At 41.6% G+C, this 139,396-nt stretch overlaps 14 protein-coding genes, 2 long non-coding RNA genes and 7 other non-coding genes across 28 annotated transcripts; 5 read left to right on the forward strand and 18 right to left on the reverse strand.

The window, feature by feature from the left end:
- Positions 1-9,781: 9,781 nt before the first annotated feature.
- Positions 9,782-11,199, reverse strand: LOC107276033 (uncharacterized). Its single transcript, XM_066306831.1, has one exon. It carries the CDS (start codon positions 11,103-11,105, stop codon positions 10,593-10,595), a length of 513 nt encoding a protein of 170 aa, XP_066162928.1. The 5' UTR covers positions 11,106-11,199; the 3' UTR covers positions 9,782-10,592.
- Positions 11,200-20,217: 9,018 nt separating this feature from the next.
- Positions 20,218-37,091, reverse strand: LOC4324436 (protein argonaute 15). Its single transcript, XM_066307488.1, has 22 exons — positions 36,964-37,091; positions 34,983-35,172; positions 34,651-34,859; positions 34,099-34,328; positions 31,755-31,852; positions 25,773-25,870; positions 25,528-25,693; positions 25,315-25,431; positions 25,120-25,227; positions 24,958-25,020; positions 24,748-24,861; positions 24,515-24,674; positions 24,315-24,427; positions 24,079-24,216; positions 22,895-23,022; positions 22,707-22,773; positions 22,442-22,525; positions 22,188-22,323; positions 21,998-22,071; positions 21,022-21,116; positions 20,853-20,881; positions 20,218-20,738 (listed from the first exon to the last, which is right to left on the reverse strand). The coding sequence occupies exons 2-22, from the start codon at positions 35,148-35,150 to the stop codon at positions 20,572-20,574; spliced, it is 2,562 nt and encodes an 853-aa protein (XP_066163585.1). The 5' UTR covers positions 35,151-35,172; positions 36,964-37,091; the 3' UTR covers positions 20,218-20,571.
- LOC136354971 (uncharacterized) lies at positions 32,161-32,852 on the forward strand. The gene is made up of 2 exons (XR_010738917.1): positions 32,161-32,387; positions 32,471-32,852. It is a non-coding gene; the product is annotated as an uncharacterized lncRNA (long non-coding RNA).
- Positions 37,092-38,251: 1,160 nt separating the features above from the next.
- Positions 38,252-45,787, reverse strand: LOC4324438 (protein argonaute 4A-like). 2 transcript variants are annotated; one of them, XM_015765588.3, is made up of 24 exons: positions 45,691-45,787; positions 44,750-44,782; positions 43,865-44,098; positions 43,567-43,772; positions 43,251-43,472; positions 42,996-43,132; positions 42,794-42,891; positions 42,588-42,685; positions 42,285-42,447; positions 42,085-42,201; positions 41,895-42,002; positions 41,733-41,795; positions 41,530-41,643; positions 41,248-41,413; positions 41,057-41,169; positions 40,826-40,963; positions 40,338-40,468; positions 40,152-40,217; positions 39,909-39,972; positions 39,674-39,785; positions 39,511-39,584; positions 38,836-38,930; positions 38,716-38,747; positions 38,252-38,623 (listed from the first exon to the last, which is right to left on the reverse strand). In XM_015765588.3, exons 3-24 carry the CDS (start codon positions 44,084-44,086, stop codon positions 38,448-38,450), a joined length of 2,715 nt encoding a protein of 904 aa, XP_015621074.1. In that variant the 5' UTR covers positions 44,087-44,098; positions 44,750-44,782; positions 45,691-45,787; the 3' UTR covers positions 38,252-38,447. The 2 variants fall into 2 exon arrangements, with proteins under 2 accessions (XP_015621074.1, NP_001415038.1); NM_001428109.1 differs by having other exon boundaries at positions 44,750-44,787.
- A 5,337-nt stretch (positions 45,788-51,124) lies between these two features.
- LOC4324440 (uncharacterized) lies at positions 51,125-63,342 on the reverse strand. Of its 2 annotated transcripts, none has more exons than XM_066311839.1 (11): positions 60,219-63,342; positions 57,777-58,441; positions 57,219-57,355; positions 57,064-57,126; positions 56,373-56,462; positions 55,514-55,679; positions 54,539-54,725; positions 53,101-53,936; positions 51,847-52,431; positions 51,682-51,747; positions 51,125-51,527 (listed from the first exon to the last, which is right to left on the reverse strand). In XM_066311839.1, exons 2-11 carry the CDS (start codon positions 58,350-58,352, stop codon positions 51,411-51,413), a joined length of 2,823 nt encoding a protein of 940 aa, XP_066167936.1. In that variant the 5' UTR covers positions 58,353-58,441; positions 60,219-63,342; the 3' UTR covers positions 51,125-51,410. The 2 variants fall into 2 exon arrangements, with proteins under 2 accessions (XP_066167936.1, XP_015621211.1); XM_015765725.3 differs by lacking the exon at positions 60,219-63,342 and adding an exon at positions 58,636-58,802.
- Positions 58,250-62,573, forward strand: LOC9267774 (uncharacterized). Its single transcript, XR_010742155.1, has 4 exons — positions 58,250-58,396; positions 58,488-58,678; positions 59,090-59,353; positions 59,852-62,573. It is a non-coding gene; the product is annotated as an uncharacterized lncRNA (long non-coding RNA).
- LOC112937686 (small nucleolar RNA Z103) lies at positions 62,481-62,574 on the reverse strand. The gene has a single exon (XR_003240349.1). It is a non-coding gene; the product is annotated as a small nucleolar RNA Z103 (small nucleolar RNA).
- Positions 62,644-62,695, reverse strand: LOC112937688 (small nucleolar RNA Z103). Its single transcript, XR_003240351.1, has one exon. It is a non-coding gene; the product is annotated as a small nucleolar RNA Z103 (small nucleolar RNA).
- LOC112937709 (small nucleolar RNA Z102/R77) lies at positions 62,847-62,934 on the reverse strand. Its single transcript, XR_003240369.1, has one exon. It is a non-coding gene; the product is annotated as a small nucleolar RNA Z102/R77 (small nucleolar RNA).
- Positions 63,051-63,150, reverse strand: LOC112937708 (small nucleolar RNA Z101). Its single transcript, XR_003240368.1, has one exon. It is a non-coding gene; the product is annotated as a small nucleolar RNA Z101 (small nucleolar RNA).
- A 1,555-nt stretch (positions 63,343-64,897) lies between the features above and the next one.
- On the reverse strand, positions 64,898-68,197 carry LOC4324441 (60S ribosomal protein L30-like). Its single transcript, NM_001406114.1, has 5 exons — positions 68,087-68,197; positions 67,837-67,942; positions 65,864-65,965; positions 65,427-65,495; positions 64,898-65,337 (listed from the first exon to the last, which is right to left on the reverse strand). Exons 1-5 carry the CDS (start codon positions 68,105-68,107, stop codon positions 65,300-65,302), a joined length of 336 nt encoding a protein of 111 aa, NP_001393043.1. The 5' UTR covers positions 68,108-68,197; the 3' UTR covers positions 64,898-65,299.
- Positions 66,510-66,603, reverse strand: LOC112937685 (small nucleolar RNA Z103). The gene has a single exon (XR_003240348.1). It is a non-coding gene; the product is annotated as a small nucleolar RNA Z103 (small nucleolar RNA).
- LOC112937687 (small nucleolar RNA Z103) lies at positions 66,746-66,840 on the reverse strand. The gene has a single exon (XR_003240350.1). It is a non-coding gene; the product is annotated as a small nucleolar RNA Z103 (small nucleolar RNA).
- LOC112937684 (small nucleolar RNA Z103) lies at positions 67,299-67,393 on the reverse strand. The gene has a single exon (XR_003240347.1). It is a non-coding gene; the product is annotated as a small nucleolar RNA Z103 (small nucleolar RNA).
- Positions 68,198-72,296: 4,099 nt separating the features above from the next.
- Positions 72,297-77,043, forward strand: LOC4324442 (isocitrate dehydrogenase [NAD] catalytic subunit 5, mitochondrial). The gene is made up of 8 exons (XM_015755683.3): positions 72,297-72,434; positions 72,739-72,926; positions 74,973-75,293; positions 75,372-75,533; positions 75,632-75,706; positions 75,900-76,009; positions 76,088-76,160; positions 76,546-77,043. The coding sequence occupies exons 2-8, from the start codon at positions 72,771-72,773 to the stop codon at positions 76,735-76,737; spliced, it is 1,089 nt and encodes a 362-aa protein (XP_015611169.1). The 5' UTR covers positions 72,297-72,434; positions 72,739-72,770; the 3' UTR covers positions 76,738-77,043.
- Positions 77,044-77,678: 635 nt separating this feature from the next.
- On the reverse strand, positions 77,679-82,753 carry LOC4324258 (mitochondrial import receptor subunit TOM40-1). Its single transcript, XM_015755692.2, has 11 exons — positions 82,471-82,753; positions 82,286-82,367; positions 82,084-82,183; positions 81,896-81,991; positions 81,734-81,784; positions 80,750-80,815; positions 79,835-79,936; positions 78,993-79,061; positions 78,829-78,912; positions 78,512-78,607; positions 77,679-78,108 (listed from the first exon to the last, which is right to left on the reverse strand). Exons 1-11 carry the CDS (start codon positions 82,664-82,666, stop codon positions 78,052-78,054), a joined length of 999 nt encoding a protein of 332 aa, XP_015611178.1. The 5' UTR covers positions 82,667-82,753; the 3' UTR covers positions 77,679-78,051.
- Positions 82,754-86,749: 3,996 nt separating this feature from the next.
- LOC4324259 (late embryogenesis abundant protein ECP63) lies at positions 86,750-87,805 on the forward strand. Its single transcript, XM_015755700.3, has 2 exons — positions 86,750-87,254; positions 87,358-87,805. The coding sequence occupies exons 1-2, from the start codon at positions 86,836-86,838 to the stop codon at positions 87,662-87,664; spliced, it is 726 nt and encodes a 241-aa protein (XP_015611186.1). The 5' UTR covers positions 86,750-86,835; the 3' UTR covers positions 87,665-87,805.
- Positions 87,806-89,517: 1,712 nt separating this feature from the next.
- Positions 89,518-91,309, reverse strand: LOC4324260 (presenilin-like protein At1g08700). Its single transcript, XM_015755710.3, has one exon. It carries the CDS (start codon positions 91,213-91,215, stop codon positions 89,779-89,781), a length of 1,437 nt encoding a protein of 478 aa, XP_015611196.1. The 5' UTR covers positions 91,216-91,309; the 3' UTR covers positions 89,518-89,778.
- Positions 91,310-91,765: 456 nt separating this feature from the next.
- Positions 91,766-96,440, reverse strand: LOC4324261 (histidine biosynthesis bifunctional protein hisIE, chloroplastic). 2 transcript variants are annotated; one of them, XR_003241808.2, is made up of 6 exons: positions 96,150-96,440; positions 94,772-95,017; positions 94,588-94,683; positions 94,364-94,515; positions 92,482-92,614; positions 91,766-92,198 (listed from the first exon to the last, which is right to left on the reverse strand). XR_003241808.2 is itself a non-coding variant. In XM_015755720.3 (5 exons), exons 1-5 carry the CDS (start codon positions 96,372-96,374, stop codon positions 91,997-91,999), a joined length of 921 nt encoding a protein of 306 aa, XP_015611206.1. In that variant the 5' UTR covers positions 96,375-96,440; the 3' UTR covers positions 91,766-91,996. The 2 variants fall into 2 exon arrangements, 1 of the variants encoding a protein (XP_015611206.1); XM_015755720.3 differs by lacking the exon at positions 92,482-92,614.
- Positions 96,441-97,269: 829 nt separating this feature from the next.
- Positions 97,270-99,017, forward strand: LOC4324262 (E3 ubiquitin-protein ligase SIRP1-like). Its single transcript, XM_015764268.3, has 2 exons — positions 97,270-97,308; positions 97,729-99,017. Exon 2 carries the CDS (start codon positions 97,798-97,800, stop codon positions 98,785-98,787), a length of 990 nt encoding a protein of 329 aa, XP_015619754.1. The 5' UTR covers positions 97,270-97,308; positions 97,729-97,797; the 3' UTR covers positions 98,788-99,017.
- A 2,371-nt stretch (positions 99,018-101,388) lies between these two features.
- Positions 101,389-106,649, reverse strand: LOC4324263 (pyruvate kinase, cytosolic isozyme). The gene is made up of 3 exons (XM_015764255.3): positions 106,269-106,649; positions 102,534-102,995; positions 101,389-102,460 (listed from the first exon to the last, which is right to left on the reverse strand). Exons 1-3 carry the CDS (start codon positions 106,521-106,523, stop codon positions 101,645-101,647), a joined length of 1,533 nt encoding a protein of 510 aa, XP_015619741.1. The 5' UTR covers positions 106,524-106,649; the 3' UTR covers positions 101,389-101,644.
- Positions 106,650-109,715: 3,066 nt separating this feature from the next.
- On the reverse strand, positions 109,716-116,677 carry LOC4324264 (glucosidase 2 subunit beta-like). Of its 3 annotated transcripts, NM_001406104.1 has the most exons (16): positions 116,433-116,677; positions 116,198-116,311; positions 115,927-116,022; positions 115,506-115,745; positions 115,197-115,375; positions 114,432-114,506; positions 114,010-114,105; positions 112,278-112,629; positions 112,080-112,184; positions 111,900-112,001; positions 111,229-111,286; positions 111,030-111,098; positions 110,581-110,668; positions 110,413-110,474; positions 110,275-110,326; positions 109,716-110,187 (listed from the first exon to the last, which is right to left on the reverse strand). In NM_001406104.1, the coding sequence occupies exons 1-16, from the start codon at positions 116,530-116,532 to the stop codon at positions 110,131-110,133; spliced, it is 1,845 nt and encodes a 614-aa protein (NP_001393033.1). In that variant the 5' UTR covers positions 116,533-116,677; the 3' UTR covers positions 109,716-110,130. The 3 variants fall into 3 exon arrangements, with proteins under 3 accessions (NP_001393033.1, NP_001393034.1, XP_025880473.1); NM_001406105.1 differs by lacking the exon at positions 114,010-114,105; XM_026024688.2 differs by lacking the exon at positions 110,275-110,326 and having other exon boundaries at positions 109,771-110,220; positions 110,327-110,474; positions 116,433-116,667.
- Positions 116,678-118,606: 1,929 nt separating this feature from the next.
- On the reverse strand, positions 118,607-119,400 carry LOC9271754 (uncharacterized). Its single transcript, NM_001406106.1, has 2 exons — positions 119,209-119,400; positions 118,607-119,115 (listed from the first exon to the last, which is right to left on the reverse strand). The coding sequence occupies exons 1-2, from the start codon at positions 119,294-119,296 to the stop codon at positions 118,835-118,837; spliced, it is 369 nt and encodes a 122-aa protein (NP_001393035.1). The 5' UTR covers positions 119,297-119,400; the 3' UTR covers positions 118,607-118,834.
- Positions 119,401-139,396: the final 19,996 nt, after the last annotated feature.

Consider the following 139,396-nt stretch of genomic DNA (forward strand, 5'->3'; position numbering starts at 1 on the left):
TTAATTAAGTATTAACTAATTTTTTTTAAAAAAAATGGATCAATATGAATTTTTTAAGTAACTTTTATATATAAACTTTTTTAAAAAACACAACGTTTAACAGCTTAGGAAGCATGCGCGCGAAAAACGAGGTGGCGGGAGTAGTTGCCCGCGGGAACGAGCGCACCCATAGACCTAGGTGGCATGTTTGGATTCATTGACTAATTCAAGGCTAAAAGGTGAAAAGAGAGTAGAAAAAGAGGAGAGAGGGGGAGAGAGAGCTGCTTTTTTATGGTCCCCATACAAAATTAGTCACATTAGAACCTCTTGGAGGGGCTAATGTTTTGAGAGAGGTTAATTCACTTTAGCCTCAAATTAGCCCACAAGTTTGGATCCTTGGGGACTAATTTATGGCTAAAAGGTCAGGCTAATAATTAGCCCATGGAACCAAACAGGGCCCTGGTTCAAACCTGAAAAAAAAGGATTAAGTAAGATAATGATTAATTAAAATATAATCATTACTATAAATTTGAAAGGAGTTTATTTGATTTTTAGAGCAACTTTATATTAATAGCTTCCGTATGTTATGCACCATTTAGCTGATCGAGGTAGAATATCTGAATATGCATCTTAATCATAAAAGAGCAGGAGTTTAATGCATCATCACCTACTACTAATCCTATCTTAGAGCAAGGATAATAACAAAGCTCACTTTCTACTATTAGCCAATCTTAAAGCCAACACATATAATAGATTAGCTATAAGGTTGACTACAATTTTCTTCTCCTCTCTCTATTTGTCACTTATACATTAATTGTATTTGTCTAGAAGCTTGTGCTAAGCTGGCTCTTGCACGAGAGCCAACACTCTTAACTTTTTGTCACATCTCTCCTCCACATAAGCTTATAGTAGGCACATAAGCTTATAGTAGGCTTATAGCTCACTATTATACTTGCTCTTACTAGTATAAAGTTATAACCCACTAATTCTAAAGCTCAACATGCAAACATGCCACCTCAAATGATAACAATCCGGCCCAGGTGGGGTCGGCCGAGGCCCAATAACTTAAGGTTGCCCGGACCCAACAGTTCTTAGGCACACCCACTCGGGGAAAGGCCCAATATCCCTAAAAGACTAGTCCAATAGGGGAAGGGTGGCTCTCCCTTTTAAGGTGGCTTCCTCCTCCCAAGCTAAGCAAGGTGGGATTATCAGAGGCTCACACGGTCGCAGCCCGACTTTTGCGTCTCTGCCAGCAGGTAATAGTGGAGGATGTCCTCATCATTCCCAACCTCTTAACAAGGGCCCAAGCTCTGATACCAAATGATAACAATCCAGCCTAGGTGGGGTCGGCCGAGGCCCAATAACTTAAGGTTGTCCGGACCCCAACAGTTCTTAGGCACACCCACTTGAGGAAAGGCCCAATCTCCCTAAAAGACAACAGGAGAAGGGTGGCTCTCCCTTTTAAGATGGCTTCCTCCTCCCAAGCTAAGCAAGGTGGGATTACCAGAGGCTCACATGGTCGCCGCCCGACTTTTACGTCTCTGCCAGCGGGTAATAGTGGAGGATGTCCTCATCATCATCATCCACTAGCAATAATTACATGCAAAACTTATGCAAGCATGCAACATCATCTATAATTCATTGAATTCTACAAATCAACATCCAATCATCTTCCTTCACATTATTTTTCACAATAAATAACATGTATATATATCCATCATTTTTATAATCCTTAACATATATTCATCCATATAATCAAAGTACGGGATATCATATTTCACCTATAATCTCATACAGAGTCTATTAAATGTATTTCTATCTAAATATAGTTTGACATTATTTGTTGTTAATAACTAATATAATTTTTACTTTTAGCCCGATTACTAAAACATATTAAAAGTTACATAGAAATTTCCGCAGCAAAGAGCGGGGAAACACTTAGTTTAACTAATCGTATGCCTGCACGCATACCACGACGTACATGTGCATGAATATTGAATTGATGTTCACCTAAGTATAATATGGCTATACTACAAATCGGGGAAAAATTAATGTAGTGGCTAGTTTGTGATTCTCCTCCTCCATGTATTAGCATAGTATATGTGCAGTAGATGTGTGTTTGTTTTCGTTTGCAGATGTGATCGATTTGGATCTAACGGTACACGGATTGATCGAGCAGAGACACAACGACACTGTGTGTTTATGTACTAGACGACGACGACGACGACGACGACATCGATCGATCGATCCGGACGTTACGGCCTACCGCAGCCATTGTTGAATTGAACAGTCTAAACCTAAACTACAGTAGTAAAGCTACACCCAAATTAATTGCTAGGACGAGCGTGCGTATGCACGTGCATTTTACTGCTAGCTACTTCATCCGTCCCAAAATATAAGCATTTTTTAAGTTGGCACGGGTATTAAGAAAGTATATGAGAATGATTTAAGAAGGCGTGTGATTGGTTGAAAAGAGAAAGTAGTTGAAAAAGAATGGTTGTGATTGGTTGAGAGGAGAAGGTAGGTAGAAAAATAGCTTCATTTTGGGACAAAGTACTGTGCTAAAAATAGCTATATTTTGGGACGGAGGTAGTACTTCCTCTATCCCATAATAAATTTATTTTTGTTCCGCTCATTTATCGAAAATAAGTTCATTTTATATAATCATTGAATCAGAGTTCGTAAAAGTAGAAAATAATTGTATTGGAGTACGGAGCATATGCTAAGGGGCATTCTCGATCCAATGACTAGGATGGTGTCCATAGCATTAAATAAACTGCCACCTAGGATGAAAAATGATGTGGCAAGCGAATAAATGAGGAAATAGAAGGAAACCATGTCTTGTATGAGACAAGGTTTCTACACAACATCCAAGATGAGATAAGTAGCATTAAATTTAAGTATGGAATAGTAGTGTTTGCATTAGAAGAGTATTGTCTAGTACTAGTTTTTTAATGATGTGGAGTTTATGAAAACTACGTCTATTATCTTGGGTTGGGAATGCCCTAAGTAAGAACGTACTATCAAGCATGAATCTAAATTAGGTGAAATCTAGTGTAAAATGGACCGTACGTACGTCGCACCAATACGCTAAGTAAAATGGACACGGAATCATATAAATCAGAAAATGGGGGCTAGCCGTAGCCGACGACATGGTTAGCTAAGATATTCAAAGGATCGAGAGATTATAATCGTTCGTAGTACAAAATCAATCCAGTAAAGCCAACTGTTAAATTAAGCGGAAGAGAATCAATATGACTTAGGTTGTGTACGTTTCTCCAACAAGAGTTGGATGAAATTTTGGATACTCATGGCATATTTTTTAAACGGCTAAATGATGCATTTCGTACGAAAACTTTCTATATAAAAGTTGCTCTAAAATATTTGATCAATTAATTTATTTTTTAAGTTTGTAATAATTAAAACTCAATTAATCACACATTATTACCACATCGTTTTTGCGTGAAATACTTAATTTTTATCTTCATCTTCATCTTCAGAAGATTCAAACACTATCTTAGTACAATTTATACGCACATATCCTGTTAAAAACACATATACTGTATATAGACAAATTAGCCGAAAGTAACCACTGGTGAAGAAGGGGTTTTTACTCCCGGTTCGTAACCCCCCTATAGTCCCGGTTTTTTAACCGGGACTACGAATCTGGGACTAAACATAGCGATCTTTAGTCCCGGATGAAAAAACCGGGAGTAAAAAGACTAAAGATAGAGCCTTTTTAGTCCCGGTTGGTGTTACCAACCGGGACTAAAGATAGAGCTAGACTAGCTAGATCCAGTTGCTCTATTATTATTTTCTTTTCTTCATTGTGTTTTTAATATATTGTTATCACTCCATCCCCATCCCAAAATCCCAAATAAATTATCCTCAAATCCTCAAATCCCTAAATCGGCCATATCCGAATGCATTACAAATTCTTTTAAAAAAATTACATCACAACTTCTACAAAATTCATCACAATACATCACATATTCACATGTCATATCTCACACAAATCAAATACACATATCCGAATCACAAATTCCAAAAAAAAAAGAAAAAAGAAAAAAACGCCTACTGCCCGGCCGCTGGCGCGCCGCCCGTCACGAGGCCGCCCGGCCTGCCGTGGCCCCGCCACATCGCCCGCCGCCGCGAGGCTGCCCAGGCCTCCGCCCGCCGGCGCGCTGCCGCGAGGCCTCCGCCCCGCCGCGCCGCTGCAAGGCCGCCGGCCGCCCGGCCCATGGGATGATGGGGGAGGGAAAGAAGGAGAGGAGTTATAGGAGAGGAGGAGGAGGAGGAGGAGGAAGAGGAAGAGATGGGAGGAGGAAGAGATAAGGCTAGGGAGGAAGAGATAAGGCTGCCTGTCTCGTACTCTTCACCGCACATGCCGATCTTTAGTCCCGGTTGGTATTACCAACCGGGAACCGGGACTAGAAATAAATTTTTAGTCCCGGTTTGTGTTACCAACCGGAACTAAAGATAATAGGGATCTTTTTTTTCGGTTGGTATTACCAACCAAGACTAAAAATAGATCTTTAGTCCCGGTTGGTAGCTTTAAACTTTTGAACCGGGACTAAAGATATCTTTAGTTCCGGTTTTTATTGCAACCGGGACTATTGTGAATTTTGGCTGACCGACCAAAGATGGTTTCTCCACCAATGAACGTAACGTCTGAGAAAGAGGAGAAAAAACAAACAACCCAGCCCCATCAAACACATACTAGCACACAAAGAGAACTGTTAAATTAAGCTGCATAATTAGCGCTTGATTTTTCTAGTACTGTTTTTCTTCGTACTTCTTTCGTTTCAAAATATAATAACATAAAATCATATGAGAAATTTTTTATTACTATGATTTTGGATAAACAACCTGTCCAGAACTCCAGATTCGTAGGTAGGAAATGTTTCATTTGGTTCTAATTTCTTATATATTTTAGGATGAAGAAAGTAGTACTGCGTACTACGTCCGTTCAAAAAAACCTAATCCTAAGTATAAGTCTAAGACATTATTATGTTGAGCTTCAAATTCAGAATTAGTTTTTTTCTGAGGGACTACGTCCAAATTAAGCGAGCACTCAACATCACATCACATCAACCTTGGATTACCCTGTCCTCCAATTCGCGCACGTGATCGATGCAGATTACTGTCACTGGCCGAGTGGCTTCAATAATTAAATCCGCTTAGGTTATATAATTGTATTATATGACTGTATGAGTCATGAACACGACAAATTAAAGGCTTGCCATCACAGATGCACGTACAGTAACAGTGCCTTTTCCTTTAGTAGGACACATGCACATTTACTTAATTAATCCCACGTCGGACGGTCGGAACGGGAAGATCGTCAAGAAGGTGCACAAGTTTAACTTGTCTAGCAGGCAGGAATGAAAACGGTCGTAAACGATCGGAATTGATAGCATCTCTTCGAAAATGATCCTCAATTAACTAGTAATTAATTATATTTATCATTTAAATTTCTCGGTGTCGACATTAATACGATGCAGAAAAAATTAGAAAAAATAAAATTTAAAAATAGCTAAAAATGGTACGGTCAAAAAGATACCTCTTATACGGAAATGACGCTTAGTTGATCGGGAATTTTCGTACGCGACCATTTTTTTTTTTACCGACCTTCAGTCATCCTAGTTTCATTGTTCACTATCTTTAGCTATCCACTTGAGGATAACTAAAGATAATCCTAGCTCCATTTCATATTATAAATTATTTTGATTTTCTATTTAATTTTTTAAAAAATTGATTAAGGTTATAAAGAATATAGCAACAATTTTAATACAAGACAAACATATAACCAAAATATATTCAATGTTACATATAACAAAACTAATTTAGTGTCGTCGATGTTGCTAAATTTTTATATATTTATCGAATCTAAAGTAGTTTTAAAAGAAAAAATCAAAACGATCTGTAATATAAAACGGGGGAAGTATGCCTCTGCTCTAGTTAACACAGTAGGCTTGGTGAAATATAGATGGTAGGTACTTCCTCCGTCCCAGTAAACGTGACGTTTTAAGGTTTGGAACCAAAATTAGCTGAGGTGTAAAATGACCAAATTGTCCCCATGATTTGATTGAGCTATCATTTCTAGCATTTGTTAATGCACCCAGATTATCATTTCTGGAAGTTTCCTGATTGCTGATGAAACCACAACACAGTGCCACGTGTTACAAGAAGTTTACAAATTGGCGCCTTGGCCACACTATTGATACAGGGAAAAGGCATCATTAACATATTCAAAAATTTGAATCAACCATTAAGTAATCTTTGCCGCCCAGGACTGCCTCTTCATTTGCTAGTTCTGGCGCCCAAGAGTGCCTCTTCATATGCTACAAATCCTGAAAGGGCCATCCATTTCATTCCATTTCATCAACCTACATATCCAACTGAACACCACTCACATCCAATTCAAATGATCAGAGATCTAAATTTACTACCGGAAGAGGAAGGAGATGGAGGGGCTTTACCTGATCTCAATGGAGAAGCTGATATGGAAGAAGATGGAAGAGCTGCTGTTATCCTTGGAGATAACCTTCTTGGAGTTGATGGCCAGGAACATGAAGGTTTTCTTGATCTCAACTTGCATCCTTTTGATCTCAACATGGAGGCTATAGAAGAAGAACAAATGCAACAAGGTAAGATTTCAATACTTATCAATCATCTGCGCTGGACCAAGCACTTACTAACTTGATGGAATCAAGGGCTTTTATTTGAAATGGTTTTATGGATGATTTACACTAGCACACACCAGTTTCCTATTAGTTAAATAAATCAATCAATTCCATTTAGTAACTGTGTTCCATTCCAGTTTGATGATCCAGAATCATACCATAATTCAGATATAAGCTGGTGTTGTAAGGTTCGAATGTTACAGATAATGTTCCCCGGAAAAGAATGGTACAGTTAGTGTACAATTTGAGCATTTTGGTTTCTAGTATTATTTTTCCTGATCCTTACTTATATAAGTGATATGTAAGTGCATAACTTTAATTCTAAGCAATGACTAGAACCTTATAAGTGATCCTTATCAGTATACTAGAAAATTATAAAATGATATGTATATGCTGAGTACAGGCAATGACAGCCAAAGGTATATCACACCAATGCATATTCCCTGGCCTGTATGTATTGCTCACAATATGCATGAAACAAGGCCAAACAGCTAGGATGCGACAATGCGTACGTGGATTATAAATTTACATCTTCAAAGACTACTGGAAATTTGCTCCAACTGTATAGATTCAGTTTCTTATGCAGTGCATTAGAGCTAATACTGCTTTTCACAGATCCATCATGGATGATCTTACTTTCCCATTGAATGGAAGTGCTCCATAAATCTTTTGTTGAATCAACTTTAATTTTTTTACAGTACATTAGTTTTTTTTTTGAAATACATTACATTAGTTTTTATTTAGCAACTAACAATCTTTCTTTATACATATGCAGATTAGTTATCTCCAAAATGTTCTCTCACTCCACACTACATATTTAAACAACAAAATTTCAAGCATGTATACATGAACAAAGGTCGCATTAGTTAGTCGCTGACCTCTTGCAATTTGCATTATTAGACCACTAACCATTCATGCATAAGCCTGCATGTAAAATGCAACTTGAAAACATTTACAAGTGTGCATGACAACATGAGCAGTGACATATTTACAAGTGTACTAACCAAGAAGTATTTGGGCAGACAACGTGATGCACTGTGCGGCGCATGTCGTGCATGGGAATGCACATGTAAATGAGGAACAAGAAGAAACTGAACTAGGTAAAATTAATGTTTGAATAAATGTATGCATTCTTATTAACCCAGATTAACTTACCATGTCAAACATTTTTTGTAGATGATCATGACGCATTGCAATTTGAGTTGGAAGCCTTGGAGGATGATCTTCGAGAGTACGGAGTGTACGCCGAAGTTGTCAATGTTGTCTTTGATGTAGAGGAGTTGCCCGACTCAGATGACGATCAAGAAGAACATGCAAATGATAATGTGGCAAGTAAGTCAAAAGATTTGACAAACATACAAAGGCGATGCATTTATCAATTGTTGCTTTAGAAAAGTAAAGATGGAAAATTAGAAAAACACACCACACGTTTAGTTGCTCAAGAGTTCCATGTTAGCATCCGTACAGTCCAACGTATTTGGAAGAGAGCAAAGATTTGCCATGAACAGGGAATAACAGTGAATGTTGATTCAAGGAAGCATGGAAACTCTCGACGCAAGAAGGTCGAAATAGACTTATCAGTTATTGCAGCTATTCCATTGCATCAAAGGAGCACTATCCGGTCACTAGCACAAGCCCTTGGTGTTTCCAAAAGCACATTACATAGGTGGTTCAAAGAAGGACTGATACGGCGTCACTCAAACTCGCTAAAGCCTTATTTGAAGGAAGCAAATAAAAAGGAAAGGCTGCAGTGGTGTGTTTCTATGTTGGATCCGCATACATTGCCAAACAACCCAAAGTTTATTGAAATGGAAAATATTATCCACATAGATGAGAAATGGTTCAATGCATCAAAGAAGGAGAAGACTTTCTACCTGTATCCGGGTGAAAAGGAGCCATATTTCACAGTGCACAACAAGAACGCCATTGATAAAGTAATGTTCTTATCAGCAGTTGCGAAACCAAGGTATGGTGATGAGGGTAATTGCACTTTTGATGGAAAGATAGGCATTTGGCCTTTTACTAGGAAGGTAAAATATTCTTCTTATTACAAGTGTTGTTGATGTACATTTATTTCTGATATTCATGGGTAAACATAACTTATTTCATATACTAACAGGAACCAGCCCAAAGGAGAAGTCGTAATAGAGAAAGGGGAACACTAGTAACCAAGCTAATAAAGGTTGATAGAGACACCATAAGATCATTCATGATCTCTAAAGTGCTACCAGCTATTAGAGCATGTTGGCCTCGAGAAGATGCAAGAAAAACCATATGGATTCAGCAGGATAATGCTAGAACTCATCTCACTATCGATGATGCACAGTTTGGTGTGGCAGTAGCCCAAACCGGACTTGATATTCGCCTCGTGAATCAACCTCCAAATTCCCCGGATATGAATTGTCTAGATCTTGGATTCTTTGCTTCACTTTAGTCCTTAACACATAATAGGATATCTAGAAACATGGATGAGCTAATCGAGAATGTTCACAAGGAATACCGTGACTACAATCCTAATACTCTTAATAGGGTATTCCTTACACTACAAGGCTGCTACATTGAGGTCATGAGAGCTAACGGAGGGAATAAGTACAAGATCCCTCACATGAACAAGGAGAGGCTAGAGGCACTTGGTGTTTTGCCTAAAGCCCTTAGTTGTGATCGTGGGCTATATGAGAGAGTCGTGGAGTCTTTGGCTAACTAGTGGTGGCTATTTTGTGTTATATATGTAAATTGCTAATGCTATCTATGTAATTGTGGTTTGGAGAACTAACTGGTGTTATTTTGGGCTGTGTATGTAAACGTCATCTATCACTACGCCATCCGTAGGTTTTGGCAACAACCACTATGTATTTTCGACAGTCCTCATATAATATGTGTTATATATGTATTTTCACTGTTCGTTTCATCCTTAACAGATACATCAATGGCTGACTATCATATAATATTCCTAAACTATAATGTCGGTTCAATTGTGCACCAAATGCTTAGCATACTCAACTCGAAATTTTGCAATACTGTATTTACAATCAAAATCTCGCAGCATAGACTACAAGAAGTTTTTTTTAGGTTTGAGGTGCAAGTGACATATTGAGCTAAGTAAACAAATTCACCAAAGATGACACAAATAAACTTTAAAAGGTCCTTATAATTAATTAGTTAATTACACATATTGATCAAGCATATACTGCTTACAGACTACGCAAAAGGGAATGTGAACCAAACAGGCTTGGTAGTCATGCTAGTTCTTCATTTTTTTACATATATGCAGAGATCAAAGTGGTTTAGCCAAAGCAGGATTCCATTTCTCTAGCCTTGATCTCATCATTAGTAATGCAATATTACTAATATGTCTTACTCCTAGAACTAATACTCCTAGATGGCATATCTTCCATGGCATTATTTGTGAGGTATGGTGAAGTATAGGGGAAGTAAAATCCGTAACATACTTTCGCGAATTTCAGCAAATTCGTCGACGCCCTCATCTCCAGCAGCTACACCATCGGGAGGCAGCTCAGAATCGTGGTCGCTGCCACATGCCTCGTCCTTTGAGTCAGGGATGACGCAGCCGTCGGGAGGCAGCTCGGAGTCGTGGTCGCCGCCACACGCCTCCTCCTCGGAATCAGGGACGACGTAGCCGTCGGGAGGCAGCTCGGAGTCGGGGTCGCCGCCACACGCCTCCTCCTCGGAATCAGGGACGACGCAGCTGTCGGGAGGCAGCTGGGAGTCGGGGTCACCACCACACGCCTCCTCCTCGGAATCAGGGACGACACAGCCGTCGGGAGGCAGCTCGGAGTCAGGGTCGTCGCCACACGCCTCCTCCTCGGAATCAGGGACGACGCAGCTGTCGGGAGGTAGCTCGGAGTCGAGGCCACCGCCACATGCCTCCTCCTCGGAGTCAGGGATGACGCAGCTGTCGGGAGGCAGCTAGGAGTCGGGGTCACCGCCACACGTCTCGTCCTCAAAGTCAGGGACAAAGCCGCCGCCGGGAGGCAGCTCGAAGTTGGGGACGGCACCGTACTCCTCACCCTCGGAGTCAGGGACAAAGGTGCCCTCAGGAGGCAGCTCCGACTCAGGATCGCCGCCACAAACCTCATCCTCGGAGTCAAGGACAAACCCGCTGCCAAGGGGCAGATCGGAGTTCGGTACGCCGCCACTTGCCTCGTCATCGGAGTCAACGACGAAGCCACCGCCGGGATGGCGCTCCGCATCGGACATGTAGCCACATGCATGCTGCTCCTCGGTGAGGTAGTGGACGCCGCCGGCGCCGAGCACCCTACCACCACGCCGCCTGCATCCTCCTCGGCTTCCTCCACTTGCCTGCTGTGAATCGGCATCTATTTCCACAGCCCTCCGCTTGCGTACAGCCCTTCTACCCCGCCGAGCAGTTACCTCCACGACCGTGACGGCCAGAGAATCGGCGCAGCCCCGCCGCGCCATTGCTGACACGGACCGCCGAGGGGAGAGGAGAGGTGAGGAGGCTAGGGAGGTGGGAGGCGACGGATGAGGTGGATCGGGGTGGGGGAGATTGGGGATCGTTGGGGGGCAGGGGGGCGATGGAGGAGCCGAGGAGAGGAGAAATTGGGGATCGCCAGATTGGGGATCGGCGCAGGGAGGGGGTTGCGGGCGACAGAGGAATCGAGTGGTGCGTCATGCGAGAGGATAAGGTGCGGAAAAAAAATCGAGCGGTACTTAGATCGGAGAAAAAAATCGAGCAGAAAAAAAAATTCGCCACATGCATTTTTTTTCTAGGTCCCACCTCTGTAGATTAGTCCCACCTCTGTAGATTGGTTGAAGTAGTGCAGGAGCAGCAAAACGACATGTTTACTGGGACATGGATAGATAGGTAGAACGACACGTTTACTGGGACAGAGGAAGTAGATAATTTTAGGCTAGTATTTTATATTTGGAACAAGAGAGTATAGTAATTTATTGTTGGTCGGTCTCGCGGTTAATAGTTCGAGAGACCTAATCATGAGGGTATGGGGTACACTCTGTATCTACTCGTGTATGTTCATAATGATATCTCACACGCTAAACCTAAAACCTCCGAAAATACTATGCGTACGATTTACATGTACGATCATTGTATGATTGCTAACATACGTTAAATGTTATGTGTTGTTTTGTTAGAAACGGCCAGAAAATGCCATGGGATTTGACTGGTAGACGTTACATCGTACAAGTATCGTACACAAATAATCATACGTATAGCAGTTATCTAAAACCTCCTCCCAAATAAATCCTGACACGACCAACTAATCCTCGTAAGCACAACGTTGCAAGGGATCCGATCGATCGAATGACATTTAATTTCCATGGCTCATTGCAAGAGATCCCTGATGTCTCCGTCCTCAGGCTGGTCATTTATCGGCGGTTTTAATTGGCTTCAATTCCCAAAAACTCCGATCAGTATCTAGTTCCACAACAATTATCACGTAATTATGCTTAGGATAAGGTGTTTTAATTCATACTTTGAGATAACATTAATTGTATTTCAGTTTGTTAATTGCACCTCTTGGATCGACCTAGGAATCTAAGCTGTCGAACTCTAGAGATCAGTAGAACTAATTTGACAGATTCGAAGAAATAAAGTCATAGTCGATGACATACTACTACTGTATAAGAACGATGACAAAGTGAGAACAATAATAACGTACTCCGTAACAAAATAAACTAAACTGTAGATTTTAAAATTTATTATAAAATAAACTACGGAATACTAACTCCTAGTACTTCTTACATACAACCAACCCGTAAACCAAAAAATTTTATTCCGTGGATACTTTTTACCTACCCATCAACCATTTCAAATTACTAATTAATTAAATTATTACTCATTTTAAATTCGCCATCAGATGGTAGGGTTTAAGTATTTTAGACATAGGGATATAAATTGTTAACCGTATGAGTACTAATTAATTAGCAGGCTGCTGCAACGATTGCACGGGTGTGATCGATTCGAGGGCTTCAGATCATTTCACCGCGGCTTCCTGCTTGGAGCGTGCATGCATGTGTACATGAGCTACATGGTGACTGTCATATGATGGACGGCATATTTCGAGAAACTTTTGACAAATGCAGCTTCTTTTCAGTACCAGAAACCCTTCTAAATAATTCTTTCAAAAAGAAACTCTTCTAAAGAGTACAGTTTTCTCGTTCAGTTTCTTTCAGCATCTGATTTATTGTACAATTCGGAAAATAAATCAGTAGTTAGAAACTGAAAACCCAGTTTTTTTTTCTAATTAGAGCTGAAATCCGGTTGGCGACAGGGCATATGAGTGTTGTCGCTTTCATGTTGTTAATTACACGCAGCTCTGCTAATCGCGATTGATTAGATAGCCGAAAGCGATATGTACTCCTCTTCCACGTTCTCTAGTTCGGCGCTGTTTATGGAACAGAATGTGAACGAATCCCTTGGCTGTATTAGGCGGATTAAACTACTAGTACTAATCAATCTGATTACTCTAATCTAATCTCGCCTGATCGTTCGTGTTACTGTTCCCCTACAAGTTAATTACTAGCTACTAATCTAGAGTTATAACTAGTAAAACACTCCTAGGAGTGGAGGTGGAGCAGTGGCGCGTGGAGATTCGTGCGGTGGCCGACAGGGCGACGGACAGCGGGGCCCACGGGCCGAGGGCGCCCGTGCGGCGTGCCAGGCCAGGCTAGGCTTTGGGCGCACGTGTGGGGGGTTGGACTTTTGGCGACCCCCTCCGTGGGCCGCCTCGCACGCCACGTGGCCCAGCCGCCTCTGCTCCTGCTCCTGCTCCGCACCCGTGCGCGCGCGCAACCCGACGCACCCACGCGCGCGCGCGCGCACACACACACTTGTGGTTTGGTTTGGTTTGGCCGGCGTGGGTCCCACTCTGTCTTTTTCCTTTTTAAAAGAGAAAATGTTGAAATGGACTCGCTCCTAAACTGGAGATGAACTCGAATTTGCATCCATTTGAATATAATCCAGATTGTAGATTCTAGTATTTGAATGCACATATATAGCTTCTTCTTCTTCTTCTTCTTCTTCTTCTTCTTCTTCTTCTTCTTCTTCTTCTTCTTGATTGAGGCGAAAACATGTATTATCAAAATTTGGTAACTTAAGTAGCAATAAAATTCGCTCCTAATTTAGATTGGAGCCAAACATGGGAGTGCCCATGCTCTAGTTCGTTACATTTTAGAAATTTATTCACTGTACTAGTATTAAAAATTGGCTTCATATTAATAGCAAATCAAATAGTAGGCGCTAGCTAACTTTGTTCTACCAAATTATTTATCGTATCAAAATTTGTCTACATATTTGCACCAAAAAAAATTGGTAGGGCAACAGATTTTAGGTTGCATTCGTTTCGAAAAAAATAAATCCGTCGTTTTTCGCGTGCTCGCTTTACGAACTACTTCCTCCATCCAATAAAAAATAAATCATGACTGGATATGACATATTCTACTGCAATGAACCTGGACAAATATCTATCCATATTAGTTTTACTATGATGTGTTACATTTTGTACTAGGTTGGTTTTTCATGGGACGAAGAGAGTACTAAAGAGTCGGGGTATGTTTTTTTCTTAAAGAAGAATTCATATAGGAGAGTTGTTTTCTCCTACTCTCTAACATAACCTTAATAGTTTCTTCTTCCTTTCTACTCCCTCCGTCCCATAATATAAGATATTTTGAGTTTTTGCTTGCACTGTTTGAACACTCGTCTTATTTAAAAAATTTATGCAAATATAAAAACACAAAGTTGTGCTTAAAGTACTTTGGATAATAAAATAAGTCAAAAAAATAAATAATAATTTCAAAAAATTTTGAATAAGACGAGTGGTCAAACAGTGCAAATAAAAACTTAAAATCTCTTATATTATGGGACGGAGGGAGTAGTTCTACTCCTAGTACGTACGTACTACAATTTGCTGGTTGGTCACCATAGTCAAGATCCAGGATCACCTCAACTAAATACGTATCGAGTATATATTTGTTTGAATCGCCCACTAATTAAGCACGTATGCATGTAACTAACTAACTAACCAACCAGAAAACTTGATATTCTAGCATCGATCATCAGTAGCTTTCACTCGAGTCACAAAAGGGAGAGAAAGTTCAGTACCATCGCTCCTCCATTCCACGAGCGAAAGCGACGGTGGATTCACAGAATCCTCTCCCCAGATTACACAACTCGATCGAGTGCATGCATGTACACATGAACTACTACTACACGAGACTGCGAGTGAGTGAGTGATACACGAACCAAACATTTCAACATCAAAGGTCTTCACGCCACATAAAACAAAATCAAAGCCAGAGGAGACCTTGGAATATGAACCGTGAAAAATGGGACGGGGAGAGTAGATAACAGTTTAAGTTAGGAGTAACTTGGAATGTTGCGACGGGGCGCGTGGCCACTGTCATTCGAATCTGTCCTTGATAGAGTAGTATGAGTAGTATATTAGTTGGACAGGGACGGATTATAATTAGGCAGGTGCATGCGATATGGTACGAGACAAAATCTGCAGTTAATCTGTCTGCGATGTTGATGCCCTTGTTGTTGTTGTTGTTGATAGGAGTAGTATAGTCAGTAGTGTGTAATGAATGATCGTCCGGTCAAAAAGGTTGCTGTGTTAGTCGGCGCATATGCAGGCGCGGACAGTGAGTTGAGTTGAGCTGGTTTAGCTAAAAAGGCTATCTCCGCTAATTCAGATTAATTAGCTAGAGCTGCACCACTAGATCTGTTTAGTTATTTAGCGGACGTGTCTATTGTTTTGTAGTTGCTCACTCACGTATTAGCTTTTGGCAGAGTTTATGTTGGACGCGCGATCATGTCGCCGGAACAGAACAAGATCCGGCACCGGCCAGCCGCCGTGAGCACACTAGAGCTAAGTTTTATTTTTATACTCTATCCGTCCCTAAATATTTAATGTCGTTGATTTTTTAAAGCATATTTAACTGTTCGTTTTATTTAAAAAACTTTTATGAATATTATTAAAAACTAGAGTAGTAGTAGTATATTTAACCATGAATTAGATGATAGAAAAATAATTAATAATTACTTAATTTTTTAATAAGACAAACGGTCAAATATGTTTACGGGACGGAGGGAGTTTTTTTAGGGGGTCTTTTTCGCGAGCAGATGTGAGGTAGCGTGGCCACCGCCGGTGCCAATACGGCAAGAAGAGAGAGAGAGGATGACACGTGGTTCTTTTTCATTGTTTTTCTTTTTCATTTTGGTCTGTCATTTCACTAAGCATGTCATCTCAAATTTTAATTATGTGATAACCTATTGCAGTGTGTAAGCATTGAGATTTCACATGAATATTTTCTCCGTGTCCTAATATGTACATATATCCTCCGAAAAAAGGGATTGCTTAATTATCACATCATATTTTTCGCTTGATTTTGTATGCGATTGTGCTCTCTCCTATAGTAAGTATGCTTTTATCTCTTGTATATCCTCCTTTAAGAAATAAATTACTTCTAATCCTAATCCTCTTATACATTATGCATTAGAAAAATTACAATGTGAGTATTGAAACTTATAATGTAATTATAACACTGTAAGTTTTGAAATTTACAATGCAATTATACTATAAATGTATGTAACTTACAGTGTAAAAACGATTTGACTATTTTTGTGAAAACATTATGGTACCACAATAAGCTATAAAAAAACAAATCATGTCTTTGAACATGAAAAAATACTAGTCCAAATGCATGAATTGTTTTTTTAACGGAGAGAGGACAGCCTACCTATTCATGGGTGGAACAGCATTATGGGACCAAGGTGATACTTATGGCTCTCTACTTATCTATTGGAGGTTGCAAAGAATTTGCTACCCAGTGCTTAGAGTAACACTTATGTTGCTAGTTTGAGGTTATCTTTACAGAATTATAGACAGTATCATATGAACATATCATTATTTTACAAATTGGATGGATGCGGAGGAGTAGACACAGTAGAATGTACGCCACTTAAAACAAAGCCAAATAGCAGAACTATCAAACATGGGAAAAAACAGGGGAACAGGCCAGGAGAGATCAGGGACGATTCAGATCACAAAATAGTTAGTACCTAGTCAATTACCTAGCCTAACTAACGGAAGAATGTGCACACACCACATGATCTAGCTGAACAACAACAAGAACAAAAGAACTGCAGAGAGAATCTCTGCATGATGGATCCATGGTCCTGCAGCTCATGATCTGTTCTCACATAGGTAGATGCATGCACTCATTAATCTATTACTCCTAATTCCCATAGTCGGGTTAGTTTAATAATCAATGTAGTATCACTAGCTAATTTTTGTTGGTTAATTTATGGGCTCCAAAGGCTTTGCCTCTCGTGCACACAGTCATCAGGTCAGATGTATGGAAAACCCTAACCCAATCCATTTTGTTAATTAAGCTAGCTCCCAGTACTGTATTATAGTATGTACCTGCCTCCACTAAGCTCCAATAGTTGCATTTCCAAGGACCTCCCAAACTTCCATAACTAACAGTTTTGTTTAGTGACTAGGCAGTGTTGATGTCCAATTAAGGATTATTCATGTAGAGGAGGCAGTACAACCAAAGCTCTGAGCATTGGAGAAGTGATTGTACTACTGCTGCCAAATAGGCAAATGTTATGGTACATGTACCAAACAAAGTTTACTAGTAGCAGAACAATGCAAAGTGTGCCGTGGGGCTTTGGATTCTTTGCCTCCGTCCTCTGTTAATTTTACAATGGCATTCTGTTTTGAATCAGGCTCTTTGTTGTAGATTGTCTGCATGCTCCTTTTTAACGGTCACATTGATAGTATATCCTCCCTGCGTTTTTTTTTAAATATAGGATGCTGTTATTTTTTTTTAACGTGATGTTTGACTATTTATGTTACTCAAAAAATTTATATAAATATCACTTATTTTGTTATGACTTTTTACTATCAAACAAACTCTTACTTTAACTTATATTTACACTAAACCTTTAAATAAGATGGATGATCAAATGTTATAAAAAAACATAACAGTGTCACCATATTAAAAAACACAGAGGTAGTATCTCGATAATCTTGAACTAACATTGTCCTATGGTCTGTATATGTGTGGAAAGGCAAAATATGATATTCTTCTGACCGTCCCCCTAATTTTTTGTTCAACATACATCGGACGCTAGCTTTTGTGTGCTTATTACATAATTTAAACTTTATTTATTTATGGCAAATAATGGTTATGTTTGATAGGTAGACTATGAAATCTTGAAACTAATTTGCTACTCTCACTTAACTCGTTTAATTTGTGGCTCCATATATATAGCTAGGATTATCTTTTTAAGTCACTCGATAATGACCATCATCCCTCACTGTACACCTTGCGTCTGTGGCGCTTCTCACATGTGTATAGTGATCGTTGTCGACTCGTTTAATTATTTACTTTCATGCCTTCTTTTATCATATTAATCTATTTAGCTTTATAAACTGCTAAACGATATATTTTTTAAAAAAATTAAAAATCATATTAATTTATTTTTAGTTTTTAGCTAATATTTAATTAATCCCACACTAATGACCTAATCTATCTTGTTTTCCATGCGGAGAGAATAATTAAGTTCCTGAATGCACCCTTAATGTTGAGTTCTTTGTTGAGGTTACTAACTCAACTTGCATGTTTTTTCGGCATGCACGCTTTGCTTTTATTTTTGAAATCCATATAAAAGTTCCTTAAAAAATTATACTCCGTATTAATCTATTTTTTTTAAAAAAATAGTTAATAATTAATTAATCATGTACTAATAAGTCACTCCGTTTTACATGGGCGAGACATTGGTTACCAACACCAAGCAACGAACTGAGCCTAAAAGTCGTCTTTGTAATCCATTCCCTTTCCATTTATAACGAGGCTAGGCACATGAACACACAGGATACCTTCAGTCAAATCCTTCACCATATGCAACTGACCGAGTACGTACCAATGTACCACCCGCCGCGTTTTTACTTAGAGAAAGTATAATAGTGAGTTATAAATCTACTATAAGCTTATGTGGAGAAGAGAGGTATACAGAAGAGAAGGATGTTGGCTCTCATGTAAGAGCTAGCTTAACACAAGCTCCAAGACAAATACATTAAATGTATAAGTGAGAGATAGAGATAGGAGAAGAAAATTATAGCTAATCTTATAGCTAATTTATTATATGTGTTAACTTTAGGATAGGCTAATAGTAAGAAGTGGGCTATATTATTAATGTAGGAGTAGTAGTACGTCAAAAATCCAAAGATCAATGAGGCAGCAATCGAGGGGGAGGGAGAGAGAGAGAGCAATGCACAGATGTTGAGACCCCTCGTGTGAGAAATTAACCGGCGGCTTAATTAGCTACGACTCGTATAGCTGTTGGACTGCACGGTCTTTGAGCGTGTGTGGACAAGCGCGCGCTCGGCGGGCGAGACAACATGGCCGGCCGGTGTACAGTACTAACACTAATAGCCCCGTTTGAGTTCACTGTGTTAAGATGAATATTTTGTACGGTTACATGAAACGAGAAAGATATTAGCGTATGATTAATCGAGTTTAAGTAATTTTAGTTTTTTTTTAAAGAATATATTTTTTTATAATTTAAAACAGCTTCTCTACGTAGTAGGTTTCTGTATGGAACATACTCCCTCCATTCTAAATTGATCTATATATTTTATAGGTACACCAAGACCAAGAAAAGCTAATAACTATCCCATACTATATTTACTCTAGCAACAAACTCGATGTATGCACCATTCCCACAATTTCCTAGCCAATAGCAAATCAAGATATTGCATGTGAGTTATAAATACTTGTGTGCATGGATGCATACATCAATGTCCATTTACTCCAATGCACAGATAACGAATAGACTGAATGAACACAAATATGTAGATCATTTAGGAATAACCTCAAAAAAAACTATATGTATATCAATTTGGAATGGAGGGAGTACCATTTAGTAGTTTGAAAAACTTGCTAATAAAAATATAGATAAAATGTGTATCTTAGAGATGATGATGTCGTAGAGGTGAGCCAACTCATACACCATCTCAAGGCAGCCACCCTATTGCGACATGAACCTGATCGCTGTGCGCACTAGCCAGCCAGCCAACGAGAGCTCAGCGACACCTGAACAGTACAATTGGAGAGTCGAAAGCTAGAGAGGAGGGCCGAGAAGGAGCCGATAGCATAAGCGTGGGCGAGGTGACATGTTGCTATGTCTGGCTCGTTGAGCTACTGGAGGAAAAATATGGGCGAGAAACTCAAGAAAGCGCATTTGGATTTACCACTTCTTCCATCGTTTGCTTAATGGGCTGATAAGCCGTGAAAAAAATAAACAAATCAACAAAAAGTTATTTATGGGTAAAGCTTTTACTTGTGCCATTAGTGATTTAAAAGTCAAAAATGAAATAAATAAATAAATTATGATGAAAAACCTCGTAAGGCACACATGACCATGCGTTAGTGCACATGGTACAACTGGGCCAGCTATCTGAACCTGGGCCGGACCAAGCCCAACACGACAATTAGCATGTTTGCTCACGCAGCAAAGCATTTTAAACAGTGCAAGAATCAGTAGGAATCAGTTCGTTTAGCATGCTGTTATCCATTCAAAGCTGCAAAACAACAGCCCAAATAAATGCACAGATCAAACTATTCAAGCCCATTGCAGACTAACAGTGCAGTCTAATAAGATCCAAATGAAAAACAGATAGAAGAAGGCACTTATGTCCATTTTGACATTCCCTAGATAGATCATAGACTGATAATCTAGCGTCTGCTGCGAACAAAGACGCACAAAGCCTAACAATGTCGCATTACAGCTTGTGATTATTGAGTAGCAACAACCAGTTTCAGTTTTCAGAGATCAATCCCAACGAACAGCAAAGCTGCGCCACAGCAACAGCTACTTCTTGCATTGCTCACAGACTCAGCAGAAGAACATGGACTGCCTGACGTCCGGGTGCAGGCGCGGGAGCTCCGGCACCGGCCGCGGCGGCGCGCCGCCGTCACCGCTGCCCTCCGACGCCGCGTCGTCGAGTCTCACGAACTGCGACACCTGCGCCGCCGCCAGGTGCGCGTAGCAGATCGGAGCGACTGAAAAGAACAAAAGGAATGACATGTCAGGTGAAACTACTGAACTTTTGATTTTTCAGAGTGACAGAAAAATCGACTGGTCTAATTTGTCTGTGTTTAGATCAAATTTACCACCTGAGATGGCCGTCGTGCTCCTCTGGTACCTGAGGCAGAGTTCACAAGCATCACAAAGTTGATTAGAATTTCAGAACAGACGAACGAAATGCAGTCGAATGATCACCAGAGATTACTGAATTTTTTTTCTTCTTTTTCTGTGCGGTTTCAGAGTTTCAGTGTGGCTTACACGTATGAGAGGTTGTGCACAAGCTCCTGCAAGTCATCAGGGGTGAAATTGTTCTCATCATGCAGCACATGGTAATGCGTCGGCCTTGTAGTCCCCTGTCAAATATAAAGACAATCTGATTAGAGCACAAATTGCAATTGTGTAGCAAGTGTGTTCAAATTTTTATCCCAAATATAGCAAACTAAGACATGTATAACTTTTATCACTAAACTACTCATACTCTCTACCTCCCTCCCTCTCTCTCCTTACCCTCTTTTTAGTACCTATGTCATCTCTAAAAATTACTAAATTTTGGGACAGAGAGTAGTACATGTACATTTGTTTGAGATGTAGTTGGGAAAAAAATAGAGTGAATTTTGCAAACTATATACTTTGATCAAATTATCGTAAAACTACAAATTTAAGCCGGTATATCACAAAACTAATTTAGCAAAAAATACCACGGAACTACAAATTTAAGATGAAGTATCACAAAACTATAGATTTTGTATCAAAATTATATGAAAAAAAAACACTACATGTTTAGCACAATTTAATCATAAAACTACCACATTGATAGCTTCAGCATAACATCAGTGCTAAGGATTTAAACTCTAAAATAGTTTTTTACAATATATAGTTATGTGATAACTTTAAGATTAAATCTATAGTTTTTACAACATATAGTTATGTGATAACTTTAGAAATAAATCTGTAGTTTTTACGATGCTCAGTCTTAAGTCTATAGTTTGTGATAAATTAGGTCTAAATCTGTAGATTTGTGGTATAACGCCTTAAATCTTTAGTTTTGTGATAGTTTGATCAAATATGCAAGTTTTGTGAAATTTACTCAAAAGAATATCACATTTGTCCGAATGACATGTGGATCTGAGAGTTACACGTGTCCAGTGGCGCGTATGTGGTAATTTTCTCGATTATGTAATCTTTCCAATGGTACTAAGCCAACTGGAATTCATATTTAAGATAGGGCACTTACAATCATCCCAGCATGAGCACACATGTAGAAATCACAGTTCCTGGGATGACAGATTCCTTTGTCAACAACAGTACCTACAAAACAACGGCACATCTTCAAGAGTGAGGAGAAAAATGTTGATGGTACCTGACCAGAATAGGATTAAGAGAGGATCCTGAAAAAAAAGTGAGATGAAGGATGTAATTGTTACCAGGAGGAACATTGACAACTTTGTTCGATCGATCTGTCTGAAAAAATTTGGTGTGATGGTTCTTCTGCGCAACTATCACCGTGAACTTTGGAGACCATTCACTGTCATTTTTCTCATTGGCAAGAAACTCGCATGCCTAAATCGATTCGAAATACATGAGTATCAACTAAAATATGCAGAAGATAGATGTTCATTGTATCAAAAGCACAGGGGCTGAGCAGTAAATGCAGACTGTGCAGATCGGGCATGTTTACCTTGATTATCTGGGCTAGCTCAATGTTCAGCACCTGATTAAACTGGCCTTCACTAACCCCATCTCTAAAATTAAGATGGCAAAACTAGTTAGAAAACAATAGTACCGAGATAACAAAGTAGTAAAACTTACTGTCAGACAATTCCACCAAGACTGAATTAGAGTGGTTTTGTGAAATTTACTCTTGTTTAACGTAAGAGACAGGTCCAGAAAAATTTCAGTATAAATTAGAAGTTGCAAACATATATTTCAGAAGAACAACCAACCTGAAAATGATTTTTTTTTTCTGGCTTGTGTCCGCGAGAACTGTTGTAGAAGTCCATTAGTGACTCCCTGTGGTAAACAATTCCGATTCTTAGCAAGCAAAACTATTACGGAACAATAGTGGCAGTCTGCAAGATATACCTCAAACTATTCGAAATGAACCGAATTGAATGTCATAGAAGCATCTCACCTAATGATAACATGATCCTCATTCCCCACTAGCTTAAACAAGGAATCGATCATTTCTAGCCTGGGAGACTGGGTGCATACGGAGGCTTTATATTTTGATATGAGAGGCCACTCCAGGGAACTAACAACCTAGATAAGAACAGAAAACACTGTAGCACATCAGCTAATTGTCAGCTGCAAGAACCATCCAGATGTCACTGAGCTTCATATGCTGATACTTTCAGAAGTAGAGAAACATAAGTAAGAGAGGTTTTACGGTGTTTGCATTCCAAAAAGGGTAAAGATCCAACGCTCCTCAATCACAGGTACCATGTTAAAAGTATTTAAGTATTGATATAGGTACTTAGGTACTAAGGGTAAAAACATAATTTTGCTAGTAGAGAGAAAAGGGTAGAATTGTCTCCCAAATTATAAAAGGTACCGCATAGGTATAACGGTACGTATTAACACCGTAAAACCTCTTTGCACTGTTTAATTTCCTGTTTTGCGTGGTTTATTGTAGATTTACGTTGTATTGGAGTTAAGTCGTTTACTGCGTCACTAAGGTTTAATTTTTTGATTTGCGTGGTTTCTTGTAGATTTACGTTGGATTTGAGTCTAGATTTACATTGTGTTCTTACAACACATTATTGACCCAATTATGTGATTTTTTTTCTACATTTACATTTTATTCCAACAAATACGTAAAAACTCCTACCTTAATTATGTTGAAAATTACATTTTATTTCCAGCAAGAGATTTATATCGTCGACCAGACAATCTAGTCTCCTATTCAACCCTCAACCATACCTACACTTTTCCCTCTGTCTCTTTCCGGTGAAACGTTCAAACCCTAGAACAAGAACAAAGCAGGGAAAGAAGACGATGCGATCTGGAAAAGAAGACAATGCGATCTGGTATAGATCGATTGGATATCCGTGATTTTCTTTTTTTTTTGATGGCATACCGATCGATGGATATTAGATTTACTCTTTTTTCTGATGGCATACCGATCGATGGATGTTAGTATTCAATTAAAGTATAATGGCCATATTTTACAAGTTAATTACACCACTGCCATCATGTTACAATAAATTTGTTCTGTACCTTACCCCTCTCTTGATCAACGGTGCACGTTGTTCCACCTCCAGGTACGTAAAACATCTCCATAAGTAAGCAAGATCATAGCATACGGGGGAAACTTACCGCAGCGACAGACGGTACATCATCCCGTCCCGGTGAGCCATGGGAAACATCCATGCCTAAGATAATGGTTGGAGTCTTCGACAAGAGAGGAATGGCTTGGTTTCTTTCAATTTGCAGCAGCGAATTCAACCCTCCAAGCTGATTGAAAACACAGAAAAACAACATAAAATTCACAACAGGTGGCAACAAGAAACTGTGTAATTTTGTTTTCTGATCACGTCTGCAGTGCAGATTACCTTTGCATTTATCTTTAGAAGCACATTAGTCAGGTACTGATCGTTGATCTTGGTAGGAGCCAAGCATTGTGTTACAATACCGTATTTGACGAGACACATACGCTTCCATGGTCCTGAAAATAAACAAGAAAATAAATGATCCTTGATGATAGAGGCATGGTAAGCTCATTTACAGGGTTAAAAAGTTAAGTGGAGCAAACCATAGATGTCACAGTTCTTCCTCTCAGGGAGAACACACAACACAAAAGAGGGCTTGTCGCCAGACAACAACTGCTGAAACATGTCATTCACCCTTGTTTCCGCACGCTCGCGTCCCATGTGAGATCTCTCTTGAAACACATGATCTTCAGGATCTACTGGCTGCAAGCCAAACTAGTTGAGCGATACCGGAATCTGCAGAAAAGGCACAAGATTGGGTGGAGGATGAACTTACAAGTCCCTTCAAGTTCCCACAATGGATGAGACGCTGAGCAAGATGATGGGCATTGCACTGCGCAGAAAAATTGACAACTACCCATCTCTGCACTCTCTTGGGCTGAATGAGCCTCTAGAGGAAGAGAATTGGCAACATTATCGACAATGAACATGATGATGAATAGTAGGTACGGTATACAAATGGAGTGCAACTAAGCGACGTACTCACATTTTTATTGAAGTTCCACCTCCCATTGCGCGCAAAAATATCTTCGCCATCTCCAGATTTCAGCTTAACAATGTAAGATTTGATTAGATCAACAATGCTTCCTACATCATCAGTTCATCAAGAAAAGTTTCTGAAAGGCAGCAGTGGATAGTTATGACCAACCTTTGGTGCCGGAAGGACTCTAGCAGCAACCTGGGTAAATTCTTGAGCTATAGAAATGCCACACTCCCTCAGCATTGGCACAGAGTTATAATCACTGTCCCTCAACACCTGCCACAGATGGTGAATTTTTGACAATCATGGATACGGGATACCATCAGCTGAGCTGAATTTAGGGTATTAAGCATTGCAACTTACACCAGACAAGACAAACATCCTCTCTTGAGGATTCTGCCTTGATCTCTCAACCAACGTGGACCGCTGTAACGTCGACAAAGCCTTTTTGTACCTTTGCAATGGCACCAAATGGCAAAGCTGGTAGAACATTTTCCACACAGTTAATGACATGAACAATAAAAACAGCTATAGAGATTTGTACCAAAAAAATGTTTCAGAGAAAGTAAGACATACCTCCAATGGGATATATGTTGGCCGCTTTGGCTTCCCAACATTTAGACAGGGAAAGTGAGCAGATCCCTTCAAATCTATTTTCCAATTCTTCCTGTAGTATTCAAAGACTGTCACTTCTTCCACTGTATCCGAGCCACCGTTGCCATTTTTTCTCTTTATTTGGAACCTGGATCAGGAAAGAAAAACTAGAATAAGGTCGAGGCGCGTTTGCAGCTCAGAAATGGAATTCAGGAATATGGCCTCACGTCTGCGAATAGCAAGTGTCTTCAGACAAACCGATGATCCTAAATTCAGAGCCGGTGTGAGTCGTTTTTATCCTCAGGTTCTTCAGTGCACACTTGGCCTTAAAAAGAAAAAAAAAACAAGCAAAGAACATGGAAACTATGTGATCTAATGAACGTTCACTGGTTATCCCTCTTTCAGGACTAGTACATTTTGTTAGAATTTCAATGGTTACTCTCATTGAGAAGAGGATGGCACTCGAGATGGGGCGATTTTCTGGTTTTCTTCATTCACTAAACACAAAAGCCATACCTGTCCAAGGGAGGTTGGATACATATATATATAGCCATAGCTGGCTGCTAGCCTATTGCTGCACCCTCCTAGTCTAAAATTCAAAATTTGAATGGGATGCTGTCCTAGAGGGCATCCAAACTGAATAAAGCATAAAGGAGGCATAAAGGAGATGCTAACTGCTGCTGTCCTACTAACCGCAACTGTCCTAGCAACTGAAAAATATTCTAAAGGGTAGATGCTGTCCTGAAAAAGGTGAAACTACCCAAAAAGCAATAAGAAGAATCACGACCAAGGACCACAAAGACTTATCCAACATTCTCCCCCTAAGTCTTGTGCGTCGTCTTGTGGGAAAGTTGGGCCATCCCGATCCTGGAGCAGAGCTCGAGGAACTTGATCCTCCCAAGAGGCTTGGTGAGCAAGTCCGCAAGCTGGTCCTTGGTGTTGATGTAGCTCGCATTGATGCTCCATTCCTCCAAGTAGCTTCGGATGAAGTGGTACCTCACCCGGATGTGCTTGGTCCGTTCGTGAAAAACGGGGTTCTTTGCCAGGGCTAGAGCGGACTTGCTATCCACCCTGAGCTCCACCTTTCCAGTGTCTCTGCCGAGGAGATCACTAAGCAGTCGAGCAAGCCAGAGCGCCTGGGTCGAAGCGGCGGAGGCCGCCATGTACTCGGCCTCGCAGCTGGACAGGGCCACCACCTGCTGCTTGACTGACTGCCAGCTAACGAGGCACTTGCCGAGGAAGAAGAGAATCCCGCTCGTGCTCTTGCTGGTGTCGATGTCACCGGCGTGGTCGCTGTCGCTGTACCCGACGAAGTGTGCCTTGCCAGGACACTTCGGGTAGTAGAGACCGTGGTCGAGAGTCCCCGCAACGTAGCGGATGATCCTCTTCACAGCCTGCTGGTGCTCCGTCGTTGGTCGCTGCATGAACCGACTGACGTAGCCGACGGAGAAGGCCAAGTCCGGCCGTGTGTGGGTGAGGTAGCGAAGGCTCCCCACAAGACGTCGGTACTGTGTAGCATCCACCTCCTCCGCCGTGCTGTCGCGGCTCAGCTTCAGTCTCTCCTCCATCGGAGTGAGAGCTGGGTTGCAATCGGTGAGCCCAGCCAGCTCAACGACGCGCTTGGCGTAGGCGGTCTGTCGAAGCGTGATCCCGGAGTTGTCCTGGTGCACTTCAATCCCCAGGTAGAAGGAGAGAGGCCCCAGATCACTCATTTGGAAGGTGGCCTTCATCTCCTCCTTGAACGCCGCGACCTCCGCATCCTTGGTGCCGGTGATCACCAAGTCGTCGACGTAGACACCCACCAGCAAGGCATTTCCTCCATTGCCCCGCCGGTAGATGGCCGCCTCGTGCGGGCTTTGCTCGAAGCCCATCCCCTTGAGCGTAGAATCCAACTTGGCATTCCACGCCCTCGATGCCTGCCGCAAGCCGTAGAGGGCCTTGTGCAGGCGTAGCACCTTGCCCTCCTTGCCGGGGATCACAAATCCCGGCGGCTGGTGCACGTAGACCTCCTCCTTCAAGTCGCCGTTTAGAAACGCCGACTTGACGTCCATGTGATGGACGCCCCAGCCTTCCTGAGCAGCCAGCGCAAGAAGGAGTCGCACGGACTCCATCCGTGCCACGGGAGCGAAGGCATCGTCGTAGTCGATCCCCTCCTGCTGCACGAAACCGCGTGCCACCAAGCGAGCCTTGTGCTTGACGATGGCTCCGGCTTCATCCCTCTTCAGCTTGAACACCCACTTAAGGGTGATCGCGCGGTGACCACGAGGGAGGTCAGCAAGCTCCCAGGTGCGGTTCTCCTGAACCGCGTCCATCTCCGACTGCATCGCGGCACGCCATGCCGCGTGTTTCTCGGCCTCTGCAAAAGACCGAGGCTCACCGTCATCGCACGCAAGGTGCAACTGCGCCTCTAGGTCGCGAGGCACCAGTCCCGGCACCGGCTGGTCGCCGAGAAGATCCTCCATCGTACGGTACCATAGCTGCTCGCCGTCGTGGTACACGTCGATGCGCTCCCCGTCGTGGGAGAGCGGAGTAGCGAACTCCACCGGGCTGCGCTCAACACGAGCTGGCGTCGGAGTAGACGTGCTTGGAGGAGTGGCTGTTGGTGCTGGAGCATGTGGAGTCGACGAAGAGCTCGTCGTAGTCGAAGTCGTGGCCCGAGGGTGTGTTGGTGTTGGAGTCGGTGGAGATTTGGGGGCTGGGGTAGACACGCTAGGTGAAGAAGAGCTGCCTACTCCCCCAGCTCCCTCGAAGTGGACGTACTCGACGGTGAAGTCGTCGTACGTCGGAGTCGAACCATCGTCCACCGCCTTGTCCCATACCCACCCTCGCCCTTCATCAAACACAACGTCGCGCGCAGTGCGCACACGCTGTGTCTCCGGGTCGAGGATGCGGTAGGCCTTCGAGCCCTCCGCGTAGCCGATGAACACCCCTGGGGTGCTCCTGTCGTCGAGCTTGCCGATGTGGCCAAGCTCCTTGGCGAACGCGAGGCAGCCGAAGACCCGCAGGTGGGAGACCGCCGGCTTGCGCCCATGCCAAGCCTCGTACGGTGTCCTGCCATCGAGGGCCTTGGTAGGCGAGCGGTTGAGGATGTAGGCGGCCGTCACCACCGCCTCCCCCCAGAAGATGGCCGGCATCCCCCTCTGCTTGAGGAGGGCCCGAGCCATCCCCACAACCGTCTGGTTGCGCCGCTCGACGACGTCGTTCTGTTGCGGGCTGTAAGGCGTGGTGTAGTGTCGCTGAATGCCCTCATCAGCGCAGTACGACGCGAATTCAGCCGCTGTGAATTCACCGCCGTTGTCGGTGCGCAGCACGTGCAGCTTGCGGCCGCACTCTGCCTCTGCAGCAGCCTGCGCATGCCTGATGGCGTCCGCAGCCTCTCCCTTGCTGCCGAGGACCATCACCCACATGTAGCAGGAGAGGTCGTCGACGAGCAGTAGGAAGTAACGTCGTCCTCCTGGTGTGGCCGGTGTCACTGGGCCACACAAGTCCCCGTGCACGAGCTCGAGCCGCTCCTTGGCTCGGAAGCTCGTCTGCTGGGGAAAGGGGAGCCGCCGCTGCTTCGTCACCACGCAGACGTCACAGAGCTGCTCCACGTGGTCAAGGCACGGCATGCCTCGCACCATCTCCTTGGCACTGAGCTGCTTCAGGGCCTCGAAGTGGAGGTGCCTGAAGCGCTCGTGCCACTGCCACGCCTCGTCATCCCGACGAGCGGCGAGGCAAACTGGTTGTGCGACCTGCGCGCTGAGGATGTAGAGTCGATTAGTGCCTCTGGTTACCTTGGCAAGAAGGCGACGACGGCGATCCCAAATCCTCATGAGTCCGTCCTCGACCAACACGCGTGAGCCGTTCTCATCCAGCTGTCCCAAGCTGATGATAGAATTCCTCAACGCGGGGATGTAGTAGACTCCGGTGAGCAGCCTGTGCTCACCGGACTTGGCGGTGAAGGTGACGGAGCCAACACCCTTGATCTCCACGCCAGAGGCGTCCCCGAACTTGACGGAGCCTCGGACGCTGGAGTCGAACTCGGTGAAGAACTCCCGTCGGCTGGTCATGTGATGGGTGGCGCCGGTGTCGAGGTACCACCCATCAGCCTTGTCGTTGCTGGAGCCGTTGCAGAGGGAGACGAGTACCTTCGGCTCATCAAGGTGGAGGAAAGCCGCTGCGGCCGGTGCCGCTGGAGGTAGCTCGATGCTTGCGTGAGCCAGGAGCAGAGCCGGCTCTTCCTCCACCCGTGCGACGTGGGCCTGGCCACGTCGTGGCTGTCGACAGTCTTTGGCCCAATGGCCAAGCTTGCCACAGTTGCGGCAGGCGTCGTCTCGTGCCGGCTTGTGGTTGCCGGTGGCAACGCCCTGGGCGCCTCTGCGGGCGCCACCCTCGGCACGTCTTCGCGCCCACCGTAGCTGGACACCTCCCTGTGCCTTGCGCGGCTTACGGCCGCCTATCGGGGAAGATGACTCCCCCTTCCTCCCGTCACCTTGAGAGGCCTCCCACTGTTCCCGAGTGAGATGGAGCTTCCCGCCGATGGTGATGGGCCCCGAGAGAGGCTGTGGCTCATCACCATCGACGACCTTGAGGCGACTTAACGCCTCCTCGATCGACATCGTGGAGAGGTCCAGCAGAGATTCGATCGAGCGAGCGATCTGCCTGTACTTCTCAGGGACGCAACGGAAGAGCTTCTCGACAGCTCTCTCCTCGTCGTAGGTGTCGTCGCCGTACTGCACCATTTTCTGCAAGAGAGTGTTGAGACGGAGAGCAAAGTCATCAACATCCTCACCTGGCTTGAAGGCCAGGTTCTCCCACTCCTTGCGGAGTGCCTGCAGTGTGGACTTGCGGGCGCGGTCGCTGCCGATGCGTGCCGCAGCGATGGCGTCCCAGGCCTCCTTGGCAGTCCGCTTCTGGGAAAGCGAGAACTGCATCTCGGGCGGGACTGCAGCGATGAGGGCATCCAGTGCTCGCCGATCCTCGTCGTAGTCGACGTCACCGTACCGGACTGCCTCCCACATATGCCGCACCTAGAGCCTCACCCTCATCACCGCGGCCCACTCGATGTAGTTGGTTTTGGTGAGGGTAGGCCACCCACCGCCGGGACCAAAGTCCCTGACCACTGTCTGGACGCCGTGGTGACCATGGTGCCGGTCAGGGGAGAGAGAGCCGTGCTGCCTGCGAGGGCCACGTGCGGGCTCCGGGCTGCCGCCGGCACGCCCGAGCCCGTCTGGGTTCCCGTCGGCGGGCGCGCGGTCCCTTGGGCCGCCGCCGCCGCCGTGGAGGTGGGCTGCTGCCCACCGCTCTGCTCGCTCCCGTGCCCTTGCTCTTGCCAGCTCCTCAAGCTCCCTGTCGGCGGTGATGTCGCCGGCGATGGAGCCGTTGATGCTGCTGCGCAAGGTCTCAACCTCTACCTCCGCCGCACGTGCCGCATCTTTCGCCGCCTCCGCCTCCGCCCTGGCTGCTGCCAACTCCGCTGCCGCCAGTCTGGCCGCCCTCGCTGCTGCTGCAGCGGTCTGAGCCGTTGCTCACCTGCGCTCTTCTGCTGCGGCGAGCTCTGCGTCCTGCTGACGCCGAGTGCTCGAGGCGACCGAACGCCGAGACCGAGCGTCGGACATGGCGCACCTCCGGGGGGCTGCTGCGTGGAGAGGGGGAAGGGAAAGGGGAAGGAGGAGCAACCGGTGCTGCTGCTGCTGCTGGCTGAGAGCTCAACCGAGCTTGAGAAGGGGTGGAACAAGAGATGTTTAGCCTACAGGAAAGTGTGGCTCTAATACCAGATGTTAGAATTTCAATGGTTACTCTCATTGAGAAGAGGATGGCACTCAAGATGGGGCGATTTTCTGGTTTTCTTCATTCACTAAACACAAAAGCCATACCTGCCCGAGGGAGGTTGGATACATATATATATAGCCATAGCTGGCTGCTAGCCTATTGCTGCACCCTCCTAGTCTAAAATTCGAAATTTGAATGGGATGCTGTCCTAGAGGGCATCCAAACTGAATAAAGCATAAAGGAGGCATAAAGGAGATGCTAACTGCTGCTGTCCTACTAACCGCAGTTGTCCTAGCAACTGAAAAATATGCTGAAGGGTAGATGCTGTCCTGGAAAAGGTAAAACTACCCAAAAAGCAAAAAAGAAGAATCACGACCAAGGACCACAAAGACTTATCCAACACATTTGATAATTATGAAAAAAAAACATGATCAATAACAACGCTTTTGATTTACCTTTCCCCAGTCAATTTCATGAGGGTTCTTGATATTCTGGTTGAAGAGAAGAAACTCTATGACAGGTCCAGGTCTGACGATCATCGTCGTGGATACATCTGCACAAAATCAGATAATGTTCTGCATTTAATATCACTTTGTCACATGTTGTTTACTTTGCTAAGGATCTGATGATAGGTGATCTCATGCAAAAATTAAACATGTAGATGATGAACATACCAACATTCAGTGACAGGCCACTGTCAGTGGGTCGAAAGCTGGAGTGAAATCCCCGACAAGAGATTTTCTCCCGTCCTCCTTTCGGTACCCCAGTTTTCATCCAGCCGTCCATTGCTGAGGGGTACGATGGGCATGAGGCTGTATCGCGTGCGCTATCCATAGACCATCTCAGGTTTTGGGCGACCTCATCCTGAAGCGCCATAGCCATCCCACGGCCAAGCAGGCATCAAGGGTTACCGACCCGCTCGACCGGAAGCGCCGCCGCGGCAGGTGCACGGGCTACCGCCGGTGGACGTTGCCGCCGCCGCAGTAGGGGCACGTCGCCAACGCCGCCCCCCGCGCCCGTCGCGGCCGCCGCTGCAGGTGCTCGTCGCCCCTGCCGCCGACTCCTGTGATTTCATCGCTCTCGTAGAGGTAGACTGTTGTGATTTGACTGTGCCGATTTTTGTTTGACCGGATTTGAGTACTGAGAATGAATTGTGAAATTTTCTTTATAGGCAAACTCTTTATGGGTGAGAGGAGTATCGTACGATTACTGCTATGAGATTCAAGACTGAGGATGACGGCTTCAAGTTATAGGCTATTACATTTTGCAATCATGTCTCTAAGTTGTTTTGTCATTCCTACAATTTCAGGAAAGTAGAAGAAGATGTGTGAGATGGATAAGAAGTAGAAGCAGCCCTTTGCTATGCACTTTACATAGTTTTGTCATGCTCTTGGTCGTAATGAATACATTGGACTGTAATAAATCTTGATGTGCTTTCCTGTAGTATGATGGATGTACTACTATTTTGAGTTGTGCTCGCATGGTTGAATTTTGATGTGTTTTACTGTATGTGAACATGGTGTATGCGAATCTGAAAATTATGTGTTAAATTATGTGTTTTGGTGCTGGTGCGTTCTGGAAATGAAGATATGTTTGATGTATTGCAATTTGGTGCGCTAAATTGTTTACTGTATGTGAGTATGAAGTTGTGCTAGCAAATTTGGTAATTGAGCCAATATTGCTTGATATGCTTGAGACTGACAGCCGGATGGTTCTAATTTATTTGAGATTTGAGAAAAAAAATTGCATTCATAACAATACAGTTCGTACATAAATTATTCAACACTGGTACATATACTCCAAGATATTGTACATAAGAATTGCAATAACAACTAGGGAACCCATGAACCAACTTTTAACATGGTCTGCCTCTTTTTTTAGCTTTGTAATTTTTTTCTTATATGTTGCTTCACAAGCCAAAATCTTGGCAGCCATTTCAAATTCAAGTTTCATTTTGTCTTCCTCAACTTTTGCTCTATCTGGACCATTCGTACTGCCGCCTGGTTGGATTTGTTGTGCTAGCATGGTCCAGCGCAAGCCAAAGCTTCTCGAATGCCAAGCAGGGGCCGCCGTCGCCGCCGCCGCGCAGGGGCCGCCGTCGCCGCCGTGCCTTCATCGTGGCCGCCGCCGCCGCCGCCGCGCAGGGGCTGCCGTCACCGCCGTGCCTTCAACGAGGCCTTCAGCGTGGCCGCCGCCGCCCCCGCCGCGCACGGGCCACCGCCGCGCCGTCCAGATCGGGAGAAAGGGTAGGGTTTTGCTAGTCAAGAAGTATATGCCGCACTTCTCCAAACTATCCACCGATCCAAACTTCATTTCAAACGCGAAAATACGATTATACCCTTCCACCCTTGCTCAATCGCACAGGCCACACCATGACCAAGCCGGTACCCCGAGGTACCAACTAATCTTGACCGTTCGATCTATCATCATCAACGATTGGGATTTCAGTACCTCGCGGTACTAGTACCTTGCGGTAAAAAAGAAGGACCGGAGCAATTCTCATTTAAAAAATCCATTGAATCCGGTTCAAAAATTCCCACATAAGTAAAAAAAAATAAATGTCGAATTCATTCTGGTATTGAATATTTGCATACTTCGTAACTTTGAGCACTACATTCAGTTTTTTTTTCCCGATGGTGTGGATGTAGGACTAGACCGGATGTAGGACTAGACCACCCAAGTTTAAGACCTCGTTGAGGAGAGTTTTTTATTTTATTTTATTTACAAAAGCATTGCTGAATCACTGAAACATGGTGAATTCTAACAAGCAAGGCCTTGCAACGAGAGGATCAAGAACTTACTGCTTAGCAGAGTGCTGCCTGAGCGTGATGTCAAGAACCCTAAGAGCCTCCATCGAGTTCTCTGTCTCCTGCCCTCTTAGCACCTCGGCAATGGCGCTCATGGGGTCCTTCGCCGCGAAGGAGATCTCCACCATGAACTTCTTCACCGCCATCGGCCGCTTCATCCTCTTCCTGTCACTCCCCCCAGGGCTTCCATCGTCTCCTCCGGAGCTCCGCCTCGTCGTCGTCCTGCACACAGCAAAAAAACCAAAGAAATGGTGCTCACCACCTTGACAATTTTTTTTTAGATACAGGAAAATGGTTACATCTCCGGCCTCTGCCAACAGACGTCACCACCTGGACATAGCAACAGTTACATATCCATAGTTTACTTGGCTTATCAGCCGTGAACAAAATTTAATTTATGAAACTTAATTTCAAAGTTGATTTTGAGGGTTCTTTTGTCGTAGTTTAGTTTTGGTTGATTTGTTCATTTTTAAACGGCTTATCAAGTATCAACCCATAATTATTATTATTATTTATTTTTCAAGCGCTTTGTGATCGATACTACCTTCCAGATGAGGAGGCGTCCTCCATGACGACGACGAACTGGTGCTTCGTCTGCAGCAGAGCTCCGGCGGTGAAGAGGCCCTTCTCGCCGTTGTAGGCGAACTCCCTGCCGGCGAGCTCCGACGCATAGGTCTCCTGCAGCTTGTCGACGACTCGCCGGCACACGCCTTTCGCCTCCACGGGGCCGCCGTCCTCGTACTTCACCTCCACCTGCAGCCATGGACACACAACAACACACATGAAATGCAAGGATTCAGACATGGAATTTCAGATGCAGAAATGACCAAGATAGCAATGAAGAAGAAAAAAATTGCGGGGATTGTGTTGGTGTACGTGGTAATGGTAGAAGTGGCCGTCCATTCGCCGGACAGAGACTCTGAAGTGGTTCGTCAAAAGCTGTATCGACTGCCCTCTCGTGCCAAACCCTTTCCTCGACATTGGAAGCTTCTTGGGTGGCTTGGCCATGGCCGAAGGTTCGCCCTCGTCACCATGAGACTCCATCCAAGCTCAGCTCAACTTGTAACTGCAGACCAAAAAAAAAAAGAAGAGAAAAAGGAAAGATTGCACGATGATTTGATGGATGGGATTGGGAAAATAACCAAACAAACTGAAGTTTCCTAAAGTTAAGACCAGGTCAATGAATAGATTATGGTGATCAGGACTAGCATACATAAAGATTAAAATCGATAGATATAGCCGCGATCCTGGAACCAAAACGGTGAACTATGTATACAGAAATGAAGAATCAAAACAGTACATTTTGGAAAAAGCAATTCGAGACTATATATATTTCGACAGCCTATATATAAGCAATGAGGGTCCACGAGGATGATAGATTAGGAAACTTGTATATAGACAGGCGACTCCAGAAAGCTATCCTTTTCACATTTGGAAAATAGCCTTATTTGCACAAAAGTGTAGTATTGGTAAGTTGTAAATAAAAAAGTTATATTTTCTCGATGACATCAAATAAAAGTCAAGTTTGACACACATCAATAACGAAAAGTAAATCATTCTTTATTATTAAAAAAAGAGGAATATAAGTGAGTTGGCCCGCATATAAAGGGCTACCTACTTAAATGGCTTATAAGGATTTAACGGTTAACCCACTTACACGGTTACACCTTGTCCTACCGTACGTACGGCTATACTCCTAACATCACTCCTCCTTGCACCCGCATATGAGTATAGGCCCTAAAAGCCTCCTCCTAAAACTTTTTTAAAAAAAGTCATGAGCATCACGATGTCGTTGGCGCACAAACCTTCATACACAACCTAAACTGTGAAAGTAATCCTCTTTAGAAAAAAAAAGTTGATGGATGGTTACCAAATAAAAAAAACTGCAATATTCAAATGTGAAATAAAACAGTGATTCTACAATCCTTGGTAAAATGAGAATCATCATGAGTTGTTAAAAAACTATATCCATCCCAAAATATAGTAATTTCTAGCTACGTATTTGGACATGTGTCTAGATACATATCATTTGGATAATGGTCTGTCCAAATACATAGCTAAAAAATTACTATATTTTGAGATAAAGATAGTTTGCTACAAAATGTGGAATTCCCATACATCTTTGAGGACTTGGAAAAAAAACTCTGAAGTCTAAAGAGAAGAAGCAAACAGTGGCGTTTTATCCTAAGTGGAGCTGTGGAGGTGATGATGCAAAACCCCAACCAAAGTTAATATTGCAGCACACGGAAGATGTGGTTTTTGTCTCTGTGTTTCATATAGATGCACATCTCTTCTTTATTTAACCGATATCAAAGTTGCTAAATGGTGCATGGTGCCCCCATTTTCTTGTTTTTACCAACCGATCGAAAGAAAGATCAAAATAGCAAAATTCAGGAATTAAAAAGAACCCAACCGTCCTTACAGAGCAAAAAACCGCAGATCAAACCCTGGCCAAAAAAGAACTCTGCAACAACATCAAAGATCAGCAAAGGTAACTGCACCGAAACGAACTAAAGCAGAGAGATCGACGAACTCTGACGATGAAACTGTGAAGAGACAGAAATGAGATGGACGAGATTGAAGAGGGGAATCAGAGAGCACAAAATCGGTAGGCTAGTGAGATGCCAATGCAACTCAACCAAGACAAGGTAGCAGCAGGAGAGAGAGGAAGAAGCAGCTTTTCAACTCAAAACATATAACATATATAGAAGAAAAATGAGGAGAACGAGAATAAGATTGGCAATTCATATGGTATATCTTTTGAGATATATTAGGATACAAAGAACCAATATTCACTGTACATCTCTCTTTTGTACACGCTTCAAAGAAGAAAGAAGAAGAGAAGGAGGCATCTCACCTTGGTGTGGCCGGACTCCAGAGAGAGGACTGTTCTGGCAGTGCAAAACCCCCTTCGTCTTCAGCAGGAAGAAGCGAAGAAGGAAGCTTAAAAGGACACGGCAGAGCAGAGCAAAAACCCACTTTGTTTGCTTTTTAAATGATTTGACCTCAAATGTTTAGCGAATCACCAAGAGCCTACTACTGTTACTGTATTAATAATTAATCAGTTTAAAGACTATCCAAATAATCCAACATTCAATGCACCAAAACATTTTTTTTTTACTATCTTTCTTTCCTTTTTCTCCATCCTCTTGTAGCAAATGAGTTAACATATACGGAAGATAATAAGCTATAGTTGTATTCTATTTAATCCTACCAACAAATGAATTAACGTATACAATAGTTTTTTCTCCATCCTCCTATAGCAAATGAGTTAACATATACGATCGATAATAAGCTATAGCTGTATCCTATTTAATCCTACCAGCAAATGAGTTTACGTATACAATAGATAAGATATGGTTATATTCTATTTAATCCTACCTTAGAGCATGTCTTGCTCTTTTAGCTTCTAATATAAAACCAACCAAATTGTACTTGCTCTTTAGCATCTTACATGAAAACCAACCTAGTAATCGTACTCTGCTCTTTTAGCTTTTATAGATGGACTTTGCGAGACATTTGATTGGGCCCACCGGCGCAGAAGCCATGGAATGAATCCATGGTACTCGTTGTCTATCTCAGTTTCAAGCTAAAAAGTGTGCACCATGTGATCTCCTTTGCAAAGCTCTCTCCACTTGTTGATGCTTGCTGCTGGTTTCCATTCACGGTAGATGCACAGACGTAGCAAAAAAAAAAGCTCACCAATGCACGCTACTGTTCATACTTCATTCTCTACGTTAGAACCTCTAATGCAGATTATCCTGATTCATGAGACAGCTGTCAGAGTAGGGAGCAAAATTTATGACTTGCAACGTTTTAAAACCAATTTGTTAAAGAGGCTAGCAATTCAGCAAAACCATGTCACCTACTCCCTCCGTCCCAATTCCTAGGTTTCCGTGCCAACGTTTGACTATCCATCTTATATAAAAAAATTTTTATAATTAATATTTTCATTGTTGTTAGATAATAAAACATGATTAATACTTTATGCGTAATTATTTTTTTAAATAAGACGAACTGTCAAAAATTTGGGACGGAGGGAGGGAGTACACGGCTACATGGGTTCCAAGAAAACATGAGCTGATTCCAACGGATGCAAGCAAAATTCAGCAAAAAATCGAAAAGAAAAAAGGCAACCCAACCCATAAGGGCAGCAAAGCAGAGCATGGAACAAGCTGCGATTAAGATGGACAGGTTCAGTAGTTATCCTAACAGGTTCAGAAGTGCGGCATCCAGCCTAATAACATCCACCCCCCAGCTGGTACTTAAACAAACACGACATAAACAAGACTACCAAAACATCCACAAGTTCAGGCCATAACATAGCAGCCAAGCGGCTGCTCAGCAGAAGAACATGGAGCTCCTGACTTTGTTATGCAGGCGAGGCAGCTCGGGCACCGGAGCGCTGCCCGCCGAGGTATGGCCACCATGGCTCGACGACGTCTCCGACATCTCGTCGAACTTGATGAACTGGCTGACCTGAGCAGCAGCGAGATGCGCGTAGCAAATGGGTGCAACTGCAAGGAAACAAGATAAAGATGAATAAATAAACACTGGCATGCAAGTTCGAAGCAAACATCAATCACTAAACCAGGTATTGCCCACTTACCGACTGATATGGCTGTAGTGCTCCTCTGGTAGCTGAAAGGGTACAAACAAGCATTTGGATGTCAGAACAAGTCTGTTTCCAAGAAGTGAAAAAAGGAATCATGGCATATATCAAACTTACACATAGGAAAGGGAGTGGACCAACTCCTGAAGATCGTCAGCAGAGAAGCCTATCTCATCATGAAGGATATGATAATGTGTAGGCCTTGTAGTTCCCTAATACAGCACAGGCACAACCACCATCAATTCAAGTAGGACCAAAAAAAAGGGACTGGCAAAAGGAGTGAAACTTCATACAGAGAACACACACAAAAAAAAACTATAGAAATTTCTGATATTAGGCTATAAAGAAATTCACATAATAATACTACAGCTGGCCAAGATGGTTTTATAGCATAATTAAAACAAGTTGCATAAAGCACCCAAGATAAATGAATTAATTCATCCAACATAAATCAGAAGTTGCACATTAGTTAGGTTACCAGCTGTAGCAATGCATTCCTGATCAACCGTCAATAGTTACTGATTCAATTCATCAATGACACGTACAAACATTTATGTACAAAGAGTACAAAGCTTGGCCTGATGGGATCATGGTAAGTATCAATCTAGATCACTTTTGAAGGATAAAAAACTCAGGGCAAGGATTGAACAAAGCAACAGCCTACAAGTGCCATGTATCAATAACTTAATTTTAATATGAAAGACTTGCCTAAACAATCGACCTTGAAAGTGGAATATTATACGTGACCCAATTAAAGCCAACCCCGATAAAATACACCAAGACGATACTTACAATCATTCCAGCGTGCGCACACATGTAGAAGTCATTGTTCCTTGGATGACAGACTGCGTTGTCCACAACAGTACCTAAAAGTTACATCATTCAAATCATTAGATATTAGATTAAGGATGTACAATTGCAAGTTTTGACACAACATATCGAACAATGGGATTACCAGGAGGAACGTTATTTTGAGATCCAGGCACAAAAAATTTGGTATGATGATTCTTCTGTGCAACAATCAGTGTAAACTTTGGAGACCAGTTTTCGTCAAGAAACTTGCATGCCTGCAACAATTTAAGGATACAAAAGTGATTGTGCAGCTGATGATAGTAATGATACTTGCAGTCTTGCATACAAAATAAAAAAGAACTAAAAACAATAGAACAGAAAGTTATAATGAACAATACCTCAATTATTTGATCCAGCTCAATGTTCAGCACCTGGGTAAACTGGCTCTCACTGACCCCATCCCTATATTTAAAGCACCAAATAAGTGAAAAAAATTAAACGGTTACACAAAGAACCAGTTAAGTCAAAGCACAAAGTAATCATTGTCCATAATTTAAGTTTTGCTTTTACAATCCTGCATTCAGGTATTTCACTGAAGCTTATTAATGGCATTTACGAGAAGCTTTCAAAGAGTAACTGACCTGAAGATAATGACTTGATCAGGCTTACGTTTACCAGTACTGGTATAGAAGTCAACTAATAACTCCCTGAAATAATTTCCAGCACAAATGGCAGAAGATATCATTAGCACTGGGAGAATTTAATGAACAATGGAACATGCCACAAAGTTATAAGGATTGCATCACGGTCCAAATAAAATTGCTTACCGAATGAGGCCATCATCTTCCTGAGCTCCTTGTGGCTTAAATAGTCCATCAATCATTTCTAACTTAGGTGACTGAGAACGGACTGAAGCCCTGTATTTTGATACAAGAGGCCATTCACGAGAACTAACGACCTAAAAAAAGGTTAACGATTAAGAATTAAGGACCGGTAAGAGCAAGAATAATAGTGGACTATAAGCCCACTATAAGCTTATGTGGAGAAAGACACAGAAAAATTATGTGTTGGCTCTAATGAAAGAGCTAGTTCTCCACATGCTCCAAGATAGATGTATTAAATATACAAGTGAGAGAGAGGAGAAAAAAGGCAACCTTATAGCTAATCTATTATAAATATTAGCCAAGATGGGTTTATACTTATTAACTTGTAGTTAGCTCTCTAAGCTCTAAACTATCAAACTTGCTCTAATGATTAAGTATAGTAAAGCTTTTCGTTTCTGGTACAGTGCAGAAAATTAGAAAAGTTTACTTACCGCAGCAATTGAAGGTATATCAGACTGTCCAGGTGATCCATGGGAAACATCCATTCCCAATATTATTGTCGGGACCTTGGATACAAGAGGAATGGAAGGGGATGTTTCAATTTGAAGCAGGGAGTTCAAGCCACCAAGCTGATTAATAAACAAGCAAAAATGTTAGTGCTGACCAGACCAGATATAAAATGGTACAATGCGAGAGAAGGAAGGATGTGAAAATCCACAAACCTTTGCATTTATCTTTAACAGTACATTTGTAATATACTGATCATTGACCCTAGTAGGGGCCACACATTGTGTAATAATCCCAAATTCAGCAAGACATTTCCGCTTCCAGGGCCCTATTAGAGAAGAACATGTGAATGCCATAGAAGGGTTGCATATTTGAATAGGCATAGCACAATCTTAGTGTAACTGACCATAAATATCTGAATTCTTCCTCTCAGCAAGAACACAGAGCAGAAACTTTGGTTGTCCAGGAAGCTTTTTTTGCATCTTGTCAATCATGCCATCTACCCTTCTTGCAGCAGGAGCTCGTCGCATTGAAGGGTCCTCCTCAATGACATCAAATGGATCTTCTACTTTCTGCAAAGCCAGTCTTTTAAGTGAGGGAATCGCATTTGATGAAACATGCAACACTAAAGTGAGGGAATTGCATTTGATGAAATATGCAACATTTTGAGTAAAACAGAAAAACCTACAATTCCTTTCATGCCACCACACTTGATGATGTCTCGGACAAGATCCCTAATATTACACCGTGCAGAGAAGTTAACAACTGCCCATTTCTCGATACTGCTAGCCTTAATGAGCCTCTGTAAAAAAAAGATATAACAGAAGTTACAATATGTATCACAACATGGAAGTCTAAAGAGTAAAGTGGGAGTAGAACTGAGACACTAACCTTATTATTAAAGTTCCACCGCCCATTACGTGCAAAAAGATCTTCACCATTTCCAGCTTTTAGCTGCCAAAGAAAAACATACAATTGATCTAAACCATATACAAATAAGAGAACACAGCAAAGGGTTAATTAAAAAACGCAGCATAGACAGTTCTGACTGACCTTGGGGGCCTGCAGCACCCTGCCAGCAACTTGTGTAAAACCTCGAGCAATTGAAATACCACAAGAATTCAACATAGGCTCTGAATCATAGTTGCTGCGTTTCAGCACCTGCAAATTCACCATTGATGATTTGATTATTCTGTCAGGAAAGGGGTACATCAGCTCTTAAGCTGACAGAGGAGCAACTCACATCAGACAAAACTGACATCCTTTCTTCAGGTTTCTGCCTGGACTTCTCAACAAGCGAAGACCTCTGTAGTGTACTCAAAGCCTTGGTATACCTTTGCAAAGGCACAAGAGAGCAGAGCTAGCAAGCATAGGAACATTCACCACAATCAGCAAAGGATGTTAATTGGAAAATATTTATGTTGGATTAAGGAAAACAATTACCTCAATTGGAAAATAAGTTGGCCGTTTTGGTTTCCCCACATTGATACAGGGAAAATCACCAGAGTATCTCAACTCTATGCCCCGATTCTTCACAAAGTACTCGTAAACAGATACTTCCACACCTTCAGGTTCACCATCACCATTTCTTTGCTTCAAAGTGAACCTAGATAATTATGTGTAGCTAAGTAAATAAAGCTATTTCTCAAAGTACATAAAAAACCAAAGTTGCAATTGCAAAAACGTCAAATATCCAGGCACACAACAATATAAAATATAAGAAAAACAACACATGAACAAGCTCACATTTGTTCATAGCAGTTTCTCTCACTCAAACCAACAATCTTGTATTCAGTATTTGCTGGACTTGTTTTTATCCTTAAATTCTTCAGAGCACGCTTGGCCTACAAATTTGTGTTAACAATACAATTCAGTCATCTCAAAGGGTTCACATTGTTCTTGTCATTCATTCTTAAATTATTGTTTTACTCAGTGAAATGACGACATAATACCTTTGCCCAGTCAATTTTGTTTGGGTGATCAACCTTCTGGTTGGCAAGTAGAAAATCTACCACAGGACCAGGTTTCACAATCATCGTTGTGGACACATCTGCACAAGTTAAAGCAGCAACATGCAAACATGTATTATCAGCTACAGCGTGCATGTGACCACATACAAAATATGAAATTGGGGCCATAATAGCAATCGTTTACCGATATTGAGTGAAAGTCCACTCTGTGTAGCTCGGAAGCTTGAATGGAATCCCCTACAGCCCATCACACCACCACCCAAGTCAACAAAATTTGAAGGATTGTTATGGAAAAAGGATTGGCGAACCAAAAGGCAACCCCTGCATAAAAAAAGGAAAAGTTAAGAACAAATGCAAATCAGCCATGATGTTAAACATTCTAAACAATATAGCTAGAATATTTGCAAAGTAGGGGCTTCCAAAAGATATGGAAACATACTGTTTTGCGGAATGCTGTCTTAATATGATATCAATAACACGAATTGCTTCTTGGGTGTTTTCAGATTCCTGGCCTCTCAAGGCCTGAGCAATGGCGCTCATAGGAATTTTTGCTGCAAAGTTCAGCTCAACTTTAAAAGTTTTTGTCTGATATGGCCTTCTAACCCTTTTCCTGTCATTTCCTGGACTGTCATTGCCAGGGCTGCCACCATTTGCAGATGACCTAATAGCATTGGAAGTTATGTGAGCAAAAAATGTTGAAGTAAAAAATGTTGGCATCATTGAAAGTAGCAGAAAGAATTGAGATAGATAATTACTTTCCAGTGTTGAAGTCTTCCAGAACTACCGTGAACTCATTGTTCACTTGAGGAAGAGCACCAATGGTGAACAGGCTCTTCTCACCATCGTATGCAAAATCTTTATTTGCCAGCTCAGACGCATAGGTCTGCTGGAGTTTGTCCAGCACCTTTCTACCTATGCCCTTTCCATCCACTGGTCTATCATCCTCATACTTCAGATTAACCTGTGTAACTCAAGCAGTAGTGGCAATCAGACATGAACAAAAGGAACTCAAAGAAGAAAAATAAAGAACTGTTACAAGGGCTAGAGACGAACATAGTAGTGATGGAAAAATTCGTCTGCTGCCTTCAGTGAAACCTTGAAGTGGTTCGTCAGCAGCTGTATCGGCTGCCCTTTTTTGCCACAACCAGAGCGAGCCATCAAGGCCCTCTTAGGTTTTGATAACTTTTTTGTATCATCAGTTTTAATTGGCTCAGCATTTGGTGGCAAAGGTGGGGGAGGTGGCAACTCCTCGATTTCACCACTGTTGGACTCCATGTGCACACTTCTCTGAAATAGAGCATAAAAGCCAACTAAATAAACACTTCTCTCAGACTAGAATATAACAAGTTAAATCAATCTTCAAAACTAGAATCATACAGAAAACCCCTAGGTCTCACTAATATATTTTGCATGCAAATGAAATCGTAAAATACAAGAAAATTATTATGACACCACAAGGTTTAAAACATTCAACTAAAAGCATAATATAGTAATATGCTAACACAAACGTTATGTCAGTCAGTCTGCCATGTTGCATATGCACACAAAAGAACACACAACAAACGTTTCAAGTCACCGTTCAAGTCCAAACTCTTATCACACCTACATGAGTTTGCCAGTACACTTTAAATACACTGTCATACTGAGAATGACCTGAGGTTACTACTACTTCGAGGGTCAACCGGTGCCAAAACAACTAAGCTTCTTGTTTGCCATCTACATTAAAATGGTACTCCAGTTTTTAACAATGTATTCAAAGACACTAATCGTTTGTCAGACGATTGCAACATTAACAAGAAAGCCTGAGAAACTAGTAGTACATGCAAAAAAAATATGTATAACTACTGAGAGTGAGACCACAACTATAGAAAATTCCTAGTCAACTCACAAAGATTAAAACATTAATTAATAGCCAAATTAAGAGCGTAGTACACTTACCGACTAACTCCCCAAAGCTGTCAAAGCGCTGCCCTATCCTGCACACAAAATACATAACTCATTCAACAATTAACAAGGTAAATCAAAACAGAAAAGGAAAGGAAACTAAAACCCATGCTAACAGATACCAGACAATGAAAATGCTCTGGGTCAAGAGTTTTTCCTCCAGAAAAAGAAAAGAAAAGCAAAATTAGAAAACTATTTTCTTAATTTTTCTTCCAAAAAGATAGGAGAAGAGTCTATCCAGCCTACAGACTTTCAAAACTACAACAAACACAACCTACCCATTTTTAAGTACAAGAAACTTAGCCATTTTCTTAATCAGCAAATCTTCTTTTCCCAGTCAAGATCAGTATCATAAACCTTCCCAAAAACCCCTAAACCCTAACAAAACTACACAGGCAGATATCCACCAAAACAAGCATCAAAAGGAGGTGCTCCCAAACAAAAAAAATAAAGGTTTAAAACAACAAGGACCAGAAATATCAAACGAAGAAAGAACGCAAAAATGAAAAAGAATCGCACAAACACTGTTTCGGATAAATCTTCAAAAAAAACATCTAAAACAAACCACCATAAACGGCAAAAGACGAAAAAGCCCCGAGAACAACGCAACGAAGAACGAACGAAATCAGGGGAAAAAAAGAAAGAAAACCCCAAATCAAACTCCTTAATAGAATGCATCAAAATGCAGCGATCTTTAAACCAAGAACAGAGGAAAACCGCAAAAGAACACAAAAGAACAGAAACTTCCACGGTAAAACCCCACGGAATCCGCCCTCCTCTCCTCCCCGAAAAACCCCACCACCACCAAGAACCGCACCAAACAACACAAGCCCAACCGCTCCCGCATACACAACAATCCAATCTGCAAAAACCCCCCCGCCAAGAACCCTAGATTTCCCTCCACCCAAAATGAAAAGCGGGACTCCTCGCCTTACCAAAGAAAACGATGCAAGAACGGAGGCGACCTCTCCGAGAGGGTGGTGCGCTCCTCCTCCTTGTCCCCCCTCCCTCCTCTCGAAACTCGAACGCCTCGCCTCTCCACACACACTCTCTCTCTCTCTCTTGTAGGAGGAGAAGACGCAGCGGCAGGGGACGAAGGGTAAAACCGGCACTTCGCAGGACCTCGTCGAGGCCACCCGCGCCACCGTGGCACGGGGGTGGATCGGGAACGTACACGTGTCCCCCGCGAGCACACGGGGATGCGCGGCGACACGTGGACGGGCCAGATGGCCCCCGCGCGCACGACGGCCCAGTTGGAATGACGCTTTTACCCCCGGGGCTCTCCCCCCTCTACCCCCGTGTTCTCCTCCACTACCCAACCGAAACCATCCGCTTTACTGCTGGGACATCGCTGACGTATGGACCACGAGGGTTTCTGGCCCCACGTGTCATCGACCTGTGTGGCTGTGGATGCCGAACAGTCAGCCTTCTTTCCAGCTTGCCGATGGTATCCCGGCGGCGACACGTACTCGCTCACCGTGGGCCCCGGGGGAAGGTCTGGGCCCACCTGTAAGTGACAGCAGTTCGTTTCGCCTAGGGTAGTTCCGCGCTCACGGTAGACGTGACAACGACACTTTCGCCGTATGGAGCGGTGGAGCCCACCCACCCATCCTCCGCTGCGTACGGCGTTAAGTCCGACGGAGGGGGAGGGGGCGAGGAATCCGAAGCTTCGAACGATCCGACGGCTGAGTCGCCTCCACGCGGGCAATCCCAGCCGTCGGATATTCACGCCGTCCCCCGAGCCGTTAAACTCCCCGGGCATCCACGCCCTCTCGGCTCTCTTCTCTTCGCTTCCTCCACCAGAAAAGGCTGCCCCGCACGCGCGCGAGCGAGGGAACCCGCGCCCATGGGCCATGGCCCATGGACCGAGCCTACCAAACACCATCCCACCGACACGTGGGTCCCAAGCGGCCCTCCCATCCGAGCCGTCTCCGCGGTTCACGGTGGACGCGGCGCATTCAACGCGGGGTGTGGAGGGAGTACGAGCGGTGGCTGCATCTCTGCGTGTTGTCTGGCCTGGTTTTCGCAAAGGATTTTTTGATGAGGGGGGAGAGAGGGCGAGGCGAAAGCTGGGCCGGTGCGTTTCCTTCTTCAATGGTGGCCAACCCTACACCTGCCAACCATGCTACTGTCCTACAATTGCCACATTTGGGGGGTTGGGTGTCAGGCTCATGGTTTTCCACACCGCCGGGCCGGAGTTACCACGCCCCGGCGGTAAGCACGGTTACCGCGTGATAACCATGAAAAACCGTATGAAACCGTGTAAAAATTATCAAAAATTTAAATTATTTTTTAAATTTATTTGAATTTAAGGAGGTTACCGCGGTATTTATATTACCATACCCCCGCGGTAACTGCGCAGTTACCGGCGGTAAGTCAAACCCTGGTCAGGCTGTGATTTTGGTACAGATTCCATGTTTGAGTTTTGGGGGTGTTTGTGGAAAGAGAGGTATAATGGGGAAGGATTTTAAATTTGAATAATTGGAGGATGAAGTGGAAGCGCAGATGGGGTGGGTTCTAAATTTTTTTTTTTTACTTTTGTATATGAGTACTCTTTTGGAAGGTAATTGTGTGAATATTTAATTATAACTAATATTAGTCTAGTTTTTTTAATTAGACTAATGGTATTACATATTTGACGTCAGCAATTCATTGTTCTTAACTTTTGTGGATAGAACTCATTTAGTAGGAAAAAAAGAAGATATTAGATAGGGTGATTAATTATGTAGACATTTAGATAAGATGGCATAGATTTAGTATGCATTTGCCCAATTTCTTTTAGGCCCATTTTGGATCTAAAATTTTGATAAATGGATTTCATTTTCATTTCTAATATAATTTAGGGAAAAAAACCATGAAGTTCAGTTCAAATGTTAAATTCTTTTTTTTCAGTGCCATCTAGAATTGCAAAAGCAAAATAATCAACCTAAGCATAATTGAATAGAGGCTAGTGTAAGCAACAATCATAACGTACCACAACAATCATAACGTACCACCTCCACCGCATTTGTTTATGTCATCGATCAGTCCCCATTGTTGCACGGTGCACATCAGATCTAGCACGTCATTCAGTGATGTGATATGTTGGTTGTTTCACGAAGGATGTCACACCACCCATGGATCTAAACATCTCTTAAAAATGGATCTAAGGATCAACGACCATGGAGTCATGCCAAAATATAGGAGAATACGATGGCCTAACCCCGAGGCCTTGGAGCACCATCGGAGCTTGAGGCTAGAGCCGTCGATAAAGAAATAGAGTTCCAATAGACAGTAGAGTGAGGGAAGGATGCCCGGACATCGACAAAGACGTAGGCGTAGTGCATAGGAAGTAGATTGCGGCGGCGGCGGCGTGCATTTGGAAGAGGTGTGGAGGATAGAGTGATCTCGATGCGCAGTGCATGGAAAAAGGAGGATTAGAGTCCTTGGACAGATGGATCACGAAAATGATGTTTTTTACCCTGATTTATAGGATCCAAATGGGCCTTGAAGGTTGCATTTTAACCCTTCCATTCTTTGCCCCGAGATTTCGGCGACAAATATGCAATATGATAATATCGCTAAACTAAACTAACACGTGGAAATCCCGGTCCGTCTTATCGAAATCTCACATAGCTAAATGCTATCAATCTTTCTTTTATGTCAACGTGGTGCACACGTGTTCACTTGCATGTCAAAGTCAACACGATGATTCCAACTAGTCGTTGACTAACGGTGGTCCAACGAGCTCTAGTGAGTGCACCATAGAGTAAATATCAACCTCGTGAACTTATCTATTCATATGTGACAACATAGAGATTGATGAAGCGGAATAAATTATGACGGTATTATGGTCTCGATTGAAGGTTCGGTGGATATAGAGTAGCAACCAGAGTAGAGCATGAGGCGGTTAAGCCAGATGCGATGACACCAGCTCATGGTGGTGTTCTAGTCATCAAATAGTAGAGGTCAAAGGAACTATCTCAATGGTGGCGAAGATGGATTGTGTGCAAAGGCAGCAGGAGAATGTAAGAGGTTCAAGCGGCAATTGGGTGACATTGAGAGCTCCTCAAGCATAGGTCCCATATGTTAGTGAGAGAGAGTACCCGCCTATCCACCTAACAATGGGACGATGGGAGTAGAGAGAGAGAGAGAGCATGAGAGGAAGAAGGGAAGACACAATGTTAAGTGGATTCCACATTCCCACGTGATTTTTTTAATCCTTTTTGCTAGGATGCCATGTAGATCAAAATCATCTCGTATTAGTTGAGAGCCGTAAAGTGGAAGAGTTTGAATAGTAGGGATGGTAAATGATTTTCGACTTTTGCAAAAAGTTTATATATGCAAAATTATCCCCCCTATTTATTTATGATAGATAGCAAAACAAGATTTTTAAGAATGACATGATCCAAGTACCGATCACTGACTACTCAACGATGTTTTGCGATGGAAAGCCTTGTACTTGTCATCTTCTAGCTCCTCCAACATTTGAGGTGATTCAAAATACCCAGCCAAACAAAACCCATGCATAACCACCATCATACCATTGATGATTCCAATAAATCTTGGTAGTCGAATTATTTGACAACCAATGCAAACCTTAGGTAAAAAAAAAGGGGTTAATTGGAACCATGCCATTATAAATATCATAGTTTTGAAATATGCCATTAATATTCATCTATTTGGATTCATGCCATTATAATTCCACATCTATCCATTATACACCACTACTTGCCCCTTTAACATATTTTCCAAGATGTTATGACCAAATTACCCATATCTTCTTCTTCATCCCCTCCCATCTCTATCTTGTTCGTCGAACCTGACATCCTAGCAAACGAAAATGCTCACACCGGACGACCGACGGGGTGGAGAAAAATCGGACGCTGTCTGCCACTGCAGCATGCAAAGAATCTTTTCTTTTCTTATTTATTCAAAAGATTTTTTTTATCGTAAACTATTTATCTAATCTACGATCTGATTGCACCACTAAATTCGTTACAATTAAATCTTTACAACAAGACCACACATGATTATATTTCGACAAAAAAATATTTTAATTTTTTATTGATTTTTTTAATGTTGCATGTGGTTTCTTTTGATGTTTCAACTAGTAGTTTTACAATGTTTCAGCTAGTGTACTCATGATGTTTCACTGTGTACGGATCAAATATTGCAGTGGAACGCGCCGTTGCAATAAATTATCCACATATTTTGGAAACCCTCTATTAAGAGAATTTAGTTTATTTTTTGTTCCACAAAAAAATGTTTCACCTAGTGCACTCACAATGTTCCACTATGTATAGATCTAATGTTGCAGTGAACTGAAATATTTCATTGCAACAAAAAAAACCCACATATTTTGGAAACCTCCTATTAAGGAAATTTGTTTTATTTTTTGTTTCACCGAAAAATGTTCCACCTAGTGTACTTATAATATTTCATTATGTATAGATCTAATGTTGCAGTGAACTGAAATATTCTTCTGCTATTTGCTGAAACATTGTTTTTATATAAGTTGAAACAACACCAGATTTAAACGAGTGAAACATTTTTCAATCTACTTAGTGAAACAATTCCGATATACCTGGTGGAACATCATGCAACATTTAAAAATAATTCAATAATAAGCTATTTTTTTTCATCGGAATATATCCATGTGTGGTTTTGTTTTAAAGATTTAATTGCAACGAATTTAATGGTGTAATCGGATCATGATTTAGATAAGTAATTTAAGAGAAAAATCAGTTTAAAAGTAGTTTTGCACGTAAATCGGACTATGACGTCATGCTGATGTGAGCATCCGATTTTTCCCTAAAGCATCGGACGTCCGACGCATAGCCCTCTCCCCTAGCAAACGAGGCGAGGTTACGGGCGCGGGGATGTTCACACCCGGCCGGATGTGCTCGCGCTCCGCCTCACGCACTTGCTGCTCTCGCCGGCGCAACCCTCCGTGCCCATGGCTGCCGTGCTCCTGCGCCGTTTTATTTCCGCCGGGGTCACAGGATGCGGGCCTCCACGTCGGGGTTCCCCATGTTTATCTGGAAGAAGCTCTCCTACTCCAAGGGAGAAGGAGATGGAAGATGAACAGGGTAGAGATTGGAAGAGAATGAGGAAGAAGATAGGGATGATTTGGTCCTATACATTTAGAAAATGTGTTGAATGGGCAAGTAGTGGCATATAATAGATATGTATGAAATTATAATGACGTGGTTTCAAATAGACAAATATCAATGGCATATTTTAAAACCATAAAAATTATAATGGCATGGATCTAATTAACCCAAAAAGAAAAACGGTCACTAACTTACAACGAGTTCCATTCAAACTCTGATCCATTCAAAACAGTAGCTGATCGACCTTGATCTTTTTTTCTTTTCCAACAGTAAGTATTCAAAGAGCAATTTCATATGCTCTGATAAGTTAAAGTGTCAATAACATGTCATGATACAATCCCCATCAAGAGCCCTAAGTGTTCTATTTACATTGTAACTCTAGTTAAAGAGATTAATCCTAGTACTAGTGTACTGGTACAGTACAACGGTACAAGTACCAGATCTATGACACGTGTGTAGTATACCTTTACAGTTCCCCGTTTCCCGCTATGACGCGGCACACCAAAAATTTCAGCGACCCCGCTTCGACGGCGGCGGCGGCGGCGCCGCCGGGCGGCGGACTACGTGGCGACGGCCGTCCAGTAGCTGGTCATGCAGGCGCTGGCCGGCGTGCTGATGATCCGCGCCCACTCCCACCCGCCGCCGCACCCGTCCGCTCCTCGCCGCAGCTCCGCCAGCTGCAACCACGAGTCCACGACCAAAAAAAAAAGCTCCGGTAATTAGACAAAGCTCATCTTCCTGGCATTCTTTGAGCGAGGGCGCGCGGTTCTTGATTTCGTGCGATGTGATGATGATGATGAGGAGGGGAATCGAGGCCGGTCGCTTGCTTACCCTGCCGTCCCGTAGCTCGAAGACCACCGCGTCCTCCGAGAACGGCACCGGCCGCGCGGCCGCCACCTGTTCGACGAAATGCCCCCAGCGCCATTAGCAGCCTTTTAGACTCCCTAGACCCTAGTTACTACCAAGAAACAGCGAAATGGAAGGGGGGTATCAGACCTTCTCGTCGCAGCTTCCCACGAAGCCGTCCGCGTAGTGCGCGTCGGCGGCGGAGCCCAGGGTGGCGCAGCTCTTGTCGCCGCCGGCCGCGTTCATCGCCACGGCGGACGGTGCCGACGGGTGCCCGTGGCTCGTCCACCTCCACGTCCAGTTCTCGAGGTGTCGCCGGTAGACGTCGCCGTCGGACCCGATGATGAACAGCTGGGAGCCGTCGAAGCACGGCCCCGGGGCGCCGACGATGGCCACGTCCCGGTGGGGCGTCCCGTGCTCCACCCACTCCCACCCGTCCTGCGGGCTGAAATGGTACTCGACTAGGCCGCCGTGCTCCGACACCATGAAGATGGAGCCGGCGAGGGAGAGATGGGACGGCCTCATCGCTGTCCCCGGTGACCGTGAGAGGACGAGGTGGGGTGATTGGTAGTGCTTGTGCCATAGCTCTGTGATTCTGTTGTACTGGTACAGGCGGCCGTTGCGGCCAACCGCAAAGATGACGTTTCTTCTGAACACTTCCTGATCCACTATGAATGCAATCTTGGTATCAGGAGGGCTCTGGCAGTCCTTCCACTTGAATTTCCTTAATGCAACCTGCAAAAGTTTTAGAAGGGCATCAACTTGGTGCTGTTCTGCACAGAGGTTGGCATATCTGGAGTGTTAATTATTGTCATGTAGGGTTTACTTGGTATGCTTACCATTTAATTGTACTTTGTTTATGGTTTGTATTATTAATTAAAAAAGTATGTCAAACTCTTTAGTTACTGTTTATCTTGTCTCAACTGCAAGCAATATGAGTAATGATTGTTTAGAATTACAAGATGTTCCTAAACATGAATTCCTTTTTATTTTATACTGCTTTGCTCATACTAAATGCTAAGAACGTAGGAAGATGTATGGTTATCCTGAATTACTGAAGTATATGATAGCAGAGATATTTGCTACATTTGCCATAATATGGACCTATTTCAAGCACTCTGTTTCTGTTCTCTGCCTGTAAACTCCTATCAGTGAATCTCATTTCTAACTACTCTAGATTAGTATGATGCATAGACATGCCATTATCTTGAGTAATGCATTCATCATTTGTTCATTGAGTCATTATTTAGCAAGAATTAATCAATTTTGCCTGCTAAATATGCACATGTTTAAATCTTGGGCAAAGGAACAGCTCAACTAAAAGTGGGCACATTCGAAATCATTTTTATTTCTAATAAGGCTAATAATCGCATGAATGAGATTAGAGCATGTTTAAACTTTTACCGTGAACTGTAGTAGCCTGCCTCTCTTGTTAACAAAGAAGAGTGCGTCATCTGTTGTCACTCTGCGTGGTAAACCTGGAATGCCATCCCATGGAGACCCACTTGCGACCTGCCTTCCCTTCCTCATTGCTGTGCAGTTGATCCATAATAAGTCATCTCCATTTCTTTCTCTGATATGTAAGTTCCCGTGAACATCGACAAGATACAAGCTGCCATTATAGCTTCCTACTGTACCTTTCATGGAAGTAGTGTGCTCATGTCTTAGCCATAACCAAACACCATTATTGTTTAGATATTCAAAAGTTAAGCCGTTATCTGTTATGAGAAAAAGTGATCTATCTGCATGCATCACCCGCATGTGGAAGTTAATATCAATACTTCTTGATAGAAAGTTATACGATTCGATTTCATCCCTCTCATGGGTATTAACGTACAGGTATTGTTGCTTATCTTCTTTACGCCATCTGGAAGGTGGGATATTGCCCAAGTCATTTGATTTGGTATCTGCAGCTACATTCTTTGCTCCAGTAATACAATTTGTTGGACCATGCTCTTCTGTGCAATATTCTGCATTCCAACCTTCTGTTTCTGGTGCATCTAGAATGGACCACTCATACTTGTTTGGCACTTTCCTTCTCATGCTATAGTGTTGACTTGGACCAAAATCATCACCACCCATACCAGGCAAATGCAGCTCCCCAAGCCTACCATCATCCAGTGGGAATATTACTCGGCCAACTTGAACCTGTACACCTCGGACATTTCTTGCTACCTTTGTATTCTCAGGAGACATGTGATTTACCCAGAGTCCTCTGATCTTATTGCTTTGAGCTCCACCTTTTCCATTGAAAATATAGATCATGTCAACTCTGTTTCAGCTTGATATTAATAATAAGTTGTTGCTCTAGTATAATAATTAAATGATTGAATGAAGACAATTTGTTCAAAGAAAAAGGTTCACACAAGAATGTTCCACAGGCATTAATCTAGTTGTTTTGCTTTGAATGCATGATTCTATTGTGTTACCTTTATTATTGTTTTTTTCATAGAACATTACTTTTTGTTGATAAAACAAGAGCAAGAACTAAGAACTAAGAACCAAGAACAATATTTTTTTTAAAAAAAGAATAAGTGCATACGACATTGAATCAGGAGCATATGGTTTAGATGAAAGGTGTTTTGCTGGAGATATCACTTTAAGAGCAGTTCCTTCGTTTTTTTTTCTTGTTTTCATATTTCAAACTGAAACCACACATTGAAATAAATCAATATATGGATCTGCTATGAAAATTTTCTTCAATTCTCAAATTCATCTTTGTTGTTTGTTTGATTTTATTGACCTTTTTAAGGGGAACAGTAGGGGAGAACTCTACGAGAATACTTGATTGACCTTGAGCAAATGAACATAAAGAAAGCAGTATCTCCAAAGGAGTCTATACCTGTATATTTTGGAAACTGATACTCGAATACTTTTCCTGTGGTTGTTGTAAAATACATTGAAGTTGCATCATTAGATTCATCTTGTTGCACTTCTGTGATCGAACTAAGTCTTTGACTCTTAGGAGCTCCATGTTTATACCATTTCCACTTCCTTCTATGCAAGCGCCGCTCCACTAATAAACCATCCTGCCAATCTATAAAATATCTTTAGCAAATAGATAAATACCGTTTTACAATGGAAATAGAGGTCCTAGCCATGGCATAATTTTACTTTATTGGTTAACAAGAATTCCTATTATTACATATATATTACTCTGAACTTATCTATAATGAGTTCATGAAGAGGCTGTCAATTTCTCTTCAATTGTATTATAACACATGATCGGTCATAATGTTCTTGTTGACACCCTATTTTGGTTGTTTTGCTTCTGCTACAAGATGTCCAACTAAGGAACCATATACATGTTTCTTTTTCTTTTAGTACATTTCTTGATATCATACTTTTTGCAAAACTATCATAAAAACCACAACTTTAAACAGGATTTTAAGGAACCATATGAACTTTGCAAAAAATGTTTCAGAAAATGGGCTGCTCAGTCAAGATGGTTTCTGACGCATTGGACCACATAAAAGAGAGATAAGGCACATCCTTCCTGTTTACTTGACATGGGGGCAGATTCCGTTGAGGCTAAAATATCCACATCAGGTACCTTAAACAGACTGAATATGTCTTAAAAAGTATTCTTTTGTAGAAAAAGGTTTGTGCAAAAGCATGATCTCAACTTCTCAAGAAATATACTAATCTTTTTGCAAGTACCTTCATCAGCTCTGTCAGTCTATCAGGAGCAGATAATATATTTTTGAGATTATTTTCATATTATAACAATCAGCATCGCTAGACTGTATGCATTTATAATGTTGCTGCATTAGCTTGGATCCAGTAAGTCATTTCTGAAAAGAAAATCCTTGCATACCTTTGTTATCAAGAAAAGTGATACTGAGTTAGATCCTAGCAGGCCATGTAAAGCACACCCAACTGATGAGCTTAATGAGACATTCTCTGCTGTTTCTTCACTCCATATGTGCTTTTTCCATGATGGTCTTGATTCTCTGTCGAACTCATACAAGTCTCCTGTAGAACTGCACCACACTTTCCCATCTTAGCACTGAAATACAGTAATTATACAAGGTATTCTACATCTTGGGATAAAAACATAAATGAGTATAGCCTTTTTCTTGTTTGAAAAACTGAGCGTAGCTTAGCTAGCGGGAGGTCTGAATGACCTTATTTGAAATCTAAGAGTGGCTTATTTGGTGGAGGTATACACCCTGCTACTTGAAATCCTTATGGCTCTAGATATTCTTATGCTGTATTTGTCTAATAGGTGGATCATCCATCTGCATAACATATCAATGATTCTAGGAAGGTACTCCATTAGAGATACCTTCACTTCAAAGAAATATCAACAGTTGATCAATTTTAAGTGAAGGTACATCTAATGCTTTCTAATGCCTTCCAAGTACTTGTAAAACATCTCAACCATGGTAGTTCTTAAAATAAAGGTGCCTCTAGTTTCTTTCAGGCACCAAAAATATCTCAAATGTCTAAATTCTAATGTACACAGAGCAGGGGCAGAAGATAAGGAAAATAGTGCATAAACATTGTCATTTTTCTCACCTTCCTCTCTCCCCATTTGTACAAGTTGACTTTTGTTTCAGATATTCAAGATTCACAAAAACAATAGAGAACCGACTATTGAACCAGTTTATTTTCCCACTAAAGTAGTTTGGATTGACACAACCCATTACCTCCTAAAGAACACATGACCATACCTTACTGTGAACACTGTCCCTGGTCTTGCATTTCCAGCATCAGATATATATGATACATCTCCTCCTGGTGGGTGGCCATGGTAAGTCCACCTGTACATCAGTAGTATTGGACCATTATTTTGTGGAGTAGGTCATGGTAATAGTGTAAATAAGCTGCCAATTTCTTAATTCCTGAAAAAAATAGCGGCATTCACTCAAGTTAATCAAGTGGTAGCCTGGTAGGCATGGAACCATTCAGAATTTTATATGTACCGTCAGCATTTTAATCAGTAGAAATATAATGGTCAACCCTTTATTGTGGCATGGCATCATTATTTTTTTGAGAAGTATGTGGATTGCCATCTAATATAGTGATGTTTATGATGATGTGGCACATTCATGTACTTTTTTGTACTTAGCTCTAAATATTATTAAAGATGCGTTGTTTTCAACCTCATATGTTTTCTTTATATATCAGATGCACTCACACAACAATAATAGTAATGAAAATTTCATAAAACATGACTTTACGGTACTGATTTATCATGTCAAATTTGAATAGGACATCATATGTTTTCCGGTAGGGCTCTCCCCTACTGTTTTCTTTTCAGTAAAAGAACATTGTATTCATATGCTAGTTATTTCATTGAATATTGACCAAGATATGGCAGCCGTGCAAATTAATATAAACTTCAGTAATACTGCTTCATACCTTAGGGGCTGAAGTTCTGTGACCTCCACTAGGGATCCATTTGTAATAGATAGGAAAAGTTTCCTGTTTGGGAGGAACAATAATTTCCTAAATTATCTTTTTATATGCACAAACTGCACTAGAAAGGAAGCATCAGGTGTAGAAAGCAGTCTCACCTTCCATCATAGGACACTATCCCATTTCTTATGTGCATAGCTTGACTTTGTGTTTTTTCTCCAAGGACTATGAATTGTTGTTCAAAGTTGAATATTACCTCTGTCCAGATAGGTTGTGCATGTTCATTTAGCTGTAGCTGAAAGTGTGTAGAAATATTAGATCTAGCATAATAGAAACTTTCTTTTTTTGGCAATTGAATTCATCAGAAGCTTATTGTCTCATGAGAGGAAACTACTTCCCTAGTTATTTACATACAGTTCTTATTCCTCTGCTCTTCCCATAAGACTTCCTATCGGCTCTTCATTAATCATGACTACATGTCTATTGATCTTTGCTTAACAATTTCAAATTTTGGGCACATGTAATATAAGGTACTGCAACAAAACAACGGAATTGGGTTGGGGAAAAGAAGGGAGGGGAAGGGATAAAACTACTGTTCTGTTACAGAACTTCAACAGTTGAAGAAAAACATACAACGGTAAAGATGACCAAGGAAGGGTATTGTAACAGTTATGATATGAGCATAGTTCTGTCATACAGATAGAGATGCAAGTTACCTGATAGAGGATTCCAGCCTCTGAGAGAGCAAGAATAGTTGTATTCACAATGAAAGTTGCTGTAGCATAGCCAACTGAAATTGGTAGTTCATGAGGAGCAATCACCCATGCCAGCCCATTCCAGAACCTCTCATAAATTGATCCACTTTGCCCTGTCACCCACACAGATGATTCTGACATGCGCGTCAAGGAAATCCTTTTTCTTATGGGCAGGACTGGATCATTTCTATCTGCTTGATCATTGTCATCGATCTCTGCATCCTTCTCCTCCTGACTAGAAATTGAAGCACGGCCATGTCTCCTTTCCGGTTGCTCGATTGATCCTACCTTCGTGCAGGTATCGTTGATGCAGGACATCAAATTGAAAGGCATGCTTATTTCCACCCAGGTATTACTCTGTTCCTGGTACTCCCAGAACTTGTTTGTCTTCTGCTTAAACTTTGCTTCCTGCCTCAAGCTAGGATGTAAGGGGCACCATGAATGAACAGAAGCAGCAGACTCCAGGAGAACACATGCTACAAAACATAGGAACCACAACAGGAATCTGCAACTGCAAGATGGATCATCCATGGCCATCTTATAGGACTTATCCTCGATGTTGATGCGTGCCGGCGTCCAAGGTGTCCTCCATAGCAGCACAGTTCTTGCAGAGATAGCCCTTGAACCTGGAAGGTTGGAAGCTAGATATCATGAGCTCTTTTTTTTCTGCAGGAGAATGAAGTATGGGAAGGACCCCCTCTTGTACTTGCTGTCCTGCAGCTCAAAACAAATAGGTATGCAGTGCAAATAAATGTTGCAGAGAAGAGGAAGAGAGAGGAGGTATGGAGGAGGGTACCAATATCTCGCTGTGAGACTCAACTGTCATTTGATGAAGGCCATAAAGTCATTAGCACAGAAGCTGGGTGATTTGCTCTCCTTTTCAATTGCTTCTTTTCCCTACAACTTTCTCACCAGTCGCTGTTAATTCCACCAATCAAAATTTTTTAAGGAGATAGTTGTTGCAACCTTCGCATCTCCCACACACATATCGGTACTGTTAGATAATGGTCCTAATCTCTTATACTAGTGAATAACTTTATGCCTATACGGTAGGGAGGGGGAAAGGCATGAGAATCTTGGATATATTTCCATTGGACAAGTTTTTTTGTGGAAAATGAAGTTAAAATTCATTGGGACCGAATAAAGTTGTAGCTTTTATATGACCAGTTCTTAAATCGTCCTTTTCTCCTTCTATTCCTGAAGTTGATGGTTGCTTGAGAGTTCAAATGTCCATGTGCAAGTTGCCAAACGCTAACCACTGCCGATGACTGCAGGTTCTTGAAAAACATGGAAAAGGAGCTCCCGTTTGCTGATATCAGACCTGGGAATTTCTTTTACACCTGCTTTGTCATCACTTGCTGAAAAAGAATATCAAGATCTGATCGACTGATTGATCACCCTGAGTCAGCTAAAGCTTGCGGTCAGGGAGGGGTAAGTGCAACGTGAGGCCTGCGTCACTCGCTCTTGACTTGTACCGCGATCCATTATTGGTGGCATGGAAATTCTTAATCCAATCACAATAATCAGCAGCCAGCCAAGTAAGTTCACCATCTTATTTACTAGTACTATGCATGCGTCTAGTGGTTTGTGTAGTCAATCTAGTGATCCCTCCCCCAAAAAAGATATATAAAAAATATCCTCGATTGTTGATACTACATGATTACCCTGGCTTATTTCAGTTGGTATTTCACAGTCACAGCCACTGACCATATGATTGAGCTTCCCACATGGCCCTAAGTCCCTAACTTGTGGTAGCACAGCTAACTACTACACTAAAGGCATCACCACCAAATTAGTCCAATTACACTGCTCGTAATGTCTTACCTGTCTCCTGTGTGCTATGCCTAACAACTTAAGCACGAATTTTAGCTACAACGTTCTGTGCTAGTACTATTTCAGTTCAGTTTATCAGAGATGAAGAAGTTTCTGTTCTTGTGGGAGGACTTAAGCAAAAACAGTACTTGCTGCAAAACCTTAACTGACAATGGTTCCTTGCCTGACCATCCAAAACTATACTTTTCGGAAACACTGTGCAGGCAAAACGAGGAAGGTGTTCTTGCCTACGCTGTGACCATAGCACAGCAGTACAGAACTACAGCGCGGTGCAATCCAACTCCTGTTTCACTCAACTAGTCAAGCTTCTCTTCCTGCTGGATGATCGATCGGCTCGTCAGAAGCCATGCAGGCAAGGTAATTAATTACATTACACACTCCCATTTAGGGCCCCTTTGAATAGTCGGATTGAGAAAGCGTAGGAATAGGAAAAACGTAGGATTTTGATAGGAATGTAAGTGTAAAACAGAGGATTGCAAAACACAGAAAAAACACAGGAATGAACGTTTGATTAAACCGCAGGAAAAACACAGGAATTAGATGAGAGAGATAGACTCAAAGGAAAGTTACCAAGAGATTGAAGCTTTTGCTAAATTTCCTCCAAAATCTTTATAGGATTGTCTATTCCATAGGAATTTCAAAGGATTGGATTGGATTCAATCCTTTGTTTCAAAGTGCTTCATAGGAAATTTTACTATAGGATTGAAATCCTCCAAAATTCCTATGATTTTCCTCTAAATCAAATGGACCCTTACTGGCCATGGCTATCGGTTTGTCACTGGCGGTCCGGCACTGCAGAGTTTCATTTGCGATGTGCAGCTCTCCTCTGGCAACTGAAGCGTTTTACCAGGTGTGGATATTCTTAGATGTGAGTGAACCAGGTTGCTTTGAAGGATGGGACTGAAATCCAAATTGTGAGAACTGAGAAATACTCGATATTATGTGAAAGGTAAATAATCCTAACACAGCTGAAGAATCACCTCTAGCAAAGTCAAAATTATATAAAAATAATAATTCCGGTCAGTTAGCAGCTGATTCAAACAGATAGCAACACTTGCCTGATAGTCAAACACGTGGAACGTCCTAATTAAACAAATAACTTAAAAATTATACACACATACACATATGTTTATAAATATATATACCCGTACTCGCACAACCGTATAGGAAGTACATACATGTGTGTGTGTGTGTGTGTTTTTTTTGCTTAAAGGCATCGGCCAAATACCAACTACTCCGTAAAACATGTACTAATAACTTGCACTCCTCTTTAATGTCAAGTCTTTAGAGTTCAAATTTTAAACCCATTGGAATGGAATACTTTGATTAGCATTTCAGTTAATTCCACGCCAAAGTTACGCCATCCTTTGAACAATTTTTCCTACTGCAATCCAAACAATTACTGTGGAAATTACGCCGTACTTATGTAGTTGACCTGTGAATAGAATTGCCTAATAATTCTTTTGTTGAGAAGTAAAACTAACTGGTAAACCTACCGCGAATGGTAACCTGCACGTCGCGGTCCAGTTTTTGTTGGCCCAAGCAGCAATATATATGGCCGAGATTAGAATTGCGAGGAATCTTCAGCCCCGCTGGGTCCCACAATGTAGTTAAGATTCCTCTTCCAAAGTTGCCATCACAACGACTTATATTAAGGCGAATATTATGTAATTGCGTCTTTAATTAATCGACCAATATATTCAATCGATCGTTAAGTTATAGTTGCCATCACAGCAACGACTTATATTAAGGCAATTGTGTAATTGCGACTTTAATTAATGCAATGCTGATGATTGATGGAACGCTGTTTCGAAGGTGAGGCTTTTCATTACGGATGGGCTTTTCTTCCTTACTAAATGGGCCGAGATCGGGCGTAAAATACGGATGGGCTTAACTTCCGGACCAAATGGGCCGAGATTATTGGACGGGTTTGGGTAGTCTTGAGATATTCGAAAATTCCTCCAAAATTATCAAATTTCTCCAAACTATGGGGAGGAATTAATAGCAAGGCTCCTTCACTCGTCCGTAGGACTGGGCAACGTGTCAAAGCAAACCTTCATCTAGTCCCCACGTCGTTAAATTGTTCCTGGCTTTGCTCGAGGCGTGACACGAAGCTACGTCAATGGCAGCGGCGGCGTGGGCATTCGGCGGAAAATGAAGCGGCATGGCATCGCTGATGGCAACTTTACCTGACAATGGCTTCAAAGTGAAGAGGCCCTGATGCATAAAATCATTGAGAAGCTATGGCCTAAGGATGCACTCTGAGCTTAGAAGAAATAGAAGTGCCGAACGAACATCGTCGTCGTCGTTCTAAGATTTGTCAGATTGTATTACTGCAGTCTACCATCGTTGGTTTGGAATCAAGCTTTTGCTGTAGATACTGATGCATGTCTGTCTCACGGGTTTGCTACATGATGAGCAGAGAAAGACGGCATCACCCTGCTAGCTGAATTCCCTGCATATACAGAAAATTTTCCTAGCAAACATACTGAAGACTCGTAGTAAAAACAAGCGTTTTTCATAAAGCGTATTCCCACTTCTGCTACTAGTTGACGAGTGAAGCGTTTTTCATAAAGATCATAACAGTTGGCATCACAGTTACTGTATGGAGAATTATTATGACTCATACACAATCGGTACTAAATCCACTGGTAACCAGTTTTCAACGCTAAAGGTTTCAACATGGAGCAACAAATTTGCAAAGATAATAATAGACAATTATCTGTGTTATCATACGCAAGCTAAACAATTGAACATATCAATACATCCATCATACTCTAGGAAACAACCACTGCTTGCTCAAAATAGAAGGAAATGCCTGCATAATATTTGGAGAATCAGAATACTGGCTTGGTTCTCAAAGGAGAAATAATAGCGCTCAGTATGTTCATTGTCGATCATCTGGGGAAAGGATCATCATATTCTCCATATTAAGCAGCACCAAATAAATTTTCACCACAACATGCTAAAAGAATCAACTCATGCATTAAAATTGGAGGATAGTATGTTCATTGTCTATCATCTGGGAACAGGATCATCATATCCTCCAGTACGGACTTATCCAAAACTAAAATGTAGACAACAGCACAACAATAACATACAGGAATCAAGTACAATGAACACAGCAAATAAAATTTTGCAAAAAAAACAGCAGAAAGATCCAGGAGGGAAAAAATGAAACAAGAAAAATGTGGAGGAAGATGATCAGATAGAGCTAATACAATTTGAGGCCATCATGGCGGCCAATCAAACCAATAGGGAATCAAATTTGATCATCATATCATCAATCCCCAGCGTTTTTTCTTTTCTTCGAAAGACTAAAAGAACAAGGGCTAATAGAGGAAAACTTTTTAAAAGAAAATAAAAGTTAATCGAGGAAAAAAAAAGAAGGCAGAAGATTTGTAGATGCATCAGATCTCCAAGGTGAAAAAGGGTGTGACATCACAGAGATGCCTCAGACGCAAATTACCCATTAAATCTTGTGCCTCCTCATCTGCATCATCCATCATCCTCAAGCCCAAACAAAATCCCATCGACAAAACAGCCCAAAAAAAAGCAAACAGATTTGAAAGCGAGAACAAATCAAATCAAATCAACCCAGCTGGAAAGAGCAAGCAGCGCAGCAGCAAAGATTAGAAGTCCACAGCCATCACGAGAAGAGACCGCGTGTGCAAACCCTAGAACACGAGAGGGCGAAGGCAATGGAGAGCGGCGGCGCTTATATAGACAGAGAGCGGACGGAGACGCTAGGGTTTGTTAGGGTTTTCCTCCCATCCGACGGCTCGTGACGCACACCGCGACGAAGGCACGGGCGGCCCAGATTTATTCTCGATGTTATGGGCTGTCGTCGATGGGCCTAATTTTGGGGCTGTCAACGAACGGGTCGGGCTCGACTTCGAGCTAACCCAGTCTTTATGTACTTGAAAAGTACATAACTGCTCCCTCAACTATGTACCGAGTAAGATTAACGTCGCAAAATCGGGTATAAAAGCTCACTCAAGTATTAAGGCTGTGTTCTTTGCTTTAGTTGGGAGCCAATCCCTCCAGTACGGAAAACATAGCGGTCCATGGTCCATTAGCACGTGATTAATTATATATTAACTAATTTTTTTTTCAAAAATAGATCATTATGATTTTTTAAACAATTTTCGTATAGAAACTTTTTTATAAAAAGCACACACCGTTTAATAGTTTGAAAAGCTTGCGCGCGGAATACGAGGAAGAGGGGGTGGCAAAGAACACAGCCTAAAACCAGATCAATTTACGTCCCTGAGCGGTTTTGAAGGTTGTCTCGACTTGGCGTTTTACAACTACGAAAAAAGTTGACCGTTTCTGTCAGTGGCACTTCCTCTCTCCTTTTCCTATCTCCTCTGCTCTGTGTGTCTCCATCATGTCTTACCCTGACGCTAAGTTCGATGCCTGGTCGTGGCTTGAGCTCGAGCGGCTGCTTGGATCACCGCATGCCCTCAACTCCCCTAACTTTGCCACTGTAGATCACCTTCGACGTCGCCGGAGCTGTTCGTTCCTCCCATTCTACGCTTTCCCTCGCGGCGGAGACGTTCTGGAAGCGACGGAGCTCGAGCTCTAGCAGCGAGCAGGTTCCTAAGAATTATATAACTATTTATCACTCTTAAATGTGCCAATTAATGATTTATCATCTGAGCACGTATGTCATAAATAGATAATGGCTCACATATTTGGATGGTAAATAATTAAACAACAAATCTAAGAGTGACAAATAGTTAAATACCATGGGTCCTACGGGAGGTGTCGAGATGGAGAGACATAGGTGGCCTATGTTAATATATGAGTAAATTTCATAAAACTACACGTTTTGTGGTCCAAGTTTATACTGCTAAAATATATGTAATTTTTCTGCGACTTGAACTATAAAACACATGTAGTTCTGTGAAATTTACTCTTAATGTATTCAGAGTCTGTTTTGACTATACTGAATTCAAAGTCTCTAACTCTATATGTTAAATCACAGAGTTTTAAAAGATTTCAACTAAATAATAAGAAAATGATTTGTAATGTTAGGAATATATATAGATAATTTCACAAGTCCTGTTTCCTATTAATTCAGATGTATAAATTCTATTCAAATGGCCGAAATGCTGGTTGCTCAATACAGCGTTATGAATCGGCAAAGCTCTCCCATGGTCGGTCAGTTTATGAAGCCGGTCTCCATCGTGCATGCAAATCAGGATTTCCCAAACCGTATAAAAACCGTACAAAACCAGACAAAATTTATCAAAAATTCAAATTATTTTTAACATTTATATGAATTTAAGGAAGTTACCACGGTATTTATATTTCCGTACCCCCGGTAAGCCACGCGGTTACCGGCGGTATCGTCAACCCTCGTGCAAATGCAGCAGCGCAAGCTGGTCTGCATCTAAAGAGCTCTTTAACAACCACGTGTAATGATGCGAAGTTCAGTGAACAAACAGCCAAGCGTTCTAATTGAAAACATGATTCGGGCCAGGAACAAAATTTTCCAATCCAAGAACAATGTTCCCACGAAACTTTGGTTGACTGGTAAAAGCTGTTCGATACACGAGAGAGACCAAATCAAGTCCAGCAACAACTACAATGTCTAGAACAGCTCAGTGTGACAGCATCTGAAGCGCCAGCGGAACCGCTCATCCTTACTGCTCACCCGTGGTCTTGATGATATCCGAGTCACCTGGAAATCAAGCGCATTGTACAGTATTACTATCAAATAACGGTTTTGTTTAGTTTCTTTCAAATACTAGGTAGACGTATGGAAGTTACCAGGATCAATAATGCTGAGGCAGCAAACACGGAAGTATTTACCACAGGCTGTCCCCAGATCGACATTATCTGAAAACAAACAGATAGCTGTTATTTTTCAAACAAAGACACAGCTAATGTAATAAGACTGGCTAATCAAGCAATATGGGCATATGGCAGAAACCGATGTCTGCACAGTTTATTCATTTGTCCTATCTATGAATTTGTAAGTCTTCTTTGGTCCACTTTGCAGTTGCTACAAACAAATGCAGCATTGCCATGGCAACAGAAGATAGAACTGTGCACCTTATTTCAGTTTCATTTAAAAAAACGCATAAAAATAATTAGCATGGCGTTTCTACGATATAATTTGATTACATATTTACTCCCAAGCATGCCTCACTGTTTAAATCTTTGCAAAGGTCAAGAGATGTCGAAAAGCATGGGTGTCAACTTACTTCCGTGGAAATGGTGGACGGTGACCTTGGCCAACATAGCGTAGTACTCAATTTCTGACTTCCGAAGAGGTGGGCAGTTGTTAGAAATGATCACTAGCTTCGCTGTAATGAAGACATGCGGGGACATTAGATATCAGTCTGCCAGCAAAGATGACAAAACAAAGTAGGGTAGTATGCAGCCATGCTCTGAAAAGTTTACACAATGAGAAAGAGCTGATGAAAGTAAAACATTACATGCAAATGGTCAGAGAGAAAAAAGGACACTCTACAAGCTTAATTCCCTACAGTTACAGAAAATTTTCCTTGCAATCATACTGAAGACTCATAGTAAAAAAACGTTTTTCATAAAGCATGTTTCCACTTCTGCAAATAAGCAGTTGACATCACAGTTACTGTATGCAGAAAATGGAGAATTATTATGGCGTTGACTCATACACATTGGCCATATTGGTACTAAATCCACCGGTAATCAGTTTTCAACGCTAAAGGTTTCAACCTGGAGCAACAAATTTGCAAAGATCATAATAGACAATTATCTATGTTATCATACCCAAGCTAAACAATTGAACATATCAATAAATCCATCACAGTCTAGGAAACAACCACTGCTTGCTCAAAATAAAAGGAAATGCCTGCATAAGATTTGGAGAATCAGAATACTGGCTTGGTTCTCAAAAGAGAAATAATAGCGCTCAGTATGTTCATTGTCGATCATCTGGGGAAAGGATCATCATATTCTCCATATTAAGCAGCACCAAATAAAATTTCACCACAACATGCTAAAAGAATCAGGAAAAATAGGCAGCACAATGAAATTAACCACAAATCAGTACATTTTCAGATAAAACAAATCTTTCAGCAAAAGAGACTGCATTAAATTTGGAGAATCATAGTTCTGGCTTGATTATCTCTTAAGAGAACAATAGCGCACATTATGCTCATCGTCGATCATCTGGGGAAAGGATCGTCATATCCTCCACTACCAATTCAACCAAAACTAAATAAAGAAAGTGCACTACAACATACAGGCTACTCAGCTAGGACAAACAGCTGATAAACACATAAACTAGAAATAGCTTGACAACGTATTCACATTTGAGTACAACACAGCCAAACAAAAAGCATACAGGAATATGTCAAGTCTTGGCTAAGTCTATGTTAATACTAAACCATAAAGCGTATATACACCACTGCCAAATACTGAACCACAACATCGAGCACATTCAGAAGAACAATGACAGTGGGGCATGGCTATGGCATCGACTCATACACAGCAGCAATGAGATCCACCGGTAATCAGTTTATACGATGCGCATACTCACACTAACATCCATCCAAAGGATGATGGTAAATAAGCACAATGAAACTAATCAAGAACCAACTCATTTGAAGATAAAGGAAATCTTTCAGAAAAAAAAACTCTACATTAAAATTCGAGGATCAGATTTCTGGCTTGATTATCTCCTAAGAGAAAACAATCGCACGGTATGTTCATTGTCGATCATCTGGGGAAAGGATCATCATATCCTCCGTATGGACATATCCAAAGCTAAAATGTAGACAACAGCACACAGCAATACAACATACAGGCAATAAAAAAACAGAGAGCGGGTACAAGTCAACATACAGGCAATAAAAAAACAGAGAGCGGGTATAAGTTTCATTGGGTACAAAGATTGAATGTAAGAGGGGAATGTTTTAAGTCTTGGGGTAAGTCCATGTAAATCCTACCTAAGTATATACACCACCATCAGCTACTGAACAGCAATATCAAGCACATTCAGAAGAACAGAGACAGTGGGGCTAATCACTGTGGCATCGACTCATACGCGGCGGCGATGAGATCCACCGGTAATCAGTTATTACGATGCCCAAACTCACTATAAAACCGCAATACTAACAACACGGATGCGAACCTTAAACTAGAATTTGGCGTAATCTAACAGGGAAAGGAGAGCATTGATCCATCTTACCCTTGGAGTTCCTGAGGGTCCTGAGGACGGTCTTGTAGCCGAGCGTGTACTTGCCGCTCTTCATCACGAGCTGCAGCTTGTTGTTGATGTTGTCCGTGGACTTCTTCTGCAAACACAACCACCATCACACCATCACCACGACGAACAGAGAGGCGTTAGCGCCATGAGAAATGCAGGATCTCGCTCGCTCGCTCGCTTGCGCGGCGGACCGAGGTGATGGAGGGAGAGACCGGGAGGAGGACAACGTTACCGTCTTCTTTGCGGCCACCATGGCTGCGCCCCGAGGAGAAGCGACGGCGGCGAGGGTTTCGGGCGGCGGCGGCGGCTTCTGCTCGGGGTGGCGACTGCGAGGTGGAAGAGTGGGGGCGTTAGGGTTTGTGGCCTTATATAGGCACGGGAGGGAAAGGGTTCGCCTGCCCACGCTGGGGGTAAATGGGTTTGTTGGGCTTGGGCTCCGCTTTCCTGGATAAGGCCTGACTGTTGGGCTTCTTTTGTTTCACCAGGTTAGTTAAGAATATATTTTTTATTTTTTGAGCATTTTAATTTTTAGTTTTAAAAATAAATTCTTCTAAATTTTATTTCCATGATATGAACCTTTGTCCATGTAATGCAGGTTGGCATGGCAAAAATAATATTGCCATGTCAGTCTGGCTAGCGTGATAACGTTGTCTTGCTGGCGTGGCAGGACAAAATTGTCATGCCCGCTGCGGAGTGACGTGAACTGTTGTTTTGCCACGCCAAACGCGTTTTGAAAATAAGTTTTGGAATAGTTCGTTTAAAAAAATAATAAAAATAAAAATGTTTAAACAGTAAAAAAATATGGTTAACGAGATGTGGGTTTTTTTTTCTTCCTGTGAACAATTCTGTCTTGCCACACGCATGTGCTTAAGAAATGTGCCAAAGTTTATCAAATGCTGGATGATTAAGAAACGAACGAACCAACATTGACTGATGTATAGTAAAATTTGGCTAGAGCATGCTTGATTCATATGATGTTATGATTAATGTTTGTGGTTTTCTTAGTAACCTTTTCGCTGTTTGACTCCCTTTTCATGATTGATAAGAAAATAAGTAATAATTTCTCCTAAAATTATTTTTAAAACAGAAATCCAAAAAAAAATGTCTGTGACCCATAGCAAACCAGTTGGGATCTTATCCTTTGATATATCTATTATGCAACCCCTCCTACTACCGAAGTAGTCTAAGAAGGATGGTATAATTCTTAAAAAATTAAAGACACAGGATATAAGGGTGTGGCATCCTTTCATTCATGGTCTTCTTATTCATTAGTACAATCCTCGATAGGAAGCAAGCTGACAAGGAATGGAAGATTATAGAAAGTTAAGTAGTTGGAACTAACCTTGTAGTGTTTATGCCTTATTTTCTCAAGGCCCATTGAGGAATTTCTAAAAATATAGATTACTGCATATCAAGTTTTTTTTAATCAAAATGATTGGGCCATTTTGGTTTGAAGCCAAAGGCGATGTTTAGATCTAGGGGTGTAAAGTTTTGGCGTGTCACATCAGATATACGGACACACATTTGAAGTATTAAACGTAGTCTAATAACAAAACAAATTACATAATCTGCCTGTAAACTGCGAGACGAATTTATTAAGCCTAATTAATCCGTCATTAGCAAGTGTTTAATGTAGCACCACATTGTCAAATCATGGCGCAATTAGGCTTAAAAGATTCATCTCGCAATTTACACGCAAACTGTGTAATTTGTTTTTTTCGTCCACATTTAATACTCCATGCATGTGTCCAAACGTTACATGTGACAGGGTGAAAAATTTTGGGGTGGGATTTTAACAGGGCCTACACCCTACCAAATTGTTGGGACTTTAAATACTTTAGCTAGCGTTTGGTTTGCTACCAAAATACACCAATGACAAACATAAGTTGCCAAAAAATTGAAACTACCAAAATTGCCTAGATTTTGGTATGGTAGCAAAACAAACAAGCCCATGATCATTTGGAAAAATATAGATTGGCAAAATGGAATGCTTGTTGAGCTAAACCACAAGGAGATCTGGGGCATTTGTGTACGTATTGTTGATGATGTTACGTCTATCCTTCGTTGGCTGTCCTTTCAGCTTTCTTGTCACCTTGAATTTTGAGAGGTGTTAATTGAAGTTGTATCAGCAATGAACGATGTAATAATTGGTTATAGCTTCTTTGAAGCAGTGGCTAGGATGCATATTTTCCATTATCAAAAAACAAACCAATTGGGACTTGGGAGTGGGATATTTATCGAGAGCAAACCTCAACATCCCCCCGAGAGCAAGTTCGACTAAGGTTAGGTCTTCCTCCCAACAACCTCATAATATCCTTATTAAAGGGAGATTTATATGTTAGTCTATAATGCAATGAGACGAGTCAGTGTTCTAGATATGAGATACCTTATACCTGCGTATTAAGACTTGGTGGACCCATCATACACCAAGTCCTATATGGAATAAAATTTCATGTGGAAGGTTTCCGAATAAGAAAAATAAATAGAGTCCCTGCTTGATACCTACAAGGTCTACTTGGATAGTATCCATACTTGCTTCCGTAATACTACTTGGACAAGGGGGGTATTGAGGGTATAAATACAAAACCCTCGAGGAGGAGACGGGGGAGACGAAGATAAGCCAAGATAAGACCAATACAATGCCACAAAAGCCAAGACAATACAAGACACCTTCAATCTCGTCGAGTTAATATTCAATGAAGCCAACAACAGCTAACCACTAGAGACTAGATTAGGTTTTCCTCTCTATTGTATTTGTGTGAGATTGATATATAAAAGCAATACCGACTTCGGACAATGGGAGTAGGGCTATTATCCGTATAAAAATTTCTGTCTCCCATATCTTTTACCGCAATCTCACGTATGCTCTTGTACTAATGATCCCCATACATTACAAATACCATAGGTGGGTATAACCTGTCAACAGGACAGGGGTTTGTACCAAAACTTGTGCAAAAATTGCTCATTTACCGCAAATTTCATAGCCAAGTGGAACCCCTCTCTTTTGCCACAACTTCGTAGGGAACACCCATTTTGCGTTCATCTCCAGCCATCCATTGGTCAATGCGAGCACACCAACTACACTTGGTGTCTCTCATGCTTGATCTCCATCACCCTTTTGCATCGGCCCGTGCATAGAGCTTTGGCTGACACCTGACTCATACAAATAGCTCCATCATGTCCTGCTTGCCTATTTGCTGAGCTCCAGTCACCGCCTACCTCATGCGAGTCCATTCTGCAGTGGCATTAGCTTGTAGCTGTTGCCCCTAGCTTGTTGAATTCTAGCTGCCATCTAAGTAAGCAAGGTGTTGGTGCAATAGATTAGTTGCTAGAGTACCCGTGGGCACATGATGGAGATCGAGCGTAGAGGCATTATCGACAACTACTGGCGAGATTTGGAGGTGACAAAGGATAAGGGAGAGGAATAACATGAGGAAAGGCTGTATATGGGTGCAAATTCAATATTTCTAATGAAGTTACATCCCATTCAGCTTAAACTATTTTTAGGGTAAACGTGTGTACAATGCACGACCCTCAACTCATTAGCAAATAGAAGTAAGTAGTTTTGAGAAAGCTTGTTCCACCTCTTGACATGCTATAGCAATAGATATGATAGGTCAAATAGTGTGCGATGGATTATAGGCTGATTTTGATTAGAAAGGCTTAGATCGGACAATAGGACTAGCTAGCTAATTAGAGAGAAAATGTTCATGACTTTTGTAGCGTGCATTGTAGTTACACACTTACATGTATCGTTATGCTACGAGCAATGGCTTTTCTTTTATCTCTATTTGCTGTGTTACTCTCGAGTTTTAGTTTCACGCCAATATTCGTGCTTCCACTCTAGAATAATAGGACAATATTTGTTTTGAGCAAATACAATTAAATGTCATTTTTGGTATACGGGAAATGCACATAAGTACAAACCACCTATGCCTATTTGTCATTGTCACCAATATCAATTCAATTAGAATGACAATGTAGAAGTGCTAAATTATCAAATCTCAGAACCATAAACATATCATGATACATCGAAATTGATCATTTAATTTTGTTTTTTTATCGTTGTTGAAAAAAGTGTTGTCATTTTTTAAAGTTATCTTAGAAAATACTTAATCATCTGCAAGCATTTATAAAATACTTACGAGAGACTGAATTCCCTTCGAGCTGTTAGATGACAAAGCTGACTCCACAACTTTTGTTCTAGTAGTATATTTCTTTTAGTGGAAACCTAACAATTTTTTTTTTAAAACAAGAACAAGCCCAATTCGTTGTACCTCAATCAACTTGGAATAAGAACATCCCCGGGCCCACTTGAAAGCATCAATTTTATTCATCTTTCTCCTCCGCAAGAAAGAAAGAAACCCGGGGAGCATCGTCGCCGTCAACGCGCCGTGGGCCCGGGCAAATCCCAGCCGTCCGATCCAGATCGACGGCCGAATAAATGGGAGAGGACGCAGGAGAAAAAGTCTCCCCTTCCACCATCCTCTCCTCCTCCTCCCCTTTCCCATCCATCTCTCTCTCTCTCCTCCTCCTCGCCGCCGACCGCCGCCGCCGCCGCGAGTCGCCTTCGCCGTCCGGTACATTCCCCTCTTCCCCATCTCACCTCCCCTGCCCCTCGCTACCCGGATCGCCTCCGATTCGATCGGAGGTCGTGGGGGGCGCCGTTCGCCCGATCGATCGAATTTTGCGCGGTCGCGCCGCGCGCTCCATCGGGGGGGATTGGGTGGGTGCCCCCCCCCCCCCCCCCCCGCGCGTTCGATCGAGCGAGCGTGATTTGGTTGATGATTTTTGTGTTGGGGTTGGGGTTGGACTAGTCCGCGCCCCGTTCGTTCCGCGGGTGTTGGGAGTCTAGGGTTGACGTGTGTTTGTGGTGGTGCGCAGGGTAGCAGCAGGAAGAGGGAGGAAGGGGGGGCATGGCGCTACGGAGGCTGCTCCAGGGGAGCGTCCTGCCGCGGATGGCGGGCAGAGCCGCCGCGGCGCCGTTCTCGACGGCGTCCGGGGAGACCGTCCGCGCCACGCTCTTCCCAGGCGACGGCATCGGGCCGGAGATCGCCGAGTCGGTCAAGCAGGTACGGAATTTCGGTTTTGTATATCCTGATTTGTTATTATATATACCCCTCTGTGACCACGACTCCCATCAGCTCGGGCTGTATTCGTCCGACGCGGACCTTCCTTGATCCGATGAGAAAAAAAAAAGCAAGTTTGTTAGTTTGTTTTCAAGCTGTGTGCAACAGCTTTAAGATTTATTTTGGCCATGACGTGCAGGGAAGATGATTAAATTCTTCGTCTCTTTTAGTTTTTTGTCTGCTGCCCACAGATTTATTTACATTCTGTCTAGAACGTGCAAAGATGGTTCTTATTACGCCATCTGATAATTGATGTGAACTTATGCCCCCGCCACTACTGCATGTAAATAATAATGACCTCTACCGCCTGTAAATGGCAATGAAAATAACGAGGACATTGCTTATTTCTGTTTTGTTTCTTTTCCATGAAAACTTAGATATGACAATGAGCATAAATAGTTTGCACATTCTACCTTAGTTTTTCTGTTCACTGGGAATGTTGCTTATTGAAGGATTACATTTACGTCGATAAAGAAGCAGAAGGCCCTTGTAAATTCTAGCCTCTTACCAAGAGACGGCATTTTGGACCCTTCAAATTAAATCACGTTCCTGAATTAGGGAGGATAAATCATGTTGCACAAAATTAAAATACCTTATACTCTGTTTGGATCTCATGACTTTTTAGTCCATTGCGTGCATGCACTTTAAGGTAATTTCAGTTTAAATTTGACATGGCATACTCTGCAGACAAGTCTATGTATGATATATGCTATTATTCTTGAAAGTAGAGCACTTGATTATTTATAATTCTAGTTGGAGAGCCAACTGAATTGAGCTGATTTCTTCTAAAATTTGCTATTGGTGTCAGTTGGGCAACTAGGTTTTCTTGTTTTGATGTTTCAATCCCCTTGAAATTTTATGCGGCCGGTAATGATATCTACGGTTTTGTTCACAATGTATCCTCATCATTTATGTAGGTCACATGCAATGTAGTAGAGAGTTTATGGGTTACAATATGCACCTTGGTCAAGTGTTTTATTTTTGATAAATTATATTTTATTATTCAATCATTGATTGAATGTGTGCCAGGCTACTGTGTTTATAAGCTTTCTAAGATAAGTAGTAGATAGAGTGTGTGCATCAAAAACTTCACAGTGGAAAATAAATAAATTTAAACCCCATAGTATTTCTGTGATAATCGAGAAAAAGTAGAATATCCACCGGCCGTTGATCTCTCTTTTGCTTTATTTGAATATGTGTGCCTAGTTAGTTTAGCTTGTAAATAAAAAGGAAGGGGCCTTTGGGTTTAACTTAGCACAGCTCCACTATTGAGTTTCATTTAGGCATATCAGCCCATTCCTTTTGATTTCTTTCTCTTTTCATGTCTGAAATCATGTTTGGTTAATTGGCTGCAAGCACATGCCTTTGATATCTCTGTTTGATTTACCTCCAATCAAACTGATTTAATAACTGCTGTCAATTGTGTACCATCAGATTACTCTGTCATACTCTAATAATCAAACTACAATCAAATCTCCCTAGGGAACCTGAATGTTGGAGCTAGTGTTGATGTGATGTTGCTGGCTTGCTTAAGATAGTGCTATATCCGTCCCAAAACGAATGCAAGTCTAGCAATGCACCTAGACAAGTGTTTGTCCATGTGCATAGCTAGAATTGCATTCTTTTTGGAACAAGGTAGTACATTTTATGCTTATGCTGAGCTAATTATCTTCCTAGTTTTTTTGGTGGACATAAATGCACATTAGAGTTCATGTTTAAACGGGGTGTTTAATTATTGCATAGAGCATGGGATCCAAAACTTACTGAGCAATGCTACTATGCTAGGCAACTCTTCTATATGTAAATATCCTCATTCTTGCAAAATAGGATACAACCTTACATAACTCTTCCGGCGATTGATGCAATGAAGTCACACCTTCTTGTTCCAAAAATGGTGCCAAGTGCCTTCTGATCATGCTTTCTGACTATGTAGCTCGTTCTTATGTATTTATTATATCTTAGTTTGAACTTTTCCTTTTGCTGTTTCAGGTATTCAATGTTGCAGGGGTACCAATAGAATGGGAAGAACACTATGTTGGTACAGAAGTTGATCCCAGAACAGAGAGTTTTCTGACTTGGGAAAGCTTGGAGTCGGTGCGGAGAAACAAAGTTGGCTTGAAAGGTCCTATGGCTACGCCTATTGGAAAAGGCCACCGTTCATTGAATCTTACACTAAGGAAAGAGCTTGGTCTTTATGCAAATGTTAGACCTTGCAACAGCCTCCCAGGATACAAGACTCGATATGATGATGTGAACCTTGTGACTATTCGTGAAAATACCGAGGGAGAATATAGTGGCCTTGAGCATCAGGTAAGCATTCTTAAAAGCAATATCATTTTCATTGGTCTTGTTAGCATTATTCATCACTGTGTGCTATTTATTCTCCAGGTTGTGAGGGGTGTTGTGGAAAGCTTAAAAATTATCACTCGCCAAGCAAGTTTAAGAGTGGCAGAGTATGCTTTCCACTATGCCAAGACCAATGGCCGGGAGAGGGTCTCTGCGATACACAAGGCCAATATCATGAGGAAGACCGATGGTCTTTTCCTCAAGGTCTGTTTGCTACCTGTTCCTTCTAACTTGATGGAATGTATTCCTTAATTCATATCACTGGGAGCTGATGTTCTGTTTGTTCTTTGTTTTACTTTCAGTGCTGTCGTGAAGTGGCTGAGAAGTACCCTGAAATTGTATACGAGGAGGTCATCATTGACAATTGTTGTATGACGGTATGTTGTTCTGCTGATACCAAAACCTGTGCTTTGTTTGGTGTTAATGTTGAAGCATTCTTCACACTGGTCTGATGATCTCTGATCGACCTGAGAAATGCAAATTATCCTATTTGTATTCTAGCCACTTCTATTGCTGTCCTGGACAGTTAATTAATGACACCATTGATTTGTGAACATTGTCCCCTTGCAGCTTGTGAAGAATCCTGGTCTTTTTGATGTACTGGTGATGCCAAATCTTTATGGTGATATTATTAGTGATCTTTGTGCTGGTCTGATTGGAGGCTTGGGCTTGACACCCAGGTAAATTTGTTATTGTTTGTTCTATCAATTTGACATCCAGGTAATACAACGCCAACTAACTATTTTGCACTCTCCCAGCTGCAACATTGGTGAAGGTGGCATTTGTCTGGCAGAAGCTGTTCACGGTTCTGCTCCTGATATTGCTGGCAAGGTGAGTTAGACATGAACAATTCCTGCTTCATAGCTTGATTTACGATGTTTCAACCTATTTAAATTTCCTAGTACTTGTAGAGTCAGTTGTATCACTTGATAATTCATGACATTTCTCGTTATGTACGGGCCTGTTTGGTACAGCTCCAACTCCTAAATTTAGCTCCAGGAGTTGGGTCTGGAGTGGAGTTGTGGAGCTGCCTAAACCCAGCTCCACAACTCTAGTTTATTTTGTGAGAGAGCTCCACCCATGGCTGAGCTCCAGCTCCAGGAGAGGTGGAGCTGGAGCTGTGCCAAACAGGCCCTACATAGGAAAATTATCAATGTGAATTACTGATCAGCCAATTGTTCCTACAACACTTTAACTGAATGTTTTTTTTCCCCAGAACCTTGCAAACCCGACCGCTCTTATGCTGAGTGCTGTTATGATGTTGCGCCACTTGCAATTCAATAACCAAGCAGACCGGATCCACAACGCCATCCTCCAGACCATCTCCGAGGGGAAATTCAGGACTGCTGATCTCGGCGGAAAGGCGTCGACTTCAGACTTCACGAAGGCAGTCTGTGATCATATCTGATCGTCCGATGTGATTCCGTCCTCTTGATTGTTTTCCTTCCCCCTAATTTTTGTTGCATACGCGGAGAGAAGCTTTAGCTTTAAGAGGTTAACTGGCGGCACCTCAATTTCTTTGGGCTTCAGCATGGGTTAAGACCACCTAATAATCCTGTCGCATTCTTGCTCTTGGAAAAGTTTCTTCCAACATTGCAGTCCAGTCAGAGAATGGCCTGTAATAATTAGTGACAAAATTATAGCAGTAGATAGAATCTGTTCATTCAAGTTCTTCAAATTACTGGGCCAAGCTTCAATGTCATTTTTTGCTTAACTCGTGCTCGTGCTGTTATAGTTTACAACTATCTTCTTTACCTGCCCATAACCAATGTGACCATCGAATCAAACGTATGTGGCGGTGAATCCCGTTGCTTGTGCGTTGCTAGATTTTTGAGGTCGCCTTCTGTTCCAAATTCCAATCATTTGAATTCGAAGGGATTACCTGTCGACTGCGCATACGATCTTTTATTGAGAATATTTGCTAGGTGTGGGAGTTCCTGCGTGTGTTCGTTTAGTGGACGTGCGTATGTGAGCATGTGCTATATGTTGTGCTTCGTGAAAACTCAGCTTCTTTTCATCAAGATCGGCACCTCTGCTTATCACCTAATCCCATCATTCCAATAGCAACATAACATAGATGTGACACATCCTATACATGATATTGGGATGGAGAGAGTATTCCTAAGATGCATCTCTACCCTTTCTCTTCGAATGCACATTTATTGGGAGTCATTTTTAATGTGCATTTGTGCAAACTGGTACCATGGAACCCTAGTGCTACCCTAACAGATATGCTCCATCGTCACTACAAACTCTTGTTTACATCCACAAACTACTGCTTGGAAGGGCACGCTGACATTTGATCAGAAGAAAGAATGACATGGGTGCCAAAGTTATGGATCAGTGTGGTGAAATTCGAGAATAACCGACAAGATACTTCTCAATCTTGTCACAATAAGAGGGTTATTTTTGTTTAGTACAGTACAACTAACGATACCGCACAAAAAACGGTGAACGCGATATCGCACAAAAAAAAGAGCAACACGTTTGAATTATATTCAGGTTTGCTACTGCAATCCAACACCATCTCATAACTACATTATCCTAATCGAGCCTTTTTAAGTAATGAGGCCAGTACAATTAAAAAAGGTGCCGTAGACAATAGCAAACCCATGAAGAACTGAAAACAAATGAATGCAAAACTAAAATTGTCTTAGTTCTGTCGACAAATGCCAACTGCTATAATCGTACATGCGTCTCCGAAGAAACCGCCGACACTGCCTCACTCTCCAAGAACCATACCAAACCCAAATTTGTAATCTTTCTTCCAGTGATCAAGCTGCACAGGATTGTAGAAACAACATCATGTCAATTCAAAATTATACTCCAAATACAACTAAATGCAGGGCACGATAAAATTCACCTATGATGGCTAGATATGCTTCTCAAATGCTAAGTTCTGCTGCCTACGAAAGCTGATATCTTGGAATTTCAAGCATCTGAGATGGCTAGGATTTTGAAGGCGTGTAATGTTTCTTTACCTTTTGCTATTATTTTATTATTCAGCGCAGCTCACTAAGGAGACATCTATATTTCATTAATTTATGTTTCTACTTAACCTTCTGATTCAATAATCCAGTTCCAGACTTGGTTTCCCACTTACATAAACGTGTTAAAAATAGAGGGCATTGAATCAATAATAGGTAGCCTGGTGTATAGAATAAGTAGGGCTGCAAGCTGACCTCTGCAGAAAGAACGAAATTCACGCCGGGGGTCAACCGCTCCTCCAAAAGAGCAGAAACAACGCCATTGGTATCAATCTTCCCCCTCAGACGACACTGCAAGGTTAAACATAAATATACTTTAATTTAATGAGGTGGTTACAACTTCAATAATCAAAATTCTCTAAAAACATAGAATTTTCCATTTTTGAAAAAAAAAGGTTCCATAGAAGAGGCAAAATATGCTCAAGTTGTTGCAGCAACTTTTACATCCCACATACCATGCTAGACCAACGCACAAAAAAAAAACCGAAAAGGTGGAAACAATCAAGATATACCTGTCTCAACATATAATCATAGCCGAAACTTGCTGTTACATCCTTCGCCATATGATTGTACATAAAATCAGATGCAAGGGAAACCTGCAAGAAGAAACTTATAGAGTAAGATGGTATAAAGAAAATAAAAGCAAATGTTCAAAACATCATTACAGAACACCGACCTTTTCTGATACTTTTTGGACGTAACTGAGTGAAACCAATCCAGTGGTTGCAATTTGTCCAGTTGCAACCTGCACATATATGTCACATGTCTCCATTAATTATACAAATTTAATGTCAAGTTGACCATCCAGCTACCAATTAAGTAACCAATATGAATTCTAATGTCTCTTACAATTCAATGAACGAAAAAAAGGGTCAATTCAATATTTCAACAATGTCTCAAAAAACCACTACCAGTTTACTAATCATATGAAAGAGCCATCTGAGCTCATACAATACAATTCATGGTTTGTATTTACATCTGGTAGAACATTTATCACTAATGCATGCTTATTGCACAAGAAATTAAAAATACAATGCTTGCAGTTAGTTTAGATTCAACAATGGGAGGCACTAGGGATGTAATAATAGAGTTTGTGAGAGGCAGCAAACTTGAAGAGAAAACAAAAGGCTGGCTGTCAGGATTATAAATTGCAAATAGTCCGATTCATATACATGTATGAACTTGTGCATGCTATTTTGACTATTTGCTTACACGATATTACAAACAATTGTGGAAGTGCTAACTAACACCCCAGAGGTATTGACCTGTTGCCATGACTGCAAACGCACTCTCATGACTAAGCCCCCCAAAGTAGTAATTAAGCAAATGCGTCCCCATGACTATATGGCTGAGCGCTAGAACAGCGCTTAGAAATCTATCCTATAAAACCTTGAACGTAGCCTTTTGAGGCCGTGGGCATTAGTTACATGGTAAATGAATGGTAACCTAACAACTTCACATGGGTGGACACTGTAATCATGATTCTTAAATAGCTTAAAGATAGGTAAACAAACTTACCATTTTCTTTGTGTCATATCGAGCAACAAAGCCAACTCCTGATTTTCTTTGTTGCCCAAGCCAGAAAGCTTCAGTTCCCAAGGAGAGGTTCTTAGTTACACTCTGAAACACACAAAAATATTAGTTTAATATATATGTTAGAATAAAAACATATTCTCGGCAACTCAATTCATGCAGTTAAATCAGGCATTTTCTTTTGGATCATGACCCTAACAAAAAAAGTGAACCGTTTAATCACTTTTATCCTCCAGTTTAATCAACAGAATCACATGGCAAACACCACAAAGTTACTTAAGAGATTTCTGGAGTTATATTCTTATGCTTATTGTACAAAGAAGCTACCACGGCACATTGTTTTTGAAATATGTTTGTCTTCTTAGCATTATTACTTCCTCTCTCCCAGTTTAGTGGGCGTATTTTTTTTTTGGTTGTTGTTGATGTACCAAAACACAGGACACACTGGGGCTTTCAGCCAAGAGTGCTCTGCTACATGCATGCATGCAAGCAAGGAGGTGCTGGCCACATAATTGGTGCATGCAGTGTGGCGCCATTTTAATTGGCTTATCCGTTTCATGCATGAGGAAACGGAGCGCTTCAATTTACTAGAATTTGGTGGCTTGGTGCTTTGTTTACATGCATTGTCTGCTTAATAGGGGCAGATCAGGAAGAAAATATATTGCATGCAAGGGCCTTAGCGAAATATTTTACACACCCTGTAAATGGGGACAGAGGGAGTACTTCGTCTAGGTAAATTTTAAGTTGAGAAAAGGAAAAGGGAAAAAAAGCTGTCTAGTCATTACATCATATTAACAAGAACTGTCTTCATAGCAGCTGTCTATGCACTTACACAAGAATCTAAAATGTAGAAAATCCTCAAAGGGCATGGTTATTATATGCAAACACATAAACACATACCTGGATGTAGTTCCCTCCATAGAAGGCATTATTCCCAAGTTGGAACTGTGATCTAAAATCTTTGCCCTGCAATCAAAGATATAAAAGCAACACAAGTTATAAAATAAAGTACACCTTCAGATATAATTGATAGGAAGAAACTAAATAAAAGATATATCTATCTGGAATACACTATATCTCAAATACACCCCTTTACACTTGCGAGAAATTTAAACAGGAAACAACACAAAGTTTCATGGAAAGAAAAAGTTTCTTGCATTGGCCATTCCCAGTAGTATTCTTCAGAACTAGATATTATGGAAAAGGAAGGGGTAAAACTGGGAGGAAAGGGAACAAAAGAAAACTACGGAAATTATGTGTTGTTGAGAACTCCTAAGAAATGCATCACTACATCAACAAACACGTCTATCAAATTAACAAACTAGTAAAAATTAGGGGCACGTTTCAGAGTGTGCATTCCATCTTCACATTCTTGATGTTTTCGATTGAAATTAAAGATACATGACAATAGGAATTTATTTGGAATGCAAAGTAATTGTAGGAAACAGACTGAAAATGAGCTATAACGCATTTCATTAAATCAGCCATAACTTTCCTTTGAAACTAAATTGTTCAGCATCTGCTAAGAAAGAGTCATCTGTTAATGATTCATGAGATGCATTATGAAAATACTACGAAAGTTTCGATGCCATCTCTTTTCTTAAAATCGTTCGGCAAGATAACAGGCTTTATGTTGTCCTAAGTGGAAATTTAAAAGATGCCAGAAAAAACAATCATATCTTCCATTATTCCATCATTTTAATAAAAAAAATAGCAACAATATAGGACACACTTTCATTAAGTGAGAAGGATTCTATACCAAAACACAGTAGCTTGTTGAAGAAAAGAAAAAAAAATGTATCGCTGGAATGACATTGCCATCAAATAAATTTACCAAACTAGGAAAACCCATCATCACAAATCCAAATGTACACAAAGACTGACCTTATAATCAAAGCTAAACATGCCTTGGGAGTAATGGGGCTCGTTCGTCAACTGCCAGGATACATACAAGGTAAGCTAATTAGTAAGTACAAAAGGATGGTGTTAATTAGCGCTAATCTCATATTGAACACAGTTTGGCTCATATGGTTCCAAACAAAAAACCTGAGCATTTATCTTGAGGCAAAGATTTTCCAATAGATCGCACTTAACGCGCGCGGTCACCCTCCCGTCGTGCGAAACCCTCCCAATGAGCATCATCTGGCAAATGAACCACACTCGGATCAACACTGAAACCAACCATATTAGAACACCAAGCATGAACCCCTTCACAGAAGAAAAGCATTGCAAACCTTGGGATCCATAAAGTTTGCGCCGAACTCGTAGTTGGAGGTGGGGACCTTGATCACATCCGCCCCCTGCGATGGGAGCTCCATGGATCCCATGGACACACTGAGGCGCACAAGGATTGTCACGATACAGCCAAAACCGCTAGTAATAATTTACAAAGGGAAAAAAACGAGACTAGATGATGGGGGGAACCGGAAGTCGAACCTGTGGCTCAATCCGAAGAACGGGTTGAGCATCTTGGTGAAATCGAAGCGCAATCCCTCGAAGACATCGGGCTTCAGCGACACTGCAGCGAGAGAGGATCACACGGCGTCACCACCGAATCAACAACCACCACCAGATCAAGGGGGGGATGCAAAGGGAGGCGGGGGCGGGGGGCGGAGGCTTACTGAAGGCCTCGCGCTGGATCTCCTCGTAGGGGACGGGGCAGGGGAGGTTCATGTAGTCCACCTTCTCCTCGTCGGCCGCCGCGTCCTTCTCCGCCGGTGGCGGCGCCGCCGCGGCCGCGGGGTCCACGAAGGGCGCGTAGCCCGTGGGTGGGGGAGGCGGGGCCGCGGCGGAGGCGTGGCTGACGACCGCGCCCATGGCGGTGGCGGCGCGCTTGCGATTTGGGGGGAGGCGGCGGCGGCGGCGGAGCGAGAGAGGGGGTAGGTCGGATGCGTGTCGTGGTGTGGGTTTTAGGAGGGTTTTCTGGAGTTGGGGGGGTTGACGGGCTCGGTGCTGGTAGGCGCCTCACACCCGTTGGATTTGCATCGGGATTCGTGCGTTGTATTTGGGAGGGGCTTGATTCCTTCTTGGGCTTCAAGTATACGCTGCCGATTTTTTGTTGGCCAGAATTTAGGGATAAAATCTTTGTAAACGCAAAATAACCTAGCTATATTAATAATAATATGGTTTTTCAAGGGTATTATATCATAACTAATGGAACGGTAACGCAAGAGAATTCAGTAGATGCAAAAGTTAGTTGAACGAGAGTTAAGGTGGCAAGTAGTAGTCACACGATAAAACGATAGTTGTCGGTGTCAAACACGGTAGATGTGAGGAATCATATATTCGGGGATCTACCAGGGGCTCCGAATGCAAACGGCATGTTCGATTGTGCTAGGGAGTAAGAGAGAACATGATCACGTATACAGGTTTAGCCTCTCGAATAATACTCCTCTCCTGGTCACTATCGAAGAAGTTCGTATAAGTTTTGGGAGGCTCTCGAGCTAGCTTAGCAAGCCAGATGCTCTTGCCAATTTCTAGTGTTTAACCCTCCTACAGGGTTTAAGATGGGCATTTATAACCTACAATTAATAGTCATCTCTTTCTCTCTGACGAGATACAAAACATTGTGCACACTCATAAGCTTGAGCTACCTCCTTCGACTCTCCATTAGATCTACTATAGTAGTCGACCTCCTGTTGGAATCCATGCTAGGCCCACTTACAGTCTCCTCGATATTTTACGCGTCTTAAAAGCCACGCCTGATGACCTGAGAGTGATTGAATCTTGGATACTTTGTATCTCTTTGTATCTTGGTTTGGTCTTTTATTTTGTTGGGTGTGTTTAATTTCATTATGAACTACACTCTTCGTTTGAGTGATACATTGTAATAATTGGCTGTAGCTTTGATGAGCAAAGGCCGGAATGTTCATTCCATTATCTTAAAAAAAATACAATGGACGAGCTCTATAGCTTGTGCATGCTCCCAAGGGTGGCATAGTGCCCTATTGAACACACATCAACATGTCATCAGCACGCGAGAATGCCACTCTACCCTTGACGAGGTGCCAAGGTTGATTGCAATATGACACATGGAGTGCAGGGTTCACCCTCGGGTGCAATTATATGGTGGACCGCGAGAAGGGGTGACCTGCCTACTCCACTTGATCTCACTAGCCAAGATACACCTAGTAGTCCTCAGGCAACCCAAAGTCATGTACCCCTAGCATGACTTGGTTCCTAGGTGGCTAGCCAGCATGCCTCATGCTCCAACGCAAAAGGATACGTGATTGTTTTCGAGCAGCTCTGGGAACGAATTCAACTTAGGTTAGTTGACCCAACCAGAGTCTCGAATGTCTAGCTTTTCTTGGCATGTCTTTAGACAGATGATGGACACGTGGACCTTCTCGAAAGACCTTGATTTTGGTTTAAGCTATGGAGGTGTTGGCCCATAATCCACACAGTTTCGATGGCTTGCCTTCTGAACTAAGCAAGATGGTCAAGTCGGGACTCCCTCTGGCAACAATATTCACTTGATGAAGCAATAGGTATGGGTCTACATACGGTAATTTAGTGTCATTGATCAGGGCATGTCCATCCCAAGTGTTAAAGAGTGACGACCGTGCATATATTAATTATTCATAACTTTTATGGTCATTTTCATGCTAAATGGAAAAAAAACCACCTAATAAGAGATAACTTTTAATCCTACCGATATACTATTCCTATCTTATTTTATCCTAACTTTTTTCACTCAGTTTTGTTCATATTTTTTTATATTGCAAATGGCAAGAAGAGTAAAACGTTAACCAATGTTTACCGCATTTTTATCCTTACAAGTTTGTTTCGACATGTTTTTACATAAAAATATTCTTAAATATGTATCAAAGAGCTTTCAACATTTAAATTCGGTGACTATTGATCTATGTATAGATGGCGTTCCTCTCAAAGGTTGCTAATTGGAACATACTCATCAATGGGAACATGATACATGTGGTCAAAAGAGATAAATGGGGCCTGATAAGTCAGAGGGTCGAGAGTCCCTGATAAGTGAGGCCCACACCTATGGGCCCATAAGTCAGAGAGACACGTCCCTTTGACGTACGTGAGAGGAGCCCCACCGGGACATAACATAATAATAGCACTCAAAATCTTTTTTCTTCACTTGGAAAAATATCAATTGTAGTTTGATCAAATTATATTTTGAATGTTATGTACTTATGACCAAATCACCGAAGGAAGGGAGGATGACATTTCACATTTTGTTTTGATAGCACGTGTTTGTTACTTTATATCAGACTAGATTTATAAAGTCTAATAAATCTTAATTGATTATGAAAGTTTCTTTAAGACAAATATACTAATAATATTTTTATTATTTTAACTAAAATGTATCATTCATCAAAGTTTTAAAATTTTGATTGATCTTACCCAAACATTGAAATTTTGTGATAGAAAGGAGGAACTAGCTCACACATTGGTTTATCTTAGAAACGTGCATTTTTTATCCTCAAGACGAGAAACATTTTGTAGGGTGTTTAAGATGCTAGAAGGATAGGGAGTTGCCAATTAGTCACAATCTGAAAAAGCTAAATTTCTTAGCTTGCTGCTACTAGTTTGTTTTTTACACTATATAAATACTTATTTCAAAACCAGGAATAAAAATCAAGGTCGAGAATGGGTAGCTGACGGATGTTCCTTAAATATAACATATTTGGCGTGTTTCCGAAGATAATGCCAGCGCATTGCGAAAAAAAAATTCAAAATGCTAAGGAATATATTTACAGTTTGGTTAATTATATCAATGCCATTATAAATTTATCAATTTTGAAAAATACCACTACTATCACATAATTAAAATCATGTGCTGCAAAACATCAAAATTCCACATTATACGTCTAAAACACATTATGAATCGTTTTGTGACTACTCTATTTTTTATTTTTTATGGACTAAAATAAAATCGTCTCTTACAACTCAAAGAACAACAACACTATCCTTCCTCCTGCCAACTCCACAATTGGATGCTTTAGTTCTAATCAAAATTTTCAATCTAACATTTGACATCGCTACCACAACAAACTGCTACCACTTCACCATTCATAATTCGTGTACAAAATAATTGAATGAATATCATATAAAAAACTACATAGGAAAAAAAGAGAAAAATAATTGGGTGGTGGAGGAGCCAGGTCGCCGTTCACGACCATTGGCATCGCTCGTCGGCATGGAGGGGTCGCCGTCCACGACCGCTCAAGTCGGCTAGCTGGCACTCATTGCCAGCACCAGCACCATTAGCTTGGTGCTCATCGGCGCCTAGACTGCGTATCGTAGCTGTCGAACGTGTCGTCCTAGACCTTACTGCCTCCACCAGTGCTAGGTCTGCTCATGTTGAGCTCGCCGTCGCCAGAACCGACTTTGCGCAACCTAGATCGAAACTTCATCGTTACCGTGCGCCGCCACTGCATATGCTTGTGTCGAGAGCAAGCTTTGTATTTAGCTAGTCGTCACTTGCCGCCGGCGTCGTCGCTGCTGATTGGCGCTCCCCACGTTGGCAAGATTAGGTGATCGATTTGGCTATGGTCGTTGGATTTGAGGTTAGGGTTAAAAGGAGACATAAAAATACAGTAGGAAAGAAAAATTCAAAACGCGTATATGGATCAAATTATATAAATTGTAAAGATATTTTTTAAAACAGATGATTTTTTCAATTTGCAATGGCAATGATCCCATTAACCCCCTCCCCCGCTTTGAGGAAGAAGCGAACACACTCCATGCGCCCCCGCAGCACACGTATGCATGGTACGTGTCCGCCGGCGTCACACGCGGCGTGCAGCGCGACGCCCGCGGCGCATCTCGGCGGCCGCCCGCGCCGCCGCCTCATCCATCTCCAGAGGATTCCTCCGATCCTCTCGCCGCCCTCCTTTTTATCCCCCACCCCCCTCCTCCTCTTCATCCTCCAAGAAGCAGAGAGCGAAGCAAGCTCGAATCGATTTCCAACCCAGAGGATTTGATTAGCTTTGACGCAGACCAAGATCATCTGATCAATGGCGTCCATGCAGAAGAGCCGCGAGGAGCGCGCGGAGGCGGCGGCGCACAGGGCGGCCGACGAGCTCCACGCCGCCAGGCGGGACGAGCCTGGCGGCGGCGGAGGCGGCATGCTGGGCACCGTGCAGGAGAGCGCGCGGTCCCTCCTCGGCGCCGTCCGCGACAAGATCCCCGGGCCCGGCAGCGGCGGCGCTGGCGCAGGCGCAGCCGCCGGGGAGGGGAAGGCCGCCGAGGCGAAGGGCTTCGCGGCGGACAAGGCGGAGGGCGCGCGGCGCGCGCTCGCGGGATCCGCGGCGGCGAGGAAGGGCGAGACGGACGAGTCCGCGTGGCAGCACGGGGAGGACGTGCGGCGGCGCGCCGCGGAGAAGGCCGAGGAGGCGCGGCGGCGGAGCGAGCCTCAGCCGTCGTCGGAGGAGAAGTAGCCGTCGCCTCGGCTCGCCGCCATTTCTCTCTGTTCTTGAAAGCTTCTTCCTACTCGGCTCACCTGACCGGAGTCCGGGACGTGTCGTGCTCGTGCGCAGGGGGAGGTCGGCGACGGAGAACATCTACGGGTCGGCGGCGAGCGCGGCGGAGGCGTTCAGGCAGAAGATGACGATGCCGGAGGACGTGGTGGAGCAGAAGCGCGCCGAGGCTGCCGCCGGCGGGAACAAGGGAACAGCCGCCGCGACGGCGACGGCGACGAACACCGGCGGGGAGGCGGCGGCGGAGGAGGTGATGATGCGGGTGAAGGCGGCGGACCAGATGACGGGGCAGGCGTTCAACGACGTGGGCAAGATGGGGGAGGAGGGCACCGGCATGGCGGCCGGAGATGGTGGGCGCCGCCGCTGAGATCGCCGGAGCCGACCGCGCGGCGCCACGCCACGGTGTTTTTGCTCGTCGCGTTTTGTACTAATCTCAGTATAATCTGTAATGTAAATATGTAATGCGGCAGTTAAAAGTAATAAAATATCCCCTAATCACTTGTCCAAAGCAGAGAACAGTTTGCTATCCCCTCACTCTCCCTCCTTACGGACGGTCTAGTATCTTAATTAATCTCTCGTCTAATTCACAATGCACGAAACTATTTAAAACCCAAAACATGAATCTATTTAAAACTCAAAAACATATGACGAATCTATTTAAAGCCTAAAACCCAAAACATATGAATAACAGATGAAAAATAACATATGAAGTACGAAAATACTTGTCTTTTGTTTTTAATTTTTATCATTCGTCTTATTTAAAAAATTATAAAAAATATTATAGAATTATTATTTATTTTGTTTGTGACTTACTATATTATTAAATTTCTAATTTTTTAAATAAGACGAATGGTAAAACGTTTACAAGAAAAATCGAAATCGACCACTATTTTTTTTTGGACGGAAGTAGTAACAATTATCGGAAAACCACTCACATTCATTTCTTCGTTATGCATGCTAGGAAGTCCACCATAGTTCATGATAGCCATGTAAATGTTATACAGCACACAAGATGTCAGAATCAATCAGCCAATCGAGTTTGAAAAGAGGGACTGTGCAAATGCAACACTGCAAAGAATTGGAGAGGTGCATCAAGATTCAAGGCACATCTGCACACAGCCTACACAAGGCCTCAATTCAGCTACACAAAAACATCCTGAAATTTGATCGATGTTACTTACACCTGATCGGCGGCCAAGCAATTTATTTACCCATTCATCGGTGACAGGACCTGCGTTAATTTTGTCAACAGTGAAAGAAACATCATCTCCACGATTATGTACCACAATGTCACGTATCAACATATCCGTTGAAGAAAAAAAGACTAACCAAAAGCACGAAGCAGTTTTGCTACGATGTAGGAGTACTATTATTATCCTCTTGCGAACAAACACAAACCTCCCAGCAGCAGAGGTGTAATTCAGTTTTGACAAAACGGTGTGCAGGCAAACACATACTACAATGCAAGGAAAGGAACCGTATGCAACACTAAAACTGCTATCAAGAAACAATCGGCAGATCTCATTTCTGAACTTCTCTTTAGCTTCACTATTTCCTCATGAGCTCCAAAAGTTTCTAGTTTGTGAAGATATAAGCTCCAAGATGTAAAAATGCCACTGCCATACCTTCCCCTGAAAGTATCAAAATATGCTCATACAACTCAGGATTTTCATTAATGAATGATGAATCTTCTCAGCCGTTCTGTACATGTACTGATTAATTCTGTTAGAGATTAGAGAAGCTTAAAAAATGCATTTTCCACAAGTCAAACTTGCCAAAGGCTAAGCACTGAAGTATGAAGTTGTCAAAATGCTTAGGCTCACCTGCACAGAAATATGTTGGGTTCTGAAATCAAATACACATGAAACATCAGGTTTCTGATTATTTTTGCTTCAAAAATCACAAATTGGGTGTACTAAAAGAACAACTAAAGAATGGCGAAGTGGCAAATCCTAGAGCAACATCTACTAAAGGATGGCAAATTCAATTAGTCCTGAACAGTGCCAAATCCAATAGTTTCCATTTAGTGTATCTGCAATACTGAAGAGTACTAAGAATAATAGAAAGTTCTGATCTTAAGTTTAGCTCCAATTCACTAAATTAAGCTTATGGGAGGAATAAGAATATTAATTTGACTTCAGGTTGGTAAAAAGTATGATGAATAAGTGATTACTTGACCTCTGATCTTAGTGAGAGCAACCCAAAATATCAGTCAAAGAGTAATCAAGAGAACATGAAACGAAAATCTTTCTTCTCAAATGTCATGTCATGTTGATAGAACCATACAACAAGGCATGTAACTAGTCGATCCCTGAGACTACCTTAAGAGCCTAAGGTCTTGAACTTGTAACAACATTTCCTAATGATAAATACATATGACTGCTCTACGAAGTGACCAACAAAAATACCAGTCACTGAAAAAAAATGCCAATCATTTCCTCTTTCTTGTTTCACATATGTAAAATGGCAATAGCAGATTAATCAGAACATCACCAAGTTGGTTGAAGAGCCAACGACGAACGGCTCCATCAGCAACCGAGTCAAGAAGTAGAATGTGACACCCAGCAAGATGGAGATCGGGAGTGCAGGCAATGCATGCTTGCATATTGACAGCAAGATAAGGGTGCAGCCAAGCCCAGCAATGATGGCAAGGTAGCACGCATACACCGTCATCAGATCATACATCGCAGCCCTCCCCACAAGCACGCTGTAGAAGATAAAATCACCAAGTCCCAGCTTGATGCCCCTGGTGGACTCGAACATCTCGAACTCCATACCAGAGTCTGAAGAAGAGTTTTCTCTGTGCTCCTCATTAGGGGCTGCATTGTTGGCAGATGCCGCTGATACCAATGGCACTGTCTCTCCTTCCTCGTGCTGCTCAATCTGAATCACAGCATGCTGTGAACTCCCACCCTGATTCGATGAATGCCCTGATACCGATACCGCCATCGGCGCCTCCCTTTCGAGGTTCCTCTCACGAATGCTTGATCGGCTACCACCAACATCCCTCATTTCCACCACGGCGCGGCTCGAATCATCCTCCTGCTCTACTCTGTCATACTGATTTCCACCCGATCGACCGGGATCGGCCACCGGCTGCATCTCAACTGATCCCATGGCTGAAGCGTAGGAGGAAGAACCGGAGGCCGGCCCAACCGTCGGTCTCGACTCGTAGACGAGCGCAGGGAGCTCATCGTCCCTGGATGAGGCGAGCTCCACAAGCATCCTGAGAGGACCCCGCGGCGCGAGCACGGCGACGAGGTCATACAGGGCGAGCGCGATGAGCATGACCCAGGTGGTCCACTCGGGCAGCCTGGAGAGCCAGGCGGCGACGATGACGGCGAGGGCGACCATGTAGCCCTGGCGCACGACGATGGGGACCGCGGAGGCGAAGACGGAGAGGACGCCGACGGCGGAGGCGTTGAAGAGGAGCACGAGCGCGGTGGCGGCGTCGAGCGGGGCGCCGAGGCGGCGGAGGACGGCGGCGGCGATGGCGCCGCCCATGGAGAAGAGGACGAAGAAGGCGGAGAAGCGCATGTAGTTCTTGAGGAAGCCCGTGCAGCGGTAGTAGTAGAGCGCGACGAGGACGAAGGTGACGACGGCGACGAGGGCGACGAAGACGGCGGCGTCGAGGAGCGCGCCGACGAGCTTCTGCCCCGGGGTGTCGGTGGGGCTCTCGAGGTAGACGAGCGTCGCGGCGGTGACCGGCGGCGGCGGCTGCGCGGCGGCCGCGGCGGACCCCGGAGCGGAGGGCGGCGCGAGGAGGGAGATGAGGAGCACGACCAGCGCCATGCAGATGGAGACCGGCGACATCACCGCGAGCACCTCCGCGCCGAGGCCGTCGAGGACGGTCGCCGCCGTGGAGGTGGTCGCCCCCGGCGCCGGCGCCGGATCCGGCGAGCCGGCGGCGGGATCCATGCGGCGGCGGCGGCGGAGGAGGAGGAGACGTGGGGATTTGGGGATTTCTCTGTCTCGTCTCGGAGTCGGGAGTCCGACCGGGGTCAGAGTTCTCGGGGTATTTTCGGGCGGCTCACGCGTTTGTGTAAATTCGCGCGAAATTTCTCAAATTTACGGGCATTTTCTTTCTTATGGAACTGACTGCTCGATTTTTTTTTTAATCTATTGCAGGGAATTTGTTTGCACGCTGTTTTTTATTTTTGTCCTTTTCCTTTAATTTGCTACTACTTGGCTGTGAACATCTCAGAGGCGATGTAACAAATTCGTTGAATTTCAAATGAAATTCAGCGCAAACCGATCTGCTTAGGAGAGCTTCAGATTTCGGATGACAAAATTCGAACAAATTTGTGAACCCTGCTTAACTAATACAGTTAATAAAAGTGTAGTATACTAACGACTTGTATGTGTAGCATTTTCCCCAGATTCCTGTTGAGATTGAACTTTGCACGGCGTTGAAATAAGAGCAGCGGTTTCACAACATAGCTAAAAAAAGATCATCAAATCAGGAAGATGCTTTACTTATGAGCTGATTTTATTATTTTATTGGCGACAGCAAGAACAGCACTGCAAATTCCAGACATGTATTTGCTCAGTGTCTTATTGGAGAACAATTAAAGCATAATCACAATTCACAACCTTCGGTCTAATTAAGAAGACCAAACTACTCAATGGTACACACTTGGCACCAATGCCGATACGACATAAGCAAACTGGTAAACCCATCCACTCTGTGAGTAATATCCTAAGATTTGTTGCGACTGGCCTTCTCCTCAATACCAGACTGCGAGAATCGCTTCCTGAGGACCTCCAAGACCTGTTCCATCCTCACGCCCTTGACCCTAAGCAGCACCATCGCGTGGTATAGCAAATCACCCATCTCACTGATTGTGCGGCTCTCGTCCTCGTTCTCAAGCAGTGTTTGGTTTAGCTCTCCAGCTTCTTCGCTGGAAAATATGAAAAACCAAATCAGTATGTATGTCAAATATATGGGCATTCACATTGAGAGAGGGATAGGGAAAAGGCGAAAGAACGACGGCAATATAATACAAGGAACACAATATGTATGTCAATTGCTTTCACAACGCACATCGATCATCATATTGTACATGCTAACAGATAAACTCTGAAAGAGAGGCCAAATGATTAACAACATATGGTGCATGAGACGCATTAATGGCTATAAGAGTATGTTCTTTTGCTATATGATGATTAAGAGGATTCCTTTACCTTGATCAAATGCTGAATACTTCAAACAGGTTGACGATGATGAATTTTATTATCTAGTCGAGCCCGGAACCGTATCCTCTGACATTACACACTAATGTCACGGTGTGACATTCTTGAATCCAGACCATCCAAACTAAATCAATGGCTATAGATTAATTGGCATACAAGTAATCAAATTAATTAGCAGATTATGTAGTTAAACATTACCATACTTAATGAGTAGGAAATTTTTTTAGCACTAAAGTAGTCCCTTCATGTTCAGTAACATGAGCCCACCAACTTGTAGATTATGAGAATTGTCTTTTTCTGATGGAAGATGTGGCAACACAAAGAAAATTGATGCACGAGATTTATTCCTTAACAGGTTCATATGCTAATCATTGCGTCTAACAGGTAAGAGCAAGTTTAATAGTATAGCCAACTACTAGCTCCAATTCATCTATAGCCAATCTAATAACTCATTTATACAATAGTTACATACTACACTATTAATATTTGGTCCCGCCTGTCATACACACACTGCATCTTGGAATCCGTGATATAGCTGGCTACAAATCTGTAGCCCACTACCCTTCTCTCTCCTCATTTATCTTCTTGAAATATGTTTGCAGCTGGCTTATAGCCTGCTATTGTACCTGCTCTAAGTTAAACCTAATTATCGACATGTGCTTGTTACTTGCCTGAATTTGCCTGAATTTGTTTAACTACATAATCTACTAATTAGTTTGATTAATTGCATGCCAAAAAATCTATGACCTTTGATTTAGAATGGATGGTGTGGATCAAAGGAATGTCACACGGTGACATTAGTGTGTAATGTTAGAGGATACGGTTCCGTCGAGCCCACCCCCAAGATGCCTTTTAAACCTTTGTTGATCCATATTAACGAAATCTTAAAATGGTATCCCCTGAATGGTGTTCAAGCCTAAGGCTATATCAAAAGTTCAAAACTGAGGTATTAGGATCTAATTTTATATCCAACAGTCATACCCTAAGAACAAGTTAAGTGTATTAGGCTCCCATTTGACCATTTCCAAATGCTGATGAAAAAGTCCGAGAAAAAATGTTGCAACCAGTAATAATTTTATCAACTTCAGTTGTTTGCAAGATTATGTTTTTTTTTTTCTTGACAGGTGAATAGGGAGAATATACAAGGGACCAGAAGAATATGCAAGACCTCACCAAGGGCAGAAAAGGAAGAAATCTAACCCAGCAAGTTGTGTCCTAAAATTATTTCCCGTTCGATATGATGTAGAATGACACCTTCCCTAAACAGGATTTCATTGCAATAACATTTTGAATGGTTCTATTTTCATGTTGTGCTATTGTAAAAAGGTAGATTCTTCTAGTAGACCACCATAAAAATGCTTGTCAATTTGTCACTGTAGCGCATGGTATCAAAACTTTTGCTCCAGAACTAACAGTGTCTTCTTCAACATCTGTGACCAAGTAAAGATCACATGTGTACTATGTTCACCATAGAAACTACTTCCAGTATGTTTTATGTTGATAACTTGAAAGTATATCACAGAAACTGACATGGTTTTATCTCAAAAGACAAGAAGCTAAAAACGAGGTTAAGACCAGAGGGAGTACACAATATTAATAGTATCACATAATGTCCTGCAAGCTCATAATGTTTAACAAAAACCATGGATAAAGAATAACTGTGAACTGTCTTGGATATTGAACAAGCATACATAACAGCACATCAATTAACTAACCAATCGGCATACCCAATAGTGATGACTGAACTAGAATATGAGAATTAATGACAGGGAATAATGCAATGTTTTGTCCTGAGCCATGCATAATATGCTTATTTATTTAATGTTTGGACCATTAGTTTTATAGACGAATTTTGAAATATAACATCACATACCTTATTTTTGAGCAAAGCAGCCGGTTATCAAGTATTAGTTTTTTTGTCCATGATGGCTTGCCACTTCCTTCAGTAACTATCTCTTCCTTCCGTCTACTAATTGTATCTTCAAGTGAGTACAGAGTTGAGACAACCTGCCTATCTTGATTGGGCTGTGAAGGAGTCTCATAGTTAAATTATATGTAAAGGTTCATTTACAGAAAGGGCAACCCAAGAACAGATACCTTCGAACCTTGTAGAGCATCATAGACTGAAGTATAGTAACAAGTCTCTGCCCCTGTATGGCAAGTAGGCCCATCTGGCTTCCCAAGGTATATTATCTATGTTTCAGGAAAAAAAAACAAACAACCCAATTAGCAGTTAGTATCCACTGAAGCAAAAGTAAGCATCGTGACAAGCAAGGCTTACAGAATCACGGTCACAGTCCAAGAAAATGTCATGCACATTGATGAAATTCATTGATGTCTCCCCTTTTGTCCACAATGAAGACCGTGAACGGCTATAGAATGTAGCTTTCCTGGTTGATATAGTTGTTGCAAGGGCTTCTTTGTTGGCAAAACCCTGCATGAGAATGGCTCCAGTATCCACATTTTGGGCAATAGCAACAGCCAAGCCTTTACTGTCCCACTTCACACTGTCTAGTATTGCTTCGACCTAAAATTCGTCCAGAATGAAAATAAAATTTAGGTAAGATATGATATAACTAAGCAAACCAGTCACATACAGTACATGATGATTAAAATTGTATTGCATCTTAAGAAAGTTTATTTGTGAAAAATGTTTCTTCAGATCCATGCAAAAACTGGCAGTCTCATATTCTGTCTTAGTTCCTCTAGAACCTAGAACAAACTAGCTCCATAGCACTGTGAAAGTTATAGTTCAGCGAAAGTCTATGGAAGGCAAATCTGCTAAAATACCCAATAGTCATCAAACAGTCACGGAATGGAAAACACTGCATCTATGTCAATTCATTTAGAAGCTAGTTTAAATTCATGAGACCATGGCAAATATTTGCTTTACTAAAGTAAATGCCTCCCATCAAGAGCAACCAAGATATGTATAAGAACATAGTTAAGAAACTAGGGTGTATTAATATTAAAATACAGAACAAACATGCACTGCAAACTAAGAAACACGTCATCATATTCCCCCAAAATACAAAAGTATATTTAACACATAGAAGGTACTGAAGTAGTCATCTGATAATTGTGCATTTTAGAATAATCCCTGCTAAAAAACAGTTAATTGAGATTCTGATAGAATGGGTAGGACAGTAGGTGACATGACAGGGCCATTCGATGTTTCATATCTACAAGTTGATAAACGGGCCCAGGATGATGAATTGCATGCCCTTCAGTGGCTGAATACTTGTTAGTGCATAAATCAACGTAGCTACGCATCACTCCAAAAATGAACTGCCATTGTGCCTCTAATCAGCTTGCCCACGGGTCTTATACTAACAGCATCGTTCTATCAATAACTAGCGTGATGTACTACCATCTGCAAAGATTTGCAGCAACAAAATAAGCTTAGCTCAAAGCAAGAAATCCCCAACTCTGCGGCACAAGAAATCCAGCATACTCTTCTATCTCTACATGAACAACAATAAAAGCCTCACGCTACACAGCACTACAGAGGTGAACCCTCATCTAGGAATTCCGACGAACATGTGGCGGTTGTCATTCTCGTCTGTCTTTAGAGCACCAAAGGAGAGGCACATCCACCCTGAAACGCTTCCGGCAACCTCTCGCCGAGAACCGATAGGGATAGTGGTGCAGAGACCAACCTTAGGATCGACGGCGACCTCTCCCGGCGTGGTACCAGCCGAGCGCGCCGCGACGGAGGCAGCCGGGAACGGCCGCCGCCAACCCGGTGCCGCCGCCGCCGCCACGCCAGCGCATCTTCCGGAACCTCCTCCGCCGACGCGGAGGAGGAGGAGAGCGCGGCCCCCCGGCGACGCGGCGGCGGCGGAGGAGGAGACGGGGGCGCGGGGAAGCGGAGGCGCCGCCATCGGAAGCAGCAGCAGCAGCGCAGAGAGGGTGACGGGGGCGATGTCGTGCGCGATGGACGCGTCAGCGTCACCTCGCGATATTCCGGCCCACTATATCTGGACCAACTCAGGCCCAGCCTAAACCGGCCCGTAATACGGCCCACGTTAGCCTGCTTTAGGCCCGTTATTAAGGTTGGGTACGTAGATGGAACTATTAGCGTATGATTAATTAAGTTTTAATTAAAATAAACCGAAAATAGATTTATTTATATTTTAAAGTAAGTTATATATGCCTTTTTTTAACCAAAAGTCGAGATAAAATATGTGTCTTATTTATAGTACATTAATGCAACAACTAGTGGTAGTATGCTTTTGACGAAAACCGATCGAAAACAGTGAAAAAATTTTAGGTTCAAAGCGGGACGAAAGCAAATTGGAAGTGAAAATTTTAATGGTTTTTAAGAATTCATAATACGTTTGATCGAAATTTGGTAAATATCGCTGTACTTCAATTAAAAAGGTGAACCGGCTCGGAGCGCGCGCATTGCTTTTTTTAAGGAATCATAATAATGTCATCAGCACATGATTAAATCTATTAGAGAATAAATGGGAAATAATCTTTTAGAAAAAAAAGCATATTTCTTTTCGTCGCTTTTATGTTCCTTTTCATGATCTATTTCTGGGTTGGATGAAAGCGAAATGGCACCACCACTGAAACTTTTTTCACGGGAGAAAAGAGCATAGAGAAAAATCAACAAGAAATTGTTGGGGAGTTTAAAATTAGGATGACAGAGCATCCTAGGCAATAATTAAGCAGGCAAAAGCCCTCTTTAATAACTGCCTAAAAAATGTGTTGGATTAGGAGGTCATCACTGTAATAATAAAGAGGAGGCTGGTGGAGAGCCCCTCCCTCTCTGGCCCTGATCTCCTCCCCCTCTCACTTGCCCTGCCCAAGGTGACCATCTCTTTTTTTTTTTGATTGATTGACTGATTTGGTTGATGATTTCCTCTGATTTTGTGTTCTTTCTCCTTCGATCGGTTCTGTCAAGAGCGTGTTCAGAGGAATTTAGGGTTGCAGTTGTTCTGTTTGGTGCAAAGATTTGTGGTTGCTCGGTTGGTTTCTTGATCGTATCCTAATTTCGTTTGCGGCCTTGTTGAACATGTTGTTAGAATCTTCTGTTCTTGGTGTTAATTTGTGGTTGCCGTTCTTGTTTTTTTTTTGTTCCTGGTTGGATCTGAGTGGTTCTTGTTTCTTGTTGATGGAACTTTGTTCTTGATTTGGGGATCTGAGTGCCTTTCGATGATGGAAAGGAAAAGGAAAAAGAAATCGTGCATTGGGTTTTGATCTCTCGGTTTGTTGAATCCTTCGTCGCAGCCCAAGAGAGGAATCCAAGCTGCTGCATTGACGGCGGCGGCGGCGGCGGCGGCGAGGAGATCGGGAGCAATGGCGGAGGAGGCGGCGGCAGGCGGGCTGTACTACTGCCACATGTGCGCTTCGACGGTGAGCGCCGTGGCGGCGGCGGAGGGGGAGGTGGAGATCAAGTGCCCGTACTGCCACAGCGGCTTCGTCGAGGAGATCGAGTCCGCGCGCGGCGTCGCCACCGGCGGCGGCGGCGCGATCTCCTCCGTCTGGGCCCCCATCATCGACGGCATGGTTGGCGGCGGCGGCGGCGACGCCGTCCGCCGCCACCGCCGCAGCCGTCGCCTCGCGGACGCCGCCGGCGCGGACGACGGCTACTACCGCGACCTGGCCCTCCTCGACTTCTCCGAGAGCCGGCGGCGCACCGCCGCGCTGCTGCTGCTCATGCAGGAGTTTCGGGAGCGCCAGCTCCAGCGCCTCGAGTCCGCCACCGCCACGATCTCCGCCGCCGCGGCCGAGGCCGGCGCCGTCGTCGGGACCTCGAGAGACGCGGAGGGCGTGGCGCTGGCCGACTACTTCCTCGGCCCCGGCCTGGACGCCCTGATGCAGCGGGTGGGCGACGGCGACGCGGGGCGGCAGGGCACGCTCCCGGCCAAGAAGGAGGCCGTGGAGTCCATGCCGACGGTGGAGGTGGCCGCCGGGGGCGACTGCGACTCCGCCTGCGCCGTCTGCCTCGAGGACTACGCCGCCGGCGAGCGCGCCACGGAAATGCCGTGCCGGCACAGGTTCCACGCCAAGTGCATCGTGCCGTGGCTCAAGATGCACAGCTCCTGCCCCGTCTGCCGCTTCCAGCTCCCCACCGACGACGACGACGACTCCTCCAAGTCCGCACGCGGCGGCGCCGCCCACTCCGGCGGCGGCCGGCGGTTGTCCCAGCCGGCGCCGCGGGTCGACGGGGGAGGCCTGGGCAGGTTGCCGGCCGTGATGCAGGAGCTCAGGAGCATCCTCTCCCAGCCGTCGCCGGCGTCGACTTCCGGCAGCAGCTCGCACGCGCAGCAGCACAGCGACGAGTGATGACGACTCAGGATGGTCGCCGGTCACCGGCGGTGCTGCTGCTCCGGCGACCGGCGGAGGAGCTCATGGTTTTGCAACTTTGACAATGTACATAATCCGGGGTTCGTCGTCGCTGTGGTGACTGGCTTTGGTGCCAATGGAACTTCATTTTTCCTCGTCTCCCCTTTCTTTAGCAATCATCTTGTGATATATCCCATGATTTTAATATACAATTTGCGTTCGGCGGAAAATGGAGTATATTAGTGGCGTGTATATGAACTCTGCATGATGCTAATCAAGTTCAAGGTTGCACCGGTGTCCTGAACACAAATACTAGTACCGTTCAAAAAAAAAAAAACAAACCAACCTCGTGTTAAAGATGTGATGCATCATATATCCATATGTCACATCGTATTATGAGATTTGCCTTTTTTATTTGGAGTACTCCCTCCATTCTATTTTAAGGGTGTTTACAACGCACCGAGGTGGTGTTCAGCCTCGCACCCAAGAACCGAATATTCGGTGCCACATCGGCAATTCGCGTGGAATCCTCGAGAACGCGGAGCACAGCCGGCGGGACCCACACGTGCCAAAGGAGAGAGGGAGAGAGGAGCGAGGAGGGGAGGGCGGGGCCGACCGGGAGAAAGGAGCGGCGGCTCCGGCCGCACCGCCCCCCCGATCTGTGCCGGCCAGGGCTCGCCAGCCGCGCTGCCCCTCGATCTGTGCCGGCTGGGGCTCGTCGACGCGGCGCCGCTCCAGCGCTTCGCTCGGCTCCGCGCGAGGACGAGCTCGCTGCTTGGGCCGCCCAGCCGTCGCTCCGGTCGCCGCCTTGCTGATTCCGTCGGTGGGGAGGAGTTCATGGTTCAGTGACTTTCTTTGGTGGGAACGAAGACTAGAGGATAGAGAGAGGGTAGATGAAAAGTAAAAGGGAATAAAGATTGGTGGCCCCACTTAAAAAAATCTGCACTGTGGAGTATTGTTCTTGGGCGTTCTCCTGCACAGGTGGCATGCGAGGCTCCTCAAATTTTGACGACGCACTGCTACTGCCCTAAGTGCAACTATAAATTTCCACGCTAAATTTTGATCGTCCGTCTTATTTGAAATTTTTTTATAATTAATATTTTTGTTGTTATGAGATGATAAAACATGAATAGTATTTTATGTTTTCAATTTTTTTTAAAATTTTTTTAAATAAGATGGACGGTTAAGGTCAGACGCGGAAAACCATAGCTACACTTAAAATAGGACGGATGGCTACACTTAAAATAAGACGGAGGGAGTACAAGTTTCAGCTTACGAGTAAGAATGTTGTTTGAAATGCTCATTTGATGCTGTGCAATGCTATACTGTAGTAATTCAGTTAGAAATATGAAAATGTTACTAACTTCAACAAACTCATTCTGTTCCGATAAAAATTCAATTCTAAAGATATCCAAATTCATCCTCGGAATTGGATTTTTTTTTTCAGGACTACATCCATATACAGAGGATGGCAGACAAAAAAAAAGACAAATCAGTGGTAGCAGCTAAAGTAATCTAAAAGCAACTTGCTAGCATAAGGCTACGTTTCTTTCAGATTGAGATTATTATAATCCAGATAATTAGGAGTAAGCTGAAAGAAATAGACAACTTATTGAAGTAGACTTATTGAAGTAGCTTATTATAATCTAGAGCACAGCTTATTATAATCCGATAAGCTCATTTAGGTGAGCTTTTTTTAGATTATTGGGTGAAAAAATACCCACCATGCCACCTCACTCCCTCTTTAGACTTGCAAACCCAATAATCTAGGCTCTAATAATCTAGAAAAAAACAACTAACCGCTTATTCTACTACAGATTATAACAATATAGCTTATAGTAATCTAACTCAATAATCTAAATTATAATAATCCTAAACTGAAAGAAAGAGGGCCTAAGTATTCAACTCCATATACTGGTTCAGTTTGTCAAGAACGCAATTCATCCTATGAGGCATGCATTCAACTTCCCAGTTGCCTCACTTTTCTTTGGAGATCTTTAACTCCCCAGTTCATTCTGATTGCAGTAGCTTCCCAGTTTTTTTTTTTGGCGGGGAGCAGTAGCTTCCCAGTTGCCCCACTTTTCTTTGGAGATTTTTAACTCCCCAATTCATTCTGATTGCAGTAGCTAGGGATAAAAATGGAGCTGAGGATAAAAACAGGATGAATACAGATGGATAATGTTTATACCATATTCGTTTTTATCGTACACAAATATCAAAACAAAAATTTCTCAAAACATGAAAACCACCTAAACTTCTAATAGAAACAAATACCATCACATAAACACAAAATAAGCTTGTTTTATATAAAAAAGTTTGATCATAAATTATAAACAATGCCTAATTAAGTCCAACATGTAAAAAATGAGATGTTTCACGCCTTCAACAGATATCCAAATAACATTGTTCAATCCATTTGGAGCAGTTTCTACTCCGAACGGATGAAACTATCCACTCCATTTTATATCCCTACAAGTAGTGGACGGAAACTATCAACTCCATTTCATATCCCTAGCAGTAACCAGTTACGCAGAACCCCGAACCATATTCATCATAACGAAACGAATTCAAGAAATGCATTTCAGCCAAGAAAACAGAACAGAATAGAACTAACAAATTACGTAACGGCTGTCAAGTTTAATACTAGTAGCAGCAGAGGCAGCGAAATAAGCTGCGGTAGCAATAACGAATTTAACTGTTTCAATGGTTAACCCATGAACAGCAAACACCGAAGGTGCACCTGAATGCAAATGCCACTATCATGGCAACAAAAGCTATAGATATGCGTGGTAAGTAAGAATCCCCCAGCAAAAATTTTCCTCCGAGCAAAATGGTGTGGATTAACTGCCGTCTGCCACTAGTTCGCTGTCAGGAGCTTGATGACAGATGCAGTTCCGATCCGGTGGAGGGCGACGACGGACTCACCGGAGTTGCAGAGCCCCATCGCCTTGGCGTTGCTGATGGCGAACCCGAGAGCTTCTTCAGTGGCTTCGTTGTCGAAGGCCTTGGCAGTGGCTGCACTCAGCATCGGGATCACTCCCCTGACGATGAGGCTGTGCCGCGCAGGAGCTTCGTCGCTGCAGGTCCAGTCGAAGGAGTCGGTCTGTTTCAGCTCAGGAACCACGACGGACAGAATCGGCATGGATGGCCTGTACTTGGCCACCAGCCTAGCAGTTGTTCCTCCCCTAGTCAGGACCAAGATGAGCGCCGCCTTGGCAGAGTTCGCTGTACGCACAGCTGATGATGCAAGGCTCTCCAATGGGCTCATGGGAATTGGAGCTGATGCGGTAATGGACTTGAAAACAGCGGCATGGTCGACGCATGACTCCGCTTGCAGGCAGATCTTGGCCATGGTCCGTACAGCCAGTTCCGGGTAAGCCCCAGCAGCTGTCTCACCACTGAGCATGACACAGTCAGTGCCATCAAGAACTGCATTGGCAACATCAGTCGCTTCTGCTCTAGTAGGGCGGGGAGACTTGATCATAGATTCCAACATCTGGGTTGCAGTCACAACTGGCTTGCCCTGAATATTGCACTTGAAAATCATCACCTTCTGTGCATAAAAGATCTTCTCTATCGGAATTTCCATTCCCAAATCACCCCTTGCAACCATAAAAGCATCAGATTGTGCCAGGATATCATCAAAGTTAGCCACTCCCTCTTGATTCTCAACCTGAAAATTCAATAGATTAAAATCTTTGCAAAGTGCAGCTTAGAAGTGCAATACTCAAAAGAGAATGTTATACCTTTGACATCAGCATTATTGACTTTGCATGCTTCCCAAGCACCTTCCTGACCTCTACAAGGTCTGAGCCTTTACGAACAAAAGACAGAGCAATCATGTCAATCTTGTTTGGGACACCCCATTTAAGAATATCCTCCTTGTCCTTCTCAGTAAGTGTCGGGAGATCAACAATAACTCCTGGAAGGTTAACATTCTTCCTCTCACCAAGCATAGCAGTGTTCTCACAACGGCAGCGAACCAAGCCTTGCTCTTTATCACAGTGAAGGACAGTAAGAGTGATGGTGCCATCAGCACATAATATTACACTGCCTGGCTTCAGATCCACCGCTAGCTTCTTGTAGCTCATTGATATCATGTTGTCATCACCCTTTATGCTATAATCAGTTGAAACTGTGATTTCTTGACCCTTCTTCAACTGTACGGGTTTTCCATCTTTCAGAAATCCAGTTCGGATCTCTGGCCCCTGTATTTTAAGCAAATCCAATATCTGATAAGTACACATTTTTATACAACAATAGTTATACATTAAACAAGCAATTTCAACAATACTTCTCTAGAAAAGGAATTCAGGAGATTGAATGTTGTTTCATAATTTCATTAGTCACAGGACTCATGGAGAAATAAATAATTGCTGTTACCCTCGTGAAATTATATATATTAAAGGCAGGGGATGCTACGATTCATGCAGATAGAAACAAAAACATTTTGCGTGTACTTGTAGTATCTGCACAAAGCACAGCGTGTTCAAGGTATTTATTTGTAAACACCAACTAACGTTGTTACAACATCTTAACCCCTCAAGTACAAGTCCACATAACCAAATGTACGTATTCATAGAAGAACACTACATCTTAAAGAAAAAAAAACCAAAGCAAAGGCAGATAATGGCAAAACAACCAAAATATTGAAATATGCCCTAATAATGCATCCCATAAATTCAGACTCATGTTTTAACTTCAACTAATAGTTCATACTCTTCAGAGTCGATCAACTGAAGATTATACCATTAGCATTGTATTTTTACTTTACATTCTTTTTAGACTAATACCCATATAACAGGAAGACAGGAAACCGCTGCTGCAAAAAGAATGGGAGCACAAATCAAGCCAGTAGTCATAGTCAAAATAAATGGAATTCCTGAGGGTAGTTACAGGAAGGAATAAGAATTTCTTAAGGGCTATACTATGCAGCATAATTGACAGTATACTGACAGAAGAGAAGATGCTCAAATGAAATAACCCAATATCCACAAAATAAATGCTGTTCACTAAACGCAATTAACACGGCTTTTCTTTTTTCATTGTGAGAGCGACTGTCTCAAATGCAACATGCATTTCCATCGCAAATATTAACGCTGCGTAGAAACCAGGATGAAAAGAAAATTTTCCCTACAAGTATCTATGAAGAAAAAATGTAAGATGATTTGACAATTGACATCCTGTCTATTTTACAAGCACTAGTCTCCACCCTATTGTTCACTAGGGTGGACAGAATCTCTTATTATTGGTATATATACAGATAAAACTGAAAGGAAACTTGTCCCATCTCAAACTCTGGACAGAAATAAGAACTACAAATTCAACTAGACAAGAACAAGGGAAAAATATGTTATCATGCAGATCTGGAGTTCTGGACAGCTACAACCTACAAGAGTTCCTCGAATCCAAGAACAAATACGATTATCGTTGTCAGTGCAGGTCCATGGGACAAGCTTGTTTGGTGGTGGATGGAAGACAGCATATGAGGTTGTTCTTCAGTTGGTCACCCAAGGTAATGCAGAATCAGTTCTGATGCTTCTAATTTAAACAATAAGCTACTTCTACCAATCTCAAATGCCAAGCTCATGATCATCTATATCAGTGAAAAATGGTGTGGGTCGGATGGGTGAGGAGCTGGAGGTGCGTGGATCACATCACGTGCTATGTGATATAGATAGTGTACAATATCACATCTCTATTCCTAAGCACAAGACACTTGCTAGGTTTGGCACTCCCTGAGTTAATAAAAGGAGGCCATCATTTCGAATTTCCAAACATACGTACAATACATAAAATCAGAAACTCTCCATGGAGTAGGGTTAACCTTTTAAGCTTCTAGATTCTAAGAGACCTCAAGCCTCTGATAGTCTGATACTACAAAGATGCTGAAGTCATTTTTCATCAGCTACTGAGAGAAGACCAACTTTTCCAAATATGGCCTTGAAGATAAACCTAACTTGATATAGCATAATAACAGAAATATTTATACATAATAACGACAGCAAGCCCATAAGAAGCAGTTCCTTTCCCAGCAGATTAGCAGGGATCAAATCACTTAATTTGCATCTCCTAAATAAACTGAACCAACTCTGGAAAAGTTGGGAAGCGTGTACTGGCCCGCAACTGCGTGTTCGGGAATATATGAATAATATGGAAAATAACGTACAGGTTTAATGCCATTGAGAAATCCTGAACAAAGTCTTTCAGAAAATTGGTCATGTACCACACAAATCTTATCATCGTCTAAGCTAAAGATTGGAAGTCCTCAAAACAACATAACTAATTCTCCCTTTACGACCATTTTCCAGAGTTATAACATACAGTCCAAATTAATCCAGAGCGCTAAACTCCGCTAATTGAAAAACTGGCCACTTAGAGCAAGTTTAATAGTATAGCCAACTACTGGCTCTAAACCATCTATAACCAATTTAATAGCCAATTCATATAATAGTTACCTATAAACATATACTACAATATTAATACATGGTCCCACCTATCATACACACATTGTGTCTTGGAGCTGGCTACATATCTGTAGCCCGGTGCTCCTCTCTCTCCTATTTTATCTTCTCAATATGTGTTTATAGCTAGCTTATAGCCTACTATTTTACCTGCTCTTAGCACCAGGTGAAAATACAGATCAAAACAAAAATAAACTTCACTAACAATGGACCAGCCAAATGAAGAAAGACGAGAAGAACAGAGGACCACAGCCAACAGTGGGAGGAAATGGACAAACAACACGCTAAGCGAGCACCAATTCGTACCAGTTCAGGAGCTAATTCAACGTTAATGTTCCATCCAATCCACAGAATCCGCACGCGGAATGACGCAATCCAACTAACTATCCAATCTACTACAAGCCAAAAACGCGGACAAATCGAATACCCAGATCTTCAGAAACTCGTATGCATCGCTCATCCATCGTCAGCGTTTCTTGCCGCTTCTAACGCGTCGGTGGCGGGCAAATCAATCCATCCACAGTACGAAAAGTACTACTACCAACATCCACAAACAGCCAAACGTACCTGATTTTGAGCCAACAAAACATGACTGATATTGTCTTTTGACCAGCAGAATAGTCAGGGGGTGAGAACCCAAGAATCAGGGACGAGCAACGGCCTACTGTGAAAACGACCGCACAAAAGTCTTGAAGAAAATAAAAGGTGGCCAAAATTAACACCCCAAGAACGAAATCACGCGCCTGAAAAGTTGGCAAGAACAGATAGATAGATAGATCGATCGATCGTTCGTCTAAAATGCACCGGAATCATCGGATCGAACATGGACCAAATCTCTTTCTACCCTAATCTCCCTCTACATATTTCAAAGGATGTTCCCAAGCGCATAGATGAAACTTCTCTCTCTTTTTTGAAAACCTTAAATTGCGGATCAAGAACAATAGATCAAGAAGAGGAAAAATTAAACCGAGAGATCGAGGAGGGAGGCAGGGAGGGGATTGGAGACACGAATGGGACCTTGGTGTCGAGCATGACGGCGCAGAGGATGCCGGTGCTCTCCATGGCGGCGCGGAGGTTGTCGAGCGTCTCCTGGTGGTACTCGTGGGATCCGTGGGAGAAGTTGAAGCGCGCGACGCACATCCCGGCGCGGAGCAGCCGCCCGATCATCTCCACCGACCTCGACGCCGGCCCCAGCGTGCACACGATCTTCGTCTTGGGCCTCCGCCGCATCACCCCCGCGGCTCCCTCCTGCTGCTCCTCCATCACCGCCATCCTCCTCCTCCTCCTCGCTCTCGCTGGATCTCCCCCTCGACTTGGTCGGCGGCGGCGGCGGCGGAGGCGGAGATGGAGGTGGGTGTGGTTTCCTCTTTCTTCTTCTTGGTCTCCAAGAATGGAGGCGAGATGGGGGAAGGGTTAAATAAATAAATAAATAGGGTTGGGCGAGGTGAAATTGGAAAGGGAACCAATGGGTGGGGAGATGCGGATGCAGCGGTGCGGTGGGTTGGGTTGGGTCCAACGGGAAAGGCCTCCACAATGTCGGTCAAAACTGTGGGGAGGTGTGGGCCGGGGGACTGACAGGTGGGGCCCACCCCGGGTGTGGGTGGGGGCTGGTAAAAAGATCTCCAGGAATAGGATGTTTCTTGACTGGAGGGCATATTTGCCCAGTTGTCCATCCATGCTGATGCTGGGGGGCGGTGGATACAACCAAGGTTGTCTCTCAGGATCGAGATAGGAAGTATCATTTTGCTCAAAGTAATATCGTATCGTAGTATCGGGATACTATGAGATTTTCTTTTTTTAAGTTTAATTAACATTTATATTAATTATATATATAGCCATTCTATATAAAAAAAGTAGTAATGATATATGTCATGCAAATAGAGAGACATTTATCAAGAGAAACCATGTTGGTTTTGATATATTTAACTGATTTTCATATAAATTTGAGCATATTTAGTTACATTATTTTCAAACCATGTTATTTTAAATAATATTTTGTAGTATCCTAGGGATTGTACGTTTCGGCTTGGTAGGATCGTAGTATCGTAAGATACTGGGATACGAATCGGGATACTGACAACCTTGGATACAACTTGCTGCCGTTCGATCTCCTCTTTTGGAGATATTTTCAGCGCATGTAAAACGAGAAAAATAATTAATATATAATTAATTAATTATTAATAATTATAAATTTAAAAAGTATTTATTTAAATTTTTTAAAGCAATATATATATATATATATATATATATATATATATATATATATATATATATATATATATATATATATATATATATATATATATATATATAATTTTTTTAAAAAATATCATTTAACAGTTTGAAAAGCGTGCAAACCAAAAACAAGAAAATTAAAGTTTGAAGTTGAAGAAAACTTGGCTTTGTGTTATTTTGTTTGATAGAATGTTTAAATATATTTTGCATTAATTTCAAAATATTAAAATGAACCAGGATATGATGTTTCTAATCACGTAGGTTAGTAGTATATTTTAAAACAGAGGGAGTAATACCTTTTATGTCCGTTCGAGCACGTAAAATGAGAAAGCCATTTGTGTATAATTAGTTAAACTTTAATCATTTTAAACTTATGAGACTATATTTATATGATATTTTACAATAACTTATATATAAAAAGTTTTCACGTAAATTATACTGTTTAACAGTTTAAAAAGCACACTACCGAGTGCCAAAATAAAATATATATCTTTATTAGGGGCATTTAACATATCCCATCCACAGAAATGGTGTTCTCAAGGAAAGGAAAGAAAATCCACTGAAATGGTAGTACATCTATCATATCTGGTGGTTTGCCCTGCTGGTTTCCGTTGGCTGTCTCCTGCAAACCGTGCACGCGCGCCTTGGGAGCGAAGCCGAGTCGCACGCAGAAATTGACCGGGCGCGTCGTACGACACACACGCAGAAATTAAATGCGTCTCGTTCTAGAAGAGTTGGAGTCACGGGGGAATTTCTCGTCCTCTTTTTTTGTTGGAAACTTTGAACGTCTTTGAACCCAAAAAAAAAAAAAAGGTCGGTGGGAGAACAAAATCGCAAATGGCTTATGCATTTCGGATATGATTAAAAGAACTCTTTTGATTTCAATCTCCATCGTACAAATATCAAGTTTGGCACCATGATGTTACAACCGTTTTTGTATTTTTGCAAATGTATAGTGCTTCAGTTGTCAGTTCGATAAAAATAGCCCTTTTTTAAAAAAAAAAATCGGTGGAGCATTTCGTTTTCTCTCGTGTTTAATAGTGGTATAGACGTATAGCTGTTTAAAGTTAATATAATAAATAATATGTCCCCACAGCCAGCAATAGCGCCCCACCTGCTGGTCGAGATCAATTAGTACTTATTCTATTAAACTAAACCATATGTTCAGATTCTCTTCTCGAGCATTCTCTCTTTAATCTATGCTCTTTCCACCGAATCAACTTAAGTCCTGTTTGGTTACATGGGCTAATGTTTAACCCTCATCTTTTAGTCTCAAATTAGTCCTCAAGGATTTAAACAGGTGGGCTAATTTTGAGCTAATGTAAATTAGCCCCTCCTCGAAACATTAGCCCCTCCAAGGGGTGCTAATGGGGCTAATTTTGTGTGGGGAACATCAAAAAGCAGCTCTCTCTCTCCTTCTCTCTCCTCTCTTTCTACTCTCTCCACCTTTTAGCCTTAAATTATACCATGGATCCAAACATACCACCCTAGGCTAATGTTTAGCCTACCAATTCATAACTAAACATTAGCTCTCAAAATTAGCCCTGAGCTAATCTTCCAAACAGGGCTCTATACATATGCCACGCGTATCGTGCATCCGTTCTGGCGAACATTCCCAACAACTATATATAAAAAAAGAAAAGACAAAATATTTAACCATCAGCGTTCACTAATTTAACACCTAACCTACATATGGCTTACACATATGGTAAATATCTAAAATGATAAATAGTTAAAATGCCATAAAAATGAACTAGTACTAGTACACTTGGTCCAAATTGGTATCCGTCTCTTTACGAAACAATGAGCTTCAACTTCTTTTAGAATATCCAGCTATCAAAAGCTCGTCAGACAATTTAGATTTTTCACCTAAAATCTAACTAAAAGCCAGAGATTAGGTTTCCTAGCTTGTCCAGATTCTTACCAGCTGTTTTTAAGAATTTTAAGTTCCACAAATAAACCCTTATATTCATCCCTAATTGGAGTAATCCAAAGCGATTTTATCAAATTTCACAGTTTCACTTTTCAAAGATTTTTCCATTTGTCCTATTAGCAACCATGAAAACGACCAAAAAGCACCTAAAAATCTAAATTTAAATTCGGCGTTGAATTTTATAATTCAACAACGAGCCAAGCATACAACAGCGCAGTGCAATAACCACAAACTAACTAGCTCCACCTACTAGACATTCTGGAGCAGTGTAAAAAAAAAAAAACAGGCTTGAATTTGATCAGAAACAGCAGCCGGCAGATGCTACATCCAGAGTGATGAATATCCAGGATGTAGTTCATAAATATACTATTCATAACTCAGAAACACTCAGATTGTTACAAACAACAGTCTAGCATCTTTGGGGTGGCATAGAAAAATTGAGCAAATACGTTTACAGGGAAGAGTGGTAAAAGAAAATCTACCGACAAATCAGGGTGAGGAATTTCGCGATATCCTACAGCTTTTGTTCAAAAATTTTTCTTGCCAAACTAATGCTGCTTCGGTGGCAATCCGAGTGCTGAACTCCAAGAATTCCAGTTTCATATGCTATTCTATTCATATAATAAACCTGTTAAACCTCTCTTGTGAGTATGGCTGTATGGTGAGAGTTGTTTTCCTTGTAGCAAGTTCATTATTGTCTCACCCCATAATTTAGAGTTCATCATGGTCACGCTGGTTCGAAGATGCCTTGAGCTTCTGTTCCAATTCCTGTTACATTAGCACAATTCCGTAAGCTTCAACCTATATTGGGAAAAAGAAAGAACAGAACAAATTAGCCAGAGGGTGAGAAAGAACCTTCAGTTTTTGTTCATCGCAAAGCGCTGGAGTCGATAATACAGCCACATACCTGTCACATGAAGTAGGCATGTAAGTTAAAGAGTAATGTGCATTTTCAGGAAAAGGTGGAAGGTGTATGTAGAGAAATCAACATACTCGCATCTACTAGGCTCATCGACACCATTAAGTTCATTGTTCAGCCCGCATCGAAGCCTAACCTGTATCATAAGGCAAGCCATATTTTATTAAGTTTCAAGACCTGCAAACAGAAACAGACAATCCATCTTAAGATAACGGGCACGAAGGCATGAAAAGGAGAAGCACCTTTAGACTTCGGTCAGGGCCATTCCAGCATCTGTCTCCATTTGAAAATTGCATTACTCTGTAGGATTCTTCAAATTTGTCCCAGCGCCTGACAGCAGAAAAAAATTATGTTATCGCACAAAACAACTGCAAAATCACTATTCTGAGAGTAATAAAGTATTGCTTAACATAATGGTTCTGTACTTGTATGATGCATGCACAGAGTTGGAATTTTGGAGCCATAAAGCAAACAAGAAAACAAAACATTGCATTCAATCAGCTCATATACAACCTTTTGCAGTATGTAAAGCTAGGTGGCCTGCTAGCTAAAACTGAGCAGGAGAGTTATTCTGAACTCTACGACTCTTTGCAAAGTGGTATAACCCATTATTAGGAAAAACTGAACTAGACATCTGCAGAGCAATAATAATGAAAACTTAGTACACCTGAAAGGAGGCTAACAAACATACCCCAGGCTGGTGGTACTATGTCCTTCAACCTGCGAAGCTTTCTTGAATGGACATACCTTGTAAACATACCTATCAATAAGAATAACAATAAACGAGGAATTAACAAAATATAGAATGGTAATAAAGTAAACCATGGAAATATTTACGAGAGAGAGAGAGAGAGAGAGCGCATGTGAGGTTGGATGACTAATATACGTACTTGCCCTCCTTGCTCTCAAAGCACTGATCATAAAAGTAATAGAACTCCTTCTCCTTACCTAATAAGAATGTATTCCTTCAATTAATTTCAATATTATAGGCCTATCAAATAATATATGAACTAGACATAACTCTGATGAAGTCAACATCTAGAATACCTATCAACTCATATAATTCTTAAAAATGCATTTTTCCACAGTAATGAAGCTCAATGGTAAAAATATAATCAAGCTTTTCTTTACAGCTATTAATGAAACACACTGCTGTCTAGTGTCCACCACAAAGGCGTTACTGCTGAAATTGGATATGGTAACGATAGAAAAATAGGAGAAAGGAAGAACACCCTCAACATGCCTTGCCTGCATGAGAGGTGACTTGAAAGTGCACATTCCTGCAAATGCTCCTACGACTTGAGTATTTATTTTCCAGTTTGAAGACAGGTTTTTCAATGCACAAGTTACCATTCTGGGACAAGTCAAATCATGCTAACTGGGTGATTTTTGCTAAGAACCATCAATATTAAAAGTAAAAAAAACTGGATGGCTTAGGCAGTAATTCAATGGTGGCAAGCGCTGCCATATATAAACTTGCAAGGCCATTATATAGCTAACAAGAATATACGAGTGACTTGTGCATTCAATCACCAAGTAAACAAACTTTCAACTGACTTACCAAAGTCGTGTTTTAGCTTATCTGTCAGAGTGGATATCCTAGACTGAATCTTGGACAGCTTTGAGCTTGCATCATCATACTCCTTCCGAACACGAGAAGCCTCTAAAAAGGAGATCAATAAGTGACACAGCATCTCACATGATTTTTGAAGGATCATAGCAGGTAGAATACACAACCTACCAGATAAATCCACAGGGGTCTTGAAAAAGTTGAATGTTCGTAAAACATTCTGTACAGTTTGCTGAATTTTATCCAGCCATGATGCTTGCCCAGAGGCAGTGAAATCTGACAGAACAAAAGAAAAAAGAAAAATCGATAACCAAATACAGAAAGGAGTCAAAGAAGAGAGATAGTGGGCAGGTTACATGAACCATATACCTGAATGGTCATCACCTTTCTGATCATCATCAGACTTGTATGACGCAACATGCTCATCATGATCATCGACATATTCATCATCTGATTCATGTGAGAAGTCTTCATCATCATATTTATGTCTGTCATCCTCAACTTCTGAATGGTAACCAGCATAGCTGTCTTCAGCAGATTCTGGTACATCTGATTCATCTTCATGTGTTTCTTCTGAATGTTCTGGCATATCATGCTCAGCTTCATGCTCATTTTTATCATCTTTACTGACCTCATCAACCTTTTCTCCAGTCCATCTGGAAGCTACCAGACGACCTAACTCCTCTCTTGATAAACCTTCTGAGTCAGCAGGAGTGGATTCCTACAAAATTTATCAATACAAGTTCACATTGCTTCAACCCTTGCAGTGCATTAGGAAAACCATGAAAATTACTGCTTGTACTGATATTTGTAATGTAACAACCCCTGGAAAAAGTTTTAACTGTATTCAACCAAGTACAATTGAACATAAGGGCAGGAAAGATGTGCAAGTGTTGTACAAGTAGCAAGTGCTGGTGTTGGCATGGCTTATGGGGCATTAGACATCTAGCTACGAATGTTGGTTTATTACACACTGCAGAGATCATCAGTTGGACTAATCCAAAGAGAGAGTCATAAATGGGTTGTTATGACATAATCAGACTTGAAAACATTTAAAGGGATTTGAATCCATAAATTCATAAGGCTTATTCAGTTTGGAGGAATTTGAATCCATAGGAATAGGAAAGGTGAAGGAATAGGAATGTTTGCACACATCAATCCATATGAATTTTTCCAAGAGGTTTGAGTGGATGGAAAAATTCCTATATGTTTCCTCTATACAACTTGTACGAAAGGGAATTTTCCTTTGGTTTTCCTACTTCAATCCTATAAACTGAATGACACTCATAGGAATTAATCCTTAGGAATCCAAATCCTTTGTTTTTTCCTCCAAAACGAACTATTAGAAGGGAAATGGCTTGGTGCACAGGGAAACAGGGGAACCTGCATATCCCTGTTAGTGAAAATACGATGGATCCAGCACATTTTGATGTTTCAAAAGTTCCAAAAACAAACATGAATGCAGTGCACATAAAATTATCTAAACCTGCAAAATTTCAATTTCAAAATCCATTGTATTAAGATCCAAATTTCATTCTTGTTTACCGATGCCATTGAGGACGAGTATGAAACTGATATTTTTGTATATTTACTTAATTTTCAGAGCGCAACATACTACACACATGGTTTGCTTGAATGTTTCAAACACAATAACATGGCAAATTTGCAACGGAAGTACCGGTTCTTGGGACACCAAAACAGTCACATACCAAAGATTAGGTAAACAACATTACAAATTTAGATTTCAGTAACTATCATTAATATGCATATGAGTGGCTCATATTCCATCATGTAGCTCAACTCACAACAGCAAATTAGATTTGAGGGCTGTTAGATTGGCCTATTGGAGGGATGTTTACAAGGAGGGCACTAAACGGTATAGAGTTATATATATTTAAAGAGGGTATGCAGGATATCAGTTTTTGAGTTATAATAGAGAGAAATGCACAATACTTTTTTGAAACAGGTTCAATCCCTGGAAGGAATATGCTATTATTAATATAATCAAATTTATCTCTACTATTGCCTCCAAAGAACAGGGAAAAACATATATCAAAAGGGCCCAAAGAATGACTCAGATGCAAAGCAGTTATTAAGTCACCTGCTCTTTAGTAGGTGCTGCAGATGTCTCCTCTGGTGGTGATTCATCAGCAGGTGCGGCTTTTATGCTAATGTCATCTTGGCTTTCAGGATCATGCTGACATACAAACCCAATATATATATGGAAAAATCCCTCAATGTGATACTCCCTCCTTCCAAAAGTCTAAGACCTATTTCATTCTTTGGTTTTTCCAAAAGTCTAACTCCTATTTGTAGTCATTATGTGCTAAATTAAATTGTTGAGGAACCCAAGAAGCCATTTTAATGCTTATTGGTTGCATGTTCATTGGTTTTGTCATATGGTGAATGAATTAATTGCTTCTTGGTCTTGGTGCAAAAAGAAATAGGACTCAGATTTTTGGAAGGAGGGAGTATGTAGCAGTAGAATTGTTAGTATTTTATAATAACGAAGTTAAATTATACCTGCTCAACAGATGACTCGCTTTCTGGTGTGTGATTGTCATGGCTCGTGGCATGTCCATCATGATGTTCAGCTACCTGTATTCATCATCAAAAACAAAATAATATAAATATCTCTTTATGGCATTGAGCTACCTAGTTGTGCAGTAAGTTCCTACAATTCATAAGTGAGGAACTGAGGATTAGTACAGCATAGTATCATATGTTACCACAGTGATGATCATTTTTATGTTCTTTATGACTAACCATTACTGGTAAATTGTGGGGAAAAAGGTTATAAATAGCATTGATGGAACATCCAGTTGCTAGGATACATGGGGACTATCCGTTCTTGATGTATGTATGTATGCATATGGTATCTCTGTTAAGAAGGCAGTTTAATGGTTCAGATCATCTAGCCCAAAACCTAAAATGAAGCCAACAATTTGAGGCTTTAAGTGCCACCAAGAAACTTAAGGTTCTGCACAATTATGACATAAATCCTGTACTTTTCGATAAACCATTGTTACAAAACTCTGTAGAACATTGATTTATCTTCTTATGTGAATCATTTTGCGATAAAAATGCACTGAAACCATTGGAAGGATGGTAGTTCTCTCCCAAAGCATAGTAATTTCATGAGTATACAACACATAGCTGCACCCTATTAGACGTGTCAACATGCTAACACCAGCTTAACTCGATTCAAGATATTAATGGTGAGGATGAAGAGTTCATCAGACAAAGGTATATATGGCAATCTAACAGATATATAGAAAGAATGCTAACCTTGCTCTCATCTTCTTGCACAGTTTCATGATTTTCCTGAGAATCTACCTCCTGAGAGGCATCTGACGCTTTCTTTTCATCAGCAGCTTGCTTTTCGGCTTCTTCCTTCATCCTCTTTTCTTCCTTTTCTTTTCTTAAGCGTTCCTCTTCCTCTGCCTTCTCTATCAATTTCTTTTGTTCTGCACAACATGAGAAGTCATAGTTTAACACAAAATAAACTATCCATTGAAAATTAGCAGCGCCAACAGCATTTCCCAACATAACATTCTTTGGTAAATGACTCAAGACAAACCGCCACGAAGAGCACACCTGTGAGCTTGTCAACAAGGCCTTGTAGTATTTTCTCTTCACCCTTCAGTTTCGCTAGCTCTGCCTCGTCTTTAGCAAATGCCACTTTTGCCTTTTGAATTTCCTGATTTCGAATAACAACTCCGCTTTTATATGTAGCTACTTTTTTCTTCAATTTATCCCTTGCCGCTTTACCAGCCTCCCAGCACGTATTCTTGCAAGTGACATTGCTATCATACTCATCACTCCCGTCGCAGCAATCTAAGAGGCAGCGACAAACACATATGGGTAATTAGAAAAAAATATAGCGGGAATTCCCTCAAGCACTATGTTTACGGAACAAAAGCACCCTAATCTCTAGCCTTACAATTGATTTTGTGTACATTTACTGTGTTTACATTTGAATGATACAGAGAATGGCCACCGATTATAATCCTCTTACCACAGATACCATCATTCACTCGCGACGAGAAGATCGTGATGGGAGAATGCCCAGCATTCTGGCAGTAGAACTTCCCCTCCGGGCACGCCGATGTCCCTGCGCCAAGGCAAAAAGTAAACACAATTCGATTAAACAGCTCTCTTAGATTGCCTACAGTAAGTAGATTCGAGCTACTAGCACAAACACGAGAACCTAAAACCAGAACACCTCCGCAAAAAGCTAAGGCAAAAAAAAAGGGATAATCTTTTTCAGGCGAGAGCAAGGAAGCAACCTGGCTCGTCGGTGCCGTCGGGGCAGTCGCAGAAGTCGTCGTTGAGCTTGTCCCTGGCGAACCTCCCCGATCCGTCCCTGCACCTGATCACGCCGCCCCTGAAGTACGCCTCGTCTGCAGTGCAGTGCAGCCAGCCACCCCCGCCCCCACAGGCACCAAATCAAGAACCGCATCAAGCACCAAGAAAGAGAGATACAGGCAGATCCGGGGGGGGAGAAAAAGAACAAGATGGAACCTTGCGGCGGGATGCCGAGGGTGTCGAGCGGCGGCCTGGAGGCGGCTGCGGAGGCGGAGATCCGGAGGAGGAGGAGGAGGAGGATCGCGTGGAGCCCCATGGCCGCGCGGCGCGGCGGCAGGGGGTGGTGGGCGACGGCGTCGGCGTGCGTGTGTCTCTCCCCTCCTCCTCCGCCTCCCAGGGAAACGGGAAGTGTAGCAGGGGAGGGCGAGAGGAGCAGTGGTGCCCCGTCTTCAATTCAACACGGGGTTGCTGAAATTTCTTGATATGCAGTTTACAGAGCATGAGATTTTAATGGCTGATTGATTGCAGTTTACAGAGCATGAGATTGTACTGTAATCCTTCCGTCCCGAAATATAAGCATTGGATTATACGATTATAGCTTATTCGATTGTTTTATGGTTGGTATGGCGCGAGATTATCCCTCTTATACATGCAGGATATCTAGGTTTTCTCGATCATCACATTTTATTACTGAAATTGAGATTTATTTGTTTCTGTAAAGTAGGCGATTGGCTATTTGGAACTTATTTAGATTCACTCAAATTATACTTATGTGCTGGATTCACTTTATAGTTTTCAAAAAAAAAAGTCTTAAGTTGATCTATCTAAGGGACAGAGCAGGAGCGCCACGAGTAGTGTCCAAGGCGGATGCACGAGGGGGGGGGGGACAAGCGAGCTCCATAGTTGGCAATCTTTCCTGCTGCCATGACAAAAAGATATAGACGGCATATGGACTAAAAGGATGAGGGAGAGAGGATAGAGAGGAATGAAAAAAATGATTATATTTACTGTAACTGACATGCAGGTCCTACTTTTTTTTCCTACTTATTATGTCAAGTAGGCGTCACGTAGACGTCATGTCAAATGAAAACCAAATCAAACATCACGTGGATGTCACGTCAGCTAAAAATCACCGTCTAAAGCATCTTGGAACTATATTTGTACTGGTTTTGAAAGATAAAAGATACTCCTATATTGGCTTTGTTCGGACGGCTTAGCTACAGCAGCATTGTGGCTACGCTGCAGCCAACCAGCCAGTAGCTACAGGAGTTATAACTATCCAGCAGCAAGCAACAACTTCCTGTAACTATGTGTTTGTGTAGCCGAACGGCTACGTTGTACAACACAACTTAAAACGCTACAGCAAAGTCTTACCGAACATGCTAATTGTATCCAGTTTTGCGGTTGAGAGATATGATTTAAACTCAACCTATAATGAGGAACCAAATTTGAACTTTCTCCACCCGTAAACCCACGTAGGGCATATGCCATTTAGGTGGGCCTTCCCCAAATCCATGATGAGCCCAGTAGTTGGCTGGGCCTTCAATATGCATCATCAGCCCATCGGTGCAGTTAGGAACAAGGTCACTGTGTAAAAGGATGTTTGGTTTGCTCCCAAAGTTTACCAAAGATTGCCAACTTGCCACACCTCATGTTAGTCAAGTTTGACCAAGTTAGTCTATTGTTTAGTTCATAGCCACACTTGTGGCAAGATTCCTTCTCATCTGTTTGGGTCCCACATGTCATCAACTCACCAAAGCGTGGCACAATCCAATTTTGCTAGCTAAGTTGTGGCTCACTTTTTGTAAGCCACAATTTAGGCAAGTGTGGCATAAAAAATATGGTGAATGGTGGCAAACTTAGTATAGCATCCAAACAACCCCTAAGTACCCCTGGTTTTGACTGGCCTATCTTTTCGCTTATTCTTATCAGCCAAAATTTAAAATTTTAAACTTAAATTCAAAGTTGATTTTAAGATTTTGTTTTCATTTGCAAATATGTTGTTTCGCTTATGCTTAAAAACAACCAACCAATGGATCCGGACATCTTTGTGTTTGAGGAAAAGGGAAAAGAGAAGAATGGAGAGGTATACAAAATAAGGTGAGTCATTAGTGCATGATTAAATTAGTATTAACAATTTTAAATTTTAAAAAAATATTTATATGATTTTTTAAAGCAATTTTCCTATATTTTTTTAAGAAAAACACCGTTTAATAGTTCGGGAAGCGTGCGCATGAAAAACGAGATAAATCTTCAATCTTTCACCTGCTGAGGAACGCAGTCATATTGAGATTCATATATAAAAGTAGACTTACTTTGAGATGAAATGGAGGGTGTATTTTTTTGTTGAAAAAAAAGTTAAATAGCATCCCTTTGCATGCCCTTGACAATTTTTGAGCAGGATCACATTAAGATAATGTTTAATTTGATATGTATACGAGTGTTACATGTAATACTACTAGTTATACATGCGGTACTACTAATACTGTGTGCAAAATTAATTAATTGTGTGATAAACTCAACACACGCGTTTGCTGCATGTGTAGTATTGTACAAGTAGGCGTATGCATCTCCACCCCATGAATCAACGGTAGATAGATAGCTTCCCTGCACGAATCTCAATGCGGGTTCCTCGGATCGTGGCGGCTGTTGGCGCCGGAGCTCGGGTAGTCCTGCGTCGTCTGCATGTCCATCCGCCTCGCCGCCGCCGCCGCCGCCTCGTCGGCGACGACCGGCAGCTCTCCCTCTACTCCGGCCATCCCCACCACCGCCGCGTCCTCCGCCGTCGACGTCGTCGGCATCACCACCGCCGCCGCCTCCCTGGGAAGCAGCGCCCTCCGGTAGCCGACGACGCTGGTGGTGGTTGTGGTCACCGCCGCCGCCGCCGCCGCCGCCGCCGCTGCAAGGAGGAGAAAACACAGGGCAAAGATGAGGAGCATGGCCTCCGGCGAGAGTTCCGGCGAGCCGAAGAGCTCGATCAAGCCGTACAAACCGTGGACGAGGAAGACGCAGGAGAGGGCGGCCAGCGCCGCCAGGATGAAAGGCACCGAGCACCGCGCCTTCGCCGCCGCCGTCCTCATCGCCGGCCAGCCACCAATCCAATCCAATCCAAGCTAGAGGAAGAAGAAGAAGCTAGCTAGCTAAGCCAGAGTACTATGGGCAGTGACGACGAGCTACACAGATTAATTCAGATTGGTTGCTCGCCCCTTTATATAGCGGAAGAAGTACAAGGAATGTGTGGGTTGCTGTGGCCAGGAAGCAGCCATGGGTGAGGTAGATATATATGTATGCAAAGATCGATAGATGAGAGGTCGCGAGGTAGAAGAAGGGTCACATCAAATGGAGGTCAAACGAGCACACAATCACTAGATCCCACTGACACTACCAATGTGTACTTAGAGTAATTGTTTAGGGTTTATTACCAGCAAGCAATATGTAGGGATGCGGATTTTCAATCTCTACGTAGGGATGTGGATTTTCATTCCTTGAGAGAGAGGATATCTCCATGTTCTATGTATGCCGCGTTATCCAGAATTTTTTCTAAAAAAAGAAGATAGAATAAATCAATATGTAATATATTTATTGTACAAACATGTTATCAGGGCTATGGATACCACATACCTAATAGTAGTTGGCTAAATCTCGACAGGACTCACCACATACCATGTTTTATACGGAAACAACCTTCGGGTATAGAAGGAGTTCCGGATAAGGAAAGATAAATAGAGTTCTACATAGAAACGACAAGGATTACTCGGATTGTATCCATATTGGTTTCCCTAGTTCTACTTGGAAAAGGGAACACGTATGGGTATAAATACAAGACCCCCTAGGAGGAGAGGGGGGACGAAACAATAGATCAAGACACAAGATCAACATATAAGCTAACATGCACCAAGACAAGACGCCGGATATCGACTTCAGAGATAAGCATGGCTAGTCCCCTACGATGTCTACGGATACTGTCAGGAGAGACATAGCGCTGTCTTTGATCTCGCTGGATGCGGATTCGAGGAGGAAGGCTACCCTGGCGTCGACTACGAGTCAGCACTTCATACCGCCAAGTCGACAACAGTTAGATAGGCTACCCCAAATATTGTACTGGTGTGATTATGGTGAATAAAAGCAACGACCGGCTTCGGCCAACAGGAGTAGGGTTATTACCTGACAATTCAGGGGCCCGAACCTGTATAAAAATCCTCGTTCCCATCTCATTTACCTCAATCTTGCATATATCCTAATACCAACGATCCCCATACTATGCAAATACCGTAGTCGTGACATCAAACGTCGACACATGTAAATTCAACTTGGACAAAAAAAAGTTGATATTTCTCATTTATATTGATCTACCATGTTATGTTTAAAATAAAAAATTATTTATGACAATTGGATTTACCTTAAAAATGAGAGCGAAATCTCCTTAATGAATAAAGAGTTTTCCGCTATTGTCTATCTAGTACGAATATGGGACATATCGAGAATCATAGTTCTATCATATACTTCATCCATTCTAAAAAAAACCAATTCCGTATTTAGGGATATAGGATGTGACAACGAATCTGAATATTCGTTATACTATATATGTTATATCATAGTATGAGGTTGGTTTTTTATTTTTGGCGGAGGGAGTATTAGCTAGGATATTTTTAGTTAGAGAGAGTACTATAGCTGGTAGTAGACTACTAGCTAGGTTAGGCTTAGGTGTAGAATCATTGGTCTTTTTGGCGCGAAAAGGTGGGGTCGTGGGCGTGCACTCCACTAACACACACAAGGGTCGATCACGCGCACTAGAAATGGGCGGGATTACGGCCACGTATATACGACCATGCACATACATGCGTCGTTGCGTTTCACTGGCATCCACTACGATCCAACTGTTTAATTGCGCCGTGATTATCTATCAATCTATCTAATCTTGGCTGGAATTTCATCGATCGAAAAGCCAACGAGCTTTAATTAGTTTGGCCATGGAGATCGATCAGAAATAATGGAATTAGTCAGAAAATAATTAATGGTTAATTATCCAGTGGATGATCACACGTTTTCAACGTCGAACCATCTCGATCGATCTGACATGCATGTATGATGTATTGGTGGCAGTGGATCTGTATGTTTGTGTGTGATACATTAGGCATGTTGAGATCTCCATGAGAGATAAAGCATGGTGATCTGATGACACAGACATAAGCATTGACCTGCACATGATCACCCTTAGCTTTATGCTGGATTGATTGACGGGCAAGTACAGAAAAAGGGAAAACCTTATAAGTAATTTACGACCAAGATCTAGCTGTTTGGCAATTTGGCATACATTTTCTTTAAGAAACACGAACGCCTCGTCGCCCAAAGATACATCGTTTATATCATTAAAAAAATAATTAGACATAAATACGATCACTCGTGTCAAGTCTAAAACTTGAATCCATGTGGGCTGAGATTTCACCAAACCTAATCAGTTGAGCTATACTCACCTCGCAACAATTTGGCATACATAATTTTAGTTCTCTTCATCGTAAACCGTAAGTATTTTTAGAGCTGAACGCATGAGTATTAATAAGAAACTACATAAAAATGATCGTAGGAAATCACGATTAGTTGAGAAGATAAATTAGCTAAAGAAATTAAATAAAGAATAATTATAATTGATTGAGATGAGACGATAACTAGAGAAATAGCTTCATTTCAAAACAAAGTTTAAGTGGTAGAAATAGCAACTTCTGACTATATATGTATCTAGACATTCCCTTACAAATACAAAACAGAAGAATATTATATTTTGGTACGGACTGTACAACTTCAGAGTGAGTTTTTTTTTTCTTTTGAAGAAATCTCTGAAAGATATCGTCTCTTCGATCTTGTCTGAAAGATATCGTCTCGCAGCTGCAAAGAAAGTTTTCTGACGGCTGTTTCGTCGATATATCCGGGCTAGCTCCATGAAAATTCAAGGAGACGCACCCCTGCCGTGTGTGAAGTGTCGGTCGGTATATCACATCATATATATCAGTCTTCAAAAGAAAAAAAAACTCCCTTTACCCCCTAAGGGATTTTGACATTTTACTGGTATTGTTTGACCATTTGCCTTATTAAAAAATAGAATTATTATTTATTTTATTTGTGACTTATTATCCAAAGTACTTTAAGTACAACTTTTTATTTTTTATATTTGTACAAATTTTTTGAATAAGACAAGTGATTAAACGTCACAAGAAATAGTGAATATCCCTTATATTACGATACGGAGGTGGTATATCACATCATTAATTGGACATGACCTAATTTCTTTCGGCCACGGAATTTATCCAAGCCGTTCATACTGCTAAACACGTGTGGCAATTAGCTGTATAGCTAGCTGGAGTAGTACTAGCTAGAACCGTTACTACCAAACACAGATCTACCTTTAATACAGATCAGGCATGATCGAGATCGAGATGGTTAAATTAATCTCTCACTTGAGAGTCAAACCACTTGCAAAAAGTCAGCATGGAAAGAAAAGACGATAAAGCTAGATCGACACAGTACATATATCATGTTCAGATTGAGATGATCGATCGAAGAGACGGCGACGATATATATGTATCCAATCTAGAATTAATTAGTACTCCCTTCCGCTTCAGATTATAAAACATTTTAACTTTAGTAAAAGTTAAACTATTATAAATTTAACTAATTTTATAAAAGAAAGTAGTGCTGCTATTGTAAATATTACTATTTTTTTCTATAAAATTAGTTAAACTTAGAGTAGTTTGACTTTAACAAAATTTAAAACATCTTATAACCTGAAACGGAGGAAGTGGTAAGTTGCAACCGGATTAATTATTCTGCAACACACTTTTAAAGATACGATTTTTATTTAAAAAGAACTTTCTTCTGTTATATACATGCATCATGCATCACTTAAACGACAGATTATATTTAATTAGATTGCTAGATTGATTACTGATCGAATAAGATGCATCTCTTTTCTTTTATTTTAGTGTGTGTTCCAAACTTAACTTTTCGTTAGTGCCCAAGACCCTTACTTGTAATACGAGACACTATATATAGCTTCTGTTAAAGATCAGATATCTTATTTCATTACAGAAAGAAAAATATTTTCTATATAATTAAGTAGATATATATGATAGAACTTTTCATAAAAAGCGCTAGCTTAGACATGCAGATAAAATTAAACATACATAGTCCATGCTTAGTCCACACAGTGAGAATCCGTGATACAAGTACAGAGCATCCGTAGAAATGGGCAACTTGCAAGTCGTGTCGTCAATTCGAACAGATTTATGCGAGGATTCGGGTATTTGGCAAGAGAGAGAGAGAGAGAGGCGCCACCTTTGATTTTTGCTGCTGCTAATTGTCACACACACACATACACATATATATATCGACATAGTGTGGGCCCGGATCCTCTGCAATAATACAGTGAACAATGTGAGAAGCAAGATAAATCAATGCAGTGAACAATGTCGATCTATTGTAGCAACAGTAACAGTTGAGTACCACAACAGATTTACTGTAGCACACTATCTGATTCTTGGTTTTTGATCGAACGGTCTCCATTTCCTCTAATACCAGGTACTTCCTCTGTATTGTATTTTAATGTATGACGCTGTTGACTTTTTAACTAACGTTCGACCATTCGTCTTATTTAAATTTTTTATGCAAATATAAAAATACTTATGTCATGCTTAAAGAATATTTGATGATAAATTAAGTCACAATAAAATAAATTATAAGAATAAGATGAAAGGTCAAACGTTTGTCAAAAAAATCAACGGTGTCATACAGGATGCAGTACTATAGATTCTCTACATTACAACTTGCAATTCAGATAATCCCGATTCACACAGTATACGTACGTACGTACATATCGATCGCGGTGGCAGTGATGAAGCTATAGTGACTGTAGTGGTGGTGGTGCATGCGTGAGCTAATCACTCGCACTGTTAGCCACACGCATATGCCCAACCCCCACACACAAATTAAAGTGCCTCTCGATCGATCGATCAGTCTCTCACCACATCATGCATCTCTTGGAAAGTTAATTAGTTTTGATACACGCAATAGTCCACTACTCCCACTGCTTGTACATCCCAGCGCTGCAGCTAATAGGTTGCCTAAAATAAATCAACTGTTACGTTCTAAAATAAATCACTTTTCAATGTTGTCTGCCGATTCCCTCGTCTTAAAATAAATAAAATTTTATATATTAATTTAAACATTGTTAATCTTCTGTCTCAAATAAATCATTTTTTTACATGAATCTACATAGAACGAAAGAAGTACTCCCTACTAATTAATTATCCCATTCCTTACTAGGTTATCGTATTTTGGGACGGAAGAGTAGCTTGTATTGCAGATTCTAATATGAACTAGTATAATCTAGTTACTACGAGTATACTCTTTCTGTTTTAAAATAAACGACCTAAAATATGATTGGAAATTACATATTATAACGAATAGTATTAGATAAAGTATGTTGTCACATCTTATTCGAAGTTGATTTATTTTGAGACTAAAAAAAGTATGGTGTGTGATCTTTCGTGGAATCATCCCATAAAATTTAAGGAATGATGATTCTGTCATTCATCTAACAAGTTAGCATGTGCTTTTGAAGAATAAGACAGTGATGGATCGACAAACTCATTCTAATCCTCAAATCAACCAACTTGTCGATTTAAAGTGGTGAATTTATCATCCCACTACTCGAATCAAATAGGCCATATAGAAAGACGACATGCACGATATAACTGAGCTAGCTAGCTTGAACCAGGACGGAAATGCTATATGTATATTAGTATATACAGTATAATTAATGCGACCTACCTAGGAGGATAACGAACTTGGATGACGTGTACATATGTTGCATGCTGAGATACGTACGCTACAAGATCGCTATATATATTACTATGGCTGTGTGTTTAGTTACTTTCAAACTTTTGACTTTTCTATCACATCAAATGTTTTGGACACATCTATAGAGTATTAAATGTGGACAAAAAAAATAATTGCGCAATTTACATGTAAATTGCGAGACGAATCTTTTGAGCCTAACTACGCCATGATTTGACAATATGGTGTTCTAGTGAACATTTACTAATGACGGATTAATTAGGCTTAATAGATTTATCTCGCAGTTTAATTTACAGGCGGAATATGTAATTTGTTTTGTTATTAGTCTACGTTTAATATTTTAAATATGTGTCTATATACATTAATTTTTTTTACCAAAATAGCTAAACACGGCCTATATGGAATGGATGGACACAGAAAAAAGGTTTCTTACGTCTCCTTCACTTTTCTTACCTCGATCTTGGGAACTTATTACTCCGCACCTATAAAAAAATTACTGTGTTCGGTTGTACTACTTGGGAACTTATTTCTCCGCACCTATAAAAAAAATAAGTAGCTCATTAGCATATAATTATTAATAATTAGCTTAGATGATATAGAAATAAATTAATATGACTTTTAAAGCAACTTTTATATAGTTTTTTTTAAAAAAAAGGGTATCGTTTAATAGTTTGGGAAGCATGCCTATACTTTTATTCTTCTATTTGTGTCAAAAGTTTTAGTTTTTTAAGCAAGCAGCATATTATTGTCTCTCTTGTGCTTTAACAAATCCGATTAAATCTGAATAGTGCAAGCCGCATAATATGTATATGGAGCATGCATGAGATGAAATGAAGGCCCACCTGCCACCATAAAAAACCATAGAAAAGGACAATGCCTTGAGCCGGGTGCTCGATGAATGATCTAAAAATCGGGCGTCCACCTCGCCTCCCCCATACACTACTATCCATGCACACGCATGTTATATCATGGCTATAAATGCATGTCCACGCAAGTTTTTATATCTCATTTGCACATTTTTGTGTCTTCTTCAAATGTATTTTCTTCTAAAATAATTGTTCATTCTACAATTCGATTACATCTTTATATTCCTTATAATTAAACCTTTATAACAAGATATCACACGATTATATTTTGATAAAAAATTGAACGTTGTTTCACCCCTTGAAAAAAATTGTTTTAGTTTACCGCATAAAGTGTTTCAGAGAAATGGTATTAAAAAATACCAACTACAACACCAGTAACCACCTAGTATATGAAAACACTAAGTCCCAACAAGCAAAACAAGAAAAGTCATATGAAAGATACAATATATTTGAAAAAACATGATATTGTTAAAATATTTTTATATCACATATGAATATTAAGTTGTAACTATCGAAACACTACAAAATACTTGGTGAAACATTCCAAGAATATCATGTGTAACATTTGCAAATAAACTAGTAAAACATCATACAATACTAGTTGAGACTGTCACATCTATAAAACATGTGCAACATTTAAAAAATCCATGAAAAAAATCTAAATATTCTTTTTATCGAAATATAACCATGTAGTCGTGTCCTAAAGATTTAATTGCAACGAATTTAGCGATGCAATCGGATAGATTGGAGAAGTAATTTAAGTGGAAAAATAGTTTAAAAATTGCTAAAGAAAAACTTATAGCAACCCAAATACTAAAACTTATACTGACTTGTTTCTAGTAGGCTCTGTAGGATGCATCTATGCCAAGTCTCTGACGGAGTGATGGAGACTCAGGCGGGCGTCCGATTCTTAGCTACAAATTGGACGCTCAATCCGGAGTCACGTCCCATAAAAAAGGCTGGTGTGGTTGATGTAGCACGCAAATTCGGATCAAATGGTTTTGATTGGCAAATCGGGGGTTGGTTTAATTACCTACAACTTTTTTTTTAAAACACAGTACAGCACACTCATCTTTATGAACGCACACACGCATACCCTACCCCTATGAACACCTCTAGAAGACGGGATGAGCATATGTTGAGATTCATGAAGTCACCTCAGACGCCTCGTTATCAACAGGTACATCGCTTAGCACTGTAAAAATAATTAGCTATAAATATGAACACCCGAGTAGGCTGGTTCTACCACTTGGAACCAAACCAGTTGAGTTACGCACACCTTGCAATGACCTGCAAATTTTGATCTATTAGGCCCTCAATAATCCCTCAATAATGCCAAAATATTAGTATGAAGCATATGGGTATGCAACTCTGTATATATTCAAACAACAATTTAGAATTCCTAGAGCTCCATGTAAGATTTGTTGGAAAGCTCGGGCCGTCGCGATTCAGTCATCTTTCTAATTTCAAAATTATGTTACCGTGAGATAAACATGTAGATTGGGGTCAAATATAATCTCATAGACTAGTATTTCAACATTAAGTGACTGTATAGCTTCTGTTAAATGCAAAGACTAGATTTTATCAGTTTTCTTAAAAATATATACTGCGATAGTTAATAAATTACGTTTAATTTAGCACTTATTTTTTATATTACTAAATATTTTAGTATGGTAGCGAAACAAACAAACTAGCCCCACATGACCTAATCGAACAAACCATGCATACCAGCCAAGGGAAAATGCAAATAAATGGGGGCTTATGTGAGATCAACCTCAAAACCCCGGTAGTGGTTTCTTTTGTACCATGATGTCATCATCAGTATTCATGTATATTCCTCCCTACATGCACTCTATTGTATGTGTTGGGCACAATGAAATGTGGCTACAACCTAGCTGATGTGCATCTCACAGGTGTCGCCACAAAATTAAATGCTGTGGCTTCAATCTGTTTATGCTCTTACCAAACAATTAGAGCAAGTTTAATAGTATAGTCAATTTAATAACCAATTTATACAATAGTTACCAATTTAATAACCAATAGAGTACTACACAATTAATATCTGGTCCCACCTATCATACACACATGTATTTTAGAGTCCATGCTATAGCTGGTTACAAATCTGTAGCCCGCTGTTCTTTTCTCTTATTTTTTATCTCTTTGAAATATCTTTATAGCTGGTTTATAGTCCACTGTTGTAGCTGCTCTTAACAGTGCCTATTTTTTCGGTCACACAGGGAAAATGCTCTCTTAATTATGAGTGTGTACTACTACTCTACCAGTACACATGCATGTTTGTTAGTGACCGAAATATTCCATGTACTAGCTAGCTAGTGGGTTTTGGTGATGCACAGAGCCAGAGGTGCATGGGGTCATATATGTGTGAGATTGTGAAGTGAGGATGAGAGGAAGCTTCCAGGTTTGTTGGACCATATCAATGATGGATCACACATACTCCCTCTGTTGCTCAGAAACTCTAACACTAACTTCTCGAGGTTGAGATATATAAGGAGAAAGATAAATGATCAAAATACTCCTATTGAATGGAACATTTACTAGTACCTGTTCAGATTTAGAGTACTAGGAAATATCTTATCCAATACTATGTTCTTATATTTTGGACGAAGGTAGCAATAAAGTTATAATCAATGATGTGTACGTGAGGGTTATATAAGAGATAGAATTTTTTTTTAATTTACAGACCAATAGCAGATAATAATATAGAAGTTGGTTTATTTTAGGACAAAGTTCAATCTTTAGAAATTACTTCATCCGTTTCACAATGTAAGTCAATCTAGCATTTTCCACATTCATATTGCTAATATGAATGTGGAAAATACTAGAATGACTTACATTGTGAAACGGATGGAGTAGTTTATTTAGGACGGAGAGAGTATTTCATTATTTACAACAATGTTAATAGACGTCAGATTAAGGTATTGTTGCAATTGATTATAGTACAGTTGGTTAGTTTTTTAGGCTGGAACCAATCTATCTTGGTCAAGGGTAGATTCAGTGTGGGTGCGGCAGAAAGAGAGAATGATGAGGAAGAAGACGTAAGGTGGTGTTGGAGTAAGAAGCAACCCCACAACTGATTTCAGCTTAAGCTTTTAATTCAGATGCTTAAATTTATAGCTAACTATTTACTTTTAAACGCTGGATGATATATTAAAAATGAACAGCAAACTAATAAATATTATTTGGATGATAAATTAACAACAAACTAAATACTGTTGCCTGAACCGTAAAATCACTTCCTCCACATATCCTCCCTCTTTCCCTTACGCATTGGGCTATGTTGGGCCCAAATGCTTGCAGAGCTTTTTAATTCCGAAGAGACTTTCAGGTTGGAAATAACTTATGCAGCATTTTGGTTGGAAATAAATCCAGGCCAATTTATATTGCTAATTAAATTATGTGGCACCATTAAGGCCTCATTTGGTCCAGACCAAATTTCTGGACCAAAGTTATTATACAATGAATAATCGGTGCGTACGCTGCATCCACATCATACAATGACAGATCAAATTGATGGAATCAAATTGATGGCCACAAATCCATTTTTTTAGATAATGGAATGAAATAGCATCCCGGCTTTTAATCAAAAGAGCTACAGCCAATTATTACAAACTAGCACTCTGTAAGAGTGAAGTCCAAATAGAAGCAAACACACCAACCAAACTAGACAAAATAACATTATTCCAGTCTATTGGTAAATCTCCATCCATGATTGGCAAACAGTTGCATAACCGTCACTTCAAGCTTACGACATGCAACAATTAAGAAATCTGCATCTTTATCACACTTTTGTAACTGTGCCCACAGACGAAGCCAATATGTTGCCTTGAAAATGACCTGCATATAAGTAACAGTAGGTGATTTGTCAAAAACCCTATCATTCCTACTCAGCCACAGAGCCCAACACAAGGCAGAAGCTCCAACAAGTATTAGTTTGCTCTTTTTGTTTACAACTCCCTGAAGCCAATCATAAAAAATATGAGATATGCTAGTAGGAATATATAAAACAAAAGAAAACTGAACTGCTCTCCAAATAAACTTGGCCACAAATCCATAGATCAATCGCATTATTGGCTTATTGCACCTTATACAAGTACAGAAAACTATAGGCACCGAATTCATCATCATCTCTCGATGGACTAACTCATTTAGTATTTGAGCAAATTGTCGCATAAAAAATATCTTGAATAATGGGCAGTGCAAATCAGCAAATAAGAAGCAAAGATCACCGTTGAGGCATGCACTAGAGACACTCCATTTGTTCAGCTTGTTGCATTTGTTACATCAAGCTTATACCAAAAGAAAAATTCGTACATATTTATTCACTTCTTATTAATTTCAGGCTTTCAGCAAAGATTTATGTTGTCCAGAGAAAATTCTGCTCATATGCAGTTCTATGCAACTTATCATGTCAGTCATTTTCTCTTTCTGTTTTTTTTTTGTTCTTTTTGAAGTATCATTATGTATTTATGTTAGTTTGGGTTACAAAGAATTCTGAATTCCTGAATCTGACGACAACTTCAGAACTGACAAGTGTACACTGTTGTTTCTTTTTTCTAGTGGAAGTTGGAGTAATTATGAGTTCTGTCCATCATCTTCTCCTCTATCCGGATGATGCATCAATTAAGTCAACTGCTACAAGACTCGTTCTTCGTGAAAACACTGGAAGATAATAGAGAAATCTCGTCTTGTTGGCATTAAAGGAAAAGCCAAAAATGTGGGTTGCCGAGGCTCGTTCAGGTTTCAGAACTTGCTTCGTCAGAGTAGGATAAAATGGCTGCTCCTCTCCATTTTCATAATAGAAAATCACTAGTACATTGATAAAGTATTCATCATGTCAATTGTCCAAAGAAAATCTGCTAATATGTACTTAGTTCCTGAAAGCTCATCCTACTTGTTTTGTCAGTCAAGGGTCTGAATGCCTGAATCTGATGGACAAGTTCAGAACTACACCCTGCAGGTGTTCATTGATGGGATTCATTGCTTAAACTGTTTATGCCTTCAGATATTTCAGAAGTTTTACTAGCATCTAGTTGGAGCTAAATCTTGGCTTCTCTTGCCCTGTTTCCGGACGATGCATCTATCAATTGCCAGGATGAATTGTGGGTTATGAAAACATGCTGTCTCTACGCGTTCTTTTGGTTCTCAGAGACAGTCTGTCTCCTGATTTTGCATTATTTAGGATTATTGTCTGGTTTGCTAACATGTTAAAAACAAAAGCAATGCAGCCTCTGAATATCTAGCTGAGTGGTCACATGCTGAAAATTCTTTTCTTCTGTGAACTGTGATGGTTCTGACAAAATTTCTTTATGATCTAGCTGAGAAGGAAGTTAACATGGCGGCCTAACATGTTCAACAGGTGATTGAGAAGTTCTGCCCTTGCATCAAGATTCTCTCTGCACAAGTAAATGCTTCACATGGCAACATAACATTTTTCAGACGGTGCTTTCAATCCTCATCTTCCCAGTCATTCAAATTCCCATGGCCTACTGAATGCTTCCATTAGGATAAGAACTGGACTAGCTTAGCCACTGAACCCATGGTTAATTATGAATGCTTTGGTAACTACTATGGTCTAGTAGGGCATGTGGACAGCAGGTGAAGGGCTCAAAGATTCAGCCTCTTGAATGGGCATTGCAAACCAGATGCAAATCAAACATAAATTCAGAGTCGCCGCCAAGGCACAGAGCAACTAGATTACTCACCTGAAAAATCTGAAATCTTGGTCTACTCCACCACAGTTTCAGACACTTGACAGACAGGTTACACTTAAAAACTCAAATCCATATAAACACCACAAATCTTTATCATACGTCAGTACCAGAACCTCAGAGATGGAAATTTATCAAATCATCTAATGGTAGCCATCCTGAAATTGTACTTATTTTTTCACTGTGCCAAGTTGAGTAAAGGCTTGCACAACCTTTAATTTCCCCTGCATCAACTTTACTTAGCTGAGCTGCAAAGCTTCTTGAGAAAAGGCCACATCTTGCAAAATCTCAAGGCCAAAGTACAGAGCTTAAATGCAGATCCATGCATGCACCAATGACCTATGTAAAGTAAAGGACCCGGCTTAGCAAAGAGAAAAAGGCCAGGGTTGGGTAGGGCCACACATCACATGATCATTCTGTACTAATTACTCAGACCATTTCCTGTACAAATTACTCAGAGCATCTGCTGTGTAATTCTGTACAACACTATATAGATCAATAGATGCACTTGAGAGAACTTCTAATCCAGTGTGTTTATTAATTCTGCCGATCTACTCCCCCCATTTAAAATTATGTCATTCTAGATTTATATGTATCATCAATTTATAGAAATTCATATAATTTAACGTCATAAGATTTATATTTTTATATTCACCATGAAAAGTAATTTCGTAATATATACTACATACATCCCAAAATATAACAACTTTCAAGTACAAATCTAGATAAAAGTATGTCTAGATTATCACCAAAAGTTAGTATATTCTAGGATGGAGGGATTAATTAATATGTTGTTAAACATAAAAACATCCTGTTAAACCACACAAATTTAAAAAAATGGTTGTTAAACTTAGGATAAAACTAAAACAATAAGTAATTCGAAACGGACGGAGTAATTAAAATGAAGGAGCATCATAGGATAGGCATGCTCGTTATTCAGCCGTGACTTCTGAGAGGTTCTTCAATTCGCTCTAATTTCATTCATGCATGACCGAATGGCTATTTTCTTTTTAAACTAAGTTTCAGATCATGGAAAATAGAATTGTTTTTCTTGTGGATGAAAGGTGCAACCAGCTTTGTGTCTTTTTCTGGATCTAGGTGGCCCATTTGTTGGAGGATCATTTCGATCGGCTTTGGCTTGTGGTGGTGAAGAGCTGTAGATCGATGCGGATGTGTACTGGTTACTGATGTGAAGTTCTCCTATTAATGACGTGACATTTAAGAGATAAACTTATCGCTTTGGCTTATTTATGCTGAGCATTGAACACTTCTCGTTAATAAATTTCCTGGGGCATTTTCTATTTTTCTTGATCTGTAATACTCCACCCATTTTAAAATGTAGCTATTTCTAAAATTTAAACATGTCTAAAAAAATATAGCTATTCCTAGGTCAATGCTATTATGTCAATTATAATCCTATGAATCCAAAAAGCCTTATTCGCGAACGTGCACACAATTGCTAGCGAACACTTCCTGCCTGTATAACAACAATAGGTTAGGGTTAAGGGGTGGAGGGGGGCTAAGGGGGCTGGGCTGTCGGAACGTGCCTACGGCTTGCGAACACGCTCGCCCATTAGACCCACCCTATGAACCACCTCGCACCCACTAACCTACATATTCCTTCATGTCTTTTGTGTTTTAAAGAAGGCATTGTGGTATTTTTACCTTTATTCCTTACTCCCTCGAAAAACCTAGAAATAGACATTTTGGGATAGAAGGATTATGCACTACACCCTCCATCTTTTAATTGTAGTTTTAGTCTTAGAATTCGTCCTTAAAAATGTGTGGTTTTAGAGTGGTCCACTATACCTCTTTAATGCTACTACTAATAGTAATCTTTTTTTCTCATTTGTAGTTATTGAATCACTACAAATCATTTATTTCGGTTTTAGAGTAGTTGTTTGGAAGAAAGGGATTTGCTCTGTGCATTTGATTGGAGAAGTACAGAATCACCACTTGTTTTCTCTCTTGTCCATACGGGAAAATTTCCATGAAGTTTTGATGTAGCTTCGTTTTCGATGAAATGGTAGGAAAAGAAGAGAAAATAAATATAAACCTTAGGAATACTATTCACGAATTCCTTTGTTCCAAACGGCGCAACAGTAAACTCCTCCAAGAGGTTGCCCTTTCTCCATCTCCTCCATCTTCCCATATGAGCTTTTACTTGTTGAATAAATTAAGAGCTTACATAAGCTGATTGTCAAATAATTAAAACAAATCATGAGTATATTAAGAATTGATGCACTAGACCTTGGATTAAAACCACATGACTCTTGACAGTTGCCTTAGCACTGTCAAGTACTCCATCCGTATTAGAATAAATTTATTTTTTGGCACATCACATTTATTCTAAAATAAGTTAATTTTTAAGTAACCATTATACCGGAGCTTATAAAAATACAAGATAAATACATAAGGGTATCCTAATATATTTTTGTATTGATATATATATATATATATATATATATATATATATATATATATGTGTGTGTGTGTGTGTGTGTGTGTGTGTGTGTGTGTGTGTGTGTGTGTGTGTGTGTGTGTGTGTGTGTGTGTGTGTGTGTGTGTGTGTGTGTGTGTGTGATGGATTAAAAAATAAATTTATTTTAGTACGGAAATCGTACTTTACTAGCATCCATAACATCATCTTGTCTCACCATTAAAAGAAAACAGCATTATGCTGTCCCCGGGCCTCGCATAATTGCGTTGCTCCTCCCCTCCTCCCTCGAAAACCAAAAAAAAAAAATACCACCACGAAATTATTTCTCCTTTTCGTTTTCGGAAAAAGTACGAATTACCCCCTGAACCACAAAACCGAACATTTTACACCTTCAACTATTTTTACCGAGCAAATAACCCCCTGAATCAATCCGGAGTAGTTTTACGCCTACGTGTCAGTCAGTCTAGTCAGTAATTATTTATTAAAAAAGTCGGTGGGGACCACCTGCCAGATTCTCTCTCCTCTCTATCTCTTTCCCCTCTCTCTATCTCGCCGCGTTGTGCCGAAGAACTCCTACATGCGCTCGCCCGTCGGCCATCGGTGGAGCTCAGGGGATGCTGCTGAAGCACGCGGCGGCGGCCAGCCCGTCGAGCTCGCCAGCCGGGCCTCCACCTCCTTGTCGGCATAACATCGCAGCAAGTCGCTACGCGGTAGCGGAAGTACTCCCGCACGGCGGAGCTCGGGCGGCGGCGGCAAGCCCGTCAAGCTCGCCGGCCGGGCGTCCTCCTCCTCGTCGGCACAGCAGCACGTTGTCGGCCGAAGCACTCCTGCATGCGCTCGCCTGGCGGCCAACGGTGGAACTCGGGCGAAAGAGGATGCAACGACGGCGGAGCCGGAGCTCGCGCGCAGGCAGTGACGAGCCCGCTGCCGCTGTCGTGCTTTCTCACACTTTGTCAGCCACGCCCGGAAAATCCTAACAACCTACTTCTAGCTGCCAACAAACACTCAGAAGATTGGATCAAATCAGTACACGGAGGAAGACGAGATTTTGGTGCCGCGTACTGCTGCTGCTACTTTTCTGGTTTGTTATCAACATAAATAGGAAAACTACATGCAGACTCGCCATCTTCTTGTGGGTGTCGTTCCAAGACGATGAGTCCGGCCGCCGCGCTCGCCATTTTCTCGCGCAAGTCCGGCGCCGGCTGCCGCTCATCGACCATCGCCATCTTCTTGCACAAGTCCGGCGCTGAGGCCCAGCTCGTGAGCTTGACTGGCCAGCGTCCACCGGCGCGCGCCTCATACTCGGCCTCTGCCGCCAGGAGGCTCGCAGCCGCCGGCGCGCCGCTCGTCCTCGGCCTCCGTCGGCGCGTGGGATTCCTCGTCGGCCTTCGGCGTGAGAGAGATAGAGAGCGGTGGGAGAGGAAAGAGATAGAGAGGAGATAGAATCTGGCAGGTGGGCCCCACTGACTTTTTTAATAAAAAGTATTGCTGACTAGACTGCCACGTAGGCGTAAAATCACTTCGGATTAATTTAGAAGGTTATTTGTCCGGTAAAACTAGTTGAGAGTGTAAAATGTCCGATTTTGTGATTTAGGGGTTAATTCGATCGCACGATAGTTCAAGTGGGTAATTCTTATTTTTTCCTTTCGTTCTCCCCCGCGATCGAGCGACGGCGAATCCAATCCAGGACAAAGGCACACCCACGTGCGGATGCCTCGCCATGCCATGCCGGCGTGGGGCCCACTCCGCCAGCGACTGCGGGTGGGCCCGGATAAAGGTGGGGCCCACGGGTGGGGGCCCGGGGGTGGCACGTGGGCGTGCTGGTGTGGTGGTGGTGGTGGGGCCGAAAAGCTGACGGCGGCGAGGCGACTTTCCCGGGCTCTCCGTTGGCCGTCGCTGTCGCTTTATCCTCGCTTTTGGGTGTGGGCCCCACTCGCTGAACGTGAAATGGACGCGCAGATCAGATGTGGGCAACGCCAAAATATGCCACGGCCACACGTAACCCTTACACAAATCTCCTGCTCTTTTTTTAAAATTTTTTTTGAAAGGTTGGTTTTTTCAAAAACTTATTACGAAACTAGATTGTAAGAAAAGCTTCATTAAATACTATTTTTCGGTTGAAGTTTTTTTTTTGCACAATCTAGTTTCACAGTAAGTTTTTTTTAAAAATAACCAATTTGTCAAAAAGAGGGGGGGACACAACTCTAAGCATAGTAGTGGCGGAGCTAAAACGAAATATAGGTATTACTATGCTTGAAGTGCACATATGGTGAAAATAAATAAATAAATAAAATTAGCTTGGGTTGTTCGACATCCCCTAGATACATATAGCTCCGCTCCCGATATTAGGCTCTTGCTCCAAATATTAGGTGTAGCATAAAAAGAAAAAGAATACTCCAAATATAGGTGAGGAGTATATGCAGAAATTGGAAGACACGGGCAAGGTTCACAGTACCAACGAAAACCGATCGAATTCCGCAAAATTTTGACGTTTCGACACGGCTCGGAATCAAGTTTCGATTTCGAAGGTTAAACAGTAGATTTAGTCAAAATTCATCAAAAACCGTGATACCGATGGAGCTCAAAATTTAGTGGTCAACCGGTAATGTAAACCATGGACACGGGAAAATATGTCGCAGTCGCATACGGCAATTTTCCGTATTGGTGTATTTTTATGTTTGTCGCTACTACTACTATATTATCCATTTGCACTGCATTTCAAAGTTGGGCATCGCTTTACCACAAGCGCTCAGATTGTATACATACTAATATATGCTACTCTTAGAAAATTAAGGGCTTATTTAGTTGGTGAAATGAAAATTTTTGGGTGTCACGTCGGATGTTTGACCAGATGTCGAAAGGGGTCTTCGGACACGAATGAAAAAACTAATTTCATAACTTGTCTGGAAACCACGAGACGAATCTTTTGAGCCTAATTAAACCATCATTAGCACATGTAGGTTACTGTAGCACTTATGGCTAATCATGGACTAATTAGGCTCATAATATTCGTCTCGCGATTTACATGTAAACTGTGCAATTAGTTTTTTCTTTTTATCTATATTTAATGCTCCATACATGTGTCTAAAGATTCGATGTGATGTTTTTACGAAAAGTTTTTGGAGAACTAAACAGGGCTTAAGTAAAACTAGTCATGTAGTCTCTCCTTTTGCAGGACTTTTGATCTAGTTTAAGAACTTTTGTATATGATTTGTTAGTTAGCTTAGCTTTTAAGAAGGTTTTGATATGAGTTAATGTATTTACAAAATATTGATTGGTCTAATCAACTATAGATTTAGCTAAATTATGCTATATTTCTTTTAAAAAAAGGATTCACTAGAAGCCTCCTGTGTTTTTTCCCTCATAGTCTTTGCCCGTATCATGTAATTCCCATATGTTTAGCCTTACCGTTTAATCCAATGAACATTGTTTATTAAAATTCTTTATCCAACAGTTTTCGATGACATGAAGTATTTAGGGGCTGTTCAGATTGATGTCATTTTCAACCGTACCATTTATTGTAAAATTATCAAAAAATTAACTACATTTAGTTTATTGTCAGGCTTTGAGAAATATATAAGAAATTCTGCCAAAATTTTGATAATATTATCAACTTGTCAAAATTTTAACATTGCCAAAATTTGGTAAGATTTATTTTAGCTATAATCTGAACAACCTTAGAGTATCATAATTTAAAGTGCAATATGAATTGAAAAATGGAACCCCATTGAATTTTGAAAGTAGCACAATTTTTTTTAATTGCTAGAGAGGCTGGAAGGGCAAGTCGAGGAGCAACGCAAACGCAAGTGTTCTCAAAAAATTAAAAACGCAAACGCAATTAGTTCGAGTAGGGCCCACCTACCTGCCAAAAAGTTCATGCTCTGAAATTGCCTCGTCAAAAGCATCCCCGTGACGTGGATCCGCCAGCGGCTCACGTGACCGGCTGCAGCAGGTCGCTGCCCGTTGTCAATTCGGGCCTGGTTTTCGAAAGGACAACACAAAATTCGGGAAAATTCGAGTTCATAAATTTATAATATGATTTTATAATTTATAACAAATTGGTATTGTAAAATTGTAAGTTCACGACACCTATAATTACGTGTCAGATCCCTTATGATTTCATATACTTAGAGCAAGTTTAACAGTTTAGCCAACTTCTAGCTCTAAATCATTTATAACCAATGCAATAGCTAATTCATACAATACTCCCTCTGGTTCTATATTAATTGACGTTTTGGACAAGATTGAGGTTAAACTTTTATAACTTTGACCATCAATAACTTTAAAAATATTTAGTTTAAAGAAACTAGAAAAACATATATAGATTTGTCTTTCAAAACACTATAATAAAAATAAACATGCATTTATTTATTGTATATATTATAATAGAAAAATAAGGTCAAAGTTATATCTTATAGAACGTGTCATTGTCCAAAGCGTCAATTAAAATAAAACTGGAGGGAGTAGATGCTTACTACACTATTAATAACTGGTCACACCTATCATACATGTATTACGTCTTGGAGTCCGTGCTACAGCTGATTATAAATCTGTAACCCACTGCTCTTCTCTCTATTCATTTATCTCTTTAAAATATGTTTATAGCTAGCTTATAATCTGCTACTATACCTGCTCTAATATAACACCTAATGGTTAAGATTTATTGTCTCCATTTAAAAATATAAACGCTTTTAGCTGTGCAGTGAGTACTGAGGGAGTAACATTTCCCTATTACCTGGAAAAGACCCTCATGCATACACATAATCACGCGCCTACATCACACACACATTAAACCTTATGATTTGAATGCAAGGCATCCTATAATTCTATCCACTAGTAGTATTCAAACTTCTAAATTAGACTAAAGCGAAATCTGTTTTACTATTCATCTGTCAGAAAATGTATTTTATAGGTTGTTTAGTATATATTAAGGTTAAGGGAAAATATTTCTTTACTCGTCTCAGTGGTTAAAATTTAGGTAAATTTTGTAACAAGATATTGTGGCTGCGCGGTTTTAGATCCGCGCAAAGTGATTTTTAAAGAAAGGTAATCTTTAAAGTTAGATATTTGCTGGTGAACACCGTATCCATTAAAACAATAATTTTCAGGTGAGGAAGAGAGAGTAATCACGTGAAACGTCAAAAATTCTCATGGGCCCACATGTCAGCTCTCCTATCACTCTTCCTAAAGAACTTAACGGAAAGCCGCTAACGAAATCTGTTAGGTGATGGCATTTCTATGACAAATTACCTTGTACGATAATATTTTATAAAATTCACGCTTATCGATGATATT

Source organism: Oryza sativa, chromosome 1 (assembly GCF_034140825.1).
Source record: "Oryza sativa Japonica Group chromosome 1, ASM3414082v1".
Taxonomy (NCBI): domain Eukaryota; kingdom Viridiplantae; phylum Streptophyta; class Magnoliopsida; order Poales; family Poaceae; genus Oryza; species Oryza sativa.

Excerpts from the sequence above, each read along its gene's own strand:
- LOC4324441 (NM_001406114.1), bottom strand. The coding sequence starts at position 68,107 with ATGGTGGCCGCAAAGAAGACG. Across the intron at positions 67,943-68,086 it reads TGGTGGCCGCAAAGAAGACG|AAGAAGTCCACGGACAACAT; the intron begins GTAACGTTGTCC and ends TTGTGTTTGCAG. Across the intron at positions 65,338-65,426 it reads CCTCAGCATTATTGATCCTG|GTGACTCGGATATCATCAAG; the intron begins GTAACTTCCATA and ends CTTGATTTCCAG.
- LOC4324264 (NM_001406104.1), bottom strand. The coding sequence starts at position 116,532 with ATGGGGCTCCACGCGATCCTCCTCCTCCTCCTCCTCCGGATCTCCGCC. Across the intron at positions 112,185-112,277 it reads GAAAGGTGATGACCATTCAG|ATTTCACTGCCTCTGGGCAA; the intron begins GTATATGGTTCA and ends TTGTTCTGTCAG. Across the intron at positions 111,287-111,899 it reads TAAGCTAAAACACGACTTTG|GTAAGGAGAAGGAGTTCTAT; the intron begins GTAAGTCAGTTG and ends CATTCTTATTAG.
- LOC4324442 (XM_015755683.3), top strand. The coding sequence starts at position 72,771 with ATGGCGCTACGGAGGCTGCTCCAGGGGAGCGTCCTGCCGCGGATGGCG. Across the intron at positions 76,010-76,087 it reads GGCTTGGGCTTGACACCCAG|CTGCAACATTGGTGAAGGTG; the intron begins GTAAATTTGTTA and ends GCACTCTCCCAG. Across the intron at positions 76,161-76,545 it reads CTCCTGATATTGCTGGCAAG|AACCTTGCAAACCCGACCGC; the intron begins GTGAGTTAGACA and ends TTTTTTCCCCAG.
- LOC4324262 (XM_015764268.3), top strand. The coding sequence starts at position 97,798 with ATGGCGGAGGAGGCGGCGGCAGGCGGGCTGTACTACTGCCACATGTGC.
- LOC4324263 (XM_015764255.3), bottom strand. The coding sequence starts at position 106,523 with ATGGCGGTGATGGAGGAGCAGCAGGAGGGAGCCGCGGGGGTGATGCGG. Across the intron at positions 102,996-106,268 it reads CCGTCATGCTCGACACCAAG|GGGCCAGAGATCCGAACTGG; the intron begins GTCCCATTCGTG and ends CTTAAAATACAG. Across the intron at positions 102,461-102,533 it reads CAATAATGCTGATGTCAAAG|GTTGAGAATCAAGAGGGAGT; the intron begins GTATAACATTCT and ends TTGAATTTTCAG.
- LOC4324440 (XM_015765725.3), bottom strand. The coding sequence starts at position 58,663 with ATGACTTTATGGCCTTCATCAAATGACA. Across the intron at positions 57,356-57,776 it reads AGGCTGGAATCCTCTATCAG|CTACAGCTAAATGAACATGC; the intron begins GTAACTTGCATC and ends ACACACTTTCAG. Across the intron at positions 53,937-54,538 it reads TCAGTTTCCAAAATATACAG|GTGGAGCTCAAAGCAATAAG; the intron begins GTATAGACTCCT and ends TCAATGGAAAAG.
- LOC4324260 (XM_015755710.3), bottom strand. The coding sequence starts at position 91,215 with ATGGATCCCGCCGCCGGCTCGCCGGATCCGGCGCCGGCGCCGGGGGCG.
- LOC107276033 (XM_066306831.1), bottom strand. The coding sequence starts at position 11,105 with ATGGCGCGGCGGGGCTGCGCCGATTCTCTGGCCGTCACGGTCGTGGAG.
- LOC4324436 (XM_066307488.1), bottom strand. The coding sequence starts at position 35,150 with ATGGAGTCTCATGGTGACGAGGGCGAACCTTCGGCCATGGCCAAGCCA. Across the intron at positions 24,217-24,314 it reads TTCTAAAGATAAATGCAAAG|CTTGGAGGGTTGAATTCGCT; the intron begins GTAATCTGCACT and ends GTTTTCAATCAG. Across the intron at positions 22,324-22,441 it reads AGCTAGCCCAGATAATCAAG|GCATGCGAGTTTCTTGCCAA; the intron begins GTAAACATGCCC and ends GAATCGATTTAG.
- LOC9271754 (NM_001406106.1), bottom strand. The coding sequence starts at position 119,296 with ATGAGGACGGCGGCGGCGAAGGCGCGGTGCTCGGTGCCTTTCATCCTG. Across the intron at positions 119,116-119,208 it reads CTGCGTCTTCCTCGTCCACG|CGGCGGCGGCGGCGGCGGCG; the intron begins GTTTGTACGGCT and ends TCCTCCTTGCAG.
- LOC4324258 (XM_015755692.2), bottom strand. The coding sequence starts at position 82,666 with ATGGGCGCGGTCGTCAGCCACGCCTCCGCCGCGGCCCCGCCTCCCCCA. Across the intron at positions 79,062-79,834 it reads GATATGACACAAAGAAAATG|GTTGCAACTGGACAAATTGC; the intron begins GTAAGTTTGTTT and ends ATATATGTGCAG. Across the intron at positions 78,913-78,992 it reads TCCAAAAAGTATCAGAAAAG|GTTTCCCTTGCATCTGATTT; the intron begins GTCGGTGTTCTG and ends TTCTTCTTGCAG.
- LOC4324259 (XM_015755700.3), top strand. The coding sequence starts at position 86,836 with ATGGCGTCCATGCAGAAGAGCCGCGAGGAGCGCGCGGAGGCGGCGGCG. Across the intron at positions 87,255-87,357 it reads CAGCCGTCGTCGGAGGAGAA|GGGGAGGTCGGCGACGGAGA; the intron begins GTAGCCGTCGCC and ends GCTCGTGCGCAG.
- LOC4324261 (XM_015755720.3), bottom strand. The coding sequence starts at position 96,374 with ATGGCGGCGCCTCCGCTTCCCCGCGCCCCCGTCTCCTCCTCCGCCGCC. Across the intron at positions 94,516-94,587 it reads ATGCTCTACAAGGTTCGAAG|CCCAATCAAGATAGGCAGGT; the intron begins GTATCTGTTCTT and ends ACTCCTTCACAG. Across the intron at positions 92,199-94,363 it reads CTGCTTTGCTCAAAAATAAG|CGAAGAAGCTGGAGAGCTAA; the intron begins GTATGTGATGTT and ends CATATTTTCCAG.
- LOC4324438 (XM_015765588.3), bottom strand. The coding sequence starts at position 44,086 with ATGGAGTCCAACAGTGGTGAAATCGAGGAGTTGCCACCTCCCCCACCT. Across the intron at positions 43,773-43,864 it reads AATTTTTCCATCACTACTAT|GTTAATCTGAAGTATGAGGA; the intron begins GTTCGTCTCTAG and ends TGAGTTACACAG. Across the intron at positions 39,973-40,151 it reads GATCAAGTCATTATCTTCAG|GGATGGGGTCAGTGAGAGCC; the intron begins GTCAGTTACTCT and ends CTTTAAATATAG.